General features: G+C 44.3%; 1 protein-coding gene across 6 annotated transcripts; it reads right to left on the bottom strand.

Moving 5' to 3' along the window:
* Nucleotides 1–57,249: 57,249 nt before the first annotated feature.
* PDLIM7 (PDZ and LIM domain 7) lies at nt 57,250–135,208 on the bottom strand. Of its 6 annotated transcripts, none has more exons than XM_069971315.1 (12): nt 135,104–135,208; nt 134,750–134,854; nt 109,246–109,397; nt 107,072–107,102; nt 102,504–102,706; nt 89,820–89,909; nt 68,844–68,884; nt 67,021–67,264; nt 65,292–65,472; nt 63,317–63,437; nt 63,070–63,185; nt 57,250–60,416 (listed from the first exon to the last, which is right to left on the bottom strand). In XM_069971315.1, the coding sequence occupies exons 2-12, from the start codon at nt 134,843–134,845 to the stop codon at nt 60,330–60,332; spliced, it is 1,362 nt and encodes a 453-aa protein (XP_069827416.1). In that variant the 5' UTR covers nt 134,846–134,854; nt 135,104–135,208; the 3' UTR covers nt 57,250–60,329. The 6 variants fall into 6 exon arrangements, with proteins under 6 accessions (XP_069827416.1, XP_069827455.1, XP_069827448.1 ...); XM_069971354.1 differs by having other exon boundaries at nt 135,053–135,135; XM_069971347.1 differs by lacking the exon at nt 102,504–102,706 and adding an exon at nt 90,073–90,089 and having other exon boundaries at nt 135,053–135,111.
* Nucleotides 135,209–144,179: the final 8,971 nt, after the last annotated feature.

Raw genomic sequence — 144,179 nt, 5'->3', positions numbered from 1 at the left:
ATTATCGTTCTGTGTAATATGGTGAAAGATTTCAGGTTAACGATAAACAATCTCGTTTGCGATCGTTAATCGTCAGTTGTTAATCATTAAAAATCACTCAGTGTAATAGGACCCTTACTGTATAATAAAATTATTTTTCTATGTTCTGCAATTACAAACAGATGTATGAAAAGTGCCAGGTGTCTACCTGATCTAAGAGATAACAGTTTGGAATGTGAATTTGAACTGACAGATTCTCTTTAACCCCTAGACGACTTAGGACGTACCGGTACGTCCTGGAAGTCTGTGCCTAGATGACCAAGGACCAGGGCTGATTCTGGGGTCTCTGCTGCCTGAGGCAAACCTCAGGCGGCTGCCCCCTCAGTGACGGCCAGCATTAAGTGAAACTTAACAAAATGACAGCGGGGAGGACATAATGCCACCCCCTGCCGGACCGCAGAATCTGCCGCCTGAGGCGGAATGCTCATTCCGCCTCATGGCAGAAACGGCCCTGCCAAGGACATACCGGTACGTCCTGAGCTCCGGAGCGCGCTTCATAGCAGGTGGGGGCTGGCACCACACCATTAATGACATGCTGCAGCGATCGCGCTGCAGGGTGACATTAACTCCTTAAACGCCGCGGCATTTAAGTGTAAGTGACAGAACGCCGAAGGTCTCTCACCAGCCTCCACGCGGTGCGATCGGCGCTCTGGTCACTGAGCCTGCACAATGCCCATGGCATAGCAATGATCAGTGTAAAAATCAAAGTAATTTATGTACAAGTCCCCCAAAGGGACTTAGAATGTGTAGAAAAAAAAAAGTTAAAATCACTAACACACTACCCCAAAGCCCCTCCCCCAATAAAAGTTAAAATCACTCCCCTTTACCATTTTATAAATAAAACATATAAAAATAAATAAACATATAATATACCGTAGCGTGCGTAATTGTCCAATCTATTAAAATATAACAAGCGTCATTGCGAACGGCGTACACGAAAAGAGGGAAAAATGTGCGCGGATTACCGATTTTATGTTACATTATATATAAAAAAAAATCTATAAAAAGTGATCAAAACGTCCGATCTTCACAAATATGGTATTAATAAAAACAAGAGATCATGGCGGGAAAAATGACACCCCATACAAAAATAAAACCGTTATAAGCGCCACAATAGGCCCATTTTATTAATAATTAATTGCCAAAAAAAAGGATTTCATTAAAAAAAAATATATATAACATTAGAGAATCTGTGTAACCTGCATATGGTTGTGTTTGGGCTGACCTATAGAATAATGGTATCATGTCGCTTTTACCATATAGTGCATTACGTAGACACAGGAACCCCCCAAAAGTTACCATATTGCATTCATTTTTACGATTTCACCAATTTATATCTTCATAAATAATATATTTGGGATTCCGTCATACATGTTATGGTAAAATGAAAGACGCCATTACAAAGTACAACTATTCCTGTAAAAAACAAGCCATTACATGGCCTTGTAGATAGTGAAAACTGAAAGTGCTAGAGCTCTTAGAAGGGGAGGAGGAAAAAAACAAAATTTGCGCGGTCCACTGGGTCATTTAGGGCTTAAAGGGGTAGTTCAGCAAAAAAAAATCTTTTAAATCAACTGGTGACAGAAAGTGACAGAGATTTGTAATTTACTTCTCTTAAAAAATGTCAAGTCTTCCAGTACTTATCAGCTGCTGTATGTCCTGCAGAAAATAATTATTTTTCCAGTTTGGAGAGCAGGGAAGGTTTTCTATAAGGATTTGTTATATCTCTGGACGGTTCCTGTCATGGACAGAGGTGGCAGCAGAGAGCACTGTGTCAGACTGGAAAGAATACACCACTTCCTTCAGGACATACAGCAGCTGATAAGTACTCGAAGATTTGAACTTTTTAATAGAAGTACATAACAAATCTCTAGGACTAGTTTATTTAAAATATTTTTTTTCTTAACTACCCCTGTAAGGATTTGAATCTGTAGTCTGGAGGAAAGAAGGGTAGGGGGGACATGATCAAAACCTTTACATGGGTTAAAGACTAAATAAAGTTCAAGTGTTTTTAATTAAACTCAAGAGGACACAGTGAGAGGTTAGTTGGGGAAAAGATCAGAAGCAACGTGAGAAAATATTACTTTACTGAAAGAGTAGTAGATGCTTGAAACAAACTTTCAGCAGATGTGGTAGGCAAATCCACAATAACTGAATTTAAACCTGCCTGTGATAAACATATATCTATCCTAACATAATGAAAAAATAAAATACTAAAAGGGCAGACTAGAAGGACCAAGTGGTCTTTTTCTGGTGATAATCTTCTATGCTGTTGTGTTCCACAGTGCTAAGCAGTGGCGTAGCTACCGTGGTCGCAGCAGTCCCTGCTGCGACCGGGCCGCTACCAAGGGGGGGCCCGCGACGCCCCCCCTTGCCACTGCACTGCCCCCTCCTATTTCCTCTTGTGACCGCAAGCAGGGTTTTGCTTGCGGTCACAAGAGGGAGACTGGGATGGCCCCCGGCTGCCGCGAGGCTCCCTGTCTGTCCCGTCCCCGGCCGCACACGAACCATAGAGCTCTGTGTATGCTGGGGATGGTACTTCCGGCGCAGTGACCTCTGTGCCGGAAGTAACATCCCCGGTGCGCACAGAGCTCTATGGTTCGTGTGCGGCCGGGGACGGGACAGACAGGGAGATGGGAGCCGCGCGGCACACGACAGCCAGACCGAGGAGGACAGAGACACGGCGGGGGAGCGAGTTGTCAGGTGAGTTGGGTGTTTTTGTTTTGCACAGACTTGCTGCCATTATAAGGGGATTATAAAGGGGGTTACAATGGGGGGCATCTATAAGGGGATTATAAAGGGGGTTACAATGAGGGGCATCTATAAAGGGATTATAAAGGGCATTACAATGGGGGCATCTATAAAGGGGATTATAAAGGGGGTTACAATGGGGGCCATCTATAAGGGGATTATAAAGGGGGTTACAATGGGGGGCATCTATAAGGGGATTATAAAGGGGGTTACAATGAGGGGCGTCTATAAAGGGATTATAAAGGGCATTACAATGGGGGCCATCTATAAAGGGGATTATAAAGGGGGTTACAATGGGGGCCATCTATAAAGGGGATTATAAAGGGGGTTATAATGGGGGCCATCTATAAAGGGGGTTACAATGGGGGCCATCTATAAAGGGGATTACAATAGGGGACGTCTATAATTGGGATTATAAGGGGCGCCATCTATAAGGGGGATTACATGGGGGTCATCTATAAGGGAGACTACATGGGCAGTGTATGCAATAGGGCATGTACTATAGTGGGGGGCATATACTATAATTGGGTCACATAGAGTCAGCCTACCCACTAAATGAGGGTGTAAAGGGGCCAATACAGATGAGTGAGGAGCCTAACATGTCTGTCTGGCAGATTCTGTGGATTCGTGGCTCAGAGAAGTTCTCATAATGGCCCAGGGCAGATGGAGAAGAACATGAAAAGGGAAGAACTCCGATCAGAGAAGACGTTCCATGTGAGTCACTTGATATAACTGCACTGTAATGTATATGGTGTACAGGACCTGTGTGGAGCTGTGTCCACCTCTATATGACTGGATGAGTTGATAGTGATCTGTATACAGTGGATGTTATTCAGTAGCAGCCGCGGCGGTTAGTCATTATGTGTTGGTGTTAGTCAGTAGCAGCGGTGGTATTAGTCAGTAGCAGCGGTGGTGTTAGTCAGTATGTGGCAGTGTTAGTATATGGCGGTGGTATTTTTTACTTGTTATCTGGTACTGTGTTTTATTGGATTTAGTATACAGTATCTGGTCAGTAACAATATGGTGGTTGTGGTGTGGCGGTAATATTTCCTTCCTCTATACTGGTAATATTGGTCTCAGTATACAGGATTTGGTTAGTAACAGTATGGCGGTAATATGTATGGTAATAATATTTCCCATATACTGGTATTATTGGTAATATCAGTCTTGAGATTTATAATATATATACACTATCGTTCAAAAATTTGGGGTCACCCAAACAATTTAGTGTTTTCCATGAAAAGTCACACTTATCCACCACTAGGGATGGTCCGAACCCTCCGAGGTTCAGGTTCGTATGAACCCGAACGCTCGGCATCAGATTCCTGCTGTCTGCCCGCTCCGTGGAGCAGGTGGATATAGCGGAAGGACCGCCTGGAAAACTGGGATACAGCCTATGGCTATGGCTGTATCCCAGTTTTCCAGGCGGTCCTCCCGCTGGATCCGCCCGCTGCACGGAGCAGGCAGACAGCGGGAATCATTACCGAGAGTTCGGGTTCGTACGAACCCCAACCGAACTCGGTTTGGACCACCCCTATTCACCACCATACGTTGTAAAATGAATAGAAAATAGTCAAGACATTGACAAGGTTAGAAATAATGATTTTTATTTGAAATAACATTGTTTTTACATCAAACTTTGCTTTCGTCAAAGAATCCTCCTTTTGCAGCAATTACAGCATTGCACACCTTTGGCATTCTAGCTATTAATCTGTTGAGGTAAGCTGGAGAAATTGCACCCCATGCTTCTAGAAGCTGCTCCCACAAGTTGGATTGGTTGGATGGGCACTTCTGGCGTACCATACGGTCAAGCTGCTCCCACAACAGCTCAATGGGGTTCAGATCTGGTGACTGCGCTGGCCACTCCATTACCGATAGAATACCAGCTGCCTGCTTCTTTTTTTTTTTTTTTTTAAATACTTTATTTTTTTCCAGATATAACAAATTAATACACAAATTAACACTCACAAAAATAACCTCCAAGATAAAAAAAGAACAACTCCCGGTTCACCCCACCTTCCCTTTCCCCCCCACCGGCCCCACCCCTTATCCCTCCCGCTGAGTCGAGCAGCAAAAAAGAAAACAAAACAAAAAAAAAACATTACTCCTTATCCCCTACTGGCCTCGTAATATTTTTCATATAATGTACAACACCTTTCCCACTGAATTCTGCCGGGGGCTGTTGGGTAAATCCAATTCCGAACCACTAATAATTTGACATAAAAAAACCCTAAGTATCTTATTTTTCTTTTTGTTAGAGATCTTCAGAGAAGACGTGTCCCCCAGAATGGCCAATCCAGGTGTCTCTGACAACTCCACCCCCATTTCATCCTTCAGTTTATCATACACATAAGACCATAATGGTGCGATCTCTCTGCACTCCCAAAGTAAATGCAAAGAACCTGCACCCAATAATCCACATCGGGGACAACTATCATCCCTTCTTCTCTTAATTTTTTCCAAAAATACTGGGGAATAGTAAAGCTGATGCACTATGTTAAACTGTAATAATTGATGACTGCCAGACCCCGACACTTTTTTAACATTTTTATAAATAAGCGGGCATACTATCCCTTCACCTCCTATCTCCTTCTCCCATTTTCCTTGACTCTTGAAATCCCATTTGCTTACTTTACAGAGCCCGCGGTATAAGATAGAGATACACTTTTTCTTAATAGTTTGAGATCTAATTCCCTCAACCAATGGAGACAGCTCCACCACTCGACCTCTGTCTACCTTGGACCAGGAGCACAAGGCACCGCTTAAGCTGGCATACTCCATCCAAGCATTCTCCGGTAGTCCGAATTCCTCCCTTTCAGACAGCCATTTCTTTTATTTCTCCATTATTTCATACATCATCTAGTTTTACAAGCCCAGCCCTTTGCATTTTCTTTAGACCCCGAAGGGCATCTATAGACGGCAGGTTATAATTTCCCCACAGCGAAGCAAAACCAAACAGACCCTTCAATCCCAGCCATTTTTTAAGTGTTTCCCACACTCTGGTCAGGACCTTAACCATTCCCCATCCTTTCCAAATATTCTGCTTCAAGCTACCTGCTTCAAGCTTCTGGAATATGTCCCAACTCTGACCTCCCCTCTCTTCGCCTATAGCAACAAAAAACTTACTATTACTGTTCCATGCAAGCCAGTACAGTTGGGACACCAGAAAATATAACTTCAGATTTGGTAGCCCCAATCCTCCCCTCTCCTTTGGGGCATACAAAAGATCCAATTTCATTCGGACCCTGCTTCTCCCCCAAATCAGGAAATTAAACATAGTCTTAATCCTTTTAAAATAAATTTAGTCCACATAGATAGGAGCCGCACCAAATAGAAACAGGAATTTGGGAAGAATGATAGACTTAATTAATATCACGCTATCCACCCTTGACAGTGGGAGTTTAATCAGCTGCCTGCTTCTGCTGTAAATAGTTCTTGCACAATTTGGAGGTGTATTTAGGGTCATTGTCCTGTTGTAGGATGAAATTGGCTCCAATCAAGCGCTGTCCACTGGGTATGGCATGGCGTTGCAAAATTGAGTGATAGCCTTCCTTATTCAGAATCCCTTTTACCCTGTACAAATCTCCCACCTTACCAGCACCAAAGCAACCCCAGACCATCACATTACCTCCACCATGCTTAACAGATGGCGTCAGGCATTCTTCCAGCATCTTTTCATTTGTTCTGCGTCTCACAAACGTTCTTCTTTGTGATCCAAACACCTCAAACTTGGATTCATCCGTCCACAACACTTTTTTCCAGTCTTTCTCTGTCCAATGTCTGTGTTCTTTTGCCCATCTTAATCTTTTTCTTTTATTGGCCAGTCTCAGATATGGCTTTTTCTTTGCCACTCTGCCCTGAAGCCCAAAATCCCGCAGCCGCCTCTTCACTGTAGATGTTGACACTGGTGTTTTGCGGGTACTATTTAATGAAGATGCCAGTTGGGGACCTGTGAGGCGTCTGTTTCTCGAACTAGAGACTCTAATGTGCTTATCTTCTTGCTTAGTTGTGCAACGCGGCCTCCCACTTCTTTTTCTACTCTGGTTAGAGCCTGTTTGTGCTGTCCTCTGAAGGGAGTAGTACACACCGTTGTAGGAAATCTTCAATTTCTTAGCAATTTCTCGCATGGAATAGCCTTCATTTCTAAGAACAAGAATAGACTGTCGAGTTTCAGATGAAAGTTCTCTTCTTCTGGCCATTTTGAGTGTTTAATTGACCCCACAAATGTGATGCTCCAGAAACACAATCTGCTCAAAGGAAGGTCAGTTTTGTAGCTTCTGTAACGAGCTAGATGTGTGAACATGATTGCACAAGGGTTTTCTAATCATCAATTAGCCTTCTGAGCCAATGAGCAAACACATTGTACCATTAGAACACTGGAGTGATAGTTGCTGGAAATGGGCCTCTATACACCTATGTAGATATTGCACCAAAAACAAGACATTTGCAGCTAGACTAGTCATTTACCACATTAGCAATGTATAGAGTGTATTTGTTTAAAGTTAGGACTAGTTTAAAGTTATCTTCATTGAAAAGTAAAGTGCTTTTCCTTCAAAAATAAGGACATTTCAATGTGACCCCAAACTTTTGAACGGTAGTGTGTGTGTATATATATATATATATATATATATATATATATATATATATATATATATATATATATATACCAATAGCATCGCTTGGTTGAGGAAGGGGGGGGGGGGGCAAGTTGACCTCTTGCACCAGGGCCCAAGAGACATTAGCTACGCCCCTGGTGCTAAGCATGTTGTGTAAATCAAATTATATAAAAACATACAGTCTGTTTACATTTCCAGTTGTAATACAACAAACCAGGGAAAACACCAAAGGGTGAGGGAGAAGACTTTTGCAAGGCATTCTATATAGACACTCAACTGGGCAGGGCCGCTTCTGCCATGAGGCGGAATGAGTATTCCGCCTCAGGCGGCACATTCTGGGGTCCCTTTAGGGGCGGCAACTTCTGCCCTGTCATCTTACTCCCGCCGCCCGCTCAGGTGTCCCCCTTTCCACATCCCTAGAAGCTGCAGCTCTGCAGCTTCTAGGGATGCACTGCCGTCACACTCGTGGCCCTCGGTGACAGGAGAGGACGCCCACACTCACACTATAATCCTCTCCCCTGTACGGCATCCGCTGGGTGACAGGCCCCTCCCCCAGGCCAGGTCACAATGCTGTACAACAGAGAGCGTGTATGGCGCTGTGACCTGGCCTGGGGGAGGGGCCTGTGTGGCGTCTTCTCCTGTCACCGAGGGAAAGGAGAAGCGGTGGATCCCGGTCCGGATGGTGAGGAGGGGAGCAGGTGGGGGCCCTCAGGTTTTGCCGGGACTGTCCTGATTCTGACGAGACAGCCCCGGCAAAACCATGTCCCGGGAAGCTCCGCCCCCTGCCGCGGGAAGCCCCGCCCCCTGCCGAGCGCGAGTGATGTCACCCATGCAGAGCGGGAGAGGAGTCCCTGGAAGACTAGAGGGTCCATACTGGTGAGGTGAGTATGGCTTTTTTTGTTTTAAATACAGATGAAGGGGCTAGTGGTATGATGATGAAGGCACAGGAGGAGGATGAAGGGAGAAGTAGTATGATGATGAAAGGGCAGAAGGATGAGAGGGGTAGTAGTATGATGATGAAAGGGCGGAAGGATGAGAGGGGTAGTAGTATGATGATGGAAGGGCAGGAGGATGAGAGGGGTTATACTATGATGATGAAAGGGCAGAAGGATGAGAGGGGTAGTAGTATGATGATGGAGGGACAGGAGGATGAGAGGGGTAGTAGTATGATGATGGATGGGCAGGAGGATGAGAGGGGTTATACTATGAGGATGGAGGAGGAAGGAGGATGAGAGGGGTTATACTATGATGATGGAAGGGCAGGAGGATGAGGGGGGTTATACTATGATGATGGAGGGACAGGAGGATGAGAGGGGTAGTACTATGATGATGGAAGGGCAGGAGGATGATAAAGTGGGTCGTAGTATGATGATGGAGGGTCTGGAGGATAAAGGTGGGGGTAGTAGTATGATGATAGGGCAGGAGGATGAAGGGGGGAGGAGGATGAAGGGGGGAGTAGTATGATGGTGGAGGGGGAAGGAGGATGAAGGGGGGAGTAGTATGATGATATGGGTAAGGTGGTCTCTGAGGCTAACAGTATTATTGAGTGTCTGAAGCTGGCAGTATTAGGCTGTCTGAGGCCTATACTATTTGGGGGTCTCTAACACTTGGCTCCCCATATGTCACCACCATTAAGACTGGCACTTATACATGCTCCTCTGCAGCCGCCGCTCTCCGCTCAAAGAAGTATCATGTTACTTCTTCGAGCGGAGAGCGGTGGCTGCGGAGGAGCGCACGCTCTCCCATAGATGGGCTATGGGACAGTGAGACAGGCGGAATCCTGCGGCGGAGAGTTCCACCGCGGAATTCCACCTGTTTTACTCAGTGTGAACATACCCTTAGTGTATGCACTTCTGTTATATAGTTCTGTATGCACTGTTGGTATGTAGTTATATATGCAATGTTCACTGCTGGTATATAGTTGTGTTTGCGGGGGAAGGGGCGCAGTTTCAATTTTCGCCTCAGGCAGCATAGAACCTAGAATCGGCCCTGCAACTGGGGTCTGTACACAATAGCACTCACTGTCGAGCCCTATGTATTTGGAGGTTATGTATATGGAAGCCTTGTGACTGTCATTACTGTAGGCATACTGTGTCACTGCAGCTTCATATTTTACTGGGGTAAGATACAGTACTGTAAGAGAAGATAAGGACATAAAAGCTGCTGATTGGCTGCTCACATTTCCAATGCTCATAATTGATGATGAAATAAGGGTGCTTTTTTAAGTACCCTTTAAAGAAGTCTGCATGACTGTCTGGGCAAGAGAGAGAAGAAAAGGAGACAAGCTATTTATTGGGGAGAACTTAAAGGAGATTCTAATAGCATATTGGGCAGCCTCTAGTCTAGTCTAGTCCCCCCCCTTCCTGACTGACCACTAAGCTAGCAAGTGTAGTCATAACTGCATAACTGCAAGTGCATGAGTTTTTGCAGTTAAAGGGACACTTGCAGATCCCGGGAGGCCTACTCAGCCACCTGGTGCTGCAAATGATGACCGCTCAGGGGGCCCAGTTTATTGCAGGACCAGGCAACTGGGCCCCCTGATGCGGTGGGCCCCATAGCAGCCGCTATGGCTGCTACAGTGGTGGTTACGCACCTGCCTGGCTCTTTTCTTATGAATCTCTAGATCAGTAACCCGGCTCCTTTCTTATGAATGGAGCTGCAGGTTGGTGCGTGACTTGTAGCTCTATTCATTCTCTATGGAGTTGCCGGAAAGAGTCAAGTGCTGTGCTTGACTCTGTCTGGCGGCTCCATAAAGAATGAATAGAGCTACAAGTCAGGAGCCGACCCGCAGGTCCAATCATAACAAGGGAGCTGGGGCACTGATCTAGAGATCCCCGGAGGGCACGCCCACCCTGATCTCATACTTGCCCCCTATCCTGTGGGTAGAGTACAAGTAAGTTTTACTCAGAAAACCCCTTTAGGGTGCGTTCACACCTAGCAAGTTAGCAGCACATTTCACGCTGCAAGTACGCCAGTCCCACTATAGTTTATGGCCCTCCAATTTCACAGCGGATTCTGCTGCGAGAATGTAGTAAAAGCAATGTTAAGCTATTTCGCTGCTGTGCTGGTAAAAGTATTAAACAGCCAATGCTTACCCACCCACATTTCCCCAGGCGCGCTCCTGCTCGAGTCTCTGGGCCCCTGCTCACTGACAGCCCTCTCAACCAATCAGAGGCTGCATCAGGACAGCAAACTGATTGGCTGAGCCTCAAGCAGGAGTGTGCTGGGGGAACACAGGCGGGTAAGCATTGGCTGTTTATTATTGTTATAGACATGGCAGCTAAATAGTTAACTATGGCTGTTACTACATTCTCACAGTGGAATGAACAACTACAGTGAGAATGAAGGGCCAAATTTACTACATGTAAACGCCCCCTTAATAATTTTTACAAGATTTTTTTAATGTGTTTTTACACAATTTTTAATAGGGTGTTTCTGTCAAAATAGACTGATAAGGTATCCACAGGATAGGTAATAAATCCCTGATCAGCTCCTTTTTAGTTAAATGGGAGCTATTAGAGATGAGCGCGACTTCAAAAGCGATCACTTGACATTTTAATACCGGTGGCTGAAGAATTAGGATGCAGCCCTAGTGAGTCCTGTAAAACATGGATACAGTTTATGGCTGTATGATATGATATGCTTTCACATTGTGTAATAGATTTATTGGGTCCATGGTGTTTTTTCAAAATGCAGCATGCTGTTGGTGTGGTATATTGTGTTTATTTATGGGGGGAAAATGCATGCTAAGTATGTTAGTGGCACATGCATGCGGCATTAAAAAAAGCATTAAAGTGACTCTGTACCCACAATCTGTCCCCCCCAAACCACTTGTACCTTCAGATAGTTGCTTTTAATCCAAGATCTGTCCTGGTGTCCGTTCGGCAGGGCATGCAGTTATTGTCATAAAAACAACTTTTAATCCTGCAGCGCTGTGTCTAACAGCCGGAGCTGACATTTGTATATGCATTAGGCTGCATTCTCACGTTCCGTGATCCTGATGGATCACGGACGTGGAATGCATGTACCGGAGTCCCCCGCGCCCGGACAGCATCTGTAATTAGATGCTGGGAGCGGGGGAGACTGTATTCATAAGCGCTGCACTGTAATGAATCAGCCGCGCAGTGCTGCTACTACAGCGCGGCGCTTATGAATACAGTCCCCCCCCCCGCTCCCAGCATCTAATTACAGATGCTGTCCTGGCGCGGGGGGACTCCGGTACATGCATTCCACGTCCGTGATCCGTCAGGCTGGCACCACCTCTCCGTCCTTCCTCCCCACCCTCCTCATCATTAGGAATGATCCAGGAACATTTACTGCTGTTAGAGCTTTGCGCAGGTGTATTAACGATCCAGCCCATGCTCATTATACACATAGGTGGGGAATAGGAAGCAATCTGCCTGGAGCATTCCTAATGATGAGGAGGGTGGGGAGAAAGGACAGAGAGGGTTCGCCAGCCTAATGCATATACAAATGTAAGCCCCGGCCGTTAGACACAGCGCTGCCGGATTAAAAGTTGTTTTAATGACAATAACTGCATCCCCTGCCGAACGGATCTTGGATTAAAAGCAGCTATCCGAAGGTGCAAGTGGTTTGGGGGTCAGATTGTGGGTACAGAGTCGCTTTAACCTCTTAACGACGCATGACGGGTATACCCGTCATGCGGCCGTTAAGGGTAAACAGAGAGGGCTCCCGGCGTGAGCCCTCTCTGCAGCGCGCGGTCCCCGGTTGCTATGTGCAGCCAGGGACCGCGTGTATTAGCCGGCGCGGCCGATCGCTGCGGCCGGCTAATTAACCATTCAAATGCAGCTGTCAAAGCTGACAGCTGCATTTGAACAGTGAATGTGGCCCCTCTCCCTGGTGTCTAGTGGGGGATCTCCACCCCGCGATGCGATCGCGGTGGGGAGATCCGTTGTACTGAGCCGGCTGGGGCTCAGCGTCGCTCCGACGCTGTTCCCGACTCGGCAATCTGTTTAGATGGTCTGCAGCAGACCATTATAATAGAGCCATGATCTGATGGATCATTGCTCTATTATATACACAGGATTGATCTCAATGGGAGATCAGTTCTGTGTATATAGAAGTCCCCCAGGGGGCTTCATATTTCTGTAAGTGAAAGTAAAAAAAAGTGTTTTTATTAATAAAAAATCCCCTCCCCTATTAAAAGTCTGAATCACCCCCCTTTTCCCATTTTACAAATAAAAATAAATAAATAAATAAACAAACATGTTTGGTATCGCCGCGTGCGTAATCGCACGAACTATTAATTAATCACATTACTGATCTCGCACGGTAAATGGCGTAAGCACAAAAAAATCCCAAAGTGCAAAATTGCGCATTTTCGGTCGCATCAAATCCATAAAAATTGTAATAAAAAGCGATCAAAAAGTCGCATATGCGCAATCAAGGTACCGATAGAAAGTAAACATCATGGCGCAAGAAATGACACCTCACTCAGCCCCATAGGCCAAAGGATAAAAGCGCTATAAGCCTGGGAATGGAGCGATTTTAAGGAACATATATTTGTTAACAATGGTTTTAATTTTTTACAGGCCATCAGATACAATATAAGTTATACATGTTATATATCGTTTTAATCGTAACGACTTTAGGAACATATATAACAAGTTATAATAAGTTTTTCCATAGGACACACGGCGTAAAAATGAAGCTCCCCCAAAGAAAAATAATTGCAGGTTTTTTTTCAATTTCACTGCGTATATAATTTTTTTCTGGTTTCGCAGCATATTTTATGGAAAAATTCAGCCTTTCATTGCGAAGTACAATTAGTGACGCAAAAAAAGGGCTCATGTGGGTCTGTAGGTGTAAAAATGCAAGTGCTATGGCCTTTTAAGCATAAGGAGGAAAAAACGAAAACGCAAAAACGAAAGTTAGCCCGGTCCTTAAGGGGTTAAAGGGGTTTTCCTGGAAAGAACTTACTTCATCAGTCTCTGATCGGTAGGGTGCTCACACATCAGCTGTTCAGCCCCGTCCACACTACACAGTAAATGGGTCTGGAAACACTTTCTCCCTTTGTAGAGGCAGAGGCTACAGATAAGTGTGAATCCAGCATGCAGCATCTGAATACAGGTGGCTGACAAAGTTGGATTCAGCCCTAGGGAGTCCTGGAAAACATTGATACAATGTATGGCCTACCCTACCGATCAGAGACTGATGGAATTTTCCTGTGGACGGCTCATCAGTCAATAGGTCTATACATAGTAAATAAACACCTGCAATATACTATACCTACAGCGTGCTGCATTGTGAGTAAACACCAAGGACCCAGCAAATCTATTACAAAATGTGATAGCATATCACTGTGTTGTGCACTGCTGTGAGGCTCGACCGGTCACTTGACAGATGGTACTGTGTGACAGCCAGATGTTATACTGTCGTGACACCAGTGCCAGGTGGCCACACAGGTATGGAGGCACACCTGCTTTTATTTTAGAGTGGCGAGCTATACCCTTTCCTCTGTGATCGGTGACTGTGAGGGGGTCCCTTGGGTACTTATCACGGTGGTCCAGAGTGGAGTTATGACCCACACGGACCTGTTAGCATAAATAAATCTTCTTTACTATAGAGACACTTTGTACAATAACTTCTAACAGACTGTAGACTTAATAGGACAGGAGCTGCACTGAGGACCTTTACGCTACAGTCACACGTCAGTATTTTTCATCCGCTTTCACGGACCTAGAAATACTGAATCAGTTACAACACATTTTTTTCTATGGTGCTATTCATACATCCAGTAAATTTGCGGATCCGCAATCCATGATGAAAAAAAATAGCATATGTTGTAATACGGTTCGTGATTAAGTTTTGGACACCCCTATAGAAGCCAATGGAGAGTGCAAAATTTGTGGAAAGTACATTTCAATCCGCAAAACCGTGTACAAAACCATCCATATCACCAAACTCCTCCTGCCAGAAATATACTGCCTGATAAAAATGACTGTAAAATGGCCCCCAGACGACCATGTGACCTTTTTTCGCCATCCCCTCTTTTTTTCTTCAGCTACATCCGCAAAAGAACAGATAAATATACGGAACACAATACGGATGCAAAACAGATGATTTTTTGCGGATTGCAGATAATAAATAGAGGATCCAAATTTTCATCCTTGAAAAGATACTGGCGTGTGAATGTAGCCTTATGGTGCGTTTACACAGACAGATTTATCTGACAGATCTTTGAAGCCAAAACCAGGAACAGACTATAAACAGGGATCGGGTCATAAAGGAAAGACTGGGATCTATCCTCTTTTCAAATCCATTCCTGGCTTTGGCTTCCAAAATCTGTCAGATAAATCTTTCTGTGTAAACGTACCCTTAGTGTAAAAGAGCTGTGAGTAGTTGAGAGGAGTTTGTGCTGAGAGTCCAGAACAGTGGAGAGAAGTTTAGAGTGTAGGTTCAGAGGAGAGGAGTGAGAGTCCCAACCCAAGTAGTTATGTTCTCTGCCGGAACTTTAGAAGTAGAAGTAGTAGAATACTTAAGACTTGAAAATAGACGTTTACTTGTGCCCGTGTTTGACCTTTTATACCACCTGTTGCCCACCAGTGTCGTGTGACCCATCCTAGAGGGTGACACAAGCCCCAGACCTTGTTTTCTGGGTTGAGCAAAGTGGCCAAGAGTTTCTGGTTACACCTGCGCTGCAAGATAGAGTACGAAGGCTTGTAGAAACTTTGCTCTATCAGGATCAGTTCCTCTTGTTATCAGGATACTGTCCTGCACGTTAAGAATTGTTCTCGGCATGGGTTGGGGTTCCTCTGACTTGTTCTCTACCTTGAGTAGCTTAACACTGCATATTGTGTGAAAGTGCTGCTTTAAAGAAGAAGGTGTCTAAGTCTCTCATGTGCGTCTGCTCAACAACCAGACTAAGACTACTAGTTCTGTAGTGGGGACCTGGCAAAGCCAGGGCCCAGCTGGACCACGGCAGGGGCCAACTTGTTTTGCGACCTCTCTGTTCAACGACCAAACTAAGACTATTCACTAAAGTGGGTGTATGCTTCCTCTTCCCATGTGACAACTTTCTACAGATGGTGTAATATCCCCTGTGAGTGGTGGAGAAGAAAAGCATAGAAGAAAGGAGCTCAGAGATAGGTAGAGAAGAAGAGAAGGTCCTCATTGGTGTACAAATCACAATTAACAAAAACCCTTTGGTTACCTGCAGCTGTGCAAAACATAAGTACAGTTAAATATGTCAGTGACATCTTGTGGCAAAACTTAGGTACTGCTTCATTACCACACTTTACTTGAAGTACAGACTTTTGCAAAGGGTGCAACAATCACCCGTGGTGGGACACCACAACTGGGAACTATATATGCCCTTACACAGGGCCAAGATACAGGGCCCTCCCTAACCTGATGTTACTAGGCTGCTGCTGATTGTTTAATACCTGGCTGGTTATAGAAAAGAGGGGGGGAGCGCTCATGGTGACATAGCTCTCACACACAATAAGCCGCAACCCTTATGTATGGGATGTGTAATAATTTATTGTGTGCTGCCTCTTAGCTGGAGCTGATGCACAGTACATTGTATGTATGTTAAAAACAACATGTTGTTAATAAAGCTACTTCAGTTTAAAAAAAAAAAGTCATTGTCCAATCACTGAATGTTATAATCTGACCTGGCTGGTGAGGCTGGCGGCCAACTGCCACCATCATTGGAGCTGTAAACAAGTCAAGAAAAAGAACTGTCATCTCCAAGACACAGCAGCCAGTAAATTATAGCATTTTATGGCTGCCATCCAGATCATACATAGCTCTCTAATGCGCGCCGGGAGGGTCCTAATATGGGGGCTGGGGCAGGTCTGGGCTGGAAAGAGCTTGGGTAGGACCCACTTTAGCGAACTGGGGTAGACCAGGGCTGGGAAGGGCGCTGGGAGGGTCTGTATTAGGGGGCTGGAGTGGGCCTGGGCTGGGAAGGGAACTGGAAGGGTGTGCGTTAGGGGGCTGGGCAGACCAGGGCTGGGAAGGGCGTAGGGAGGGTCCACATAAGGGGGCTGGGGTGGGCCTGGGCTTGAAAGAGTGCCACAGGGGGTCCACAATATAGCAAAGGACAGGTAAATTATGGGTTTGGATGGATAATCGGGTTAGGGTGGAGGGGCTCCCTCATGGTGCCTTCACCTTGACGTGGTGAGGGAGCTTGCGTGCCTTGGTGATCCAATGAGCTAAGCTGGTAGGAGTAATACTCCTGGTGGGGTCACCCGTGCCAGACAGGTCAATGGGGAGAGGCCAGACTAAGCAAGGCATCTGGAAGAAAGGGCTGGTATCCTAAAATTAAAAAATAAATAAATAAAACATAAAGGACATAAATAGAGATGAGCGAACCTCGAGCATGCTCGAGTCGATCCGAACCCGGACTTTCGGCATTTGATTAGCGGGGGCTGCTGAAGTTGGATAAAGCCCTAAGGCTATGTGGAAAACATGGATATAGTCATTGGCTGTATCCATGTTTTCCAGACAACCTTAGAGCTTTATCCAAGTTCAGCAGCCCCCGCTAACCAAATACCGAACGTTCGGGTTCGGATCGACTCGAACCCGAACCCGGTTCACTCATCTCTAGACATAAACTTTTGACAATACATCTAACACTCTCACTACACATATGAGTCAGCAGGACACAGCACACACAGTGCTATTTTCATCTGCTTTTGTTGACTGATGAACCTTGTAAAAGGGAAGCAGGAGATAGCAGAACCCCTACACCTAAGGTTCCTGCCCACCACTAAGCTCTGTCTGCATTCCTGCTAAGCCTTACCCCTTTTAAGCCCCCACCCACCTTTGGATAGCCCTTGATAAGAAGTCTCCTTTTCCTCCAAGACCTATAGCAAGTTTGGGCCTGCTTGGAACTAGTAGAAGAAGGATATGGGTCTGGTTGGATAAAGAACTCCAATCCAGCTGACTCCTCTACTGCACAGTGCTGTCTGAACTATACAGCGTTCTATAGCCAATGACTTACTTTGTTGTGCAGGGAGGTTGCTGTGCTGGGAAAAAACTGCCGTCAAGCTTGTTCATGGACTGGCCCACTTAGCACACTGGCTCATCTGGCATTTGCCTGACTTACCAGATGGGCAATCCAGTCTTGATATTGGGTATACCCATTTGAGTCTAAAGAAATAACCACTCCATGCTGAGGTAGAAATAAGCCCCTAGCAAATGGATGGCACATAAATAAAGACAGTTTGTCTCAAGAACACACAGGGAAACCTAGATGTAAATAAGAGGTCTTAGAAGAGCAGAAGGAACCCTAGCCATACCCGAATGTGATGGCTTCTTCTGGGGTTGAGTGTTGCACATTGGTGTTATGCAATCCCTTGCCATGTGAGGGTGAGCATTATCCTGCTGTAAGAGGCCAGTTGGAAGCCCTGCTATAGGGAAAACACAGGGGTGTAGCAAAAAGTTTGTGGGCCCTGGTCCAAAATTCGATTCAATGCAGAGATTCCGCCAGGAACCTCCGTCCACAGACTCTGCGCGAGCCTTCCCAATTCAAAGACATGGCAGGAGGGGTTCGTCCGAATCTGTAGTGTGAACAGGCCCTAAAGAGTTAGGGCCCTATTCCACGGGGCGATTATCGTTTGCATAACGTTAACGATCCAAACGACTGCTATTACGAAAGACCTGCAATCGATCACCCATTTACATGGAGAGATAATCGTTACTTATGATTGTTCCTGCGGTTGTCTTGTCGTCGCTATTGCATTTGTCACTACTGCGAACAACCGAACGACTTCTTATTCAATGCGAACGATTTGCAAACGAGCAACGATAAAATTAGGTCCAGGTCTTATTAAACGATCAACGAGTTCTCGCTTGGTCGTTAGTCATTAACTGCTATTCAACCGAACAATTATCGCTTAGATTCGAAAAATTTAAAGATAATTGCACGATAATCGTCCAGTGGAATAGGGCCCTTATATACAGTGACACACAGGTGTCCCCTCTGATTTGGGTCATTCATTTTCCCTTTCCTCTCCCTCTGGGCCAGGATGGCGTGAAGACTTCTTCCAGTCACATTTCATCTATGCATAGTTTGCTGTGCAGATGTCTTTGGATCCTTGACCCCTTAGAGGACCGGGTCAATTAAAATTTTTGCGCTTTCGTTTTCTCCTCCTTGTGCTTAAAAGGCCATAGCACTTGCATTTTTTTTTACCTACAGACCCACATGAGCCCTTATTTTTTGCGTCACTAATTGTACTTTGCAATGACAGGCTTAATTTTTGCATAAAGTACACTGCGAAACCAGAAAAAAATGATATCTGTGGTGAAATTGAAAATAAAACGCATTTAGTTTTTTTTGTGTGTTTATGCTGTTCGCCCTGGGGTAAAACTGACATGTTCCTCAAGTTGGTATGATTACAATGATATGTAACTTTCATTTTATTTGATGGCTTTTAATAAATAAAATATAAATTAAAAAAAAAATGTTCCTTAATATTGTGCTATTCCTAGGCTTATAGCGCTTTTATCCTTTGGTCTATGGGGCTGTGTGAGATGTCATGTTTTGCACCATGATGTGTACTTTCTATCGGTACCTTGCTTGCATATATGCAACTTTTTAATCACTTTTTATTACAATTTTTCTGAATTTGATTGTAATTTTGCCCTTTGGAATTTTTTTGCACTTTGCCGTTTACCGTAAGAGTTCAGGAATGTGATCATTTAATAGATTGGGCAGCGATACCAAATATGTTTGTTTATTTATTTATTTTTATAAAATTGGAAAAGGGGGTGATTCAGACTTTTATTAGGGGAGGGGATTTTTGATTAATAAAAAAGCTTTTTAAAAAAAACTAGACGTCCTCCCATCTCATTCAGATCTATACAGTACATATATATATACTGCATAGATCAATGAGATAGGCTATCTATTGCTCTGGCCTACTGCAGACAAGAACAATAGATTGCCGAGCCGGGATCAGCGCCATTATGGCACAGACCCCCGGCTGGATAGGTAGCAGGGACCACTCTTGTGCAATCATGTTGTGGGGGGGCCCCACTAGACCACCAGGTACAAAAGGTTAAAAGCAGCCATTTAAATGCAGCTGTCAGCTTTGACAGCTGCATTTAAATGGCAAATTAGCAGGCAAGGTGATAGGACCGTGCCCGCTAACTGCAGCAGTTCAGAGCGGGGTTGCCGCATGGCCCCCCCTCTGAACTCCCCTAGCGACGCCAGGGTGTACATTTACAACCTGCGTTGTTAAGGGGTAATGGGAATCTGATGGCTGCATTTCGTGTCCCAAATCGCTGACACTATTAGACAGCTGTTAGATCGAGGAGACACACAGTACCAGGCTCGGACTGGTCCACAGGGGAACAGGGGAATTCCCCTGTGGGCCCTACCCCTTGGTGGGCCCCGGAGCAGGAGGTGGGCCTCCCTGTCTAGCAGCTCCAGGATGACATATCCAGCACATACTGTACACCCAGGGGCGCTTTAACCAGAGGGCACATGGTGCACGTGCACCGGGCCCACTGGTTAATGGGTCCCCCTGAGCAGGCCGGCCGTTGCTATGTGCAACCAATGCGGTCGCACAGGGCTCCGGCCACCAGCCTGCCAGGGGGGAGCGCCATGGATGGGTAATCTACTTACCCCTCCATCGCGCCCCCTGCAGGGCCCCCCCCCCCGTCCGCCGCTGCCCCCGCCCCCCGTCCGCTACTGCTGCTGCGGCGCTTCAGCAGCAGCGATATTGACAGAGAGAGAGCCATTGGCTCCCTCCCTGTCAGTCACTCTCGTGTCCGCACTTCCTGCGGTCACAAGAGGCCGCACTCTCCCTCTAGCGCCCGACGTCACTGGAGCGTCGGCGCGAGGGTAAGGGGAGTGCAGCCTCTTGTGACCGCAGGAAGTGCGGCCACAAGAGGGAAGAGAAGAGGAACGCAAGGACCTAGGTGAGTAAAAGTGTTTGTTTTTTTCAATGTTATATGGGAGGGGGAGTGCATATACTATTGGGGAGCACAGGGGGCTATATACTATGGGGGAGCACAGGGGGCTATATACTTTGGGGGAACACAGGGGGCTATATACTACTGGGGAGCACAGGGGAGCTATATACTACAGGGGAGCACAGGGGGCTATATACTATGGGGGAGCACAGGGGGCTATATACTATGGGGGAGCACAGGGGGCTATATACTATGGGGGAGCACAGGGGAGCTATATACTACTGGGGAGCACAGGGGAGCTATATACTACTGGGGAGCACAGGGGGCTATATACTACTGGGGAGCACAGGGGGCTATATACTATGGGGGAGCACAGGGGGCTATATACTATGGGGGAGCACAGAGGGTTATATACTATTTGGGAGCACAGGTGAGCTATATACTATTGGGGAGCACAGGGGGCTATATACTATTGGGGAGCACAGGGGAGCTATATACTATTGGGGAGCACAGGGGTCTATATACTATGGGGGAGAGCACAGGGGGCTATATATTATGGAGAGCACAGGGGGGCTATTTACTATTGGGGAGAGCACAGGGGGGCTATATACTATTGAGGGGGAGCACAGGGGGGCTATATACTATTGGGGGAGAGCACAGGGGGGCTATATACTATTGTGGGAGAGCACAGGGGGGCTATATACTATTGGGGGAGAGCACAGGGGTTCTATATACTATTGTGGGAGAGCACAGGGGGCTATATACTATTGTGGGACAGCATAGGGGGGCTATATACTATTGGAGAGCACAGGGGGGCTATATACTATTGGAGAGCACAGGGGGGCTATATACTACTGGGGAGAGTGCACAGGGGGGCTATATACTAATGGGGGAGCGCACAGGAGGGCTGTATATAACTGGAGGAGCATATGAGGGTCTATATACTACAGGGACACCTTAAAACTATGGAGGCACAGAGGGGTGTAACTATGTAGGAGTACAGAGGGGTGTAACTACTGTATAGGGGTACAAGGGACCTAACTACTGTATGTGTTGGAGCCTAAAATATTTGTCTGGCAGATTCTGGAGAGAAGATTCACAGCCAGGAGAAGACTTCAAGGTGGCCCAGGCTGGATGGAGAGAAAAAGAAAAGGTGACAGACTCTGATCGGAGAAGACGCCCCCGGTGAGTCACTGGATGTAACTGCACTCTGTTATAGGGTTGTAGTGTTAGGGGTCATGATGTGGCGGTATTATGTAATGGTATCATTGGTGATATCTTTCTGTTTTGTTTAGTGCAGTTTTTATGTAATATGTAATCACTGTATGGTGAAAATAGTGTTATAAGGTAACAGTACAGTATGTATTGGGGCTCTTGATACAGTGTGGGGGCAAATTCAATACATTATACAATGTGCCGAAAGGTAAGGGGGGCCCACTCTTGAGGGCTGTGCACTGGGCCCACCAATGTATTAAAACGGCCCTGTGTACACCCAATCACTCATTGCCTCTATGGAGTAACCTGGGGTTTCATAATATTATATAATGGCAGGGAGTGACTAGGGAGACAGGCAGCAGCATGTAGCATGCAGATTTAGTGAAGCCCCTCTCCTCTCCCTTGGGACCCTCCACCACCTCCTCCTCTCAGGCTACCCCCATCTGCTCTATATGCTGCTGCTGGCAGTTGGGACACCAGAGGAGGGTAGCTGCAGCCTGCACGGTGGAGCTGCAAATCTGACAGCATGTGAGCTGTATCCGTGCTTTCCTGTAACAGAGGTAAATCTGTGTGTGTGGACATAAAGTATCTATATTATATCGGTCTGTGTGTATGGTGCATGTGTGTATTATATATGCATAAATGTAATGTGCATTTGTTTAGATGTGCGTATAGTGCGCGTACTATGTATGCATATAGGTAATGTGCATTTTTTTTTTATCTGTGTATGAGATGTGTATGTATTGTGCATATTTGTATGTAATATGGATGTACACGTTTTGTGCACACCCCTAAAACTCCCCCTCCCAAACCTAAACCAGCAGGTGTCAGTTAAGCAGGGAGGGAGGAGAGGGGAGACTTTCTAGCTTTTAGCTATTAGGTTGGAGAAGCCTCTTTGCCTCTTTGTACCAGAGAATCATAACATTTTCTATGCTATAGAAGCACAGACAAATATTTTTAAGGTACAATGTGTCTTCTTGACCTAACAGCATCTAACAGTGTCAGCAGATTCCTTTAAAGGAAAAGTCTCCTGAAACTAAGAAATGACAGGCAGGCAGGGGGTGCGGGAAGATGATAAAGAAACTATACTCACCAGTCCCTGTGCCCCTGCACCACTCTCTCGCACAGCCGCTGGAAGTCAATTTCAATCATTTCTGACTGGGTTCCGTGTATGTCATGGCCCTAGCTCCTTTACCTGCAATGTCACATACTCAGCTGATGGATTGCCTGCTTAGCCAGTCAATGACTGCAGTGGTGTCCATCCCCAGTCAGTGATTGGCTGATTGGGCGATCCATCAGCCGAGTATGTGATGTTGCAGCTGGAGGAGCTGCAGGAGGTCAGTGGCTACCTGAGATTTGTTAGTGTCATTGGGCTTCTCCTCTCAAGAAACTTAAAGAGGTACTCCGGGCTATGTGTATTTTCCCTGTATGGCCGGGGAGGGGGTGGATATAGAGGCCGCCGGTCACTTACCTCCCCGGTTCCAGCGCCAGGTCCTGGATCGTGGTGCTCCGTTCTCCCGTCCGGCTGCCACTTTCTGGTCCGAGCTGCGGCTTGAGACGTAACGTCTTAAGGCAGCTCAGCCATTCAGTGGTCATAGCGGAGTCGCTCCTTGGCCGCTGAATCACTGAGGGGCCTTGAGATGTCATGTCTCAAGCCGCAGCTCAGACCAGGAAGCAGCCGCAGGACGGAAGAACAGGGCGGCGCAAACTGGGACCCAGCACTGAAACCGGGGAGGTAAGTGAACGGCAGCCTCTATATCCCCCCCCCCCAGCATACAGGGAAAATACACATAGCCCCGAGTACCTCCTTAAGTGCCACTTTATGCTTTTTGCATAGGAGTGACTAACAAGTTACTAGCAGTGAGCTAGCATCGCTGGTCACAAACACAGCCCTGTGTAAAGTTACTATAGTATTGTAAAAGGTTTGGTGCTTGTTAGATCTGTAAGTAGAGTGGGCCCCAAGAATTACATTCCCAGGTGGGTCAAAGGTACCCCAGTCTGACACTGGCTGGGCCGGTGCTCCCCCTAAAAAATTTATTTCAAATCAACTGTTGCCAGAAAATTATATAGATTTGTAATTTATTTCTATTTAAAACCCGTCCCGTACTTATCAGCTGCTGTATGTCCTGCAGGCAGTGGTATATTCTTTCCAGTCTGATTCAGTGCTTTATGCTGCCACCTCTGTCCATGTCAGGAACTTACTTTGGAAAGTTCCTGACATGGACAGAGGTGGCAGCAGAGATTACTCTGTCAGACTGGAAAGAATACACCACTGCCTGCAGGACATACAGTAGCTGATAAGTACTATTTTTTTTTATAGAAATAAATTACAAATAAATAAAAAAAATATTTGCTGGAGTACCACTTTAATACTGTGAACTATTTTACTTTTTAACAACCCCTTTTGTACAGTCAGTGCAGTTTCTCCAGTGATCCACTAATCGGGTGATCACCGATTTCCTATGAAAGCCTGGGAAATGTAGTTTTACGTGCCAGCAACACTGCTTGTCTTTACTCTCCAGGTAGGGATCCCCACCTTCCCTATTCATATCAACAGCTTTATTAATTATACTCTTTGAAAGCCCTTTAAACATACAATTACATCAGATTGTCAGCAGTCTCCTTCTTGTTAACAAATCCGCCGTATATAACCGTATACCAGTGGATGCTAAACTGAGTGACAGGAAATGCTGGGAATTGTAGTGTATAGAAATGTCTGTGAACCACAAGTGTCCCTCCAAAAAGTTGGGAGATATGGAGGAAGGGCTGACTGCAAAGCATTATGGGGAAGCCTGATGTCATGTGTTTTCAGCCATCATCATCATCATAAACTTTTTAGCAATGGAGCAGCTTTATCAACCTGCCAGAGATTCGCCTATAGCCATACCTCCCAAGTGTCCCTCTTTTGGAGGAACAGTCCCTACTTTTGACCCATGCCCCTCTGTCCCTCTTTGCCCCTTACATGTCCCTCTTTTTGACCTAGGAATTAGATTTGCATTAATAAACCTTCAATGTTGCTCTAGAAAATGTCTGGTTTCTTACTGTATAATAGACCCAAACTTGCATATTACTCTATTATGTGGTGCAAGTTGGATCCTAAAAATTGTTATATTCCCATGAATCATGTGACATTATGGCTGCTGTCACACATGCAGACTCATTGAGTTCTATGGCCCCATACACACATATCTGTAGGTGTTTCTGATCCATTTGGGGACATGATCCACACTGCAAAACGATGAAGCCATTGTGCGTCTGTGTCACCTATATGACAGGGGTCCCTGCAAATGTGGACAGTAACTGAAACACATATGTAATCCTGTCTGCAGTTGTGGGTCCGTAATTACAGACAGTGATACTGATGTGTGACTGGGACCTAAAGATGCATCACACATACAGGATCTGCTGCAGATTTGCAGATATCGATGTAACTAAATGCGTCAATCTGCAGCAGATCCTGTTCGTGTAAATGCATCCTTAAATTAAAAAGAAATGCCTGTAATATTTAGCATGAACCACAGCTGCCCCTCTTTGGCCGTCCAAAATGTTAGGAGGTATGCCTATAGCAACCAATCACAGCTCAGCTTTCATATCTTAACAAGCTCTTATTAAATTAAAGCAGAGCTCTGATTGGTTGCCATGGGCAGGTTAGACTGCACTGTTAGACTGCGCATGGAAACCAATCACAGTTCAGCTTTTATTTTACCGAAGTAATTTGAGAAACGAAAGCTGAGCTGTGATTGGTTGCTATGGGCCATATGAAACCATATTATTTAGTGTTCTTAGTGTGGCCTAACCATAGGCTGTTTGCTTGGTTACAAGTGTGTTAGTGACCTCTGCAGTAAAGCTCATTGTCAGTCATTAACGGGTTAATGCTTCAAATGTGTTTACCTGCAGTTACCATGGTAACCGTGCACCGTGATGACAAGCGCTTATGTCATAAAGAAGGTTCCATAAAGCAATGCACCGCGCCCTGATCAGTGCCATCTTGGATGCGCCAGAGGACCTTGAGCTTGTATACTTTACTGCCCCCTACCCTTGATGGAATTTGGAGGTTCTTGCAGGGGAAAAGGGGTGGTCTGCTTTAGACTACCCCTTCATCGAGTCGCCCCCTCCTTCTTGAGAAGTGGACCTGGATCTGTGAGGGAGAAGAGCTACATCCGCCTAGCCATCAATAAGGTGACATTGCAGCCAGATTTTTCTCACATCCAGATTACATTTATAGTACGGTATTACCCTCTAAGCCCATGGGAGGGGCAACTCTCCAGCCATGGCTCCCTCGAGGTTTCCCCCACAGGGGGTTTTTCCTCACCTGAGTGCTGGAGGGTGACTCTTTGTGAGTCGGGGGTCTGCCATTTTCGGTGTCATGTAATTTTAAATAAAATTGGGACCCATTGACACCTGATTTCATTGTGTTGTGTCTTTATTTTGCGTTCTTTGGTGTAATTTATTATGCTTGGGAGTATGGGATCCATCACATATTGCAGGGTCATAAAGCTGGACATCTGCCTGCTACACAGATCTATCACCTGCACAATGAGGGCAAGTAGGATGAAGCAGTGGATAGTAGAACTCTTGATTGCAAGGTTTGTCAAAAGTTTTTTTTTCAAGTGACAGGGTCACACCAATCGTAGCATATGATAGCAACATGGACACCACCATAAATATACATCATATATACACAACTCGGTGGCTCTTGTGTGTGTGTGGGCAGCATCAGGGGCAAGGCAAAGTATTGCACCCCCACACACACATACATCCAGGTGTGGCCTAGGTACCTGCCCCCCCTCCCTAAAATCCACAGGATAGGGGATATCAAGCTGATTGGTAGGGGTACCAGTGGTCACGAAATTGTGGGGAACATGTTCCCCTCAAATAAACAGTGGGGATGGTGCTTCAATAATTCTCTCTAGGTCTTGTTATCCCTTATCCTGTCAATACCGTTGGGAGAGGGGTATGTTCTCATGTACTATATAGGGTAAATCAGCGTTGCACACCTCTCGTTGGTTGGTGCTCAGTGGGTTGTGGTTCTTCAACCATGTATATCCATGAGAAGTAAAATCCACGGCACACAGGATAATGCAGAAGTGATGATTTATTATACAGTGATAAACAGAAGTTGTATACTCCGACCAATGTGAAACATTTAAGCAGTAGAGATCATGACTATCAAGCAAGCTTTCGGCCCTTCCCGGACCTTCTTCAGGCTAGTAGATCTCTGTAATGAATGAACATGGTATAAATCCAAGGTATACATGATACTGGGAGTATATAAGACAAATCAAATTGAAATCATAGATAGGGGGTCTAACAAATTATAGGACAAAAACATATTTACATATATATACACAGTAAGATGCGGAGGAGCAAGTTGATGGCAGTTAACCCATTGCATCCAGATGGGGGATCATACTAACTGATCGGCATATAGGTTAAAACAAACATGAGATAAGTATAGAGAGGCATGGGTAAGTTGATGATAACTAGCACATGTAGAGGAGATGGTACATAAACCCCAGAGAAGTAACCAAATGGGGCAGGTAAGATATAGATCATAACATGAATCTAGAGGTTAAGACAGCACGATGTGCATAGCTGGAAATCAGAGTAGGATATAGGTATGGGGAAAATGGGGTCACATGGCCGCGCGTCATGTCACGTGTGAGCGTGCGCGTGACGTCATCGCGTACAGCGCGGTGGACGCTGAAAGAAGGCGGAACTGTAGTGTATGACGCTGTATGTGGCCAAACTGAGGGCAAGAGGTGTGGGCAAAGGAATACTGAGAGAACAGACAAGGAGGAGAGTGTAGTGAGTAGGGAGGAAATGTCAAAATTCAGGTGGGGGCCCGGATAGAAATAAATAATGAAGATAGATGGGAGCAAGATGTGTGTATACAATGATGGGGTGAGAGTGTCGGAGGTAGGGAAGGGCCAAGAGAGTAAGAGAAACCAGGGATAAATAGAGAAAAGGAACATAAAATGAGACAAGGAACATAAAAATGAGGGGACAGATCAAACAGGGGAAGAAAGAGAAAACGGGGGGGGGGGGGGGGGAAGGGGGGAGTAAGAAGTCGGGGATAAGAGAATAATACACATAGAGAGAAGACAATAGGAGGAGACAATAGGACATAACAGGCAGAGACTGGACATAGACGGTTACCATAGTTACCGTATCAGTATAAAGGATGCTATCAAGGGAATGTATTCTAACCCTAGAAAAATATAATAGAGATAGTGTCAGTACATGGTAAACAAAGGTAAGGTATATCCAATAGTCGAACCTGTAAAAGATATATACAACACGTGAAGTCTACGTGTCTAGTTGTTTTAGATGTTGTAAACCCTATCATACGCTCGGTTTAGGCCATGTGGTTCGATGGTTTGGAGCATGTGTATCCAAAAGGCTTCTCTCCGTTTCAGGAGTTCCACCCTGTTGCCCCCTCTCCTGGGTTGCTCCACATGTTCAAGAACCTGAAACCGTAATTGTGCTATAGTGTGGCCCATTGTATAGAAGTGAGCGGGGATGGGGAGTAGTAGGTTTTTACATCGTATAGTAGATTTGTGTTTGGAAATGCGGTCCCGGATGCGCTGTGTGGTCTCCCCAACGTATCCAAGACCGCAAGGGCATTTAATCAGGTAGACCACAAAACTGGAGTCACAGGTGTGGTAGCCTTGGATGGAGAATTGTTTACCTGTGAGAGGATGCGAGAAGTGCTCCCCCCTGGTAACGGCTGAGCACTGAGCGCATTGGAGGCAGGGAAATGTGCCTTTCCTGGGAGAGCCCAGGAAGTGTTGTCTTTTCGTGGTAAAACTACCGATGTCGGCACGTACTAAGTGATCTCGCAGGTTTCTCTCCCGCTTGTGGCAAACCATAGGGAGGGACTGGAATTCACCCACCTTGGGGAAGGCATTTCGCAATATGGGCCAGTGTTTGCGGATGATACCCACAATTCTAGGGCTACTGGGATGGTATTTATGTACAAAGGGCAGGCGTGGTGTGCTGCGGGTCTCTGGTCTAGGTGTAGGTGTGGTATTAGAGAGGATCCTGGTTGGGTAGCCGCGTTCTCGGAATTTTTGGGCCATTTCTTCTAACCTGTTTTGTCGAATGAGAGGGTCGCTAACGATGCAGTTCACTCGGCTGTATTGCGAGATAGGTAGAGATTTCTTTACATTGGGTGGATGATTGCTGGAAAAATGTAATAGATTGTTCCTATCGGTGGGTTTACGGTAGAGGTCTATATGTAAATCGCCTAATGAGTCTTTTCTTATTGTTGTGTCCAGGAAATCTATGGAGGTGGGGTCATGATGTATTGTAAATTGGAGTTCTGGGAAGATGGAATTAATGTGTGTGTGAAAAGCCAGAAGGGAATCGTTGTTGCCCCGCCATATGCAAAAAATATCATCTATGTAACGGTACCATGTGTGCACATGTTCCTGGAAGGATGGTTGATTATAAATATGATCGTTTTCAAAGCGGTCCATGTAGATGTTTGCATATGGCGGGGCAACATTCGACCCCATGGCCGTGCCTTGTATCTGTAGATACATCTGATCGCCAAACATGAAAAAATTGTTATGTAGTATCATGTGTAACAATTCTAAACAGAATTCCTGTTGACTGAGAGAGAACTGATTATCCAGTAAAAGACGCTGAACGGCAGCTAGGCCTTTCACATGTTTGATGGATGTATATAGACTGGAAACGTCCCAGGTAACCAATAGGCTTTCTGGAGGAATGGGTGAGATGCGTCTGATTGTAGAAAGGAATTGAGATGTGTCGAGGAGGAAGGAGCGAGTTTGCTTGACTAAGGGGGTCAGAATTTTCTCGAGTGTGATGGATAATGGAGCTAGTAGTGAATCAGTTGAGGCCACTATAGGTCTACCTGGAGGGTGGTCAAGACATTTGTGGATTTTGGGTAAAATGTAGAATACCGGTGTTATGGGGTATTGGTTAATGAGAAATTCCTGTGTTTTCGAGTCGATGAGACCTAGTGTGAGATATTTGTCAGTGAGTTGTTGTATCTGGGATATAAGGGAAGGGGTGGGATCATGACTAAGAGGCACGTATGTATTAGTGTCAGAAAGTTGGTTGCGTATTTCTTGTATGTAATCTGACTTGTTCATGATCACCAGAGCCCCGCCCTTGTCCGCGGGCTTGATGATCAAATCTTTGGTCTTTTCCAGAGTATGGAGAGCCTGGTATTCATCCACCGTCAGATTGGACCTATATGGTAAGCCCATCTGATTCGTGGTTTTGAGAAAGTCATTGATGTCACGCTGGACAAGTTCGATATAAGTTTCTACAGCGTGCTGGGAATGGGGAGGATTATACTTGCTTTTCTGGCGTAGTCCAAGGTTAGAGATGGAAAAAATAGGGACCGGGTCTCTATTTTGGTTCCATTCTGGGGGGTTGGTGGTGAAGTGGGCTTTGAGGCGGATTTGGCGGAAGAACCTGTACAGGTCCTCCTCCAATGTGAAGGTGTCCAAAGTCTTAGTGGGGCAAAACGAAAGTCCCTTGCCCAGCAGAGACATCTCAGCTGGGGTGAGGTTGTGGGAGGAGATATTGACAACTAGGTTGGACTGACCTGTGTTTGGGTCTGTGTCCCCGGAATGTCTCTCTCGACGTTTGGTCCTTTGGCCCCGCCTCGTGCGCCTCCTCTTCCTCTGGATCGGTTTGGTTGGCTGGTTGGCTGTTTTCCTAAAAAACGACCTCTTCGGTCTCTAGGGCGCCCTTCACTGGAACTGGTAGAAGGATCACGGGAATGTACTATATGGCCGGACTCAGACAAGGCATTTTTCAGAAATATGCCATTGTTGCAGGTCAAAAACGCTGTGACCAGATGTTAGCTTATAGTCAGTGGAGAATAAAAAACAATTGCAAGCTCTATGGCCTTTTAAACATGAGGAGTAAAAAAACGAAAGCAGAAAAATTGTCTCAGTCCTTAAGGGGGTTAAGGAAGCGCTACGAAGGCACGAGGTCGAGTAAGTATACTTTCGTTATTATGTTCCCAAACACCCCTGCCTGCCTGAGATCTGTTCCTTTCATGGGACTTCTCTCTTCCCAGAGTGACAGACAAGTTGCTAGTAGTGAACTAGCATTGATGGTCATATACACAATGCCGTGCAAACTCGCTATAGTAAAGTGAAGGTTTGGCGCTGGTTATATCTGGTATATGAAGGGTGGGCCACTGGAATTAAATTCCCTGGTGGGCCCAAGGTACCCCAGTCCGACACTGCACAGTACCTTTCATATATAAAGCTGTGCTTCCAGGATGTAGAAAAATGCTTTTATTCTCTGCTTCAAAGAGTCAAAGAGGCTTTCCCAAACTCCTGATTTGCTGCAAGCTGGAATGCCTCCCTCCTTGCTTGACACCAGGAAAGAGTCCCCAGCAGGGTCAGGTATGGGAGGGAGGGGAGGGGGGGCAAGCTCCTGACATGCAGTAAGGTGCAACACCTTCCTGTTTTACAGCTTGATGAACTTTAGGAGGTCGGGAAAGCCTCTTTGACTCTTTGTACTATGGAATAAAAGCATTTTTCAACATCCTGCAATCACAGGCAGATATATGAAAGGTAACATGTGTCTTCTTGACCTAACAGCTAGCTAACAGAGTCAGCCGTTTTAAACTTGAATCACAGCTGACAGATTCCCTTTAGGGCCCTATTACACAGAGAGATTATCTGCCAAATCAGGCTGTCTCTCTGTGTAATAAAGCCAACAATCAGCAAATTGCTGTCTTACAAGACAAAAAATTATCTGCCATCAGCCACACATATTTGCATGTAATAAAAGATGTTCAGTCAATGGCTGATTAAGGAAAGGGCTGCACCAACATCGCTATCTAGGAGTCTGACAATTCTTTTTTATGTCATTGATAGAGATTAGTGAACCTCGCATGCTCGAGTCGATCCGAACCCGAACTTTCGTCATTTGATTAGCGGTGGCTGCTGAAGTTGGATAAAGCCCTAAGGCTATGTGGAAAACATGGATATACTCATTGGCTGTATCTATGTTTTCCAGACAACCTTAGAGCTTTATCGAAGTTCAGCAGCCCCAGCTAATCAAATACCGAACATTCGGTTTTCGGATCGACTCGAACCCGAACCCAGTTCACTCATCTCTAGTCATTGACTGTATTATTCAGAGGCGCGATTCATTCTTTGTATTTGGTCATGAGAAAGTCATCATCTTTAGTGAAAATTCTGTTAAACACCAAAGACAGCATAATTAGGCTATGTTCACACAACGTACTATTTTTAAAAAAGCATCCATTATTAATCTTCCATGCTCACATGGATGCAGCAGTCGTTGTTATACTGTGTGTGAACATAACCATAATGTGAAGCTCTATTTACAAAGGATATTTATAGGAAAGGATGGCCGAAAAAAAATGCTTGACTGAGGCCGTACTCTTTTAAAAAGTTTATTGTTAGTGCTATTTGTGAATGCTACATTGTGGCACAATTGCACAATGTACTAAGGGTATTACATCTGCAAGAATGGTTAACATACAGCAAAAATAGTTAAATAAAAAAAAAAAAACATGGATATAGCCTATGGCTGTAGACTTAGGGCTGCATCCAATTATTGTATTCTGTATATTGTTTAAACCCAAATAATTGATAATGTCATATCCCACATACTGAGTATTACATGAGGTCCCTAGCTTATAAGCTCTGATGCTATAAAATCTCTATCCATGCCCTTTACTCTTATATACTAGTGGTACTGGTTTTCTCTTTGGATAAGTTTTTCACATGGATTTGACAAGAATTTTACATAATAAAACAAAACCGTAACCAGGGGCATAAGTAGAAATGTCTGGGGCCTATAGCAAACATTTGATTGGGCCCCCATCCCCCAACTGACCACAAACCCGTCAAGTGTAGTCATAACATTTAACTGCAAGTGCTCATCAGGAGCACTTACAGGGACATTTGCAGCACCCTAAAGGCCCTCTCGGCCACTGGGTGTGGCAAATAATAACAGCTCAGGGGGCCCAGTGTATTGCAGGATTGAGCCACTGGGCCCCCGATACAGCAGGCCCCATAGCAGCAGCTAAGGCTGCTGTGGTGGTAGTTATGCCTCTGACCGTAACACATTGGCTTCAATGGGCAATTTACAATATCAATTTGCAATTTAAAAATCAAGGACTGACATGTCAATTCTTCATCTGAAATTGTACTGTTCACAAACACTCCCCCACCTCCTATGGATCTATTGTGGGGATGCAGAGGGCAGAGTCACAATGACATATTGTGCTAACTGCAAAGTAATGCTATCACTCATACGTTACAGAGCTACAGTGTCTCACTATATGGATGAATAGGTCTAAAATGCAAAGCATAGCAAAGATACTGTGCAGGTTTTAGTCATCAGAGTGGATATTTTATTGGATCTTACAGCTATGCCTTTAGGTAATATCACAGAGGGTGACAGCTGTGAGCAGGACACCAGTAAGTGTAATGTGACTCTACCAAGTGCCAAGGTAGCTTTCTATTTCACAAGCACTCATGAAGATGCTATCTGCACTTAACAATGCCATATGTCTATGTACATGTACCCATCTGTGTCCATGTACAATCAATTCCAAATGATTGGCATCTCTTATAGAAATGAATGCATAAAAAACATACATTCAGTGACTGATATTATAAGCATAACAAACAAGCTGCTGTTTAAAAAATATTATTTTTTTTTTTCAAAAATATTTTAAATTTTTACACCCCATAAATAATATTGTCATATAGGTCATATTTAGCCAGAGAAACATCACCAAGCCAGTTTCTGTAAAGCTGGATATACAGTGGGGAAATAAGTATTTGATACACTGCCAATTTAGCAAGTTAATAAGTATTTTATATAGAATAACAGAACTTAATATATTTGGTCCAGAAACCTTTGCAAGTTTGAACACATGGCAGCAGGCATTTTGTCCCAGTCCTCCATACAGATCTTCTCCAGGTATTTCAGGTTTCAGGCTCTCGCTGGGCAACACTGAGTTTCAGCTCCCTCCAAAGATTATCTATTGGGTTGCAGAAATGCACCCACAAAGTATGATGTTCCCACCCCCATGCATCATGATTGGAACTGTGTTCTTGATGTTGTATTCATCCTTTTTCTTCCTCCAAACACAGTGAGTGAAGTTAATACCAAAAAGTTCTATTTTGGTCTCTTTTGACCACATGATCTTCTCCCATGCCCCCTCTGTATCATCCAGATGGTCATTGGTGAACTTCAAATTGGCCTAGACATGTGCTGGCACGAGCAGAGGGACTTTGCATGTCCTGCAGGATTTTAATGTAGTGTATTACTAATGGTACTATTTGAGACTGTGGTCCCAGCTCTCTTAAAGTCATTTAACAGGTTCTCCTGTGTAGTTCTGGGCTGATTTCTGACCGTTTTTATAATGATTCTTAAGCTACAAGGCAAGATCTTGTAATAATTGCACCAACAGTTGCCTTTTCACCAAACTTGCCCATTGTCCTATAGCCCATCCTAGCCTTGTGCAGGTCTACAATTTTGTCTCTGGTGTTCTGAGATAGCTCTTTGGTCTTGGCCATGTTGCAGAGGTTGGAGTGTGATTGATTGATTGTATAGACAGGTGTTTTTTTTATACAGATAACAAGTTCAAACAGGTGAAATTAGGACAGGTAGTGGGTGCAGAGTAGTAGGAGCATCTTAAAGAAAAACGAAGAGGTCTGTGAGAGCTGGAATACTTGCTTGTTGGTAGTTGATCAAACACCTTTTTCATGCAATAAAATGCAAATGCATTATTTAAAAATCATACAATGTGATTTTCTGGACTTTTTATTGACTTTGTCTCTGACAGTTAAATTGTACATATGATAAAAATTACAGACCTCTTCATTGTTTGTACATGGCAAAATCAGTAGTATATGAAATACTTATTTTCCCCACTGTAGAGCCACTCCTACAGGCAGAATAATTTCAGAGCCTTAATATTATTTGGTCCCTGTTCCCACACCCATTGCTTAGGATTTTGTGTAATTAATTTAGACACTGATTTTCACAAAAATCTCCTCCTGGCAAACTTTCTGCTGTACCAAGTTTTTAACCCCTTTGTCACCAGGGGTTCCTGAACAATTATAACACTTATGACTCCAAACCTGTACTATAACATAAAAAGAAACATCATATTATACCCAAATTATAATATAATTTTGACCATATATTTCCTGAAAGTAGAAACTGTTCACATCATCAACATTCTACCAAGCGCGTTATAATTTTGCATGAAAGCATTTTGTGAAAATTTAAAAAAAAAATTATAAAAGAAATATGTGTTTGTGGCTTAAAAGTAAAAAAAAAAGAATGTACAGAATACCTACCTAAGACTACATGCATATATCTCCAAGTGTCAGATACAAAAATCTCCCTATTTCAGGTGCCATTAACATCCAAATCAAAGTCAGTAATGGGTCAAACTTAATTTGTTAAGCTGCATTCACATGTCCCGTAAACTAAGGGCCCTACGGATAGGAAAGCCCTGTCATGGACTGTTTCCTCGCCTGGCATGATGTATCAATATCATGCCGACAGTGGGGAAACTCTTTGAATCTCTGTGGCACTGTAGTGACAGAGATATTGATACATCATGCCTTGCGCGGAAACAGTCCATAACAGGACTTCCCCGTCTATACCAGCCTAAGGGCCGCATTAAATGGCCTGATCCCTAATGTAAAGAGCACCAATGTGCTAGATCGGTGTTCACTTATTGAGCCTATTACACAGATCAATCTGCGCAGACAGCATTGGCTATGTCTGTGGAACCATCGCTTCAAAAGTGTAAAATAATGAAATTTCTACATGCCTATCTATGCTCCTAGTGTTCTTCTTGCTTCTGCCCGCTGGAACTTTACATCCGGTTTTACTGGAATTTCAGAGCCAGTCTCTGAAGTGACAGGCCGATCAGCCAATCACTAGCCAGGCAGTCCCATCTCGGCCAGGGATTGGCTGAGCAGCCTGTCACCTAAGAGACCAGCTCTAAAGTTCAGCAGCAGCAAAGAGAACAGAGTATAAACTTTATTATTTTTTTTACACAGCCTGCAGCCAATGACTTTTAGGCTGAAATAAACAAATGGATCAGCCGATGGTCACTTTCGCCAGCTGATCATCTTTATTCCATGGAGCAATAATCTGTGGAATCGGCCAGATTATTGCTCCATGTAATAGGGCCCTTAAGCTACACATGGCAGAAATGTAGTGGACTTTCCACAGAAAAAAATCTGCAGTGTTTTTCACAGTAGAAAGTCGGCACCATAAGACATGAGTTTTGGTAGTGATTTGCTGCTGCGTACAGGAGTAGAGACTCTTGTTCACACACAGTACTACAAAAGATTTTTTAGTCCTCAAGACCACAACAGCCCTATCTTTCAAACTGAGTAATTTAATAGGTTACAAAGTAGAATAATGGTGCATTTACACAGGCAGATTTATCTGACAGATTTTTGAAGCCAAAGGCAGGAACAGACCATAAACACCGAACGGGTCATAAAGGAAAGACTGAGATCTCTTCTTTTGAAATCCATTCCTGGCTTTGGCTTCCAAAATCTGTCAGATAAATCTGCCTGTGTAAACGCACCATAAAACAAATAAATAGAATGAATAAATAAAATGGCATGAGTATCATCAAGGGTTCCTATTATGTGTAAAAGAACCTGAGAATGTTTTCACCTCTCAGGTTCTTTTACACATTATAGGAACCCTTGATGATACTCATGTCATTTTATTTATTCATTCTATTTATTTGTTTTATTCTACTTTGTAACCTATTAAATTACTCAGTTTAAAAGATAAGGCTGTTGTGGTCTTGAGGACTACAAAATCTTTTGTAGTACTGTTCCTTTTATCTGCCCATTTCTAGGTAAAGGCATTTTTAGTTAAACCTCGACCGATTCAGGACTCCAATTGTGAGCTGCACCAACATACTATTTATATCTTGTTCACACTCGGTCTCCTCCTGTACAGTAGTGTGCTGCAATGCATAAAGTACTGTATGCATCACCGCCCACTTTACATTCACCCTCGCACCCAATCTGATGAATGTACAGTGAGCAGCAATGCATACAATTCTGCCTACATTCAACTGTTTTTATTTTTAGAAAACTTTTTTATGTAAGTAAAATTAAAGCCTTGTTCACTTTCATTGTAAAGTACTGTATTTATCTGTGGATTTTGGGAGGAGAGTCTGCACTGAAAATTGCCAACACATTTGCCACTAGGGAAAGTGCCCTTTCCTCCCAGCACACTGCTGCCTGGATAAAAAGTCCTCTGTCTTATTGACAGGCCTCTTTAAAGCATATAGCTATTGATTCACATCCAGATAAAATTGTTGATTCGATATTGATCCAGCCTTAAGTGGAATGGATTAGATAAGGATTACTGGTAACTTGTTAGTTTTCAAATATAGGTTTCTTACTCCCCGGAGCACTAAGTAAATGCATCCTATTTGGTCAACTGTGAGAACAGACACATTGGTTCTTCTAGTGTTATGAATCCCGGTAGGGTACCTATATTTACTGTCTGTGCATAGGTTTGGTAAACATGGTGATGTCACAATGATTCACAGTGTCAGACTGTGGTATCTGGGGCCCACCAGAGGAAATGATCCTGGGGGGCCCACTATTGAAGAACCAGTGAGAAACAACATGTCAGTTAGTGTTAGTGCAGGTTCTATAGCTGGGGGCCCACCTGAGGATCCTCCGGACCTTTGGTGGGCCAGTCCAACACTGGTGATTCAGCTCCAGCTTATACAGTATTTCCTCTCTTATTCATAGATACCTCTCCACAAGCATCATCTGCTCTTCCACCAACAACCTCTTCTCTACACTCCAATCACTTCCATACACTATGTTCACACAATATATATTTTGAATTAATCACGGCTTTTGTTGCAAAATACAAATTAAAGTTGATCAGAAATGAAGTTCATCTGGCCAGTTCTGCAGTAACGGTATGAACTTCACGGACATCGGCCTTTCGGACTCAGCAGGGTCACAGAACGACTGGTGTCATTCAGTGTGTGAACCCGACCTAAGACTGTAAATTGCCATTAAACAATTGCAGAACTTGTATAATTCCAGAAATCCTCAAGGCTTTGCATCCTCAATATAAAGATGTGTGTGTATATATTGTGTGCATAGATATATAATGTATCTGTAAATACAGTTTTTATCATCCTTCTAATGACTGGTTTCTAATGCTCTCATGTATTCTTGGTGTATGCCCAGTTTGTATATACCCATTGCATTTGCTTTAGCTCCTTCATGTTGGTTTTTTAACAGGAACACTATGTCACATGCAATCTGGGAGGGCTTCTTCCCTGGGGAGCGCAGGACTGGCGTGGAAGCCTGATTTCTCTGCTATAATTAACTTGCCTTTCTAATGTGGGAGCTGTGAAGACATCTCAGTGGTAGGGTGACAATACAACCCTCATACATATGCAGCAAGGCTTCACACTGCTCACATTTTCCTGTTCCTAGCATTTACCAAGCAGGGGAAGGTGGATATTACATATGTTATTATAAGGGAACAATGACAAGACCTTTTACTTAAGGATTCTTAGAATAGCTCAATAGGAAATGGTATATGTGTATGTGTATATATGTGGGATGCAGCTCTTTTTTCAGATACAATGACATTCCTTTTGTTAACGCTAATGAAGGTCATAACAACAGGAAGACCATTGTTAGAATACATTACATCCCGGAGTGTTTTCTTCTTAGGTAATAAGTATCCCCTTTCCCCCATATTACACCGAGGGGCTCTAGTGATACAGCCCATACGTCATAGTTCTGCCTAGTAAGCGTGAATGTGGCTAAGTAGTTACTAACCAGAAGAGTGCATACAAACTTACTGTATGTTCAGAGACCCACAAGACAGCATTGTCTTTATTGACTTTTAAGTCTTAGGTGAGTCCTCTCTCTCTCTCTTGCTCTTTCTCTCTCTGAGGATGGCACACATGGCCAAATGCCCGGTACAGATACTCATATTACTGTCACAGACGGAATTTGCCAACTTGCCACAATTGTCCAAGTTAAAATAGAGACTAGTTTTCCACTGTGTGTAAAAAACTAAATGAGTTTGCCATTACGTTTTTTTTATGCTTAAATGATTGAGTGGGATTTTTTGATAAATCGTCTGGTAAAAGGTCACAAATCCCCTCACAGCACCCGTCCCAGATGTGCAGGACACAAATGGGAGAGTTGCAAGGCACAATCCACTGCTGACCAAACACAAAGGATCATCTTGCATGTGCTGTGTACTGATGGGTCAAAGGTGGAATATTTGGAAGACATGGGTCCTGGTACATCGTGGGTAAGGCTAAAGCATTCCACAATAAAAACAATATACTAACAGTCACACATGGAGGAGGTAATGTTATAGTCTGAGGCTGCTCTGCCTCTGGGAGACCGGGATGACTTGTGATCACTGCTGGAACAATCAATTATGCTCTCTCTGCCTCTCTTAATTCTGCCTGTCAGACCTAAAGCTCATGTGCACCTGGGTTGTACAGCAGGACAACAATCTGGTGTGCACAAGTAAGGGTACTATTACACCAAGCAATTTTTCGACGACTAACGATTAACGATAAATGATCTTAAACGACTGCTAAGGTAAATGACCCGAAATCGTTCGCTCAATTACATGGAACGATGATCGTTATTTATGATCGTTCTTGCGGTCGTTTAGTCGTCGGTATTGCGTACATTTCAGCTGCGAATTCTTATTCCACCGAACAATGTGCGAACGATGTGCGAACGATCAAACGATAAAAATAGGTCCGGATCCTATTAAACGATCAACGATTTCTCGTTGGTCGTTTAATCGTTGCCTGCTATTACATGAAACAATTATCGTTCAAATCCGAACGATTTAACGATTTTTCGAACGATAATTGCTCCGTGTAATACCAGCCTAAGTCTACTTCTGAATGTCTCAAGGAAATGAAGGGCCCTTTTACATGGGCCGATTATTGGTAAAGAGTGTTGCTAGGAACGCCCATTTACCTGATCGTCCCATGTAATAGGACCAACAATCAGCCAACAGGCGGTCCAATGGCTGTTCATAAGTTGACTGAATCTCTTGTGCAGCCATATAAATTTTCATAAATACAGGAGATGCGCAGCCGATAACAATGCATTTAAATGATCACACATAAAATCCTGCCAGTGTTAGTGCAGCTTGGGCTGTGTTGAAAGGGCTATGGTTTTGGTCAAAGTCTTGGCTTGAATCACATTGCTTTGGTTACATAATTACATTGTTAAAAAGGTTGAACAAAGACAAGAATCAATCAAGTTCAACCTACAGTATAACCCTACTGTGTTGATCCAGAGCAAGGCAAAAACCCTTATAGGGCAGAAGACAATTGCTCCACCACAGGGAGGAAAAATCTTTCCTGACACCAAAATGGCAATCAGAATAATCCCTCGATCAACATCCTATCACATGAAATCTAGTGCCCATAACTTGTAATGTTATATTATTCGAGAAAAGCATCCAGACCTCTCTTGAACTTATTTACTGAGTCAGCCATGACATCATAGGGTTGAGAGTTCCTCAGTCTCACTGCCCTTACAGTAAAGAATCCGCATCTATGCTGGTGGTGTAACCTTCTTTCCTGTAGACGTAGAGAAGGGGTGTCAAACTCAAATACACAGTGGGCCAAAATAAAATAATTGAGCAAAGTCCTGGGCCAACCTTGATAATTATTGAAGCGCCAATGCCCTGGCACTTTCAGAGCAGCTTGCACTGTCAGTGGTGTGCATCTCCCAGCTCCATGCACTATGATAAATGACATGACATGATAAATTGCTAGGACATGATTAAACCCCAACCCATATAATAGCCAATCCCCCAAAAATTGCCCCACATTTTAGCAAGCCTTTCCAATAGTGCCCAAATAGTAGCCAGTCCCCCAAGTTTCCCATATAGTAGCCAGCCCACCCCAATAGTCTAATATAGTAGCCAGCCCTCCCAATTGTCTCTTATATAGTAGCCAGCCCTCCCCATAGTCTATTATATAGCAGCCTGCCCTCCTCCATAGTCTCTTATATAGTAGCCAGCCCTCCCCTGTAGTCTCATATAGTAGCCAGCCCTCCCCAATAGTCTCATATACTGTATAAGACAGCCCTCCCCCATAGTCTCCTACATAGTAGCCATGGCAGGCCAGATGTAATTAAAACTCTGAATTGCCTGGCGGGCCAAAAATAATGGAACCACGGGCCAGATTTAGCCCGCAAACCACAGTTTGACATGACTGATGTAGAGGATGCCCCCTTGTCATGGGGTCAGGCCTAGGTGTAAAAAGACCACTACAAAGATCTCTGTACTGTCCATTCATATATTTCTACATTGTGATGAAACATCTTTTTTTTTCTAAACTAAATAGCCCCAAACTTGATAATCTGTCTTGGTACTGTAACCCACCCATTCCCTTAATGACCCACTCCAGTTCATCCATGTTCTTCTTATATACAGGTGCCCCAAACTATTGGCGCATAATCCATGCTCTAAAACTTTCCAATGTAGCCGAATTAAAACAAAAACGCAAAAAAGAGAGGAACAATATTCCTCGACGATGATAAAGACTCATTACAAGTTATATTATATGTCTGACTGCAATTCCTACTGCCAATACCATCACAGCCACTTATTATATGGGACAAGCCAGGAAACAAAATGGGGTCAGGCAAACACATATTCTAGTTGTATTAATAGAAAACATACAAGAATATTGTTATACAAGGCAGGCAAGTTCTATCTGTGTATTAACTTGACTTAACCTCCATAAATTCAGTTTAGCAGGGACATAGTTCCTGTTAACTGGAGTGGGCTGTATTTCATGGCGAATAAGAGGGGACCTGATATGTGCAGACTGTCAGTAAAGATGAAGCTTTTAGATGTCAAATATAAAGCCAGTCTTTACTTTACAGCTGGGTAATTGAACCGTTTGACCCCTCTGCTCAATTGTTTTCGCACACGGCCAGATCTGTGTGTATGGTTTATGAATGCCTCTATATATGCAGATATTTATGGATTTTCCTATTCTCATTGAATGTTGTATAGGGGATTTATGTTATGCAGCAAGGATTGACATTTACATTTATAGCTTCCTTTATTATTCTTTCACAATCTTAGATAACCATTTTTATTTAGCATCGGTGTACATTAACATGATATACATGACTTCATACATTTGGCATCTGTGTTATCTTATGCTAATTGCTTCTCAATTCTTGCCTTTTAATTGGTAACCTTATATAGGTAGCTGGAGGTAGGAGGTAGCTGTCTTTACTATTAAACCTTGTGCTCATTTAGTTATTTCTTATAAAATATATACTCTTAAAATTCTTAGTCATTGAACAATTTTTTTGCCACAAATATTGAATTAGACTGGCTTTCACTTCTTTTCTGTGTTTTAGACTCTCAAAAAAAAAACAAAAAAAACAAGTGACTAACATAGTAAGAATTAGTGTAGAGCGAACTTGCCGAACCCGAACACTCAGCATTGACTCTCAGTGGCTGGAGAAGTTGGATGCAGCCCTATGGCTGCCAGGAAAACATGGATACAGGCTATGGCTATGTTCACACACTGTATTTTCACATTAAACAACACCGGTTGTTGCAGGCTGCAACAACAGCCGTTGTTTAATGAGAGCGATCGATCATGTTCCAGCTACAGCTACACTACAGCTGGTGTTCTCTGCGTCCGCACAAAATAATTAACAGATCTATTTTGTGCAGCCGCTATTCAGTAAACAGTGGCCACACAAAATATCCTGTGCTCACAGTGTAAACAAAGTATGACTCCCAGCCGTACTTTACTCTGTGGTCTATGGCTAATTGGAGCATGGGAAAACCCGTATGTGCCTGCATTACAATTATAATAAAATGATGTTTATCTGGCCAATACTGCAATATCAGCTGGGTGGACATCTCAGACACTGGCAATTATTTGACCCAGCCAGGTCAAACAACAGCCAAATTCATACAATGTGTGAACATGGCGTATGGGTATATCCATGTTTTCTATGATGCCCTAGGGCTGCATCTAACTTTTCCAGTGTCTCCAACATTCGGAAAGTTCACTCATCACTACTAAGAACCAAACACTGATCACACTACTACGTGTGAGCCCAGCATTACGCTTTTAGTTCAACTTCAGTTGAACAGCTGCACCAGATGATCAACAGGTTGGCTTCTGTTTAGAAATAGGTTATTTCTATAGGGCAATAACTTAGATAATAGTTTCTAATCGAAGAGCACTAAATGTGATTTTGTTTTGGCCCCAAATCTGCTAATGTGTTCCTGTTGCAGCAGAGCTGCTCATTCTGCGCTTGTCTTCCTATGTTTCTCTCTGGTGCTGTTTAGAAATTTGCTAAGAAAGAAATATGCTAATTGGTTAGTTTGGTGCACTGTGGGTGTTCCTAGGTGCCGCAGTGCACCATCCTGCTCGCCCATCAGCTGGTATGTCCACACCTATTTATGCATATTAATACAGTGGTGCCTCGGTTCTCAAACTTAATTGGTTCCGGAAGGCAGTTTGAGAACCAAGCAGTTTGAAAACCGAGCAGTGTCTTCCCATAGGAAATAATGTAAATGTGATTAATTGGTTCCAGCAGCCACCAATAATTACCTACAATACTCATTTATTACACTGATAAGTGCTCAGTATAATCACTACAGTACAGAACAGTAACAGTTATAGTACAGTAGTCACCAACTCCTCACCCATCCTTTACTGTATAGCGTCCCCCCCATCCAAGCACTGTAATGTTGGTGGTGCACTGCCTGTACTACTACTGCACTGTATATGCACTCCAGCAGTCTTATACAGCACTGTACTGTATGTGAAGCCTCACCACTGCTTAACTCGCCAGGTACAACCCACCATCCACGCTCGCAAAAACGTTCGAAAACCGAGCAAAGTTCAAATTCCAAACACTACTTCTGGGTAAATTTTGGTTCGAATACCAAGCAGTTCGAGTTCCAAATCGTTCGAAAACCGAGGTATTACTGTATATGTATAAGTAGGCATGTTTCTTTCCCCTGTACGGATTAAATGTACTGTCCACCCAACCTGGGCAGCCCCCCACCCCCCGCCGCCGTCCATCCACAACCGACACCGACTAGAAACGAAATACAATATTTTCTTTATAGTAAACTATTAACTTTTTTATTCTCATCCAAGCAATAAAATAAATGTAAAACATTTTAAAATATAAACATATAAAGTGGTATATACTGTTACTGTATTACTTCATACAGTAAAATAAGTCACCATTAAAGGGTAACATGTAAAAGGGGCATCCTCATATTTCATATAGCCCCCCCCGTGTGCTCCCCCAGAAGTATATACACATCCTGTGTGCTGCCCCAGTCGTATATAGACCCCCTGTGTGCTGCCCCCAGTTGTATATACGCCCTGTGTGCTCCCCCACTAGTATATAGGCCCCCTGTGTGCTCCCTCAGGGGTATTTAGCCCCCCTGTGTGCTTCCCCACTTGGATATAGACCTCCTGTGTGCTCCCCCACTTGGATATAGACCCCTGTGTGCTCCTCCAGTAGTATATAAACCCCCTGTGTGGTTCCCCCAGTAGTATATAGACCCCCTGTGTGTCCCACCAGTATTATATAGACCCCTTGTGTGCTGCCCCAGTAGTATACAGACCCCTGTGTGCTCCCCCAGTTATATATAGACCACCTGTGTGCCTCACAGGTAGTATATAGACCCCCTGTATGTTCCCCCAGTAGTATATAGACCCCCTGTGTGCCCCACCAGTAGTATATAGACCCCTGTGTGCTCCCCCAGTAGTATATAGCCCCCCTGTGTGCTCCCCCACTTGGATATAGACCTCCTGTGTGCTCTCCAAGTTGTATATAGAACCCATTCTGCTGCCCCCAGTAGTATATAGACCCCTCTGTGAAGCCCCAGTAGTCTATTGCCCCCCTGTGTGCTCCCCCTGTTATATAGCCCCCCTGTGTGCTCCCCCCATTTATACAGACCCCCGATGTGCGCTCCCCCAGTTAAACAGACCCCTGTGTGCTCCCCCTCCCATATAGTATATAACACAATAAAACAAACACTTATACTCACCTGGCTCCGGGCGTCTCCTCTTCTCTTCACTCTTGTGGCCGCAGGAAGGGTTTTCCCTGTGATCACAAGAGGCCGCGCTCCCCTTGTCCTGGCGCCGATGCTCCAGTGATGTAACTGGAGCGCCGGCACCACAAGGACAAAGCTGCCACTTGTGACCGCAGGGAAAACCCTTCCTGCAGCCACAAGAGTGACTGACAGGAAGGGAGCCAATGTTTCCCGCCCTGTCAGTGCTGCTGCATGTAAGTATGAGCGCTCATTACGAGTGCTCATAGTTACAGTTCAGATGGCAGCAGCAAGCGGGGCAGTGGCCCTGTCCAGCGGTCTTGAGCACAAGAGCGGGGCATGGGGGCCCCCCTGGATGTTGGGGGCCCCAAGCGATCGCTTGGGGTGCTTGGTGCCAAAGACCGACACTGCCAACACTTCTGGGGGTGGGGGGACAAAGTTGTATAATTTTGTAATGTGTGTTATTTTGTGAATAAATGCTTAGCGCCGCACTACCCCATTAAGGTTACCCTGATGCCAGTGCAATAATTATTATTTAAATCGCCCCTATGGTTCTTATCCTGTTACAATCATCATCCTTAAAGGTCCAGCAATAAATCTCTGCAGTGCCAGCTGTTATCATATGTATCCTATGTTCATATGTACTACAACTCCCAGCATATCCTGAGGGCTGCAGGCTGCCAGCGAATGCTGGGAGTTGTAGTGTTTGCAGCTGTTGTAGTTGGAGGATCCTTTTGTACATGGGATGCTTTGCGGGAGATCAGTATACATAGTTCTGTAGGGGCTCTGTGTGTGGAAGTGACCCCGGAACAGCACTAATAGGGGTTAGAACAAAAAAAAAAAAAAATTAATATAATATATATATATATATATATATATATATATATATATATATATATATATGTGTGTGTGTAATGTTACCATAATATCACCATACTGTACATATCACCATACCATCACACAGCTACTGGCCAAATCCAATACACCAAGAAAAATATTACCAATAATGCCTGTGTATAAGAAATAAATATTATCACCTCACCATGACCACAACCATTGCCACCATAGTAACTAATACCACCATACCATTACTGAAATTCAATTTACCAAGACCAATAACCCAGTATATTTGAAACAAATATTATTCTTGCCCCTTCACCACCACCATTACCATCCCCATACCATTACTAAATAACATCCACTGTACAAATACCAGTATTATCCCCATGTAATGACCCCTTTAGAGGTAGATACCAGCTGTACACAGGCTCTGCACACCATCTAAGTGATTATAGTGCAGTTACTGATGACTCACAGGTGACGTCTTCTCTGATCGTAGGTGCTCACTTTTTACTTTCTTCTTCATATAGCACAGTCATCTTTTCCCAGAAACAACTCATCACCACAGAATCTGTGAGACAAACATTTTAGGGTTCTCGCTCATACAGTATAGACCTCCTCTGTGTCCACATATATTATCTAGCCCCTTATATAGTAGTTGGGTCCCCTCTGTGCTCCAATAGAGTTGCTAGTTCTCCTCAGTCCCCCAATAAACTAAAAAGCCCCTCTATGTGTATCCATATAGATGTCAAGACCCTTTGAGTAGAGTATAGAATTGCTGCGTCTACTATGTGACCCAGTAGACAAGTTAGGCCCCCATCTGTGCCTCCTCTGTTACCCCATATAGCAGTTAGTTATAGAGTCCATAGATTCTAGAAGGGCAATCTGTGTAACCACATGGTAATTAGGCCCCCTCCATGCATCTATACAGTAGGTAAGACCCCAGTAGGTAGTAAACCCCCCTGCAGCTAGCCTCCCCCCCCCAGGAGACAGACATAAGTATCAAACCCTTCCCCCCAGGAGATAGAAGCAGGTAGTTAGCCCCCTACAGCAAGGGCCCCCGTCCCAGGAGACAGACATAGGTAACAACCCCCCACCGCCCAGGAGACGGAAATAGGTAGTAACACCCCTACAGCTAGCCCCCCCCCCCCCAGGAGACAGACATAGGTAGTAACCCCCCCCCCCCCCCCCAATAAGACAGAAATAGGCAGTAAGCCCCCAGGAGACAGAGATAGGTAGTAACCCCCCCCTTGCAACTAGCCCCCCTCCACTGCCCCCCCCCCCCAAGAGACAGACATAGGTAGTATACCCCCTTATATTATAAATGTTAGCTCTCATGGAACTGGTGGAGAGCCCCCACCATTAATAGCAGCAGCCGCACCCACTTCTCCTCCCCCTCAATTACATGATTCTACTCTGTAGCTGAAATAATAAAAATTTTTAAAAAAAGAGACTTCCTATACTCACCTAGTTATCTGGCTGGCTTGCGCACAGCTCCTCTTCTCCCTGCTGCAAATGAGTGACGTCACTAGCGCGGGAGGCCGGGAACAGCGCGGCAGGGATTGACAAGGCAGACAGCCAGCGGCTGCTTACCCAGTGTCGGACAGGAGGAGGAGGAGGAGGAAGGGGAGGATGATCTCTGCTGATGCCGCCTCCCCCAGCCTCCTGCTGCCCGAAGCTGGGAATCCCCCAACACTGACAGCGGCTGCAGGTTAGTGGCCTCACACTGCGCAGCGGGCGCTTACCCAGTGTCGGGCAGGAGGAGGGGAAAGATGATCTCTGCTGCTGCTGCCGCCACCCCCCAGCCTCCTCCTGCCCGACACTGGGTAAGCAGCCGCTGCGCAGTCTAACCTTTAACCTGTGGCCACAACGCGGCCCTGTGATGTAGCTGGGAAGACCGCCCCCCCGGCCCAGCCCGCCCCTGCAACACATCACTCAAGGGCCCCTGGGGCCCAAAAGTGACGTGCTGCCGTTTAAAAACCATGCACACTAATAATGTTGGTGGCAGCAGCGGCATGGGCCCCCCCGAAGCCTCGGGCGGCCGCCCAAACCGCCCACATTATAATCCGCCACTGCTACCTACATAGATGAACTAAGAGGAACAAGTGAGGTGCTAGATACACATCCAACTATAACTTAGATCTCACCAGAGACTTATAAATAAGCATGGGAAACTTAAAGCCGGATAACTAAAATCTGACATACATACATTGCTCTGGCAAAGCTGCTGCCAGCAACACTACAATCAAAACAGTAAAGATAATGACATTGTCAATCTGCAAGGTGTAACACATACAGTGGCGTAGCTACCATAGAGGCAGGCCAGGCAGCTGCTATGGGGCCTCTGCAGGAGGGGGGCTTTGGGATGCACAGAGAAGATAAGAACCATCCTGTGTCCTTCTGCTTAACCCCTTATGCACTACTGTGTGTAAGTGAGCCAAGGCTCTCTTACATGCTGCAACACAAAAAAAGGATTACAAAGCTCTCTGCTTTACTGCTCTGATAAACCCTAACCTCTGTTCTCAGAGTTTCGAGAGGTCAGGGGTTATCAGTGCTCGAGCAGTGAAGCAGACATCTCATTGTCTTATGCTTTTTAACCCTTTTGTGTTGCAGCATGTAAGAGAGCTTTGGCTCACTTACACACAGCAGTATATATGGGTTAAGCAGAGGGTAATCTGCTCCTGCATCTATGTATTTAACTATAAGGGCTCCTAATGGGCCCTTACAGTTAAATACAGTGGACTTACACGCAAGTAGCCATTGGCTCTCTGCTCTGCCAGTCACTCTTGTGGCTACAGGAAGGATTTTGCCTTTGGCCACAAGAGATTTTATTTTTTGGCTACATCCCTGAGTATATATTGCATTGTATTGTGCGTAGAGGAGAGGGGGCTCCATACAGTTTTTTGGCCAAGGGGCTCTATGAATCTTAGCTACGCCTCTGAACACATATAAACTTAACCTGCACTGAAAATTGTATATGAATAGAGCCAAAGAAAGTCATTGCTTCCAATCGATATGTATGTCTATGGCTATCTTAATATTACTTTATTAAAATTTTAACTAAGAGCAAATGCCTCATTCATCTGATAGTGAATCCTCGCCACACCGATCCCATTAGGCTATGATGAGCCTTTGTTCTTCATCTCTTGAGAATTGTCATTCCCTTCGCTTACAGGGCATATTATCAACAAAAAGCCGCCATGGGAATAGACTGGACTGTGGGAGATGTTTTGTCTCTTTATAAGAAACAAATCAGTTTTCCCTTGTGGTATACGTCCTGCAAGTAATGAAGCTTCTGACACATAATGCCTCTTTATGGTATTTATGTGGAGCTGTTGCAGAACCAATCTTAATCTGCTGTGAATATAATGTAGAGAATCACTTTTTGGGAGTAATTGTTTTCCCCTGAACTAGCTGAATTGAGATACAAACTGAATCAGTCATTCATATAACTAAAACTAAGCTAAAAGTTTTCTCTAGACATGGCAGGAATCGATAACCTTGACCATAAAGGGGTTAAATATCACTTTAGCTTGATTCATGTTTTAGGTTTGTAAGTGTGATGTCCTATGTATTTGTATTATGTTATATTATGTTTTTCAGATTACCCCAAGGCAACCTAGGACGTACCAGCACGCCATAGGTGACTGTCCCCAGACGACCATGGGCGTACTGGTATGTCCTGTGCTATGAAGCGCGCTTCATAGGAGGTGGGGACCGGCTGCAGTGAGCAGCCTGGCCCTTATCGTTAATGGCGGTGCAGCGATCGTGATACATTACCTGTCCAGGCTTCTCGCGCTGTCTTCATCCCCGGGTCCTGCACGCTCTATCTTCTGAATGGCCAGTCAGCTGACAGGCCACACTCAGCCAATCACAGGCCGCGGCGGTCCCGGCCTGTGATTGGCTGAGCGCTCCGTCAGCTGACCGGCAATTCAGAAGATAGAGCGCGCGGGACCCTGGGATGAAGACAGCGCAGAGAAGCCTGGACAGGTAATGTATTACTGATGCTGCTGCTGTCAAATCGTCGGTCGCCCGCCGCGCACCGCTATTCAACCATAGCGATGCGCGGTGGGGGAACGATGATTTTAGGTCTGGCCCTAAATGAACGATCAGCCGATGACCCGATCATCGGCTGATCGTTCTCTTTATTTCACCGAACGATTATCGGCCGAATCGGGCCGATCCGGCCCATTATCATTACTGTGGAATAGGGCCCTTAGGCTAGGTTCACACTGCGTTTTCAGCATCCGTTTAACGGATCCGTTTTTTTTTAACGTCCAGAAAAATAGGATCAGCAACGTTTTTTGGTCCGTTTTGGTCCGCCAAAAAAAACGGATCCGGTTTTTTTTATAATGGAAGTCAATGGAAAAACGGATGCACACAAATGAATCCGTTTTTTGCAATCCGTTTTTTGCAAAAAACGGATGCGTTAAACGGATGCTGAAAACGCAGTGTGAACCTAGCCTTAGTCTCACCATGGGCAGCAAAATATGAAAAATTATGTTTGAGCGAAATACACCTTTATAACAATACCTACCTGGAGAGATCTACTACATTTAGTGAACAGCTTCAGACTTCATATCAGCATATAGTAGGGTATGAAATTTGATCCTCCATTCATACTTGAGACAAACTTTCCATTTATTCCAGGAATTCCTGAAATTCAATGTTCTCAGGCTTCCTATTGAATGTCCTGTCCACTCCTTGTAACCTTGTCGAGAACCTTGGTAGTAAAACTAAAAGAAGGGAACATAAACTTGGAAGAAAAGACTGCACCAGCCCACATCTAGTGCCTGAACACAGAAGACTGATGACCTTAGAAGATGAAGTTCTGTAACTTGTGTAAGCAGATGTTATGACTAATAGAATCTCTTCTAGGCTTGGTCCTTGACGGGAATTAAATGTTTAGTCTTATATGGAGGCAGACACAAAGATGAATTAGTCATTCTGCTTCCAGACAAGCCAAAGGAATGCCTACAAATCTTATTATGATTCCTAATGATCAACACATTTACTGAAACAACTGCATATACCGTAGGAATATTTTGAACAAAAAACTGATCTTTCACTAAACACATCAGACAAGTCTCTCCCAAGTCGATTGCTGCCGGCAACAAACATAGGATAGTCGTCCCCTAAAATTCCTCATATAAAAAGGAAGATGGAGATAAGATGCTGACGTGTCTCTGAAAACACCTTATGATGTGAATAATCTGGCATAGTGGGTTTCAGCATCCACTATCCTTGTTTCCTAACAGCAGCATACATCAGAGAGGCGGTCATAGTGAACCAGTGATTTGTAGCCTAAATGAGTTGTCTATGATGAGAGTTGATTGGGCAGACTTGTCTTATAGCATATACATAAAGATGTCAGAGAAATTTGCAGACATTCAGATACCTTCAAAGGGGAAGAAATGGCAGCCATGTGTCATATGTGGAAGCTTGAGTTCACTAGAGCAGTGCTTCACTCTTGCTCCTACATGCCATCTACAGTATATTCCCTAATAAGCCCTTCAAATGGGCTTAATAGCTCTTATCCATAGAAGCTCCATAGAAGTTAGAGACCATTCCCATCAGAATGGAGTAGCAGCCACAAATGTGCACTTTGACCCCTTGTAATTAGCCATTTATTTTGTTAGTTTGTGGAACAGGAATATGTTGCTTTGGGGAGACATCCCCTTTAAAGGGAAACTGATAGCACGGACATGCATATACAGTATCCATGCTGCCAGTTCCCAGTTACCTGTTCCGAGTGGTCAGACAGCAGGGCAGGCACAGACAATGGCGCAGACAATGTCACAGACCCGCCTCTTTGACACTGTCAGCGCAAAATAAAGACAATGTTTTGCAAAATACAGGATCACAGAGCAAAGAGGAAGGTACCTATGGGATGCCCCCTAAGTAGGTAACTGAAAACAGTCAGCACGAGTATAAGCATATCCGCGCTGTCAGTTTCCCTTTAAGTGTAGTTTTTGAACATTAGTTAGTATACTGTGCTATGCAGGGCCGGACTGGCCATAGGCACTTCTGGAAAATGCCAGAAGAGCCAGTGGCCACCGGGGGCTGGTCCCATGCTCCTTCTGACCCCACGACTCCTTTCCCTTACCGTAGGGAGAGGAGTCACTGGGCCAGGAGGAATACGGGATCGGCCGGCCCACAACGCTCCAGTAATCCCCGTCTGATGTGCGGCTGCCGGGGGTGTCCCATCCTATCCCAGGCAGCGCGCGCATCACAGACCTCCCTGTGGCCATGACTTCCGGAATAGAGAGTGCACGTGTGCCGAAAGTCCCTGCCCTGGCGCACAGGGAGCTCTATGATGTGCGCGCTGCAGGGGATAGGATGGGACACCCCCGGCAGCCGCGCACGGAGGCTGGAGGAGAAGAGGAGAGGATCGGCGGGGAGCGGGTTGTTAGGTGAGGTTATTTTTTTTATCTGCTTTGCACGGGGGGAGAAAAATGAGGGGGGCCATCTATAAGCGAGAGGGGAGAATAGAGAGGGGGCCATTTATAAGGGAGGGGGAGAATAGAGAGGGGGCAATCTATAATTGAGGGGGGGAGAATAGAGAGAGGGCCATCTATAATATAAGGGCGGGTGGGAGAAGAGAGAAGGGGCCATCTATAAGGGAGGGTAGGAGAGAGAAGAGGCCATCCATAAGGGAGGGTGGGAGAGAGAGGAAGCCATCTATAAGGGAGGGGGGAGAGAAGGGGCCATCTATAAGGAGGGGAGGGGCCATTTATAAGGGATGGGGGAGAGAAGAAGGGGCCATCTATAAGGGGGGGGAGAGAAGGGGCCATTTATAAGGGGGGAGAGAAGGGGCCATCTTTAAGGGGGGAGAGAAGAGGCCATCTATAAGGGGGAGAGAAGGGGCCATCTTTAAGGGGGGGAGAAAAGAGGCCATCTATAGGGGGGGGAAGGGGCCATCTTTAAGGGGGGAGGGCCATCTATAAGGAGGGGAGAGAAGGGGCCATCTGCCATCTATAAGGGGGGGACAACATAGGGGGAAAGTGGGCCATCTATAAGGAGGGGGACAATATAGGGGGAGAGGGAGCCATCTATAGGGGGGGACAACATAGGGGGAGAGGGGGCCATCTATAAGGGGGCTACATAGAGGGGGGTATATACTATAAGGGGGTCACATAGAGTCAGCCTACATACTAAACGAGGGTGTAAAGGGGCCAATACAGATGTGCAGCTTGTAGAGAGATGAGGATGCTGCCAGAGTGAGGAGCCTAATATATCTGTCTGGCAGATTCTGTGGATTTGTGGCTCGGAGAAATTCTAATGGCCCAGGGCAGATGGAGAAGAAGAAAATGAAAAGGGAAGAACTCTGATCAGAGAAGATGTCCCCTGTGAGTCACCTGATGTAAATGCACTGTAATGTATATGGAGCACAGAACCTGTGTGGAGCTGCGTCCGCCTCTATATGACTGCATGAGGTGATAGTGATCTGTGTACCGTGGGTGTTATTCAGTAGCAGGGGTGGGGTTAGTCAGTATGTGGTGGTATTAGTCAGTATGTGGCGGTATTGGTATGTGGTGACATTAGTCAGTATGCGGTGGTATTAGTCAGTATGTGGCGGTATTAGTCAGTATGTGGTGACATTAGTCAGTATGTGGTGGTATTAGTCAGTATGCGGTGTCAGTAGTCAGTATGTGGTGATATTAGTCAGTATGCATTGGAATTAGTCAGTATGCATTGGTATTAGTCAGTATGAGGTGACATTGGTGAGTAAGCGGTGGTATTAGTCAGTATGCAGTGAAATTAGTTAGTATGCGTTGGTATTAGTCAGTATGCGGTGATATTAGTCAGTGTGCGGTGATATTAGTAGCAGTGGTGACATTAGTAAGTATGCAGTGGTATTAGTCAGTATGCAGTGGTATTAGTATGCGGTGGTATTAGCCAGTACGCGGTGGTATTAGTCAGTAGCAGTGGTGACATTAGTCAGTATGTGATGACATTAGTCTGTATGCGGTGGTATTAGTTAGTATGTGGTGACATTAGTATGCGGTGGTATTAGTATGTGGTGATATTAGTCAGTATGTGGTGACATTAGTATGCAGTGTTATTAGTCAGTATGTGGTGGTGGTGTTAAACTCAGCATGGTGACCGGGGCCGGAAGCAGTCTGTCTCTGTACACTGTGTAGTGGTAACTACCTGTAACTGCAGCACCACTACACAGTACAGAGAAAGAAGCTTCTGACCCCATTTACTGTGTTATTATCTGTAATTCCAGTCATGGCCATGATGATACAACATGTAGCCATGCTGCACTCACAACATCGTCTCATAACTTTTCACCACGCGGCGAGTGGGCCTGTCTGCTCTGAAATGCCAGGGCTGATTTTCAGTCTCCGGCCCTGGTGCTATGTACAGCATAGCACCAGTCTTAGAGATTGATCTGAGAGAAGCAGGTTGGAAAGTACTGAAGCTCCAGGTAGAAGACATGTACAATTTTGTGTAATATAATAGGAGACAACTGCTACTGTAGTATAAAACTATCTCGATTAATTCAGGATGGCTGGGTGACATTTTTGTAATGCTTTTCTAAGTACTACACCAAGTGCATAGGCGAATATTGGTAAACTGGTTTACAGCAATTTAGTCATCATTACTTGATTTACCTATAACAAGCCTGTCAATATATAATGCCTAAAATCCTCAACAGCCAGTGTAAATGTGACAGGGCCAGTACTCCAAACACATATCATAGATGTGTATGCCCAGGACAACTAAACTGGCCATACACATAGTTTGTTGAGATCGACTGGCTATCTAATGTGCACTGGCAACTCCCAACCCCCCCCCCCCCCCCCCACAATGGCAGAGCCTGCATGCGTACAGGGGGATAGAAAGCTGTTCTCAGAATGAACATAAAATGGGTTCAATAATTAACAACCTGCTATGGGTGTAAAATAATAAAATACATTTTACAAGGTCTTTGTGCTCCAATGAAGCATCTAGCAGTCTGCTGTGCAGTTGTTTTTGTGGACTGTGGGGAAAAGAAAGTGAGTGAACAAATAGAAAATACATATTCGGAAACAGTATTTTCTGCAATCCATGCATTACAGTAATTCAGGCATGGCTTTATGGTGACAGATCCCCTATAAGGTGACTTTTTTGAGTATTTGTCAGCTAGAGGCTGTGACATGTTTGTAACTTTCAGCTGCATCACTGGGTCACTGGAATCTGTCACTAGTCCTAACAATGATGTCCAATTGCTCTGTCATCCAACGTAGTCATGAACTGCAAACCTACAGCTCCCTGTCAAGAACTGGTTAACAGCAGCTCTCAAGCAAATGCTCATGTCATTGGTATGACCATCATAAAACAGGTGACAGATCCCATTTAAAAGACCCAGAGCCATGTGTATAGCATACAGTGCAGAGCTGAGTGTACAGGATTGTGTCAGTGTGCACGTCAGCTTCTGTGTACAGGTTAGTTACAAAGTACAGGTGTTTATACAAAAAAATAAAAATAAAGGGAACACTTACAACACAATATAACTCCTTTTAATCAAACTTTTGTGAAATCAAACTGTCCACTTAGGAAGCAACACTGGTTGACAATCAATTTCACATGCCGTTGTACAAATAGAATAAACAGGTGGAAATTATTGGCAATTAGCAAGACACACTCAAAAAAGAAGTGGTTCTGCAGGTGGGGACCACAGACCACTTCTCAGTATCTATGCTTTCTGGCTGATGTTTTGGTCACTTTTGAATGTTGATGGTTCATTCACACTTGTGGTAGCATGAGACGGACTCTACAACCCACACAAGTGGCTCGGGTAGTGCAGCTCATCCAGGATGGCACATCCATGCGAGCTGTGGCAAGAAAGTTTGCTGTGTCTGCCAGTGTAGTGTCAGGAGGCTGGAGGCGCTGCCAGGTGACAGGCCATTACACCAAGGGACACGGAGGAGGCTGTAGGAGAGCAACAACCCAGCAGAAGAATCGCTACCTCGTCCTTTGTGCAAGGAGGAACAGGAGGAGCACTGCCAGAGCCCTGCAAAATGACCTCCAGCAGGCCACAAATGCGCATGAGTCTGCAAAAATGGTTAGAAGCCGACTCCATGAAGATGGTGTGAGGGCCCAACGTCCAAAGATGGGGGTTGTGCTCACAGCCCAACACCATGCAGGTGCTCTTCACAGATAAAAAGCAGGTTCACACTGAGCACGTGACAAATGTGACAGAGCCTGGAGACATCGTGGAGAGCGATCTGCCTTTAACATCCTTCAGCATGACCAGTTTAGCAGTGGGTCAGTAATGGTGTGGGGTGGCATTTCTTTGGAGGGCCGAGCTGCCCTCCATGTGCTCGCCAGAGGTAGCCTGTTTGCCAGTAGGTACCAGCATGAGATCCTCAGACGCCTTGTGAGACCATATGCTGGTGAGGTTGGCCCTGAGTTCCTTCTAATGTAGGACAATGCTAGATCTCATGTAGTTGGAGTGTGTCAGCAGTTCCTGCAAGATGAAGGCACTGAAGCTATGGACTGGCCTGCCCGTCCCCCAGACCTGAATCCCATTGAGCAAATCTGGGACATCATGTCTCGCTCCATCCACGTTGCACCACAGACTGTTCAGGAGTTGGCGAATGCTTTAGTCCAGGTCTGGGAGGAGATCCCTCAGGAGACAATCCGTCACCTCACCAGGAGCATGCCCAGGCGTTGTAGGAAGGTTTTCCAGGCACGTAAAGGCCACACACAGAATACTAAGCCTCATTTTGACTTGTTTTAAGGACATTACATCAAAGTTGGATCAGCATGTAGTGTGTTTTTTTACTTTAATTTTATGTGACTCCAAATCCAGGCCTCCATTGGTTAATAAATTTGATTTCCATGATGATTTTTGTGTGATTTTGTTGTCAGCACATTCAACTTTGTACAGAACAAACTATTCAATGAGAATATTTCATTCATTCACATCTAGGATCTGTTATTTAAGTTGACAGCACATACTCTCTTCTACCTGCTCCCACTGCCGCCCAGCAGTAGATATGACAGGAGAGCATGATGTGCGCTCCTGTCATCGTATCTACCACTCACCTACTCCCCTGGACCCGACGGCTTCATGTTCACCAGAAGTGGCCAGGACTTTGCTGCCTTCTTCTCCCGCCAACATAGTCCAGACCACTTCCGGTGAGCGTGCATAGCCAGTCAGTACAGGGGAATAGGTGAGTAGTAAATGAAATGACAGGAGCGCACATCATGCGCTCCTGTCATCTCTGTTGCCAGGGGGTGGGTAGGGGGGAACCGTGCCAGCCGACTAGGGGATCCGTGCTACAATCCTCCTCCTTCAGATCGCAGTATGGATTGTGTATATAAGGACTTAGTATGAGAAGGGTCGATAGGCCAGGTTGCAATTGCAACCTCTACAATCCCTTTTTACCACTGCACCTGGGAATAAATGAATAAACTGACAGCTTGGTTGCTATCGTTCTCCCTTGTTAATAGAATGAATCCCTATGCACTCTGGTGAGTCAGTGATGACAGCAGCAAACTTTATCCTCAAGTTCTTTTCCTCAAGTATCATTTGATATATCTGTGTATTTAGTCATAAAATAGTGTTTATGATCTTGGTTCAGAGAGTGTGATGAAGTCCTTTGACAAAAAATAACTTCCCAGGGCTTGTGCACTGTTGATGAATGTGGTATATGCTTGACTAGGGAATAGACTGGCACATTAATAAACTCCCTCCCTATGTCCTCTGCCATTACACGAATATCATCTGCTACAGAACCACTCACACCTAATAAAATAGAAGAGCAAACAGTACACTAATAGCTTATCAACAGAGAAGCATTTATTTGTGTGTTACATTAAAGCAAAGTGACAAATAGTGAGACCTTGAAGATAAAACAACATTCTTGACAGCACATCAGTCTGATGAACGCCTCCATCAATATTATAGCACAGGCAGGTAAATGACTGGAGTGTATACCGCTAGGCAGCCATCACTGAGCAATAATTCACTGCCTTGCTCTTATCTCAGGAAATGATATATAGTTTCCTTTTTTCTTCCAACCTGATAAAGTATGTAGAAAAATCTAAAAATCTAAGACATTTATGCAAATATTGCCTATTTAAATAAGGGTCAAAGTTATGTTATATTATGAGGTTTTGGCACGGACTAAAACCATATGAAATGACAGAAACCCCTGCCAATCAGCCATATGCTGCCAAGTCTACTGTGTAGAACGCTTACAGCAACCTACTGACATTTCACCATTCACACAAGGATTCACATTAGGAGACCATTTCGGCCTGGTCTGTTATCCAATACAGCATACAGATTAGTTAAAGGGGTTGTCAAGGATTAAAAAAAAAAAATACAAAGCTGCTTCCTTCCCGAAATAGCAACACTCCTCAGTTTGTAGGTAGTATTGGAGCTCTGTTCCATTAAAGTGAATGGAGGCAAGTTGTAATACCACACACAACCTTAGGACATGTGTGACGCTGTTTTTGGGAGCAGGCATGTTTATCTACTCTCAGCTAACCCCTCAAAGAAAACCAGGGTTGTTAAACAGGTCTGTGTTATAAAGGACCTACTAGTAGTAGTAATTAGAGATGAGCAAATCTTGAGCACGCTCGGGTTCGTCCAAACCCAAGTGTGCAGCATGTGATTGCCAGTGGCTGCAGCCCTAAGGCTGCCTGGAAAACATGGATACAGCCACAGGGAATCAAATCTTGCACGCTCATCTCTAGTAGTGATATTATACCCATACTGCTAGTTATGCAATTCAGTTTTAGAACATGGCTGTATCCTATGCACAGTGCATCTGAAATGCTATTTCTTTTAGGATAGATAAAGCCTCTACATATGTTTGTAGGAAATGAGAGAACATTTACTCTTTACCAACTATATCTGTTATAGCTGCTCTGCCTGATGTCCTAAAACTGTAACAAGAATCCTCTATAGATAATGTATTCCCCCCATGTTTTTTTTTCTATTGTGTTGCATTACAAGTGGGAAATCAAATGGACTTTAGTTTAGATTTTAGGTACTGACCTGACACAATAGTCCAAGTTCTTCCAGCGGAAAACACTTTGGGGGAGATTTATGAAAGGGTGTAAATATACACCTGGTGTAAACTGCCCACAGCAACCAATCACAGCTCCTCTTATATTTTACCAGAGCTGAAAGCTGAGCTGTGGTTGGTTGCTGTGGGCAGTTTACACCAGGTGTATATTTACACCCTTTCATAAATCTCCCCCTTTGTTTACAAAAATAAATAAATAAAAAGTTGGAGTATATCTGTATTCACCTCCCCTGCCATGAAACTCCCAAAATATGGATAACCGTAATATAAGCCAATTTTTGATGAAAATCTATTTTACATGGGCCGATTGTGGCTAATGAGTGTACCTGATTTGATCTTTTGTGCAGCAGTAAAATTTATAGTGAAATGTTACGGTGACCGCTTGTGCTCAATCAATCATGCTGTGTAAAGTCAATGGAAATGAACACCAATCTTACAGATCAGTGCTCAGTTGTGGCCACAAACGTCTGCGCATTGGGCCATCCAAAAGGCCCCTTTGCCTGCCAAAGATTAGAGACTGGGACAGGGGTTTCCCTTCCAGTAGGGCTATGACCCTAAACATACTGCTAAAGCTACACTGGAGTGGTTTGAAGGGGAAATGTTTATACCTTGGAATTACATTGTCAACACCAAGACCCCAGTTCAGTTTTGAAGCATGACTTGAAGATTGCTGTACAAAAACACGACCCATTTCACTTGAAGGAGCTGTAGCAGTATTTTTTGAAACGATGGGTGAATATCCCAATACCTAAAAAAGACATACCCCAGCAGACCTGCATCTGTAATTGCACCAAAAGGGTGGCTCCACAAAGTTCTCAGCTTTTTTTGTCTTAATTTTTATTTTTGCAGCAATGAAAATATTTGACTCCTTCAAAGCTGCAGGTGTGTTGTATAAATCAAATTGTACACCCCCCCTAAAATCCATTTCAATTCCAAATTGTAATGCAACACTATGGGGGTGGAGGGGGTGAATACTTTCCCTATGCACTACACATTATATAACTACACACAATAAGGTAAAGGTTTGTAAACTGTGTCTCATGTAAACGTCCCCTCGGCAATGTCCCCTTCCACATCATTTTACTTAAACCATTATATGTAAACTAACTGGCTATCTCTTGTAAACTTTTCCTCTCTCGGCCATGTGCCTCTCCTACTCATGCCTCTATTACCTGCAGCTGATGCTTCTATCATGAGCCATTAATCTCTTTCTCAAAAATACTGAATGATGAATAGAACCCAGCATAAGCCATAGAGGATACATATCCTCTGCAAGTGACAGCACTGTTCAATTTAGCAGTGCACCCCAAAGGAAATCATTCTTAGGGACCCATGTACAGCTACAGTATAAAGATATATGTCTATTGCCAAACCCACAGAGACTGTGATGAGGTTCATGAGCATGCTGTACTGTAAACCTAGGGGGATCCTCTAGTTTGCTGGTGTGTCAGATGAAAAATGGTAAAAGCACTTTTCCTTGCTTTATGAACACCTTTAATAACTAATAGACTTTTTTTTAACTCTTTGTTCTGTGTTTAACCTCTGCCAATTCCATCAGACATAAGATTGTATGGCTAATGCCTCAGCACTTTACATTATAAAACTCTAAGACTTTAGTAGAAGCTGAAATGTAATTACAAAAGGATTATATATTTTTTTCAGCATTTTCTTCACTTGTTGTAGCGCTGAAGACTTAGCTGATGTATATATATAGTGGGTCACTAAAGGCTCTTCTTTATTCTTATTCATGCAGGCAGATGTAGTGTGTATGAGGTGTGCATGTCTGTGAAGTTGTGCATGTGCCACCGCGCAGGTGGGCTGCTGATCACACATTGGAGAAGGCGTGGGTCTTGCACAGTGGCTTGTCTTTCTTGGAATAGAATGTCTTGCCTTCCAGATTAGTCTGACATATCTAATTGAAAAAGAAAAAAAAAGTTCACTTTTAGAGCTACATCTCAGTGCTGTAATTCATAAGTCAAGCAGATAATTATATAGGATCATCATGTTTTCATGTTAGTAAATGTGATCAATAACATGACAGAAATAATAGGCTATGAAATCCAAAGGCTGCTGTATCTAAGTGGCTTCACATGGAGAAAGGCGCCATTCTTTCTCCCTTTTCATCACATATTTTCTACCAAAACAATTGTAACAGCCAAATAAATAAATAAATATATATATATATATATTATATATATATATATATATATATATATATACACATACACACACACAAAGACACATATACACACATATATGCGTATATTTTAGATCACAGCAGTTGATAGGTAATTCACCACTCGGTGTCCTTAAAGTGTCACTGCCGTTACAGACCTGTACCGATCGGGATAACAAGCCAAGAGAAGACTGCTGCAGCTCCTACTTTAAGTTTAAAAGAAAAAAAAAAAATCAAGCTCATAATGTAAGTCTATGGAGCCCGACTCTTTTTCTTACACAGATAAGCGAGCGGACACGATGAAGCGTGGTCCTCTCCCCGTTCAATCTTCCAAATTTTTTTTAAAACAGTGACACTTTAAGGGATTAAAAACCACTTCATGTTTTACTATTCATGAAAAGCCCTCCTTTTTTAAAGACTCTAAATTTGTCAACATACATCTCATCAATTCTGCTACTACATCAAATCTGCAGCACTGATGATACGTCAGTAAATTGCATGTAAATGAAGCAGCTATGAGTCCTGCTGTATCATGTCACCAAGCTCAGGAGTCCCAGAAAAGCAATGGCTCGAGATAAACATTACAGGGTCAGCGCCTTTTAACCTATCCAAATATTACAGGAGGTTAGTTGGGAGGTTTTTGTGGCCACGGATTCTTTATAAAAATTTCTAGCAGCCACAAGGAGGCCATCTAATAAAACATAACATAATTGTCGCCTTCACAGGAAGTTATTTTTCACTTGAGAACTTCCTTACCGACACTGGGGAAAACTGTGCAAATTAGCATGAAATTAGAAACAGCACAACATGGCATACAATGTTCTGTACACATGAAGAACCTGTAACTATATCCTTGGCAAGCACCTCTGGAGCACTGTGCCAAGCTTGTACTACCATGAGAACAAGCTGCAGTGATGTCCAATTCTGTAGTAATGGAATCTTCTGAGTGCAGGCTCCATGGCTACATTACAATACAGAGGAACAGGGCAGAACACAGTCTGTAGCTATAATGCTATTAAATCTGGGGCTGTTACAGTAAATAATGAAACTAAATCTGGGGTTGTTACAGGGATTTCATACTATGAATGAATCGTCGTACATACAATCTGGTGTGCAGACACAGTAAGCAAGAAAACTTTTTTTAAACCAGTAGGATGAGAACCTCCAGAGTAACAGATATATATATAATATATATATATACAGCAAGCAGGGTAGAAAGCTGGGGGCACTCACCAGTCAGTTGCAATACTTTCTTCCAAAATGTAGTTAAAATACAGTGATGCATGTCACTCTTAAGTAGATGCCAAACCACTTCACAGTATCAATGTAGATATGACGGCCATTTCGCGTGCATGCATGCTTCATTAGTAATGTAACGCGTGCATGCGCACGAAATGGCCGTCATGTCTATGTTGATACTGTGAAGTGTTTTGGCGTCTACTAAAGAGTGACCTGTATCACTGAATTTTAACTATATTTTGGAATAAAGTATATCACAACTGACTGGTGAGTGCCCTCAGCTTTTCTACCTTGTTAGCTGTTTAAACAATAAGATTTTGTTGTGAGGTGCACCTCCGTTGCAATTTTTCATGGTCCACATTGTGTATATGTCCAGGAAATCTAGCAGAAGCCCACCATTGGAGTAGTGTCAGTGACCTTCTATAGAATATTATATATATATATATATATATATATATATATATGAATACATTACCCATTGGGCCCCATGCAGCAAAAAATGGCTGGTTTAGAGAGTCTGGGTTAGCTTGAAAGAGGTTTTCCAACAAAAGAAAGCTATTATTCCTCCTGCTTTTAATGCAAACTGTCTGCTCTGTTGTCTTAATTAGCCCCACATTCTGTTCCTACTGTACACTCTATTTGAGAAATTCAGCCAATTCTCCCTCTCACTACACCTTCTTCACTATAACCCCGCCCTCAAGGAACCTCAGGATCCTCCAATATAGTGGGAAGAAGATTTGGCTAAACACCAAGATACAGTATATAGAAATAACAGGAAGTCTGTTACTGGATGTACAGTACACTAGAAAGAGAGTTGGGCAATAAAGGCAACGGACAGTAATAAGAAGCTGAAAAAAAGCATGAAAAGTAATAAAATAATATTATTTACCAAAATGTGTTAATTTATTAGACATCTGAAAATAGGTTTTATCATTGGAAAACACCTTAAGGGTAATCTTAACAATTTAAGTATAAGCGTATTTCAGGTACTGTCTATGTCCCAGGCATGTCAACAGACTAGAGACTAATAGGCTCCATGGCATATTCTTTACAGGTCCTGGCGACAGTATCAGAGTCAAGTGTTGTTTTCTCACCTTCTTCATTTAAAACAGCAGAGTAAAGTTTGTGTACAGTGAACATGAAGGCTTACCGCACAGACAAAGCAGGTGTCATGCCAGCTGAACCCTAGAGCTTCCAAGAAACGGTCACCGGCATCAATCTTAAAATCGCAGCCGCGACACTTAGTGCCAAACATCTTCTCATAATCTAAGTAGCAAAAACACCTGTTATTGTTTCTGAAAGGTTTCAGCAGGAACACAGAAAAATAAGGCTCGAGCACTGTCTGATTATCCCATCACATAAGTACACAAAGTTTATGTCAGATGGCCGCATCCTACCTCTTTCACAATATGGCTGGCCTTCCTCCATGTAAAAGGCACGATTGCGAATAGGGGTTTTACAAAACGCGCAGGTGAAACACTGAACATGCCAAGTCATCTTCAGCGCGTGCATTATCTCCTGAGAATGAAAGCGAAAAGAAGCTGGTACGTGGTACAACAAAGTAATCAGATAATGGAGTACACATCAGGCTAGTAAATGTCACAGCCATTTATCAGTATCATCGAAGAAGCCGCCACTTAACCAGGAACCTCCGTGCCAGACATATTAGAAGCAGAACAAAACAGTACATTGGGAAGACGACTGGAATCATAAAGAACAACTCCAACAGCTAGCCCTCTTTTGTTTAGCAGCCCTAACTAGCATGTGTTGTGGCATAATACCCAAGGCAGTTGTACTGGAGGGTTCTCAGGGTTAATATGCCAGCCTGTGGATTCCTGTACACCAGGTGTGCTACCTGGTTATACCTCGAGTTGCCACGATTTTTGACACACTACCGCCAGGTTCATCAGCTCCCTGAGAAATGCAATAGTCACTTTAGGGCAGGGATGGGGAACATTCGGCTCTCCAGTTGTTGCAAAACTGTCAGCTCAGCCAGAGGTGTTAGTTGTTGTGACGCCAGTGCTAGTCCAGCACACAGGTGTGATGTTGATACCTGCTTGTTTTGTAAGGCTGGCTGTATTCCCCAAATGGTCGGTAACCTGCTGGGTTGTTGCGGGTCCCTTGGGCTCTTGTCACTGCAATCCTGAGTGGCATCTGACCCATCCAGACTGTCGGTACTGCCCCCCACAGAAGGGGGAAAAATAACCCAAGGTGTACGGTGGTGTGTATAGGTGCAGACAGAAGATGACAGAGTCCTGTGCGTTTATATAAAAATATAACAGCTTTACTGTAGAACTTTCCCTTTCAGGATACTGCCCTGCCCATTTGAGACGTGTTCCTGACGTGGGTCAGGGTGTTCCTTGGTGACTGCTCTCCCTTGTGTGTGCTTAGCACTGCACAGTATAAGAGGCTGTTTGCATAGAAGAACTGTTGGTCTTTAGTTGCATCTGATCCCACTGGTGGCTAGACTCAAATGACTTGTTTACCTGACAGGGTTCCTGGCATCAGAGAGGCCCTGGCTTAACTTCCGCAGGAACGGTTGTCTTTTGTGTCCTCTCTCACTGAGAACCTAAGTAGGACTGAACTGCACTTCCTCCACCAGTGAACTCCTCCTACAGGGGCCTTTTGTGTGCCTGCCTGTGAGTGGTGGGGATGAGTGTGTGCAGGAGAAAGAAGGGAAAGAATAGATAAAGAAGAAAAGAGCACCTCCTAGTGGTCAGCACCAAACACATGGTACACACATAAACATTAACCCATGACCTTCTTCAGCTGTGCATAGAAATAAGTATATAAGCATATAAAAATACTGACACCTAGTGGGGAAACTTACTACTTCATCCACCAAAGCTTTTTGACAGGTGCAAAGAACATTAACAGTGGGACACCACACCTAGACAGCCAAAGCTTTAGCTTTAGAATTGTAGTTTTGCAACAGCTGTAGGGTTGAAGAATATCCCTGCTTTAGGATAACCTCTTACATAGTCAATCATCAATAGTCTGGTCAATTATAATTGTGCTTCACAAAAGTTGGCCAGTGACTATGTACAGGACCAACATGAACTTGAATGGATCAGGTAATGTTAAAAATGCATTTTTAGGGGGGGCTGAAACACACATGGAAATACCACAATTCAGATAAAACTGTGATTTTCTTAGGCATATGGTGTAATTTCACTTATTTATGAGGAATATGAGGAAGAAGAATGACATGACTTGTAATTACTGTAGAATCTCCAACATGCTTGGAGATTATTTGGGGTTGTGTCATCACACAGCATGACAAAGTGCTGAACACTATTGCCCACATTATGGTTCTCTGTTCTTGAAACAAAGTTTTATAATAGTATTGAATCGATTGTCTAATGTCCTTACCCCTGTAATCTTCTTTTTACACTTGGCACAGTTTGGAGCAAACCTGACGTCATAGCAGCGTGGGCAGAATATAGATCCCTTTTCCTCAAAAAATCCTCCTTCCTCAAGGACTTTGTGACACTGGGAACAAGTAAATTCCTCAGGGTGGTAGTAACGTCCCAGTGCCAATAGATATCTCCCTCTGTAAAGACAGTTCAAAACAACATATTGACCACTCCTTTAAAGTTATTGTCTTGTAAAAACATTTCTGTTTCGTACATTTGTAAGTGTAAGGGCCCTTGAAGACAGCTGACCTGCTGCAGAATTTGAAAATGAGAATTTGCTTGGTTTTTTGCTGATTGTTGGCCCTTTTACACAGGTCAATTATTGGGAACAAGAGTTCTTAGGAATGCTCATTCGGCCCCTATAAAAAAGACTGTGGAAGAGATAGTGGGCCATACTTCTGTTTGTTCTTTTGTTTTTTACTTATATTCTAATAGAATAGGGGCATTTCCTGCATCTCTGTATGGGACAATACAGAAAAGCCAATGGCCATCCAAACTGCGCACATCAAATGATGAAAAAAACAACTGACCTCCATATTCTCCCGTTGTTGCAGTTTTCCTAGCAATGTTCTCGTCTGTCTACCAGCACAAGCAGCATGCATTACAGATACTGCCTGCGCCAGAAGTCCTGTCCCCTTGTCAGCGCTTTGTCGATCATTAAGTGTTGACAGGCGGGCGGGACTTCCAGCGCAGGCAGCATCTGTAACACATGATGCTTATGCCAGAGGACAGCGCCTGTAGAGCTGCAGCAATGGGGGAGCGTATGGGGGATCAGTTGTTTTTTGTTACCCCCACCAATCATTTATTTACAGCATGGGAGATCATTTAATTAAGGGGAGCTTCACAGAGGCCATCTACTAAAGGGGGATGACCTCCACAGGGAGCAATCTACCTACACAGGGGATCATCTACTATATGGGACTTACATAGAGGTTCATCTACTATAGAGGGGCTACACAGTGGGCCATCAACTATAGGGCACCTATACAAGGGGTCCATGTACTATAGGGGTACCTATACAGGGGGCCATCTACTATAGACGGACCTACACATGTGACCAAACACTATGGGGAACCACACATGGGTCATCTACTAAAGGGGGACTACACAGGGGGTCATTTACTAAAGGGGGACCAACACAGGGGGCCATCCATTATAAGCGAACTATACAGGGGCCATCTGCTATAAGGGGACCTTCACAGGGGGCCATTTACTTTAGGGGGACTACACAGAAGGGGTATTTACTATGTAGGGGGAGGTTATTGGAAGAAAAACAAGGTTTTATTCCAGTGGTAGCAGGGTCAAAGTGAGGCGGTGCAGGCGTACTGACACAAGTGAGCTTGTCGCTCTAAGGTTCTGTGCCAGTGGGCTTGCGCATGGGGGTGGACAGCCCAGTGTACATTTAATCCGCCACTGAATCGGACAAGTCAGTTGCAGCAAATATAAATGTGTGTATGTCCTAGTGCCCACCTTGTCCTAGCACCTCATTGCTTACCAGGCACTGTGCCATACATTTGGTAGTAGTACCTAGTATTGCAACTTGTCCCACTCATTTCATTAGGGCAAGCTGTAACAGCAAGTCCCAGGAAACCCCTTGAAGGTGAACTGATGACATTTGGACAAACAGCTACAAGACAACAAAATAGTATGTCTTTAGGCCACTAGAATGTAGAGAGAGCACTTACCGGATAACCTTATTGCACTGGGAACACATAGGAGTCTTGTCACCAGTGGAGGTGGGTTGAGCTGCCTGCAGAATGGAATTGCGGTTTTGGGTAGGGGTGGGGGTTGCTGGTTGACTATGTTTAGTCATTACAGTGGTAGTTTTATCAGGTGCATAACGCTCAGCAAAAGAAGCATCCGTGGTCCAAGGAGGGCGAACCGCAGGTCCTGAGGGAGGTGGTGGAGGGGCTGGGAAATCAGTGAAATCTGGAAAAAGAATAATCATTTCTCAGAGCTGTACACTGTCTCCATAGAAAGCTGCACCTGTTCCATTCATTCTGTCTATTTTCTGTAGTCATTCATTACAATGAAGATAAATTTAGGCATCATCATTGAGCTTTATTCTGACACCCTTTAGGCTGGGTTCACACTACGTATATTTCAGTCAGTATTGCAACCAAAACCAGGAGTGGATTAAAAACACAGAAAGGCTCTGTTCACACAATGTTGAAATTGAGTGGATGGCCGCCATATAACAGTAAATAACTGCTATTATTTCAATTTAACAGCCGTTGTTCTAAAATAACAGCAAATATTTGCCATTAAATGGCGGCCATCCACTCAATTTCAACATTGTGTGAACAGATCCTTTCTGTGTTTTTAATCCACTCCTGGTTTTGGTTGCAATACTGACTGAAATATACATATACTGACTGAAATATATGTAGTGTGAACCCAGCCTCAAACTGTATGACAAAGCAATAGAGCATTGTCTTATCTTAAAGCACTTCACCTGGAAGTAGACATCGAGAGGTGTGCTATTGTAAGACAAGATCTAGTTGTGTGGTTTGGGGGAAGGATAAAAGGGGTAAGGGCAGCTATTCATACACAGCCATGGATGTTTTATGGGCATACAATACATATGTTAGGGGGTATTCCCACAAATGCCCCTAAATAATAGCCAAAGCTTTCATCAGCACTGTAGTCATGGCACAGTGAAGGGAAATGTCGATAACGTCTACATATCACATGTGGGTGTTTGTGCCGCAGACAGAATGAAATGAATACATTTCGAGGATGTAGACATAATAATTGATGGGTATTTCAGAGAAATAGCAGTAATCACTCATTACAATTGTCCTGATTAAAGGGCAGAGACTCTGAAAACATAAATGTAGAACAAAGCCATCTCAGCTGTAGGTAACATAGTGGATGCTAGATGAGATCTCAGAATCAGTGTGTTCTCTACAAGAACATAACATTTTGTACGTATTGGGTGGTAGTTTGGGTCACCAGCTGTGTGATATTCTTAGCTGGTCAAGGTTTTATTTCTCTGTCATGTGAACAGACTTGTCTACCTAATCTACCACCCCTATTAGAGCTGTTGTGTCTATGGGCAGAAATACATATCAACAATTCCATGCATATAAAGTAAGAAGCTCTCCTTTGTCTTCATCTTTATATGTATGTGATTAATTAATAGTAGCCTGTCATCACCTTCATGCTGCCAGAACCCCGAGTCATCAGAGAGGGCTGTGGTGGTTTCTCTCCTTCCCACCAGCCTTGATTGAAAATCTTATCCCTGTGCGAGTATAGAGAAAGATCTACCAATCACGGCTGGTGGGAAGGGTAGAAACCACCACGTCCCACTCCGATGACTAGTGGTTCTGGCAGCGGGAGAGTGATGGCAGGTTCCATTTAAAGCCAGGAATCTAGTCTGACTACTGGGATATGAGGATTGAACAGCTGCTTGGAGTGTGGAGGGCTAAAGAATGGTTTCTTACAGGTTGAAAAAGTAGTAAAGGGGTTTTCTCAAAAGTTTCTGCTAATTTACCCCATCATTTACCTTGGCCAGATAATACAGATACATTCTTCCCCTCTTGCCTACTGGAGAAGAAAAAAACAAGGTTACGATGTTTAATAATGTTCAATGAACATAGATTATATCATGCTATATATAATGCATTAAAATATAATGATGCAATTTGGACATGTAAGTTACTACAGTACATATAGTCTAAATACAGTACAGTAGTCTAAATAACACATAGATTTCATTTCACAAACCCTAAACATATTCTTTATCTCCTATTTCACTTACGTTTGATTCAACTAACCAGGGTGTAATGTCTAGAGTAGGCAGACAGTGACCCCAAACATTCAATGTATTTAAAGTGGTACATTTGCTTTAAGTGTAGCATATGAATAGAACGGCCGGAGCGGGGAAGCCAGTGCCGAGGTCCTTTTTTTAACCACACAGTGCCATTTTTTTTTAGAGGGGCGGGGGTTTCCTCCCACGGGGGGCGGGCCAGCCTGCCTCAAGTGCTTCAGCTCGGTAGTTGAGCGGCGTTGTGCGCGGGAACTGGGTCAAGGCTCAAAGAAAAAAGGACCACGGCACCGGCTTTTTCTGTGTCGGTGCCGTTCTATCGATATGCTACACTTAAAGCGAATGTACCTGATGGAACAGAATTATTACTGTTCCAACGGCAAAGATTCTCTTCTGTTCATTCACTTTGTATTTTGTTAATTGATAAAAAAATAACCTATTAACGCTTCTATTTTACAGCATTCTTGCTTTGCAATATTATTTTGTAGCCTGACCACAGTACCAGAGAGGAACAAAATGACAACCTAGTATTCAGTGCTAATAGTGCTAGCTGTCATTAAGTAGATTTTCAGGTAGGGGCATCAGGACTGTAAGAGAGGTCTGACCCTTTATGTTGCTGCTTTTCCTGTATGTTCCCTGCTGTGGCCATATTCACATCACTGGTGATCTAATGGTAACAACCCATTAGAGAACAGACACCAGTAATCTGTATGGAATGGAAAGGAGTGAAGATGCCTCCAAGCCTTACTGTCAGTTCTAAAAACTTTTGACAAGTCATTTTTTTCAAAACTCAGGGTCTTATTGATGAGATCCTAAGAATTCTAGATGGGAGAAGGGAGCGGCTATGTGCTCAAGTCTCTAGCTTGGTGTTCCACCCTTCTCATCTCATTAAAACTGCTGGAACAAGGACCAGCTCTGCAACCTTTTAGTTTACATGGAGTGGTCAGCATGGGGTTAATGTTGTCCACATTGATGTATCCTGAATTTAAAATATAGTCACTTTATAAATTTAGCACAATTTTAATAGGAAATTAGGGGTAGCCATAAGATTTATTGAGCGCTTATGTGTTTTCTGCAAGCAATGTCCAGCCGGAGAGAAAGGAGTCAACTTCAGAAAATGAAATATAAATGAAGAAATTATTTAATGCTTGGCAAGGTTCACTGTTCTGACCTTGGATATGGATTCTGTGGAAAAGTTTAAAAACAAACGTAACCCGCCTGATCATTCACTGCCCTATATCTGCCATTGTCTTCTTGGCTTCCTATGAGCTTCAGCATGGCTTTAATCTGCATTACAGCATATATAAATCAGTGTTGTCGTCATCCAATTACAGATGCTTATGGGCAAGGAGCCATCAGCACATACACAATCCTTCCAGTATCACAGCAACAATGTGCACACATTAGTGGAGGCAGAGGCTTGCACAAGCTCTAACAGTATCTCTAGAATAAAGAATTTAGCTTCATCAATGATCAATAAAAATGACTCATACTTTTTCTTTTCTTTATTTTTCTACTTTTAACCCATTTTCTAAAAGGCAAACCGAGGAAAAAAAAACATCAACTTTTGCCCAGACATGAAGTTAAGTGGCTAAAGCTGCAGATTTCCAGCCACTCAGAAACCATGCTCCCCCTCCTCCCTGCTTGAGCAGACATCTGTCACCAGCCTCACTTTGTGCAGGAATTGCATTAGGACATGTCATGTCCTGGAGCTCAGTCATTACACATGTTACATAAAAGGCATTGCTCTATTCATGTACAACACAATGGATTTGACTGACGTGCATTCTTGTCTTCGAATACATGTACATAAGAAGAATGTGACTGTATTATACATACTAGTGACAGTAGCCTGCCCTCTCTGCACTAGCTCATGATTGCCGCACTACTTTAGTTTCATTGAATTGATATGGGCTAGAGCGTGTCGCAGTGCTGAGATCAGCATGTTCCTGCAGAATACTAAGATACATCTACACAGAAAGAATGGGGCTCCAGCACTGCCATTTACTGATGAGCAGCTTACTAGACACCAGATATTATTCTAGGGTGTCTGGGGTGTAGTGTCTTCACCAGGCAGCACACACTATTAATAACCTTCTCACCTCCACCTTTTTAGCTCCTAAAATATACCTGTTATAGGACACCAGCATACACGCTTTTTTATTCTTTAACTTTGTTCATTTGCTTGTAGTAAGTATTTAAAGGGTTTTGTAAGAGATGCTATACTGGAGTATCTTAATGAAAATAATCTTATAACGCAGCACCAGCATGGATTTATGAGGGATCGGTCCTGTCAGACTAATCTGATCGGCTTCTATGAGGAGGTCAGTTATAGAATGGACCTAGGGGAGTCTGTGGGAGATATATATATTTAGACAAAGGCACTGTGGGTCTATAAAACGAGGATGCTGGGACTAGGGGAAAATATATGTAAATGGGTAAGTAACTGGCTGAGTGATAGGAAACATAGGGTGGTAATTGATGGAACATACTAAGATTGGGTCGCAGTTACAAGTGGGGTACCACAGGGCTCAGTATTGGGTCCACTTCTTTTTTTATATGTTTATTAATAACCTAGATTACACTAAACTGGGTAAAATAATCACCACATAGGATAATATAATATTACAAAGGGATTTGGAGAAGCTGGAGGCCTGGGCAGATTAATGGCAAATTAAATTTAATGGGAATAAATGTAAGGTTATGCACTTGGGCCGTAGAAAAATAAGTACAGTTATGTGTTAGATAATAAAACACTGGGTAAAACTGCTTCCAAAAAGGACCTGTGGGTATTGGTGAACAATAAACTCACCTTTAGTGATCAGTGCCAGGCAGCAGCTGCCAAGGCTAATAAAATAATGGGATGCATTAAAAGAGGTATAGTTGCTAAAGATGAGAACATAGTTTTGCCTCTTTATAAATCACATGGAATACTGTATACAGTTTTGGGCACCTGTATATAAAAAGGACACAGATTAACTGGAGCTGGTGCAGAGAAGGGCGACCAAGGTCATTAGGGGAATGGGTGGGTTACAGTACCAAGACAGGTAAGCTTTACTCTATTTACTCTAGAAAAAAGACGTCTTAGCAGGGATCTGGTCACAATGTACAAATATATAAATGGACAGTCCAGAGATCTTTCTAGTGATCTGTTTACACCTAGGCCTGTAAATATGACAAGGATAAATCCTCTACACCTAGAGGAAAGAAGGTTTCACCACCAGCACAGACGCGGATTCTTTACTGTAAGAGCAGTGAGACTATGTAACTATCTGCCACATGATGTTGTGATGGCATGACTGATTAAATAAGTTCAAAAGAGGCCTGGATGCTTTTCTTCAAAAATATAGTAATACAAGTTATGGGCATTAGATTTCATGTGATAGGATGTTGATCAAGGGATTATTCTGATTGCCATTTGGAGTCAGGAAGGAATTTTCTCCCTGTGATGAAGCAATAGGCATCTGCTTCATAAGGGTTTTGCCTTCCTCTGAATCAACACAGTAGGGATTCTGTAGGTTAAACTTGATGGATTTTTGTCTTTTTTTAACCTTATTAACTATGTTAATAGTTGAAAAGAAGACCTGTGAAGTTGTCCTGTGATATCTGGCATCAAAAATTTTGCAGCAGACTATGTAAAGAACTATTAGGAATATATAGTACCCTACTTTGTATAGCCCTGTGCAGCAGCCCTTGATCAGAGCAGGGTCTGGAAACTGCAGGGCTGTAGGTAGCAGCAGAGACCCATGTTGCCCCTTACTGCTGCCATTCAATAAAAGTTGAGTGGTAGATAAAAAGTATACAGTGGTACCTTGGTTTAAGAGTAACTTGGATTAACAGCATTTTGGTTTAAGAGCTCACAGTTTTTCAAAATCGTGACTTGGTTTAAGAGCATTGCTTTGGTTTAAGAGCAACCTGTACTGTGTGGAAGGCGGAGCAAGGGAGGGGCATGGTCTGCATAGGGTGGTCTACAGCACTGTACTATGACCCAGGAAGTCTGTCTCACCTTCCAAATCAGGCTGGGGCTTGCATCAGAGGATAGGACTGTGGGGGTAATCTCTTCATAGCTGTAACCACTTTCTCCCCAGACAGAGTGTGCTGCTATACTGTGCCCACATCTGTCCTGCTCATTCCTTCATACTCCCTGCAGTCTCTGTCAGCCCTTGTTTCCCATCCTCTCCATTCCTGCTATAATGTGCCTGCACTCACATTCAGCTATACACACTGCTGCTATAATGTGCCTGCACTCACATTCAGCTATACACACTGCTGCTGTAATGTGCCTACACTTACACTCAGCTATACACACTGCTATAATCTGCCTGCACTCACACTCAGCCATTATGGGGATCTGCAGCTCCATCCTGTGTTTACAAACTGCTGTTGTTTTTTCAGGTTTATGCCCTTACTATACATTATACACCACATACGGATTGCTATACTGTACAGTAACTTATAATATCACATATCCAGCGTTTTCTAAATCTTTGTTTCATTTGTTTTACATGTTATTCAGAATAAAAAATCATTATTTTTGGGGTGTGAAACCAATTTTCTGCATTTCAGTGATTTCTTTATGGGAAAATTTGCTTTGGTTTAAGAGTGGATTTGGATTACAAGCACGTTCCCAGAACGAATTAGGCTCGTAATCCAAGGCACCACCGTATATTTATTTTAATTAAGTTATTTTACTTTGTAATATAATTTTATTAAAACAATATATTTGCAAAAACAAAAAAACTTAACTCTTCAGATTACACCTTTAATAATAAAAGTCTAGTTTCCTAAAGTTTATGGAAACATTAAAAGTTAGTGTATCTACTTTATAAGATGCCTATTCATTATCATCAGATGTCTCACTATAAAACAGAAGACGCGCTGAAGGATGTTTAAAACAAAAACTGTGATTTCCTTGGTATCACACCGAGATGTACAATGACATGTCACTCATGCTGACACTTATCTCACAACGTGGAAGTTCGAAAATGTATAGCTAACACTTTACTACAGCATGATATGCAGTTCTTCTATAATAGGCAAAACAATCGTCCTTGTATCACAGGCAAAAGTAAACTAAATGGCTTAGATTCAGGATAGGAAAAGATCTGATTTATTAATTGTCCAGATCCCAGTGACCCATTATAAATCTAGTTCACAAAATCATATCAATTATTGTTCTTCTCTTATATGGAAGACATCTATACAACAAGAAGGATAATCTGTCCATGTGTTTCGTATAATGGTGACAGAACTACACTACATTATTAAATTGTTTATATTGGTTATTATAGCAGCAAACACAGACCACTGGGCCTTCAAATAAAGAATTGTTAGAAGGATGTGTTATGTCATAACAAACAGTTTTGATTTTAACATGAAATAACATATTAAATACATTTAATCTCATACTAATAGTCAGCATAGCATCATTATAATGAGGGCAATCTTGGCTACCGCCCAGGGCCCTGAGTTCCAGGAGGGCCCTGGGAGATTGCCTACATTATAACCCTGCCTGTCCTGCTGCCTAACAGCACCATGGTCACCCACCACTGCGCTGTGCGCTGGTCCCGTAACTGTGAGCATTCTCAATGAACGTTCACAATTAAACGTTGCTGCCAGGGGGGCTTCTACCATAGAGTGTGCCGCGCAGTGGGATGCCTGTGGACGTCTTCTTAAGTGCTGTCCTCTCTCCCTCTCATGCTGGTCCATGCCGCCAGTCTACAACTGTTTAGGAGAGGGCAGAACTACCACCGCATCAGTGGGCCCGGTACTATCAAGGCTCGACACTCTGAACTGATGTAACTGCAGCACCCCGCGTCCAAGCACCGGGATGCCTGTTTGGGGGGTATTCTACCTAACAGCAGGATGTCTTTAAGGTGGGAGGGGGGATAACTTACAGAGGACTGCCCGCATGGGAATGAGGGGGCTTACCGGGTATCGCCTACATTGGGTGGAGGGGGTTGAATTTATAGGGAGATACCTACATGGGAATGGGTGGTTTACTAGAGCAGTGATTTTCAACCTTTTTTGAGCCGCAGCACACTTTTTATACTTAAAAAATCCCGGGGCACAGCACCAACCAAAATGGCACAAAATGACACTAAAACAGTACATATTATACATATAGTTAATAATATAGATTCTAAATGTATTTATACTCACTCAGTGTGAAACCTGGGCCTGTTTTCTTCTCCCCCCCCTGTGCTTCTCTCCTGTGCTTCTCTCCACCATACTTCTCCCCCCTACTTCTCTCCTGTGCTTCTCTCCCCCATGCTTCTCTCCTGTGCTTCTCTTCACCATGCTTCTCTCCCCCCTACTTCTCTCCACCATACTTCTCCCCCCTGGTTCTCTCCTGTGCTTCTCTCCCCCATGCTTTTCTCCCGTGCTTCTCTCCCCCATACTTCTTTCCTCCTGCTTCTCTCCACCATACTTCTCCCCTCTACTTCTCTCCTGTGTTTCTCTCCACCATACTTCTCCCACCCTGCTTCTCTCCTGTGCTTCTCTCCCCCATGCTTCTCTCCTGTCCTTATCTCCCCCATGCTTCTCTCCCCCCTGCTTCTCTCCACCAAACTTCTCCCCCCCTGCTTCTCTCCCCCATCCCCATGTTTCTCTCTCCCCTGTTTCTCCCCCATCCTTATGTTTCTCTCCCCCATCCCCAGGTTTCTCCCCCTGTCTCTCCCCCATGCTTCTCTCCCCCATCCCCATGTTTCTCTCCCCCATCCCCAGGTTTCTCTCCCCCCCTTCCTCCTCACCTCCTCCGAGATGGTCGCCGCTGCTGTCCGCCTCACCTACTGGCCGCCCGTAGGGCCCGGACGTGCTCCACGCACCACGCTCCCGCTGATTGGATAGGAGGAGCACACTACAGGCGGCCAGTAGGTGAAGCGGACAGCAGCAGTGGGGCGATCTGCAGGAGCACCATAGTTTGGGGAACTTTCCCCGCGGCACACCCGACCATGTGTCGCGGCACACTAGTGTGCCGCAGCACACTGGTTGAAAATAACTGTACTAGAGGGTGTCTGCATGCATGTTGGAGGAGGTTAATTTACATTGGGTGTCCACACTTATATGGAGGGAGGCTAAATACCACAGGAGATGACTACATTGAGGGGGGGAGGGTGCTACCAGGGGTGTGACTACATGGGTTATAGTACTTACTGGTGGGCTCACTACCTCTGTGTTACTAACAGGGACTTACAGGGATGCCCACCTTCGAGGGACACTAAATAAATATAAGGATACATTGATAAATGCATAATAGAGAGGATAATTATTAATAATTTACTGCAAAGGCCAATTTTCCTTAATTGGGTAGAAGGGGCATGCAGGGCCGTCTTACCCATTGGGCATGGTAGGCGGCTGCCCGGGGGTCCTTGCGTCCTAGGGGGCCCCTGCCCGCTGTCACACGCACGCATCAGGAACCTCAGTGCGTGTCGCTGGGGCTTCCTGTACCAGAAGTCCCGGCCTGGGCGCACACTGAGCTTCCGGATGTGTGCGCTCCCGGAGAATCCCCCGGGGAGCGACGCATCAGCCGGGGGCAGAAGAGGAGAGGAAGCAGCGACGGGGGAGCGCTGGTAGGTGAGTTGGGTGTTTGTTTTTTTTATCTGCTGTGCAGGGGGGAGCCATCTATAAGGGGGAATACGGGGGAGCCATCTATAGGGGGGGATACAGGGGGGAGCCATCTATAGGGGGGGATACAGGGGGGAGCCATCTATAGGGGGGATACAGGGGGGAGCCATCTATGGGGGGGATACAGGGGGGAGCCATCTATAGGGGGGGATACAGGGGGGAGCCATCTGTAGGGGGGGATACAGGGGGGAGCCATCTGTAGGGGGGATACAGGGGGGAGCCATCTGTAGGGGGGGATACAGGGGGGAGCCATCTATAGGGGGGGATACAGGGGGGAGCCATCTATACGAGGGGGGGGGATACAGGGGGGAGCCATCTATAAGGGGGGATACAGGTGGGAGCCATCTATATGAGGGGGGGGATACAGGGGGGAGCCATCTATAGGGGGGGATACAGGGGGGAGCCATCTATACGAGGGGGGGGATACAGGGGGAGCCATCTATAGGGGGAATACGAGGGAGCCATCTATATGGGGGGGATACAGGGGGGAGCCATCTATACGCGGGGGATACAGAGGGGAGCCATCTATAAGGGGGTAATACAGGGGGGAGCCATCTATAAGGGGGTAATACAGGGGGGAGCTATCTATAAGGGGGTAATACAGGAGGAGCCATCTATAAGGGGGTTATACAGGGGGGAGCCATCTATAAGGGGGTAATACAGGGGGAGCCATCTATAAGGGGGGGATACAGGGGGGAGCCATCTATAAGGGGGGGATACAGGGGGAGCCATCTATAAGGGGGGGGATACAGGGGGGAGCCATCTATAAGGGGGTAATACAGGGGGAGCAATCTATAAGGGGCCAATACAGATGTGCAGTGTGTAGAGAGATGAGGATGGTGACAGAGTGTGGAGCCTAATATGTCTGTCTGGCAGATTCTGTGGATTCGTGGCTCGGAGAAGTTCTCATAACGGCACAGGGCAAATGGAAAAGAAGATGAAAAGGGAAGAACTCTGATCAGAGAAGACGTCCCATGTGAGTCACTTGATGTATCTGCACTGTAATGTATATGGTGTATAGAGCCTGTGTAGAGCTGGGTACCTCTATATGACTGGATGAGGTGATAGTGATCTGTGTACAGTGGATTAGTCAGTAGCAGCGGTGGTGTTAGTCAGTATGAGGTGGTAATATTTGTTGCTTGTTATCTGGCATATATGTATAGAGAAGGGCAAAACAACATGTCTCATATAGACAGAGGGGCAACAACATGACTATTATATTATATATGAACCATGTTGTTTCCCTGTATTCTGTATACAGGGAAACAACATGGTTCATATATAATATAATAGTCATGTTGTTGCCCCTCTATATATATGAGACATGTTGTTTTGCCCTTCTCTATATATAAGCCATGTTGTTTCCCTGTATATTGTATTATACAGTATACATACAGGGAGACAACATGGTTCTCATACAATAGTTATGTTGTTGCCCCTCTGTATATATGAGACATGTTGCACTGGTGTGACAATAAACCCTGCAGATTGCTGTTGGAAGTGCTGTCTCCATTGCGTTTTTGGATACTTTGAAGCCAACCTGGTCTGGTTTGGTGAGGCATGCACGCACGGTTATTTTTTGTTTTTGCGCTGCTGAAAGATTGTGTTGTGAATTAAAGTTTATGTTAACAATAATTTGTATTTTTTATTGTACGTAATTGTACTGGCTAGGGGCGGGGTTGCAAAGATGGGGGGGTTTTGATGGCGGCGGCCACGGGGGGTGGGGCCCAATTCGCACCTTTGCCCAGGGGCCCATAATGCTGTTAAGACGGCCCTGGGGGCATGGTTAGCAGGGAGCTCACAATTTCTGAACAGCCCGGGGCCCATGGTACCCTTAATTCACCCCTGCATAGCATGGAGCTGCATTTGGCTGATAGCTGTTGGATATTGTCAGCAAGACACATGCATAACATCTTCTCTGAGGTCCTATAATCCAGCTAGACTATTAAGGGCCTCTTACATAGGCCGATTATATGCTGAACATTATTGCCTTGACTGAACAGCCAACAAATGAGCAGTCGCTCGTTCCATGGCTGATCACTGGGATATGTCCCTAAAATATATCCTTGGTTGTCCACACATCTTTCTGTATAAATAGAGGGTCTGCAGCTAACAATGATCAACTGTAAGTGATGAACAAGCTGGCTGAACAATCAAAGTACTGTGCAATATGCCCATTTAACAACTACGAGATATTCAGCCGTGTACAGCCACAAATGAGTGGCGATCAGTGAGATTGTTGCTCGCTTGGTGTGTGTACAAGGCATGATTAATTAAGCGGCTGGGATGCACTAACATTCGCTGTATTGTTCGTGCAGTCATTGAAATACATTGCTACCAGCAGAACATCTTTTGTTTACACAGAGAAATGTGCGGCCGATTTTACCAGTTGCATATCAGCCGATGAGTGGGCATTTGCTCGCTCATCAATACATCGCTGGCCCATTTACATGACCAATTATTGAGTGAAAGAGCATTCCTAGGCGATGATCAGTCTGTGTAAAAGGACCCTTAGTTTTACCTAAATCAGATAACTGTACATCCCCTTGGGAAAACACTATAATTCCTGGGATGCAAATCAACAGGACTACTGAAGAACAGCATTGTCCCAGCAAACCATCTGACTTTTGATTGCAGCTCTGTACTATAACATAGGTATTAAGAGGGGTACTCCAGGAGGGAGAGTTTTTTAATATTTGCACAGGGCCTTTGAAAATTATCAAGTGCACTTACCTCCCTGGCTCTCGTGGCTCCACTGGCATCTTACCAATCCGTCCTGCTGTTCGTCGCTTCTAGGTCCTGGGACCATGACGCCAATCAGCCACTGAGACAGGACACTGTTGCAGCAGCTGACTGGATGGGCACACTTGCAACGTCACAACACTATGTACCGGAAGCGGCCAAACAGCAGGGTGGATTGGCAAAATACCAGTGGCACCGCAGAAGCCAGTGAGGTAAGTGCACTTTATTATTTTCAATAACCACCTATCCCTGGGCATATATTAAAAAACGCTCCCACCCACAGTACTCCTTTAAATCCCCATTCCCACTATAGAGATTTATCAAGCAGTCATACAATAAGGATGTCCTTTGTTGCCCATAGCAACCACTCTCAACTCAGCTTAGTCTGCATGATGTACATGTAGAAGTGGGCAGGGAAGGTCGAGCAACCCAAGTTTATTGCAGCCCCTTGTAAAAAGCACATTCTGACAATGAGACAAAAGGTTGTTCCGCCCAGTGTAATCTCTGGGAGTCAGTGGGGTATAAGAAGTTGTATGACAAACCAATCCTCTATCAGTATGTAGAGAAGCCTGTGACATAAATAAATAATGTAAAGCCATTTCACGCATGACTGAAGTTGAGGATGGATACAGCGTAAGCCTTATAAATAAAGAGCATGTAGGTGACAGACATCCTTTAAATTAATTTCATAAGACATATGAAATTGTCGTCATTCATTCTTGGCCATGTGTAAATGATGGACCCTTCATTTCTTTTACCTATGAGATGTCCCATGGAATCGCAGGGGTTAATTGCACACCAGCCTGCATCCTCATCAACCAACATCTGTTCAACATCTGTTGGACTTTTGGTCGGGAGGAGTGCGGGGGCAGACACAGGATTACTTCCTAGCAGGAGGATCTGAACACAAAGCCTTCTGCTCTGAGCCTGCCCTCTGTACCAGCTGCCCTGGGCTGAACATAGAAAGGAGAATTCTTTGTCACTGCTGGAACCTTCAAAGAGCCAAAGCTTAACCCCTCTGTTTGGTAAATGTAATTTGAAGATGGTCACATTTATAGAGATAAAGTTACTGAAATGTACAGACCAATTTAAGTTTAAAGTCCTACACATAGCCGATAGAGTTAATAGCTTTCCGACTGTGATGATTCTATAACATTCCCAATTAAACATGTGAAAGTCTCCCTGGAAATGTACAATGCCTGGTTTAACTGAAAACATAGTACAGTTTGTCCATGGTTTGTACTGTTATACTGACACACTAAAAGAAATGGAATCATTATTTTACAGCTTATAGAAATTCCAGCCTCCAAATGTTCAGATCTGTCCATATTATTAGTGGCCATGTCTTACTTTGCAGCTTACATCACTGGTGAGTAACTGCATGTTATCCATTCCAGTTACAGTATAAAGGCTGGACTCCTAAATATCGGGACCATGATGGGACAGGTACAGTCAGGACCCAATCTCTCCCCAGGAACCATGGCAGCAGAAGAAAAAAAAAAGCCAACTGGATGTGCTTCTCTCCTACAAGAAGGATTTAAGTAGAGATGAGCGAACTGGGTTCGGGTTTGAGTCGATCCGAACCCGAATGTTTGGTATTTTATTAGCTGGGGCTGCTGAACTTGGATAAAGCTCTAAGGTTGTCTGGAAAACATGGATACAGCCAATGACTATATCCATGTTTTCCACATAGCCTTAGGGCTTTATCCAACTTCAGCAGCCACCGCTAATCAAATGCCGAATGTTTGGGTTCGGATCGACTCGAGCATGCTCGAGGTTCGCTCATCTCTAGATTTAAGTAAGCCAAGCCATAATCTCTCCCAGAAGGGAAGGATACAGTATATGATGGTTTCCTATCTGTAGCTAGTGTTTTGGGGGCTTTTACCCTTCTGCCACTCCCCTCAAGGAGAATCCGTACCTTATCCATACATCAGCTTTTCTCCAGGATCAGTGATGTCCTGAAGAAATCATCAGTGTGGCATCAGTTTTGCAGATCCACAAGAACGGATAGAAGGGTAATAAAAGGCCACAGGGTGAAGCCTGCGTAGGGCTTGCTAGGCAATGCTTCAGTGAAAGACGGGTGGTGCATCCATGTTTTCTGTTGAAAACAGACCTATTGATTTCTATTGGAGCTTCCATTCTGCAAAAACAGTGCAGCTCCTACTTTTTGGCAGATCAGTGGTCAAAAACTGATGTGTGGATGACCACATTAAAATAAAATGGGTCCTTGAAGGAGGCCTAACCTGCTCTATACCAATAAAGGGTAAGAACCCTGAAAAAATTGTCTACAGATGGTAACTCTCCCTTCTGGGAGAAATACTGGCTTGGCTTAAAGAGGATATCGGGAGAGCAGGAAAGATCCTATATTTTCTGCTCTCCGGACGCTCCACTTCCTCCCTCTGCCAGTCCGTGCTGATACTTCTGCAGACAAGAGAGGGACAGGAGCATGTTTTGGACGCTGTGGGCATTGCATGTGAGAGAAACCACACCTGCATGCAATGTCCAATAGCTGCCAGTGTTGGTAACATTGGGCAGCTATTGCCCGCAACATGTTCCTGTCCCCTCTCATCTGCAAAAGTATAAGTGCAAATAATCACAGGGGGGGGAAGTGGACTGACTGGACAGCAGAAAAGCACATTCCAATATATGGCATCAGATGCATACTCATTCTTTCTTTAAGGTAGGATCTTATTACACGAGCCAATGGGGCCTGATCAATAATGTAAACGATCTACTAGATCAGCGTGCGTTTACTGAGTCTATTACATGGCTCGATGATCGTTTAGCAAGGGCTGCATGGGCATTGTTAGCGATGTCCAAGCAGCCCATGGCCTAAACTGTGTGAAAGCAAAGGGCAAGGAGAAGATCGGGAGCATGCAGGGTTAAGGAGAACAGTTTATTCAATCATTAGCCGTCACCTGCCCATGGTCGACGGACAATGATTTTAGGTCCGGACCTAAAGACACAATCAGCCAATGAATGTTTCATCAGCTGATCATTGCCTCTACTACACGGAGCGATAATCAGCTAAATTGGCTTGATATGGCCTTACTTTGCATATGTTTTCAGATAAAGAGTCTAATTGAAAGGTTTAGTCTGTATCTTGAGCAATCCATGTTTACTGACATGTCAACTCTTCATGGGCCGATCTTTTACCAATGAATATGTGACCTGCTGCCCTGTTATAACAGGCACCCTCGAATACATGTGACTTCTGTGTGTGGCATGAAGAGATATTAATACTATTCAGATGCAAGTTTATTTCTGAACATTTCCTGCCCATGGTGCCTACATCATACATGACTGACTGATTATAGGAAACAAAAGGCTTGTTCTTGCTGTGCATCCGATTGCCAGGTAACAGAGACAGTCTATATGCGCTAACAATGCTGGTGTGATGTACAGAGACGTAAAGCAGGGTTTGCTTGCGTGTCCAATCTACTGACTCAGAGAGTAGAGCAAAGGCAGACAGAAGAGCTTAGTCACAGCAGTTCTATAAATTGGGCTAACGTCATATTCCTCTTTTATTATAAAACAATTTGTTGCCTGAAAGGAGCGGATAGACGGTGGAAATGTATACCCTGCTAGCATTCTGATTCATTCAGATATAGAACCTCAGGCAAAAAGTGCAACTGATTGGCTTTTTTCAGCCTTACAGGATTGTGTTACCTTTTAAGACTGAAACAGAATATCTTCCAAAAGCGTAACCCTACATACAGTACATCACACATAGCATAAAGTAGATCAATCGTGCTGCAAGCCTTAAGGTAAAATACACAATCCAATGTTCTGTAAGCCTATAGCCATTTAGGGGAACTGTAATAAAGCTTTGGGTGGGTGGCTTATTCTTACATTTTTAGGTGGCAGCCATAGCTTTGCTATAGAAGGTGCAGTCACCGGGAGCGGAGTGGCATGGACTTCAAGGACAGCTGGCTGATCCAACTGCTCAGCTAATGAAGTAATGTTAATTCGCTCATCTCTAAGATATATATATATATATATATATATTAATTATTATTATTATTTTTTTCTAGTGTAGTATTGGATTTTGTGGCAATAAAAGACACATTTGAAGGACTGTAAGTGTCAACTGAGACATCCATTCTTCTTGGCTAGGGCCAGATATTGATGTGAATGGTGTGGCATTTTATTACTGTATACACTGCAGAACTGATGCTGTGGATTTTAAAATCAATACAAATAAATGGCTGAACACAGCATCAAATCCACCATGTAAACAGTATTTGTGAGCCTACCCTTAAAGGGGTACTCCAGCGAAAATCTTTTGCTTTCAGATAAACTGGTTTTAGAAAGTTATATAGATTTGTGATTTACTTCTATTTAAAAATCTTCAGTCTTCCAGTACTTATCAGCTGTTGCATGTCCTGCAGGAAGTGGTGCATTCTTTTCAGTCTAAGTGTCCATTTACACAGAAAGATTATTTGACAGATTATCTGCCAAAGATTTGAAGTCAACGCCAGGAATGGATTTGAAAAGAGGAGAAATCTCAGGCTTTCCTTTATGACCTGATCTCTGTTTATATTCTGTTTCTGGCTTTGGCTTCAAATCTTTGGCAGATAATCTTTCTGTGTAAATGGACCCTAACACAGTGCTCCCTGCTGACATCTATGTCCTAGATAGGAACTGTCCAGAGCAGTAGCAAATTTGGTACTTTGTCAGACTGGAAAGAATACACCACCTCCTGCAGGCCATACAGCAGTTAATAAGTACTAGAAGACTGCAGATTGTTAAGTAGCATGAAATTACAAATCTATTTAATTTTCTGAAACCAGTTGATTTGAAAGAAAAAGATTTTCGCCGGAGTACCCCTTTAAAATGTCACGCATGAAAGGGATGGCACCAGCAGAAGTGCAGGTATTAGACATAGCTTTACTGTCCATATATTAGGTAACCAAATTTATTAATAGTGCTGGTACTAAATACATGAAGGAAAAGGAAGGAGAAGCACTATACACTGCATAATGACATGTTATGATGTTTTTTAAGCCTCCACTATGAAAAAATGAGCAAACTTAAAATAAATCACTGTAACAACACAAAATACATCAAATATATTTATTGTATCTGTGCTCCCCCACATATTGCCCAAAAAATAGTTATCTCCCAGTCCCCTCCACAAAATCACTCATGTTATTGGAGCTGATTGCTACGTTTTATCTGCGAATACATGATGGCTTCAGCATATCACCACACTAAGCAAGACAAAAGCTGCCGGACATTGTTATCCCAGTAGGACAAGTCCTTGGGCATTCCATGTATTAGGCAGGAGAAAAAAAAATAACAATGAAGGTAATAAAAGGTGGAAATCCCACAAAGAAAACCCGGCAGTGTGTGCTTATGATAAGAAGAGGGTATTTACAACATTATCCCTTGAAGCATTGTAGTAGCATGTATATTTATTGCTCTTTATACAGTACACTGAAATGGATTGAGATCTACTAGAAGGACAAGCTGTTCTAAGATGTCACACGGCATAAATAATAAGCACACGGTGGAGAAAGGGTTAATGACAGGCAGGTAGGCAGAGATGTGTGATGTATTTACAGATGATGAAGCAGAAAGTTTGCGGACATCATGCAACTAATAGTCTGAGAATGCGCGGCACTGGGAGTGGCTAACATGACAAGAGATATGACATCATTGAGGTGCATCAGCTTCCGTCTCGTCTTTCAAATATTCTTCCCCACCTGGTCCCGTCCTCTCTTCTCTGCTCATGGCTTCACATTAAGGGATGTGGCCGATCTTTCATGGTGCCAGTCACGCAAACGGGTGTAACGGGGGCTCTGGAGTTCTGTGATGAACTTTTCTCTGTGTCATGGGAAGTGGGGAAGGATTGGGGGGGGGGGGGAATTCAAGATGTAGGGGAAAGAAATGAAAATGAGAGGAGAAAGAAAAGGAAGATATGAGATAGAAAAACAGGAAGGCATAGACAAGAACAGCAGACAAAAGCCAGTCCAGAGCTATTGAGCACGCTTTCACATTGTCATCAATGGGCTGGTTTTAATGAGGCCTGGTAGGGGCATGAGAAAAGTGCACTCCACAGTTGGCAGGCTAAAGCCTCCCTCTATTACTACCCAGAAGTCATGGGGATGAAAAATGTAGAATGCAGAGTGATATCTACAGAATCCACAGACACTAGTCATCATCCTACCTGTCAAAGGCGCAAGAGATTGAAATGTTTACATCCACTACTGTTGTTCAAAGATAATCTTCTAAATCCCCACTTTTCATTAGTCAGAACTCAGTAACATATAGCTTCCCTCTTCTGGCTGCCACCTAGAGCCCAAATGAGTCTGGACAGCTGCCTAGCAGCATTGCCTGCCATCAGAGGTGTGGCCTTCTCATAGAGATCACTATGTTCATTTCCTATGTCACTGGTTGCACCTTTCACTATGCACTGCTAGATATAAAAAGCAGCACAGTATTAAGGAAAAAAGTTTATATATACCTTAGGGTGGTAAAAAAAAAGTAAAAAGAAGCCATACTCCCCTCTTTTCTGATCTGTTCCCAGTCCATGCCATTCACTGCTGCTTACTGGTTCCGATAACATCTCATCCCTGCGGAGCTGCTACGGGTCCCTGCCTTAGTCAGTGACTGGTTAAGCAGATAGTTGCTGCAGGGATGATATGTTACAGGAACCTGGAAGAGGAGTAGCAGCAGCAAAGGATTGGGGTTGATGAGCACTGCTTTTTTGTAATTTTACACCACCCCCAGGCATATTATCAATGTAAATTTAACAGCAATGTAGTCAATACAAGTAGCTGGCAAGGGCTATTAAGCAGCCATCTGACATCAGTGCTAAATACTTCCACCAAGGAACATTTTATGTCTTGAAGAGCACCTCAGCTTCAAGTGTCTTTGTTCATGAATGATACATGAATTGTGGAGATTCAACACCATGATGCACTGAACAGGGCACATCATTTGTACTAAGTCTCCCTTCACCACTGCGCAATAACCTCCTTAACTTCATGGACCAGGTCGTACATAATGGAATTCCTATTAGATGTATTTACACTATAATTACCAGACTATGCTCTATACTGAGTTGCTAGTATAATAAATAGTCTGCAGAACTGTCCGTTCCCTTTTGGTTTGCCACCTGAACCCACAAAGCTGGGGCACTCATGTAAGTGAGGAGCAGGGCTAACTGCAGCTACTGCTTTTCCTCTCTGTGCTCCGCAGGTGTTATTTATAGGAGCCAGAGGCTGGTGTTCCACTTAAAAAGGAAATGTTCCTGGAATGTAATTAATACAGTCCAGCTAAACCATAAATTAAAGATCTGATATAGACATAAAATGGTAACTAGTAATCACTCCACATACTAAGGAAACCTCTCTCTTTTCTGCATAGTGTGTGCCGCAATATAGGTAAGAAGGTTACCACATGTTTACAGGCCCACGTATAGAGCTATTTTAGTTTTTCTGCCATGTGTCAAACTGCAATAGGAATATTATGACCAAAAAAAAAAAAAATATCTAATGCAATAAGAATAATGGCATAACTGTGACTACATAGATGTATGCTTCCACTTAGTCTTCACCCTCCTAACTAAATGGCTATCTCAAAGTAAATGTCCTTTGCAGCATCATTAAAAGTGTGACTGGCAGCGCCATTTTTAGCAGTAGCTTCACTTTTGGAAAGCCCATCTGTCACTGATGTACATGTATAGTAGAAGCGGTCATAAATATTCTATCCTAGAACTCAGCCTACAGACAACATTATGTTTCATAAAATCTACTGGACAAGCTTTACTTGTAAATAGCATTTTTCACCAGTTTAACCCTCTACAGGCTCTGTTTAAATGTCAGCCAAGCTCCAGAGTGGAGATTCTGCTTTCCTACACCTCTGTAGTAAACCCTCAAAAGTAGCAGCAGGATGGAAGACATTATAGAGTTAATCAAAGAAGAATGTGTGTTTATTCCAGTTCTATTTCTAGCTTTCTATCTCTACCTACACTGTCTAAAGACTTCTATGAGCAGTGCAACTGATCTCTCAGTGAAGCAGAAAGTCTGTATACTTGCTGCTCTACATAGTGACGGATTAGAAGGAGGTGGGGAAAACAGCCTCATAAGAAGTAATCCCTTGCCTCTAAGAAGATATGTTACAAAGTTTCTTTTATTTGCTTATATTATTTACAATGCACAGTTGATTGTAATGAGTGTTGTTATAGTAATTAAATGGTATGAGAGGCACTCCGGTACAGATACAGCCTATTCACTTAGTGGCTGCAGCATGTGATGGATGCTTACCTCGTCCTTTTCATGTGCTCATCATCGGGGTCTTGCACTGCAATCAGTGACAGAACAGGAAGGAATAGGAAGAAAAATAGAGAAAATATGAGAGGAACTGAGAAAAAGAAAGGAAAACGCTATGCAAGGAGAATAAGCAGACACTGGTAGACTGTTTTCTTGTTGTGTCCGATGTGTAAGCACAAATTGTATGGCCCTACCTATGCTTCAACATTGAAACATACTCCAAGTGTACTCTGCACAGTCATGTGACAATACATATATATCAGAATATTCCATCACTGGGGATTTTTCTGTTCTAGATTTAAACTCCTTTTTCATATAGCATGATATAGCAGTTGTTTTATACTATACATTCTTACCATGGCAGATAGTTTATACCTTCAAAATACTATTTCTTTTTTTTTGCAATTTGATTTCCATAAAAAAAACTGTAAAAATGGTCCTTTCCTTAGTTTTAATGAACTTTTAGCAACAATTTTAAAAAGGAATCTGTCTTGCATGACCAAGAAAAATGTTTGATGTTCCGGCCGTGACATGGGAAGTATCCACAAGGCTTTTCTTGTTTTGTGCATGGAGCTCCCTATATTGCATTTCCTAAAACCCCTTTCTTTTAGCTACGATTGAAATCTCTAGCATCCAATCAGAAGACTGGTTGATCTGCCAATCTTAGCTAAGGGCAGGGGCCTGGACACTTCAACTGTAGAGCAATATGGATATGTGAGCTGGTAAACCTAACACCCAGTTCTTGATTTTAAATTTTTATCATAAAATGAAAGAAAAAAAATATATATTCCCAATAAGCCGAATTTCTATTCTTCACTTCCAGTACTCTTATTGCAGCCAGCAGTGTAAAACCAATATTTTCAGTCTGGCTTCATAGGGAGATGTATAAGGCTATATATATATATGTAGCAAAATTGTTGCTAAAAGTTCATTAAAACTAAGGAAAGGACCATTTTATATATATATATATATATATATATATATATATATATATATATATATATATATATATATATTTTTTTTTTTATTATTATTTATATTAAATTATTTATACTAAAATTTTATTTTCCACTAATCATCATATATGGAAGAGCCATATCTGTATATTGGTGTACCCAGTACAGGCTAGAGGAGAAATATGTATACATCCACAGTTCCCTGACAGGGCCATAACAGTTGGAATGCCAAGATGGCTTATGTACACGATGATGTAGAATATAATAAGATTTCATCAGTATATCTGTATAGGTATGTGTCAGTATGTATATACATACTCTCGGAAACATATGGACAGAAGTACGAAAAACTGGTATTTTACACGCCAGTCTTAGTTATTCTGTGAAGTATATTGGTACACTCCCCTGAATAAATTTGTGAGATCTGTGGCTAAACGTTAATCAAAGACTTAGATTTCAGCTACGATTGATGCCATTTCTGAGGCATACATTATAGTAAATCTGCTGTAATATGACAGCCAATGGCCTTATTTACTAAGCTCAGGCCACTTTTTTAACAAAACTGGCATGTGCAACTCAGTAACCAAATGAAATAAAATAAAAAGTACTATTACTACTTTATTCCAATGTATATTAACCCACATTAAGTAGTGTTTAAATCTAGGAGCAGTTCTAAAAGTAGGTTCTGGAGTATGATGAAGTGGTTCAAAAAGATTGACAATTCTGATCATATATTGAGATCTGCACTGAAAGAACTAGAAACTGGCTTGGTTAAGGGGAACATCTATGCAGCTCAACTTACTGAAATCTGTGCCAGTGAGCTGTGCCAAGATACGGAAGGAACGGGACTGAGTGGTCCCTGTACGAGGTTTCCAGTCCTCAGTGTCCTCCATCAGCCTCTTTTTACTGGAGTCATTGGGGAGGAAAGCAGGCTGAGTATCCATCCTAAGAGAGTGTCTGGTACAGGAAAGAACAGTGGAATGGACAGGCAGAAGGACAAAGACACAGGTAGGGATGAAAGGAGGACAGAGTTACTTAAAAGAAACAGACACCTTCATACAATAAGGTGGAGACTGCAGCACCTGCATGATTAGAAACTGTGATGCACTTACGGATCGTCTAAGAAAAAAGCGTTGAGAGAGGATTGGGTCAATCCGTTTAAGGCCTGGGACACGTTCTCCTCTTTGGGTTTTTTGGCAACCCTGTGAGAGTGAAGAAGGTACGTGCTCAGATTGTATAACACTGCAGGAGACTGCACTCATAGCACACCAAGCCTTATTCACCATGCAAGGGTGGGACGTAACTAAAATATAAACTACACCAAAAGTACACAAAACACACACAGCAAGAAGAATGCTTACTGACTTTTCTATAGTTTCCACCTGCAATGCAAAGAGAAGGACAACAAGGGAAAGGAAAAGAGAATTGTACAGTTTTAATTCCAGAACAGACTTTTTGTTTGTAATTATTTCATGTATCATTACATTTGCACACATTAAACAAAGTTCCTTAGGGCTCGGCCACACTAGCGTTTTTCTTTGTTTCTAACGGATCCGTCTATATTAATTAAACGGATGAGCATAAACTGATGAGCAGACTGATGCAAACTGATTGCAAAATGTTCATCTTTTTTAATGGTCCGTTTGTATTTTGGCTTAAAAAAACTGACTTTTGTACATCAGTTTGCATCCGTTTGCATCAGTCAGCATCCGTTTTTCTATCCGTTTATTTTTCTTCTTTGGTTTCTTGCTGCTTCTGCGCATGCTCAGTGCAAAAACGGATAGAAAAAAACGGATGTGAACGGAAATACCTTCCGTTTTAGATCCGTCCTCATTGACTACAATGTAAAAAAAACCGGAAGTGCACTTTCCGTTCGTGATCCGTTTTTTTAAGCGGAAAGAAAAATACTGCAAACACTATTTTTTCTTCCATTCAAAAAAACGGATCTTGAACGGATTGTATGCAAACGGAGCACAATTAGGGCAAACGAAGCACACTAAAATAGCATGGGAATCTGTGGGGATTTTAACGGATCCGACAGTTTCCGTTTTGCTTACTCCAAAACGGAAAAGGTAGACGGAATGGTGCCGGATGGTCAAACGCTGATGTGAACGTAGCCTTACATAGTTATAGCTGTAGGGCTCATCACCTTACAAACAGGACAATGCAAATTATGACTGGTTTATACTGGATAAGGCCACGTCCTCAGAAACAGGTGCATATAAACTATATGTAATCTAACCATTCTACAGCCCCTCTATTTGCATTCTATAGCGTTTCTAATGCACAGCACACTGAGAAGCCCCCATCACACATACACATCTACAATTCCCAAGAGTATCTGCAGCAAGATCTGCTTGTGGTCATCTACAACAAGACATCCTATTTATGTCCTCCTCCCCCTCTATCCTCTACACTTATAGACTGGAGCTGAGCCTTCTGTCCTTCCCAGCTCTGCAGAACAATTATTTTCCTAAATAAACATCAATTTCCACACTTGGTCTAAAATGGACAGCGCCCCCCTGTGCCTTTAAGTAGCAATGTGCTGAGAGCATCTGCCCAGCATCCTTGCACAACAGTGACGGCTGTGATCTACATAAAGTCTACACCATATAGTGAGTGATCTGCTCAGAAGGAGGAAATACCAGTCAGCTTTTCTAGATTACTACAGTCCAGTATCTATATAAATAATATAAAATACCTGCCTGGATGGAAGGATGTGACCAGCTCCAATACGCAGAAAGCTTCTGTCACTGATCCTTCAGTCTACCAGGCCCAATATAGCCCCGGGTCAAATTACTCCAGCCCTAGTAAGGCTCTGGCAAGAGGTCCCAGTACAGCCCCCCACCCCTAATACACTGATCAGAACACAGAGAGGAGGGGTGCAGGAGCCTTGCCTCCAATTACACTGCAACTCATACAGTAAACAAGACAGCTTCCAGCAGGAGGATAGTTATGGGACACAGCCTGGAAGCTGCCTAGCAAAATAGACAATTCCCTAGCCTTTTAGCAGACCAGGGAGCAAACAGGTCAATTATGAAACAAGTTGCTCTTTTCTTATTGTTATTGCAATGTTAAACGGTAACCAAATGCAAAACACAAAACCATTAGTGCCCCCTAGTGGCAGACATGTAACATACCTTGTTTAATATGAGCAAGAATCACTTTTCTAAAGTTTGATGGACATTTACTTTAGCTAGATTTTACTGACAATCCAAACAGAAACACTCAAAGGGCCGGGACACCATATGCTCAAAGAATTGCTCCCTGTTCCATGTGTGTTCATCTCTCATTGACAATTGTCATTTATGTATCCTCTTCTCCCATTGACACAAGTCTCACTGTCACTGATGGTGGAGGATTCAATCTTAGCCTTAGCCAGTTTTGGTCTGTTTTTCAGCCTCATCACTAGGACAGAACTATTTCAATAAAGGTGGCCATACACATTAGATAAAAATAAGTTGATGGCTGAACAACTGTTGAATCAACAATCATTTTTAGGGACTCAACCATACACATTTAAAGGCCATATTCCACGGAACGAATGGCCGTATTCGGCAGTTACGGACGATAATCGTCCTGTGGAATAGAAGGCAACGATCAGCATCAGGCAACATGTTGAAAGAAAAACGACTCATACAGCAACTATCTGTTGCCGTCACTCCGTGGAATAGGAACGGCGGCAGCAGACTGCTGCTGTATGCTATGGGCTGCCCAGACTATCTAGCGATCACCCGGGAGCCCCCATGCACCTCCCCGCTGCCCCTCCCGCACTCACCAGCTCGCTGCTTCCGCTATTCCACGCGGCAGCAGCAAGCTGGTGAGTGCGGGAGGGGCAGCTGCCCGGGTGAACAGCAGGAAACAGCTCTCGTTTGCTCCTCTCCGTTGGCCCGTGGAATGATCATCCGCCAATATCGTCCGTAACGGCCAATAGTAGTCCTGTGGAATAGAAGGCAATGATCAGCCGACATAATTCATGTTGGCTGATCGTTGAAAAACCAACGACTCATATGGCAGTGATCTGCTGCTGCTGAACCGTGGAATAGGAGCGCTGCTATATGCTATGGGCTGCCCAGACGATCAGCGATCACCCGGGTGGCCCCCCTGCACCTCCCCGCGGCGGCAGTGAGCAGGGAAAGAGGAGCAAACAAGCACTGACAGTGCTCGTTTGCTCCTCCAGTGGGCCCGTGAAATAGGGTCTTTAGATGCAGCCCTAGGAAGTCCTGTACAGCCCATGACTGTATCCATGTTTTCCAGGCACCCGTAGGGCTGCATCCAATTTTTTTTTTTGCCACTGATAATAAAATGCTGAGCGTTCATGGTTTGGACGAACCCAAGCTTGTTTGAGGGTAGCTCATCTCTATTGGCCATACATGATCAATGATACCGGATGAACGATATTTCTGAGAACCTTCTGAGAACATTCTTTCCTGAAAGATCGGTTGGAGACGGAAGACATTTTTTGAATGAAAGAACTTTTGACTGGCTAAAGAAGTTTTTACATAGCAATACCTAAAATAAGGAAGAAATCCACTAGTAAATATAATAGTCAGCAGCTACTGTGAAAGATCTAAGGAAATAAAAAAGTAAAGCTAGCTATATAATACACTTGATAAATACTGCCTGCAATGGTCAGTCGATATATATATATATGGCCAACCACCTTTTTAGCCGACAGCAGTCAACCATTGACATAAACTTTCCATACAATCATTGGATACTATTACAGCTAATTGTTTTGTAATGTGTACAGCCACCTTTACTTATGTCGTAGTCAGCAGTGTGTTGTGTTGACATCTTTGCCTACTCTTGGCAGAACATAACATGTTTTACACTGTCCCGGCTATGATTGCAGAGACATGGGGCATACCTAGTGGAAAGTATAAATATATTTAGCATGTAATAAACACGGATCATGTTGCCTTGCTATGCATGATGTCTGCACTGTACCCTGCTTTACGTCACATATACAAGAAAGACAATGACAGCAGAATGTTTGCAGCCAACAGATTGAATAATAAGCTGAACTGAAAAGAAATGTGAAGCTCCCACACACAGGTAGCTGCAATGAGAGAACAGTGCCATCTGCTGGATATAAGCAGCATCACAGCAGTACTGTGATCCCAGCATTTTCCCACACTCAAAATACTCATTTTAAAGATCATCCTTCATGTGCAAGAAGTAAATGTCAAAAACTTTTTTCAAATAAAAAATATGTACATAGTTTCAAATAGCAGTGTTAGGCTGGTGGTCTTTGTGTTAGGCTTGTGGTCCTCATATTGCAACCAAAACCAGGAGTGGATTAAAAACACAGAAAGGATCTGTTCACACAATGTTGAAATTGAGTGGATGGCCGCCATATAACAGTAAATAACGGCCATTATTTCAATATAACAGCCGTTGTTCTAAAATAACAGCAAATATTTGCCATTAAATGGCGGCCATCCACTCAATTTCAACATTGTGTGAACAGATCCTTTCTGTGTTTTCAATCCACTCCTGGTTTTGGTTGCAATATGAGGACCACAATACTGACTGAAATATACGTAGTGTGAACCCAGCCTTACACTGAAAGTGTCAGAGGATCTTTACCTCTAATCACTTATTTGTACATGTGATATTGATGGCATACTTCTTATTATGCATCCTTTGCTTGTCACACATTTTCCTTTCCTAAATAAGCAGAACTGTTTATCTGGGTTTTTTTCAATAGGGGGTACCAAGTACTATTCCTTAGTGTTCATGCACACACAGTTTTATTGTCCTCATCTTGGCTAAATCCTCAGTAACACAATGTTTGGCAGAGTTGTGCTAGCAGTATGTCACTCCTTTAGATGGACATGTGCTGAGGAAATGTGAGACATGAAAATAGTAGAGGCGTACTGCAAAGCCCAGAAATGTGGTGCCAAAGGGGACATGTGGGATGTATTACAGTACGAGTGGGTAAGATTTTAACATGTCATCAACTTGCAGAATCTGTGTGGAAACAGATTTTAAGTGTGCACCATGTTTATGTTGTGAATACACTGCAGATGTGTTTTGGATTTTTCCCATTGACTTCAAATTTTGAAATAAAACCACCATACAATGTATTGTTTGCAGACTTAATATTTATCTAGATTTGCAGCAACTGGGACACCTTGTACCCAACACTGCAGACATTTACAAAAACAAAAACTGTGGAGCACTTTCAGCAATAGTATGTGGGGTTATGATGTCTTAACATTTTTCATGCCATTTGGGCTAACATGGGCTTGTCCCTGCAATACCTTGCCTTACATAGGGACGCAGACCCACTTAAAAAGAATCTGTCCCCCCCGTACCAGGTATAGAGCTTCAGACACTGGCAGACAGGTGATAAGGAGATAAAACAAGTGATGCCTTTGTCTTTGCTGATGGTCATTTGCACAGTTATAAAATCACATTTTTCTTTTCCTTGAAAGCTGAAGTGCCACAAAAGAGATTCCGAGCCAATACTATGCACACCTCCTCCCCAATCTCTCAGTCAAGACAGGAAGAGTGTGGGAGGGAAGAGGCGTGCATGCTGTGGCTCAGCATCACTTCTGTGGCACTTAATCTTTATATCTCTGCAAATGGCCATCAGCAAAGACAAAAGGTATCATTGGTTTTCTCTCCCTATCACCTATCTGCCCGTGTCTGCAGCTCAGTACCTGCAACAGACCTGACAGATTCCATTTAAATTATTTCAACCTCCCATGTCTTGCAGCTAGGGTGTCTGCAACTGGCCCTGTTATTCCTATTACTTGAACACATTTGCAATGTACAGCAATGTGCAGGGTACTGCCTCCTTGTACATATACACACACACACACACACACACACACACATTTATATATTATATATATCTTTTTTCTCCTTTACAAGCAGCTGGACTTTAGCTTATGCATACGTACAAGACCTATAAATGTCCAACACTCTGGAACCTAATCCCTTTCTAACCCAAGAGGGTGATGGCTATTGAAAATGAATATACTCCAATGGAATTGTCGGGGATAATAGTTATCAGATTTACAAACAGAAATCAGATGGTTTTAATTCCTTCCCAATTGGCAGCTTAAAGGAGATTAAACAGCTGTATTGCAAATGGGAAAACCGCATATTACAGCAAATTTCTCTAAGTGTACTTACTAATGTTACATTGTTGACATGTATTCCATTTCCTACACACTTCTTCACATATGATATTGTGTAGACAACCAGATGTGTACAAGTGTTCCGTTCCTGGCGTACAGGGAGGCATGCTATACTGCTAGGAGAATTCTTAGAATGTGATCTCACTGCAGCAGTCGGTTATGTAAGCCTCGCTGGAAGATTTTCTCTCAGAATCCTATTTGTAGCACATTTTCTTGCTGAATGGCGACAGCAGGGAAGTCGCAGGATGTTTACAGAGGGTTAAGTACTGTGTTTTTTGTGACACACCGCCATGTCCTTACTGACAGCTTCTTGCATTACCAAAAAAGATTACTGTTGGGATGGCGCCATACCGTGGCATTAGCAGAAATATGAGCATCATATTACAGTAGCATGTAAGACTCAATGTGCATCAAGATTCATTAGCAAAACCCTTGCAAAGTGGTGCATCTAGTCATTCAGTTACATGGATTAACACAACATGAAATCCATTGTTTCATGTGGCTTTTTCCTATTTATTCTATGTACTCTTATTTTTATCCTTTTTAGTCTTTAAAAACATGTACATATAATGAATACAGTATGACAGACAAAAAAGCCAGGGCAAACAAAGTGTTAACCAACAAAACACAGTAATCACTGAACTCAAGGAGAACAGCGAAAAAAATTCCAATGAAGTACTCAATCAAGAGTCTCCACTGATGCCCCCAAAAATTTAAATATGCAAAACAAGAGTCCGTGGAGCCTCAGTTACGAGTCTCAAAACACGGGATAGCCAGATATCTCTAGCCTGTTGCCAACGGGGTGCCTCCAAGATGGGGAGAGCACCACACCACCCTGATAAATAACCCCTTAAGTCCCACTCGGTTGCGAGTATTGGAACATAGACAGGGAAACAACAGGGTGGCCCCGTGTTTTGAGACTCAAACAAAGTGTTAAAAAGAACAAAACACAATAGTAGATTAATACTAAACAATCATATTTCTCATTAAAGGGTTTAAATTGCTCCTTACCACCCCAACAATAATAAAAAGCATTTGTGACTCAAAATACAGTAAATTTAGACCTTAGAGCTAGTGTAAATTAACAATAATTGCTAACACTTTTTGGTATACATAAAGGGGGACATTTATCATTGCACCTTTTTTTGTGAATATTTTTATCACTGTGCGCTGGTTTATATGTTTGCAGCCTAGTAAGGTATTTATGAACATTCACATGTTGGTTCATAAATCGCCTGCCATAGCTTCCCTGGCGCTGTGCATTTTACAGCAGGTATTCATGAATTGACCTTGGTTAGAAAAGTTCCGCTACCCAGGGACTGGAGTACAGATGCGAACGAAAATGGGAAAATTTGCACGATAACGATCGAATTCGAACGATAATCGTACGTGTAAACACTGCGAACGATTAAGCGACGAGCGATAAATCGTTCATTTTGATCTTTCAACATGTTCTAAAATTGTCGTCAGTCGTTCGCAAAAAATTCGCAGATCGTTCCGTCTAAACAGTCGCTCACTGATTTACCCTATGTGTGAGATAGGCTTAAGCAATCGCAAAAGATTTTTCCGTACGATGTATCGTTTCGTCTAAACGCTGATCGTTATAAAAAACACATTGTTCATTCAAAATCGTTAATGGTGCTAATTATCGCTCCGTCTAAAAGGACCATGAGAATATTCTTACGGATAACCACGCCCACAAATGTCAAGAAGGCAAAAAACTAGAGTAAGCTGTCATATTCACACATACACCGAGCAACAATGTTTACTAAATCTGTCGAAGTTCTGTCGACATCACGCATACGCCAAAAAATGCTAAGGAGCACAAGGTATACTGCTTGATACATGTCCCCCAAACTCTATTAGATACCATAAAACCTAAATAATATTTTTAAAACATACATCCATTGTAATACATAATATGGACAAAACTACTGGGTTCACCTCTTAGGGTTAATGCACATGTCCGCAGAAACAACTGCGAACCCCAACCTTAATTAAAATCAGCACAAAATCTGTGCCCCAATGGCAGCTTCATGGTTAAACAGCTGCATGTAAGCCTTACGTCACCAAGCACAATGCCATGCATCATATGGAGTGACCAGTGGACTTAGGAGCAGTGGAAACATGTTCTGTGGATTCACAATTCTTGCAGAACACTGAGGGATCCGGTAAGCACTGTCTTTATATTATTTTCTATATAACTGCGGCTATATATGAAAAGTTTTCTCATGCCAGATATCCCCTTTAAATCTTCCCAGATATAAGAAGGCTGTTATGACTGCAAACGGGGTACAACTCCATATTCCTGTCTATAGATTTAGAATGGGATATGCTAAAAGATCCTGTGGGTGTCCGCACTGCTTTGTGGCTGCCTGGACCCTTCACACTACTCCTGTAAAATGACTACTGCACAGCAGAAATAATCACTGGTAGACACAAGGATAAGTGACATTGGCATAGTAAATCCACGATCCAGAAATAATGAAAGGGTCAGACAATTTACCACTTGGATATTGGTTGATATTGTTTTTCTATATCATCATGTGTTATGTTTGTTTTTTGGTCTTTTAAAATTGTAACTTGTTAAAAACCTGTTATGATAGATACAATAAAGACTCTATGACACTATGTCAGACACCATGGTAACAAAGAGGATCATGATTTTTTATTTATTTTTTTTACTTATAGAACAAACAAAAAAGTGAACCCAGTCTTGCAAACACATCTTTGTCATGTAGCCATGCAGTCAACTCTATTTAGTTTTGTATAATTCAAATTATTAACAATTCTTTAAACTCATGCACCATACCAGTCTTAGGGCCCTATTCCACCAAACGATTATCGTTTGCATATCATTAACGATTAACGATCTCAAACGACCACTATTGCGAAAGACCTGAAAACGTTCACTCATTTCCATTGAACGATAATCGTTACTTATGATCGTAATTGCGATCGTTTTTTCTTCGCTATTTATTCGCTATTGCATTCGTATCTATTGCGAACGACCGAACGATGTCTTATTCAACGCGAACGATTTGCGAACGAGCAACGATAAAAATAGGTCCAGGTCTTTTAAAGCGATCAACGATTTCTCGTTCGGTCGTTAATCGTTAACTGCATTTCAACCGAACGATTATCGTTTAGATTCGAACGATTTAATGATAATCTGAACGATAATCGTCCAGTGGAATAGGGCCCTTAGTGCTGTAGTACTGTAAGATCTTGCAAGGTTAAAAAAAAGTGAGACTTGCGGAATAGTTTGTCTCCTTCACGAGACTACCAACCTGGTATATGGAGTCTTACCAGCTGTGCAATGCTCCATGGGAAAAGAGTGTGCAAAGTAGTTAATTTCCACAAGTAACAAGAACTTGCATTACAGTGCCACCTACTGGAGGTAACTTTCCTTTTAATCAATGTCAGGCAGCACCCAGCTCTGTGGTGACAAGAGGCAAGAACCCCAAAACAGCTAACTCCCATTTTGGAAGGCTCTTTTTGGAAGGTTTTAAGGCTCTTAAAGGGTCCAACATTGATTTGAAGGTAAGCTACCTCCAGCAGGTGGCACTGTACAGCAAGTTCTGGATAGATCAGAAGTCACTTTGCTAATTTAAGTCTATGCGCATCTAATAGACTTACATGGGGAAATTTACTTTTAATTCATACAGGGGGCACTGTGTGAATCTGCAATGCAGGGGGGGGGGGGGGGCAGAGCCGTCAGCACAATGGAGAAGCAGAACACCTGGTAAGCAGGGGGAACAGGGCAATAATTTATCCTAATCAGCCTTATGCTTGCAGGGTAAAATTACATGGTAACTGGAGTGCTCCTTTAAGTAAATTAAGATAAACAGCAAAAACATCCTGATGTATCACTAATTTATAGCTGAGAAGAGGCTAATGGTGCGTTTACACAACAGATTTATCTGACAGATCTTTGAAGCCAAAACCAGGAACAGACTATAAACAAAACAGGTCATAAAGGAAAGACTGGGATCTATCCTCTTTTTAAATCCATTCCTGGCTTTGGTTTCCAAAATCTGTCAGATAAATCTTCCTGTGTAAACGCACCCTAAGTCCCCCATGGCAACAAAAGTACAGGTGTAATTTTCAGTCTAGTGCAGTGAAGAACATGACATTTCAGTGCTAACTGGTTGCTTTTAAGAAGGTTCGCTGGGTGAGGAACATTATTTTCTTGTTTTTCATCAATGCAACCAAACATATTCACCATGTAAACTTTAGGTTACATTTTGTTGCTTTAAAGTGTCACTGTCGTATTTTTATTATTTTTTTTTTTTCCAGAAATTAATAGTCCAGGTGATTTTAGGAAACTTTGTAATTGGGTTTATTAGGCAAATATGCCATTATCTGCATTGAAAAAGACTTTTCCCAGGGCCCCCCCCTCCCTCCTCTCTTCCATTCACTGCTGATTATCAGGAAATCATGTCTTGTAGCATCAGACGTGCCCCTGTCTGTTCTATGGAGAGGGGAGGTGGTAGGAGGAAGGAGGGAGATTAGTCGGCAGCAGAGGGCAGAGAACAAAGAGGTCAGAGAGGTCAGTGCTGACTTAAGGGGAGATAGCTGTAAATTAACTCTTTGTTGTCCTGTTTTGGTGCCTCATCTCCCTCCACCCCTCCCCTCTCCATAAAGAACAATGAAGACAGGGGGGAAATCGGGTAATAAACCCAATTACAAAGTTTCTTAAAATCACCTGTTCTATTGATTTCTGCAAAAAAATTAAAACGACAGGTACACTTCAACTCCCTGTTTGTCTTGTGACCAGGCAGCTTTATTTCTAACAGTGTTTCTGTAACCTGAAGTACCCCAACAAATAAATGTAGATGAATACAACATGTACTTTATGAGCAAGCATAGTGTACATTTTATGGAGATTATAACTGTGGAACATCGATAGAAACTGAAACCGAGTCTGAATGCCACATGGTAACTTTTACAATCTCCTGTATTTTTACATTTTAAGAAGAACCTTCCATCAGTACAGGCAGTTTTCATTTATCACTGGTGTAGCAGCTTATTATAAGGACAGGTCAACTCGATTACATTAATTTTGGCAATTTAAGAATTACGGTCAAATTAAGTTGAATTGGTGAAACAATTGCACATCTCTAGTCAAGCCAAAAGGAAGTGTATCATACAGCGACACGTAGCTCAGTGGATCTGTCATGAGAGTATGAAGTGCTGCATTGGGGTAGCTTTTTATGGGGACATGTCTACTTTACTATTAGCTAAAACGGTACAACTAAATCATTTGGCTAAAAAGAGACATCAGAGAATAGAGGGGCCACCTAGTTTTAAAGTCTGGTGTGTTCCTGACGAGAGCACACCACCTGCCTCCCCTTCGTCCCTCTCAGTGGTGATTGACAGCTGGCTGCTGTATATCTGCATACACAGCAACCTATCAATCACCGAGGGGAGGGCTGGGGGAGGTGGGGGAGCGCTCTCCTCATAAACACCCAAAAACTATATGACCATGTATTCTCTAAAAATTGTCTTGTTCCATTTTCATTAACATTAAAGCAAAACGCTCTACGTACTAAGCTACCATTATAAAGGCAACAGATACCTTTTTTTTTTTATTCTTGTTTTGTACTTATTATGGTGCAAAAAACATTTTCTTTATTAAAATATAGCTTAGTTTCTGTACAGCTTCTTATTTCACATATAGTGCCATCTTCTGACAGATTTACCATGGACAAGATACTGCATGTATGTCAAAAGAAGGCTGTAAAAAAGAACATTTTTAATAAAAGACGAATGGCGCATAGCCACATGACACTTCCTTTTGGCCTAAGTTATCAATACGCAAATGTTTTTGCCTGAGTTGTCACTATTCTCGCTAAATGCTAATCTTAACATTCACCCATTGTTTAGATAAGTAAGGAGCACAAAAACTATAAGTAAATTAGTGGAACTCTGATCAGGCAACGTGAAATGCTCTTTTCTAGCTCTGAAGGAAATCCATGGCTGACAAAGTGATTGCTGGCATAGATCCATACGAGGATGAGCCTCAGCCTCTTTCAATGGGGCAAATCGGTGTCTTTTGATAACAATAATAATAATAATCATCATCACAATCTTTGTTTATAACTATTTACTGTGCAGAACTCTGGTTATTTTTCTCATATCATCAATTAAATTCCATCAAATCCTGAATATGTGCCCGAAAGTTCACTTTTCACAGGTAATCCTACAGCTGCTTTAACTAAAATGGGCCTTGGTCTGGATACAGGTTCTCTTTAAATGTCAATAAATATTAAGGCAAAACACACATATCTCTCTATATGGGCATCACACATAAAAACTGTGCATGCAAAAAGATGTCGGATCAGCCAAATACAATCAATCAGGATGAAAACGAAATAAGTGATTTGATTGGTTGCAGAAATTGGCAGCGCCATTTTTTTGTTTGCAAATGTTTTTTTATGTATTAGTGTATTACGAAAACAAAACCAACTGCAAGCCCCAGCCTGAGTGAGGATCTGATGTACCAAACTGATAGCTGTCAGATCGGGTCACTAGGCCCATGAACGGGCTGGGATTTGCAGCTACAATATGGATGCAGAAATGTACCATTAAAATGCAGGGTGCAACTGTTCTTTTATATGCAAAAAGATATTCACATACCCGTTCTGATGCTGGGCTTGGGGTGTCGGACTGGTGGTATAAGATGGTGGAGGGGGGTTGTATGTCACTGGCTTGGTAACCTGAGCTACCCGAGAGTTGTCTGGGGGTGGTGTCCCACCACCAAACGGCCGGGCTGTTTTGTTGAGAGATGCACTCGGTGTAAAGTTATACTTCATGCCTTGATTATCTGGAGTAATCACACCCTTTGGGAGAAGACAAGGGGACAAACCAGGCATCATGCAGCCATACTGAGCAATCTGTGCCCCATCCACCCCACCCCCCAATATTTGCTGCCTTATAATTTAGTGACAATCTTATTAGAAGAGAGCATGGCTAGCTATAAGATTAGTGCATGCAAAATTACAAGTCAGACACATACAGGCATATTTATTAAGCTAGTGCCAGGAGAAAGATGTGATCAGTTGCTAGGGGCAATCCTTCCACTTTTTTTCTATAAATCTCATTCACATTACAGATATAAATGTAATAAATCTTGTCAATCAAAAATATAACAATGTGAAAAATAAAGAGGCTACAGTATGTCATAAAGGAAAGTAGTAATATAGCTAATGGTTTATTTAAAAAAAAGTCTGTATCTGAATATTAAGTCAATAGCTTCAAATTAGAATCACATCTTAGTTTTTACCCGATCAAGACACAGAGCAGAATAGATCCTACTGGATGGTAAATGATGCGTTCCATTATGTTCAATGTCTACTTTAACCTCAGTAGCAAAAATAATGCTACAAAAGTCTAACAAAGGCTTATTGTTGGCATCTGCCAATAGAAATGTTAAAAACAAAGGGACAGAATATCATAGAGAGAAATGCTAATTGCAGACATAGCTGGAGGGCTCAGACACACAGCCATATTACAGTATTGTTTTGTACAGAGCTAATAGCACTACCACAGAGCTCTATGGGGCCTCTGATGAATGTCCATATGCCTCTTACTTTATACTGAGAAATAAAGGAATATATAGGAATTAGCAGAAAACAAAACATGACATGTACCATCAGGCTTGATCTGGGGAAAAATATCTCCATACACACAAAGTATGTACTTTTTTAAATTAAAAAATGTCATTTTACAGGGGCCGATTAGTGTGCTGCTGTGTGATCAGACATCCTGCTCTTCAGCAGCTTCTGCGGCTGCTTCCTCCAGAATGATTGACAGCCGGAGGAGACGGTGTGCGAGTGAGCGGGATCACACAGCAGCGTAGAAAGTATGTAAGCACTGCTTGTGTGATATATCCGTGTTGTCAGTTTCCATGGCTGCACGAAGGATACAAGGATTGTTTGCGCAGCCCAGCCACTAGAATAATTGTGCCATGCAAACAAGCATCAATCTCGCTGATTGGTGCTTGTTTGCATCCCTGCACAGCCAAGTGTCGGGCTGTGTAAAATGACCCTATGGGAGGCCAAGAATCAGGCTCAGGGTGGTGTGAATAACAGGGGCCATGTATTAGGCTCCAGGGATGTAGATGCAAGGCTGAGTGGATGTGAATCAGGCTCAGAGGGTGTGAACATGGGGCTTGGAGCCTTGGAGGTGTAAATTTGGCTGGGAGGTATGACTACAAGACTCTCCCACTTTTCCCATATATCTGATTTTCAAGGAAAAGAACAGATAGTCAACCAAAAAGTTAATTCCTATAGCGAATAGAGAGGGGGCATTGGCAGAAAAGGAGAATATCACTGGAAAAATGGGGAAATTGTATAAAAATCTGACATTTTTATACTGAATACAGGTCCTCTTTTTTTCATAGTCATCCAATGTTAATGTTCTTTTATGGCTTTTTCTCTACAATGTGGTCTGAAAGGTCCCTGGAATTCTCCTACTGCATACTCTAATGTACTTTTTCTATCTAAATCAGGTCTACTTTTTCTTCTCTTCTGAAGATTGCACTGGACCTGTGCCATATCTTTAGTTTCCTAGCAATCTTGTGCTGGGGCAATAGGCCAAAGTGTTTCTTGACAAGGCAGAGAAGCTTTAGAAATGCCATGGGATTCGAAGTCACATGTGAATAATAATCCGGATATCAGACATTTTAAGTTTTAATATAACTTTTATTGGATTAACTATTTTTAATCAGCCTACTACAGCCTTGGCTAAAAAAACAGGATTACATCTTTCCAAAGTAAAAATCCTCAAGAATCCAAACCTTTCCATGTTATTGTACAAAAAATATTTTGCTATCTGTGCATCATTCTGCCTAGATACTAGTTTAAATTCTATAGCAAAACATAAATCAGGCTCTACACACACACTATATATGTAATACACACACACACACACACACACAGCGACTTGGATTGTGGTGTTTTAGTGGCATTTCTAATATTCATAGGCTTTTATTAAAAAGTGGCACGCTGAAGGCTTAGGCCTCATTCACACATTCAGTGATTTTTCTGGGCCACAAAACCTCACGATATTATTTCTCTGTGATCCATGGAAAATAATCTGTAATTGCATCCGTTTCGGTTAAATGCGAATAGTATTAGTTTGCATGGATTTGATCCGTGTTTTTTTACTGACAACACAGATGTGACGTTCATGACGTCCGTAAAAAATACAAATCCCATAGACTTCTTTTGTTAATCCGTACTGCAATCACAATCCTCATTAGAGCATGTCCTTTTTTATGGAACAGATTATAGATCAAAATTAAAATGTTATGTGTGAATAGCCGAATATCAATAAATGTGCTCTAAGTTGAACCGTGATTACGGATCTGCAATTACGGACAACTTCATGAGACGTGTGAATAAGGACTTAGTGTTTTTGTCAGGCATTTTGTAGAGAACTACACAAGTTTAAAAAATGGAAACACTGAATGTGTGATTCCAGTTTAATTTAATTATACTTCATACATACTGTTCTACTGCTAAAAAAATTCTAACTGTTGGCAGCCAAGTAAGCAAAAAAAAAAAAAAACTAGAGGCTTTCGTTAACACTGTGTTCTATTAGCAGATTCACTAAGACTGTACTTTAACACATAGCTGGCGATTGTTCAGTAATACAGCAACCATGGCTGCAGTTTACTGTTAACAGTGCATAGACTATAGGGGGCACATAGCCACATAGGATTAGGCCATTTTCACGCCATTCTGTAATGTACACTTTTTCCCTATTATGGGAAACACACATTTAAAAAATGGTTATGCTATTGTTGTTGTAAACAGTATAAAGACCTATTCAATTCCCTACATCTGCTTTAGCTTTAGCTGCCCAGTCATGATGGGACTGCAGGTTTGCCAACCTAACAGAAAAATGTAGTCTACCAATAAAGTGCACTTTGCAATACATTTTATCTGAGTGCAATACTTTATACATTTGTACAAAATAAAAAATGTTTCCCAAAGGCACAGGGAACAAGAAGCATAAAACCACCTACAAGAAGTTTACGTTATAAAAGTATAAGACTATTCAATGTGACATTTAGGTGCGCTGTTTTTCCGTTAACATTCGCGATTGCTATCATTATACGCGGATGTTAATTGCGCCCACACAGAAATGATTTCTGCCTGGATATGCTTTTATGAACCAGTAAACCAATGAGTCAGACATTAGCTTGAATCCTGCACAGGCAAGTTACAGAATGGATCATTCTTGCTGCTTGCTGGGGTTTAGTGAAAATATTGCAGATTTTTCTTATGCTTTTACAGCTATAAATTTTTGGAATGGTTATATAATAGATTTGTGTACTATTTGCTTTATTATGCCTATAAAACGTAGCCGAACATTAGCTTTTCAGTAGAATATTTATTTAGAGGTAACCTGTTACACTGACAGTTCCCACTAGATGCACACTTATACACAGATAGCTAGACTGTGACTACATAGCCTAAAATGTGTGGGCCTTTTCTTACAAAACAATATATCAATGTGCTCAGCGCCTCCTGCTCTATAACATTATGCATGCAGACTGAAATGCATTTTCAATTTTAAAGGTTCCCTTTAAGGTTGTGAAAGCCTCTTAACTCCTTTTTTCTGTACTTCCATTTGTAATACCATTCAGAAACTAGGTTAGCACTAACTGACGGCACAGTTAATATGTTAGGGAGAATCCATCTTTCTCAAGTAACATGTTCCCATGAGATCACCAGATACATTCCCGAAGCTTAGAATAAAACAGCCTGTGTTTATCCTGCAGGGTATATATATATATATATATATATATATATATATATATATATACAGCTCCAGGAATGCAGTGGAAGAGCGAAAGCAGGCACTGTAGGTCAAGCAAGGGATACCTAGGAGACTGGAGCCAGGCTAGCCAAAGTCAGAGATAAAGGGGCATGGTAGAAAGGAGAAAGTTTCTGTGCGCGTTGGTGAATAATGTTATTGCATAGATCAGGAAAGAAGAATAAAGCAAACAGGATGAATTCCCACTCAAATGAAGAAAGCGAGGATAGATAAAAATACATCAGATACAAGTGGATAAAAATAACTACATCCAAGACAACCATAGACTCTTCCCCCTCCCTCATCTTCCCCTGCTTGCAGTCATACAGACAACACCCACACACCATTCATATACTTGTACACCGATGGAGGAAATTTACCTTTGGCTGGTTACTCAGTCCCACTGAGAATCTAAAAAGAGGAAACAAAGGTCATTTTATTTTATCCGAACAGCTGAATGGTCCGTAGATATAATCAGCTAACATAGTTACAAGGACAACATGCTACACTCCCTGTTTTGTGTAATATTAGTAGACATAGGAAGATATGTACATCAAGTAGCCTATGAGCTTTTAGACCTAAAAGGTAAAAGGGAAACAGTGTTAAAAGGGTACTCCAGCGTGGGGGCTATTTTTAGATCTGGCCGGGGAGGAGGTGGCTGAAAGAAAACACGTCCACTCACCTCCCCGGTTCCAGCGGCGGGTCCCGCATCGCGGCACTCCGGTGCCCGGTTCCCGACCGCTTCCGGATCTCGGCCCGAGACATGACGTCTCAGGTCCGCTCAGCCACTCAGTGAAGGAGGCGGGATCTGTTTCAAGTCCGCTCAGATCCCGCCTCCTTCACTGAGTGGCTTAGCGGACCTGAGACGGCACGTCTCGGGCCTGTGTCAGACACCCGAAAGAGGCCGGGAACCGGGCACCGGAGCGCCGCAATGCGGGACCCGCCGCTGAAACCGGGGAGGTGAGTGGACGTCTTTTCTTTCAGCCACCTCCTCCCCGGCCAGATCTAAAAATAGCCCCCACGCTGGACAACCCCTTTAAAGGGGCGTGGCCAGGGAAGTTCATGACACAGGTACTCTAGCCACACCTCTATGACACTTAAGGCCTTGTCCACACTACGTGAAACACTGGCCGTTCAGTGTCAGTAAAGATCATCCCAGCCGGTACTGGAGTGATAATATTCATTTGTGCTGAATTGGGATAAGGGCGCATTCGTGTGCACCCACATACCAATTCACCATAGCTGACAATGGAGAGTGTGGCGGACTCTCTATTGTGTGACCTGTCAGGCTTGCGCGGCCGCTATTCTATTAATAAAGGGTGCACAAAACTGACATGTCAGTTTTTTGTGCGGCCGCTAGGGATCCCGGACGGAGTGTATGCTATAAGTATACACTCTGGCCAGGATTCCCTCAGACTGCGGTGCAACACAACGTTTGTATTAATCACGGCCATTGTTGCAAATCAGCAACAACGGCCATGATTAATACAAAAGTTATGTTGTGTGAACATAGCCTAAAGGGAATCAATCAGCATGATTGTGCTGATATGGTTCCCAGCAGCACAAAATAGATCTACTGTGCAGTTCCTGGAGCACACCAGCCATGTCTGCAGCGTTAGATTTACATGGGGGGTAAAGGTGTTTTATTCTGGAGCATGTAACCAGGAGAGGGGTAGCAACTAGTCATCTGCGTGGGGAGCCACCCATGAGTAGTCACAGCTCTCTGCCTGTCAGAGTGCTCTGTGACAGGCAGAAAGGCCACTAACTGGTGTCTCTGCCTGTCAATGATCCCTGCAGAGGCTGACAAGTAGAGATCTGTGACTAGACACTGCGGCTCCCTGCCCAGATGACTAGTTGCCTCGCGCACGGGATTAAAACTCTTTTTCCTCACCACAAAGCTACCGCTGCAGACACGGCTTGTAGCCTCTAGGAGCTGCACAGTACATGTATACTGTGCAGTTGGACACCATATCAGCACAATTGGTTCCCTTTATGCTATGTTTACACGGAACGATAATTCGCCCGATCGTACGATTAACGATTTGTAAGTAACGATTTTTTCTTTATAACGATCAGCGTTTAGACGGAACGATAGATCGTACGGAAAATTCGTTTTGCGATCGCTTAAAATCGGCGAACGACTGTTTACACGGAACGATCTGCGAATCTTTTGCGAATGACGAACGACGATTTGAAAACATGTTTAAAGATCAAAATGAACGATTTCTCACTCGTCGTTTGATCGTTCGCTGCGTCTACACGTACGATTATTGTTCGATTTCGATCGTTATCGTGCAAATTCGCGCGATAATCGTTCCGTGTAAATGCAGCATATAGATCAGCAATAAAAAGCATTTATTTGGGGGATTAGGACAACAACAATAAAGGTATGAATGGTCTCACTGCTTACATAGCTATGTAGCCATGTAAGCAGTTTGGAACGTCTTTCTGACAGCTTCCTTTTAAATAATCCCAACATATACCACCACTAGACATGGATCAGCAGTCCCAAATAAGCACCCAAGAGTTCCAGGTGTTGTACCCCGTGTCTTACCTGCTCAGAGCTAGACTTAGTTTGTTGCTACAGGCTCGAATCTTGTTCTGGGCTTCAATGTGAGTCATATTTGTGGTGCTTTCGCCATCAATCTGTAGCAACCAGTCCCCAACATTCACTCCGGCCACCTCGGCCTTACCCGCTGGTGTCAGCTGTAATGGAAAGCAGACAGGTTACTTTCACACACATGCATTATTTACTAGTGTACATAGGTCTAGCAATACTTTACTGGGTGTAGTCAAACCTAGCCCCTATTTCCTGATCAGCAGGACAATAGAGGTCACGGCTGCTAGATCTATTCTATTCATAGCATATACAGAGCACTATGTATCTGCAAACAGGCCACGCAGAAAGAATGAGAAATGCTTCTGCCTTCTCTGACAGCCATGTATCCAACTTTAACACAATTCTTGGTGTAGTACTCCTAAGTATAACCTCTGAGATGTGTCTCTTTGTCTCCTCAAAATCAGTCTTGTCACTGCAATTATCCACACTGATGGTTCATAGTAAATACCCTAGGCCACCAGGGCTTCTATTTTTCCTAGCAAACTAGGATGTTCTTAAAAGGGGAGGTCCCAAGATTAAAAGTAACCCCTTATCCACAGAACCCCTTATCCACAGAACCCTCCCATACTCAGACCGAAGGTCAAATGTTGTAGAGTGGCCCATGTTCGGTCATCACTTCATCGACTGTCTATGGGACTTCCAAACATTTCCTAGTTCAGCGCTTGACACTATTTAGCAGTCCCATAGAAAATGAATGGAGAATGTCACTTAGGGAATAAATGACCTCCATTGTAGTGATCCCTATCCTCTGGATGGGGCATAGCTGTAATGCTTTGATATCCTCTTTAAATGCAATTGTTCTATCTGTTTCCCCAATTCCAAAAATTTACTAGAAACCCCGGATATGACACTGAACTGAAGCAATTGCGCTAATATATCTATGGCCAACTGAAGAACATAAGGTAACTAATCTGGGCTGGGCCTCCCCTCCATGGCCCCACAGCAGCTGATCTGACTGCCTCCATGGTATGAGCTCTGTCACTTGGAAGCTGAAATTTATTGATGAGTCCTTAATGATCTCCTAAATGTTACAACCATGCATGGGTTATGATTATGACAATTTAGGCTATGGCAAGCATACAAAATATAGACAGTGTCTTTGCAAGTCAACAGTAAGAGAAAAACACATGGTTGTGTCCTGTACGAGAGCCTGGAAGGCGGGTTAGTATTTATAACTAAAAATTGCACAACCTCAGCACTTCTTACCAGCTACATGACAGCTCTGTCCCACCTGTCTCTTTTATTCACAGTCATCCCCTTGCCCTGTCAGGCCCCATTCTCAACAATCTGGCCCCACAGTTAGTATTTTAAAAAATCCCTTATTTTATCATACAAATTCTTCATAATAACATGCAACTTGAGTCTCATACAGAACGAGTGTATAAAAAATAAATAAATAAAATGTGCAGCCTCACCCTAAGGAAGGCCTGTAGGCATACAACCCTAAACATTCCTAATAGGTTCCCTAGCAGTCATGTTCAATGAGAAAACCTAAATATAGCAGTAAATGTCAATGGGCAGAATAGAACAGATGCAATTAGGAACAATGGTGTTCTTGTTGGGATTACATCATCATTATAAAGAAATCCTGAGCGTGCCAGACTCGACCTATGACATCATTGTTGTGGCTCATAAAACGATACATGTGTGGGCGAGTTTATAATTCTTCATTACTAGATATTAAAAATACTCTAGACATATTTAACCATGGACTGGTAATGTCACAGCCATGCACATATAATGCCTACTCTTCAGATCCTGACCATCATATGTAAGACTGGGCCACACTGAACTCTTCTTCCCTTTGACAGCTTCCCTATATTCATAGGCCACAGCTTAACACTTACCCTGAATGTAACTTTTATGAAACTTGTATGTAAGTTCACTGCACAATCCTAAAGTTATATGTACCTTTCAATCACACTCACAGAATAATACCTTTTCCCAGAAATCCCTTGAATTATTACCATATAACCACACTTCAGGGCATTTTATTAACTGCATGAGATTCTAGGTAAGTTTTTATATTTATTTTATATTTAATTAGAAAAGCAGCATCCAAGATTATTGGTAAAGTGTATACTTAGTCTCTAACACTAAGAGGCACTAGAGATCCCAGATCTTATTGGATACAGGGGCTCTGTCTCATGCTAGAAATCCTACTGATATACTTAGAAGAAATAGTTTTCCCTAGAGGCACGCTAATGGCAGCACTAAGAAAGATCTCCTCGCCCTTCGCATTGAAGTGCAATGTGTTTTCTTTCAATGATCTAAATCAAAAGAACAGACATCAGACATTGGAGTGATCATTGATCAAACAAGAATCAATACATTAACTCTTTATACAGAAATTTCTTTCTTTAAAAGGGTTGGTCTTTTATAGGGTAGTTCATAAAGCTATGCTGTATCACCTGGATAGGGGGCTAACTGATCATCATGGGGGGGAGGGGCTTCCTTTCTTCCCTTCTCTAAGCCTGAGATATTCCCTTTAACTTATCGGTAAACCTGACCTATTAGAAGTACAAAAGAAGAGCCTGTGGAGCCTCATTTAAGAGTCTTGAAACACAGGACTAGCCTGATATCCCTCCGGGAAGGACCCAGCCAAGGGGCAGCTCCTGTAAGGAAACCACCAAAACCACCATATAAAGTGGCCCTATACATCAATGTAATGACAAGGGAAAAACCAAGGCACAGTGCTATCTTTGACTGGTCTCCCTGAGATCAGTGATCTGTTTCTCTAATGGCTCTACTAGGCATTGCTCCCACCTAGCCAAAATGCTGCTCCGCACTGATGAGGGGCAACATCCCGAAACAGCTGTATGTGGATAGATACCTGGCTTTGGTTTTTCTCTTGTCTACACTGACTTATAGGGCCACTTAATATGGTGGTTTTGGTGGTTTCCCTACAGGAGCCACCCACTTGGCTGGGTCCTTCCCGGAGGGATATCTGGCTAGTCCTGTGTTTCAAGACTCTTAAATGAGGCTCCACAGGCTCTTTTGTACTTCAGGTTTACCGATAAGTTAAAGGGAATTTCCCAGGCAGCAATGCCCCTAGGATTTCACTACATGCTCAATCCTAGGTGCTTTAACTAGCAGCCGGCAGTGTCATCTTTGACTGGTCCCATGAGATCAGTGATCTTTGTTAGAAGTACAGCGCAAGATGTTAAACATGAAAAAAATAATGAATACAAATGACGATTGCCATGACATAGGCTTCCATGTTTCTTTCTGGATAGCTGTGACAGATGTCTCTGATGGATGCCATTTGTTGGATAAAGATTAAATTAAATTCCTTAATGCAATTGGAAAGGGTGGAAACATCTGTATGTTTATGAGGCTCATCCTAACAAATCATAGGGTATCCATAAATTAAATGCAAAACAAATGGCCCGGATACTGAATAACAAAAGATTTTTTCCATACAATGTTTACTTAAACTTCACTGTCATATAAATTCCTGTACAATTCAGCAGAATCTGTGTAGGATGGTAGTTGTAAGTGAAAGATCATCGCTCCCAGAAGGCATGTAAGGGGTGTGTTGTGCATAATGTTCCCTGGTAGGATGGGCACTGTGCACTGCCCTAACTGGACAGCAAGCAAGCCAAATGTTTCCTCCGTAAGTGGCATCTGATGACTGAAGAGATCACAGCATGTGAGCCTGTCCGCCATCTCCAGCAACCCTGTGATAATTAAAGACCCAAGGAGACAGATGTACTGGGACTTTAATGTGTGATCCTAAACCTGCCATGAGTGGGCGGTGAATAAAGGAACAAGCTGTACACAGTGCGGCACCCAGAGGAACATATATTAATACTAGTTATATAGAGACGCTTGAGCTGTTCTTCATCACATACCTACATGGAAAAACTGTGTGTCCCCTCCGCACCATAGAAGCAGCAGAACACTTTCCTAAAGGAAACTCGTCACCTTGAAAATGCAGTTCAAATTGCAGGTAATATATTTTAGAGCAGGAAGAGCTGAGCAGATTGATACATATACTGTATTTTTGGAGGAAAGATAAAAATGTAATTTGGGAGTCTAGAGGGCAGTCCTAAATGATGATTGACAGTTATGTTTGAATGTACACGCTATGAACACAGATTAGGACCACCCATTGGACTCCTAATCTAATAAACAGAGATTTAGATGAATAAATTACTAGCCATACCGAATCTTTTCCCAAAAACCTATACATCAAACTGGTGTACAACTGAATTGCTTTTTCAACACGACAGGTCCCAGTTAATACATTTTCACATCTACTAAAAAGTGTATCTGCACTGTGTAAATCTGGTAACATTGCATATCTTGTAGTCTAGGGGAATGTATTCTTAATTTTGGTCCAAACAACTTTAGGCTAGCAATGTACTACATCTATACCAATTCCATGTATAATGCAAATGTTGATGGTAAGGGCATAGATAGAGTTAATGTATTGAATCATGTATTGAAGCATTTCTGTCACGTAATTATCAAGTTATAAGTTTCATCATGTAAATGCTAACACATCCACTTCACAGCCTGGACCGCCAAGCGTCACCACATGGCTCCAATGGGACGATCAGGAAAGGAAGTGTGGTAAATAGCAGGCGCAATAGAAGTGAATTACTATGAGCATCTCATAGATGACACATTTACTTTTAGCATCAATGAAGCAGCCAAGAAATACAAAAGAGTCTGGCACATTCTTAAGCATGCTGTTGGTCTATAGTTTTCCAAAAGTAAACACAGCGAATGGATGTCACCATTTTCTTCTTTACTTTCTGAATAACAAATGTTACTAACAAAATAACCAGAAAACTATGAATGCAAAACCAGGCAGACATATCCATATCATATCTTTTATCCATACCCTATATAGAGAAGGCAATAAGTTTGTCTCAAGTCAAATGAGATTGTTATTAGATCACATCAAAATCAGTAGGATTGCCATCAAATATCCCAAATCTAGTTGCACAGTCCACAATTACATGGCCATGTCATTAGGACCAGTCTACTTAAATATAGCACACTGATTTCCACTTGTTTTCTTACGTATGTGTAATTGGCCAGATGTGGCATCCCTATACATAAGGGGTGTGAGGCTATTCTAGGAATACACTACATATCACTGTAACTTCCATTGCAAAGCTTCTTTGTAGCCACTTTATATACTTAGTCACCCTTTGGATGTGTCACTGATCCCATGATATGCTCTATTATAATCAACGACGCAGCTGAAGCGCCTACCATCTAATTTGTGATATTGGTGACGCAAGTCACATAAGCAGACGCCAATCTACAATAAGGACCACCTACTTCACAGGCCATCGCTGTAAAATGGGAGCGGGGGTGGCGGGATCGAGCCCTTTTCACAGGTCTCCTGGCAACAGTTACCTATGTCACTTATGCTGTGCCCTTGTCTCCCAGGCTCTAACATGGCTTGTCTTGAAATAGCTCTGCTCAAAACAGCAACCTGTTGTGTTCTGTGCAGCCAACTCTATTTTAAAGAGAAGCCTGCGGGGAAGCAAAACTATTGACGGAGGGGGCTGTAATTACCCGAAAGCACTTAGCCCAGACTAACCCACACTAACACAACGCCAGCCTACGGGAAGCTTCTATAGACAAAAACAAAAAAGGTTTCCTTAACACTTTCATTGTCTCGAAAAAAAGGTGGTTAACCTTTTAGTGGCAGAGCGAGCGCTGCTTCTAGAGATGGACAAAAAAAGCATGGAAATACAAAGTATAGCAAACTACAGGAGGCTACTTATGTTTAGTGAAACAGCAATAAATATCTTCCAAAGCACTGGCTCTCCTACCTTTGGGATCTCTCCAGCCAAGCTATTCTTACTGCTCATATCACGCCCTGGCCATATAGAAAGATATTCTCACATACTCAAGCATAGAGAACTACGGTGGAAATTAAATTCCTAAATGTTTAATAATGTCAAACCAAATTACTTACTTATTACAATGCAATCAATTCAGGTTGAAAATAAATCATTATATTTTGTACTGAATTGCACTACAGGTGGTTGGTGCTGGTTCGCCTTGTTTGCTATTACAAATTACTTATATGCACAATAAAAACTAAATTAAAAAAATGTTGCATATTCATAGCATGTAATACAAATTATAAATCAACAAAAAAGTTGAGAGAGACACCCGAGAGCATCAGGTGAAAAAAAATACCATACTATGTGTAAGGGGTAACTGCCCAAAAGGGCCTAGCATACACAATAGTGAAGTGCCAAGTGCAATAAAGTATACATATAAAAAAGGACCACTTTAGCAGAGAGAGTAAATGACAGAAAACGCCCAGCTGTGGTGCCCTATGACCGTTTCAGCAACAATATCTTATTCTGGGGGGGGGGGGGGGGGCAGGGCCGTTTTAATACATTGGTGGGCCCAGTGCACAGCCCTCAAGAGTGGGCCCCCCCTTACCTTTCTGCACATTGTATAATGTACTGAATTTGCCCCCACACTGTATCAAGAGCCCCAATACATACAGTAGTTACCTTATAACACTATTTCCACCATTCAGTGATTACATATTACATAAAAACTGCACTAAACAAAACAGAAAGATATCACCATTGATACCATTACATAATACCGCCACACCATGACCCCTATCAGTACAAGCCTATAACAGAGTGAAGTTACATCCAGTGACTCACCGGAGGCGTCTTCTCCGATCAGAGTCTGTCACCTTTTCTTTTTCTCTCCATCCAGCGTGGGCCACCTTGAAGTCTTCTCCTGGCTGTGAATCTTCTCTCCAGAATCTGCCAGACAAATATTTTAGGCTCCAACACATACAGTAGTTAGGTCCCTTGTACCCCTATACAGTAGTTACACCCCTCTGTACTCCTACATAGTTACACCCCTCTGTGCCTCCATAGTTTTAAGGTGTCCCTGTAGTATATAGACCCTCATGTGCTCCTCCAGTTATATACAGCCCTCCTGTGCGCTCCCCCATTAGTATATAGCCCCCCTGTGCACTCTCCCCAGTAGTATATAGCCCCCTGTGCTCACCCACAATAGTATATAGCCCCCCTGTGCTCTCCCCCAATAGTATATAGCCCCCCTATGCTCTCCCACAATAGTATATAGCCCCCCTGTGCTCTCCCACAATAGTATATAGCCCCCCTGTGCTCTCCCACAATAGTATATAGCCCCCTGTGCTCTCCCCCAATAGTATATAGCCCCCCTGTGCTCTCCCACAATAGTATATAGCCCCCCTGTGCTCTCCCCCAATAGTATATAGCCCCCCTGTGCTCCCCCTCAATAGTATATAGCCCCCCTGTGCTCTCCATAATATATAGCCCCCTGTGCTCTCCCCCATAGTATATAGACCCCTGTGCTCCCCAATAGTATATAGCTCCCCTGTGCTCCCCAATAGTATATAGCCCCTGTGCTCCCCAATAGTATATAGCTAACCTGTGCTCCCCAATAGTATATAACCCCCTGTGCTCCCCCATAGTATATAGCCCCCTGTGCTCCCCCATAGTATATAGCCCCCTGTGCTCCCCAGTAGTATATAGCCCCCTGTGCTCCCCATAGTATATAGCCCCCTGTGCTTCCCAATAGTATATAGCTCCCCTGTGCTCCCCAATAGTATATAGCTCCCCTGTGCTCCCCCATAGTGTATAGCCCCCTGTGCTCCCCCATAGTATATAGCTCCCCTGTGCTCCCCCATAGTATATAGCCCCCTGTGCTCCCCCATAGTATATAGCCCCCTGTGCTCCACCATAGTATATAGCCCCCTGTGCTCCACAATAGTATATAGCCCCCGTTCTCCCCCATAGTATATAGCCCCCTGTGCTCCCCAATAGTATATAGCCCCCGTTCTCCCCCATAGTATATAGCCCCCCTGTGCTCCCCAATAGTATATAGCCCCCGTTCTCCCCCATAGTATATAGCCCCCCTGTGCTCCCCAATAGTATATAGCCCCCGTTCTCCCCCATAGTATATAGCCCCCTGTTCTCCCCCATAGTATATAGCCCCCTGTGCTCCCCATAGTATATAGCTCCCCTGTGCTCCCCCATAGTATATAGCTCCCCTGTGCTCCCCCATAGTATATAGCCCCCTGTGCTCCCCAATAGTATATAGCCCCCGTTCTCCCCCATAGTATATAGCCCCCCTGTGCTCCCCAATAGTATATAGCCCCCGTTCTCCCCCATAGTATATAGCCCCCGTTCTCCCCCATAGTATATAGCCCCCTGTTCTCCCCCATAGTATATAGCTCCCCTGTGCTCCCCAATAGTATATAGCCCCCTGTGCTCCCCCATAGTATATAGCTCCCCTGTGCTCCCCAATAGTATATAGCCCCCGTTCTCCCCCATAGTATATAGCCCCCTGTTCTCCCCCATAGTATATAGCCCCCTGTGCTCCCCAATAGTATATAGCCCCCTGTGCCCCCCCCCCCCCGTAGTATATAGCTCCCCCTCCCATATAACATTGAAAAAAACAAACACTGTTACTCACCTGGGTCCACGCGTTCCTCTTCTCTTCCCTCCTGTGGCCGCACTTCCTCCGGTCACAAGAGGCTGCACTCCCCTTACCCTCGCGCCGACGCTCCAGTGACGTCGGCCGCTAGAGGGAGAGTGCGGCCTCTTGTGACCGCAGGAAGTGCGGCCACAAGAGTGAGTGACTGACAGGGAGGGAGCCAATGGCTCTCTCTCTGTCAGTGTCGCTGCTGCTGCAGCGCTGAAGCGCCGCAGCAGCAGCGGACGGGGGCAGCGGCGGACGGGGGGGCCCTGCAGGGGGCGCCATGGAGGGGTAAGTAGATTACCCATCCATGGCGCTCCCCCCTGACAGGCTGGTGGCCGGAGCCCTGTGCGACCGCACTGGTCGCACATAGCAACGGCCGGCCTGCTCGGGGGGGCCCCTTTAACCAGGGGGCCCGGTGCACGTGCACCATGTGCCCTCTGGTTAAAGCGGCCCTGGGGGGGGGATCAGATTTATTATATGCTCCACAGTTAGACAGTATCCTAACCAAACTACATATAACCTATGTGGCACATGAATATAAATATGCTTAGAATATATACATTTTTTATTTATTAACAATGTTAGTCGTAGATACGTGTCAAAGTAACAACCTCATGAATTCGAGGACCCAGAAACAGTGTACTGCATTCACTTTGCCTCACATCCTTCCATAGTGCATCCTGGTGCCATCTTTTCCAAGCACCTGGTCATCCACATGAGATAAATGAAAAAAAAAAGATCAGGCCAACGTCTAACCCCCAATAACACTTCCAGCCATTTACACTTCAGTGGCTGTTCTGTGGAATCGGACCAGAGTGGGTAAGCCTTAGCTCCTCATACCCATCAATGAGTCCATGAGTAGACAATACCCTGTTGCTGGTTTACCAGCTGTCCTTCCTTGGAACAATTTTGGTAGGTACTAACCACTGCCTACTAGGAACTCCTGACAACTCCTGCCATTTTAGAGATTCTCTGACCCAGTCACCCAGCCATCACAATTTGGCCCTTGTCAAAGTCACTCAGATACTTACTCTTGCCTATTTTTCCTTCCTCCAACACATCAACTACAAGCATTGACAGTTCACTTGCTGCCTAATATCCACTAGGACAGCATAAATCTCATCAGTGAGTTACCATGTCACTTGCTGATATGGACATATGGGGGAGATTTATCAAACATGGTGTAAAGTGAAACTGGCTCAGTTGCCCCTAGCAACCAATCAGATTCCACCTTTCATTTTCCAAAGAGTCTGTGAGGAATGAAAGGTGGAATCTAATTGGTTGCTAGGGGCAACTGAGCCAGTTTCACTTTACACCATGTTTCATAAATCTCCCCCATGGACTTCATAGTGGTGTACTCTTCCACATGCGTCCTTATATTACCTTCAAATTATTGGCTGGTATGTAATATATTTCCACTGCAGCCATTGCCTAACAGTTAATCCTGGGGTATAGAACTTGGTAAAATAAAAAAAAGTTCCAAACCATGGTCCAGACACTGCTTCTAGTTCCTGTGTGCACTGCACAAAATAGATGGGGGGGGGGCACTGCAGGTCCCTTCTAGCACACAACATTTCAATAATACTGACTACTTGCCTGAATTGGCATTAATATCTACAGTGAAATGTATGGCTAAACTTTATCCAGGGTAAGCAGGGCTGTGGAGTCGGTAAGCTGCAGCTCCGACTCCGACTCCTGAATTTTATCAGGACCGACTCTGACTCCCGACTCAGACTCCTGCTCCTTCATAAATGGCCAGTCAGATACCAGGGGAGTTATTTATCATACTGGCTCAGCAGCTTCTCCCTAATGTCCTACATGATCCTGTGGCAACTTCTGAGTGAATAAAGGAATACTGTATATAAGCAGGTTCTCCTGTGTGTGCAGAGGATTCAGCCAGTCTCCAGCCTCCATGTCCTGAACAACTCAGAACTAGACTAGATGGAGCAGGTGGTTTTCCTGCTGACATTCTTCAAGGTTTCTAACTAAATATTCACCATACATAAAGAAACACTGCTAACACTGCAAAATCCCTGTGATACAGAGGGGTCAGCCATACTGATAGAGAGGGGTCACACATAGTGATGTTGAGGGTCGCTGTGGGGGCAAGCAATAGCACACACACACACACACAGCCTGCTGCAGCCATAGCATACACACACAGCCTTCTGCAGCCATAGCACACATACATACATATACACACACACGCACAGCCTGCTGCAGCCATAGCACACACACACAGCTGCTGCCATAGAACACTGAAGAAAAACACACAATTTTCTCCCAGAGAGGAAACACCATACTGAGGACAGAGGCTACTGCTACCCTACTTATGTCTTCTCCTCCTCTATATTACACAGGATATCTTCATATTACACTGCAGCTCATATACAGTCATCCAGCGTCCAGGAAGAGACCAGCACAGATCTCCCCCTACACAATGGACTCTTCCAGCTCAGAAACAAACTGCCAAATAGTGGCTGACTACTTTTCCCCGACCATTCCTATTTAATAGGGCCAGTGTCCTATTAGAATGTTGCTCATAAAATATATTGATGAGCAAAACTTATAAAATTCATATCAAAACTCAATTTTAAATTTTTTAAAGATTTTTTTAAAGCTGGAGTCAGAGTCGGTATATTTTTTTCCGACTCCAACTAAGACTCCAGCCAAAACTAGCTCCGACTCCGACTCCACAGGGTAAGGATTCAGTTTGATGACCTATCCTTGTATCTACATGACTTGGATACTCTCTGGCACACTGCCATTGCATGTAATAGGTGCCATAAACCTATTTATATTACAACTAGACGGACTGAGCCAGTAAAGGCGGAGAATTCACACAGGATTGTCATTATAAAACCTCTTCATTCCGAGTGACCAACTCTTCTATGGCAAAATAAATCTGCTGCACAATGGTATAAACTAAATGAAAGGCTTACAGGTAGACAATAGGAACCTGGAAATTGGAATGTATACTGTACTAGCTACACAGAATTAGGATTATAACTTGTGTAAACTGGTTTCTTTTACTTGGATGTACTAGATACATAGGGCTTGCATGCTGTGCTTCTTTCTGATCTCTGTTAGCAGCATTTAGAGAAGCATGTTCTCCTTACAGGCATATATTATACAAGCAATACTGCCTGCAAGCAATAAGGTCACAAGATGTCGCTGTCTTCTTTCTGATCCATGTCTCAGAACAGCGCTTAAGAATACAAATAACTCCTTCAGCTCCAGGAAAATTCATTTATGTTACTAGATAATTCTAGGGATAATAGACAATACCAGCTGTCCCCAAAAAAGGCGCTACAATTCTCTACACACAGCCATCATAATACTACTTAGACTCTATTCAGAAAACAATACTGGATCTGTAGCATCACAAACACCAGCAGTATCCGGAGACTCCACTGACCTAGGTTCCGAGTAATATACTAAGTGAAACATAAGTGTTCATACTGACACAACTTTTATAACTTCTAAAAATTAGTGACTTACTCTTTACAGCAACTGCATATAGGAAAGTGTGAAGCCTAAACCCACTGAAAGATGTAAAATCTGGAGAACTGTATAAGGGCTCTCTACTGTATAGGGCACTATTGGGAGCTAACTACTGTGTGAGGGATATGTACTGTGCAGGGGCACTACTGAGGGGCTAATCATTGTGAGGGGTCCATTATTGACAGTTGGCTAAAGACTGTGTGGACAACAGCGCCTCTTTGGTCAATAGTCAGGGGGCTGGCAAATAAACCAATGAGATGCTTCAGCCCTTGGGCACCCTAAGTTTTGCCTCCTTTGCACTATCCTGGCTAGAATAAAAGTTATTTGTATTAAAATACACAAATGCTACATACGCTTTAAGCTGTTTCAAGAAATATGAGCATAATTAGCCCTGCTACAAACCCACTAAGACCACATTTATACTTTCTTATAGTCTGTGTCTGTTTCTTTAGTGTGTGTGTGTCTGTCCCTGACGTAAGAATAAACCTTATCTTAAGCCATATTGTGTTTCCTTCCTTCAGTTTCCTGAACAAGTTCTCAACTTATCTAACTAATAATAATGACACCTTCTAGACACATAAGCATGAGAAACTGTAAAAAGTACATAGATGTACTATGGAAGGCCAGACCATGTAATGCCACTCTGTCTCCATTGCACCTAATATAAGTCAAGCTGATCCACCACCATAAGCAGACATCTATAGTGGATTGCAGATCGCAGTAGGTTACATGCCACAATAAGATCATATTCATTTTCTTTAAACAACATAACACTACAATCCTTGGCTGGATGACTATGTAGCTATGTGACACATCTTTGGCTACTCTTGTCCCTGAAACTGAAATCCATTCCTACTACGAGTTGGCCCACAGTTGTTACTGTGCCAGTGTTTTCCTGCACAAATGAAATGTCATTGGAAGCAGTGAGCAGGCACCGGGCACCAGGAACCAGCAGCTATGGGGGTGAGTATGCCTTCTTTTTATGTTAAAACCCCATACACTCAATGCTAAAACATTTCTTATGCCCAAAGAAACCCCTTTAACCTCTTGCCTACAATAAATTTTAAAATTAATATGCTACAGATAATTTAACAACTTTTGTCTATTAATAGATTGATCTCTTTGGGGTACAATCTACAGAAAAGCCAATAGCCTTATTTGGGAGCATGGAATATTAAGTAGATTAAAAACACAGGAAGCTAAAAAGGTTCCATTGTAATGATGAGTAGAATGGACTTACATCTGTCTGGGCGTATTTCCACCTTCCTTCCATAATAATCTCTCACATGAGATCACTGCTTACAATCTAGTGCCAAACGTACTTGTTATTCCCGAGATTATAACCCTGAGAAACCACTAATGAACTTATAATATATATTATTGCACATAATTGTAATATTCTGGCAGTAACACACCGCAACACTATTTTAGGGACGCGTGCAGAATGCATGGGGTCAAATAGCGAATCTTACAAGAGTCTACAAACCAAAAGGGAAAAGGGGAAAAAAATGACAAAACTGGAAATACTGTGTATCAGACATAACATTAAAGCCACCTGTATAATATTGTGTACAATATCCTTGGACCAAGTCCACCAGACCAATGGATTCTACAAGACCTCTAAAGGTGCAGAAGTTGTGAGGTGTAGCCTCTATGGATTGGACTTGTTGTTCCTGCACAGCCCATAGCTGCCCAATGAATTTGCAGTCTACGCTTTACAGTGAACTCTTTATCATGTCCCTTATACCATTCTCGAACACTCTTTGCAGTTAGGCATGTTCTAAACAATCTGCAATGTTGTAGATTGGCGCTCATTTGGCGAGCCTATTACAAGGCTTGATGTGCAGGCAGGGCTACATGAATTAATGCATAATTTATCAGCCACACATCCCCTATTACACAATGGGATTGTGACAAGTCAAAACAACATGATCACAGATTTCTTGCCCCAATACCAAGGGCAATATCGTCTGAATCACCCAGTGTCATAGGGCTCTATTTTCAAAGATTTGCCCATTATTTTCCCAAATTTCTTGGAGCATTTGAATGTGGGCTTACTAATACCTCAGTAACATGTATTCGATGTAAAAACATAGTAAATTCTATGGCTATAGCCTCATGAAATCTGTGACTTGTGAAAGTACCCATAAGGGTGCGTTCACACGTACAGGATCTGCTCAATTTTTAACCCTTAAGGCTATGTTCACACTACGTAAAAGTACGGCCATTGTTGCCGATGGCAACAACGGCCGTACTTTTGGCGCGGTGGAACAATGCCTTACTTTCAATGGGATCCCGGTCGGAGCGTATACACTCCGGCCGGGATCCAATACGAGGCCGCAAATAACTGACACATTCAGTGAATTCCGACCGCAGAAAGCCTTGTCAGTTCACACAGTAAATCGAGCGGCTCCGGCCGCTTGCTTTACTGTGTGCTATGGGAAGATGATCTAGCCGGTCTCTTACGTAGTGTGAACATAGCCTAAAAATGGACCCTTAGGCTACACTTACACGTTAATTGTTCTGTCCACAATCGCAGACATTCATTCAGGATGTCATTCAAAGGCCCTGTTCACACATCCATACGTGTGTATGGAGCCGCGATCCATGCCGCAAAAATAAGGACCTGCTGTAACGTGGACCGCAATTTTTGGCACAGATCGCTATGCTTATAAAGTTGCAATGTAGTGCTCTGTGAAGCATGCAGCATTACAGAAGCACATTTGCAGTGTGCACTACAGGTCCGTGGTCGCGGGCTGCACTACGGAAATGTAGCCTTAAAGGAGAAGTCTGGCAAAAATTTTATTGTATTGTATTGCCCCTCAAAAGTTATACAAATCACCAATATACACTTATTATGGGAAATGCTTATTAATTGCTTTTTTCCCTGCACTTACTACTGAATCAAGGCTTTACTTCCTGGATAAAATGGTGATGTCACGACCCGACTCCCAGAGCTGTGCGGGCTGTGGCTGCTGGAGAGGATGATGGCAGAGGGATGCTCAGTGCCCCTCCAGTGCCCTGTGTCCCTCAGCGTCCCCCTGCCATCATCCTCTCCAGCAGCCACAGCCGGAACAGCTGTGGGAGTCGGGTCGTGACATTACCATGTTATCCAGGAAGTGAAGCCTTGATGCAGTAGTAAGTGCAGAGAAAAAAGCACTTTATAAGCATTTCCCATAATAAGTGTATATTGGTTATTTGTATAACTTTTGGGTTGGCAATACAATACTTTAATAAAAGAAATTTCCGGACTTCTCCTTTAAGGTCATGAATGATTATTGTGTATGGGTATTTCCCAGGGGGATGTAAAGGTCAGACATGTTGGATTTTAGCTGCCCAACCCTAGAAATAAGCCACTGCCCCCTCCTCTCTTCACTGACAGGATATGAACAGCCGAGTATATGAAGGTATCAGGAGTGACAGCTGTCAGCTGAACACACACATTTGGCCACCAGCTATTGAAGGTGTAAGGCTACCCCTAGGAATGAAACTATTGAAATCCAATGATAATCCAAATTCCACACATGTTAGTGCGGTTTCTACAACCTCATGGAAATTTCTGCAACCACCACAGGAATGAACCTGCCAGAGAAATAAGTGGCATGTTATTTATTTCATGCAAAAATACCATGGATTAGACTCTAACCTTCTGTGATTTAGCTGTACACCCACAGCAAATCCGTAGCACATCCATGGCAGAAACCGGATTTCTACCCTGGAAACGTACTGGATTTTGTGCACATAGCCTTAGGGTGCTAACATGGCCTTAGGGTGCCTTCACACGTAACGGATCCGCAGCAGATTTCACGCCGCGAATTCGCAGCAAGATCCGCTGCAGAGCCCTGCCCTGTACACTTTATGGGCTGACAAACTCGCAGCGAGATGGACATCCCGCTGTGAGTATGTCAGCAGCCCGCCCCGTTACTCCCCACTGCCGGAGCATATACATCACCTTCTCCACACTCTGGCTTGCTTCGGGGGTTCCCGACACGTCCCGCTCAGCCAGAGCGGGACGTGAAGACGCCGGGAGCTCCGAAGCAAGCCAGAGCGGGGATGTATACGCTCCGGCAGCGGGGAGTAACGGGGCGGGCTGCTGACATACTCACAGTGGGATGTCCATCTCGCTGCGAGTTTGTCTGCCTATGGAGTGTACAAGGCAGGGATCCACAGTGTGAAATCCGCTGCGGATCCGTTACATGTGAAGGCACCCTTATGCCTTATTATTTTACCTAAGAAAATCTCATATCACATGGATGTACTAACTTTCAATACAAAATCTGAGAGCCTGGGGGATACTACAAAGCCTTCTATTTATTTAGGATGGCTAAATGTAATCGCTCAGGAATCCACATCTGAGCTTTTCACACTGCTTCATTAATGTGGACAGAGCTCACTGTTAAATAGCTCAGATGCTGGGAATGCTGCTCGTGTTTTCCAAGACACCAAGCTTAACACTGCAGTAGACTGTTCATTAGAAAGTGATTGATTTAGATTGGTTACTATCCCAATAATGTAAGGAGAGAAACCTCTTCCAAACACAACCTTGTTAGCCTGCTACATCCCCATGGGATCTGGTCCCATTCTTGTTGTGTAATATATGGCTCCTGTACACCTACTGCTTACATGCTTAAGAAAATTAAGGCAAAAGTTCATTTTTAGTGCTATAAAGTTAAAGGGGTAGTGCGGCGGTAAAAAATTATTCACAGAATAACACACATTACAAAGTTATACAACTTTGTAATGTATGTTATGTCTGTGAATGGCCCCCTTCCCCGTGTCCCACCACCCCCACCCGTGTACCCGGAAGTGTAGTGCATTATACATACCTGATCCGTGCCGACACGGGGAAGGGGGCCATTCATAGACATAACATACATTACAAAGTTGTATAACTTTGTAATGTGTGTTATTCTGTGAATAATTTTTTACCGCCGCACTACCCCTTTAAGCCAAAATTTATGGAACAAAACGCATTAAAGCTGGCCATACACACAAGGCTTTCATAGATCACAATGCAGCCAATTAGCCATGGGGTCAAAAGTGAAGCCTCCAGCAGCAGACAAAACCAGCCATAAAAATCTAAAAATGTACAACAGCACACTGCAAACACTAAGATCTATGCATAATATGGTTATTTTTAAATTGCAATACTGCTATAGAAAAAAAAAATGTGATTCTTAGCATTCTTTTTAATCAAATCGTTTGTACCATCCCACCATTATAAGGTGACCAAACCAGCCAATAAGGCAAACAGATAAAAAAAATATAAAGAAAAAGGCTGTGTTCACACAATGTCAAAAAAAGAGAAAAGGTGTCCACTTTTTCTATTTAAAAAGACGTCCATGATTTCATGATTTCCATGATTTATTGTCAATGGGATGATTGACTACCAATGCACACAATGTATAAAATAATGGATTTCTGCGTGGACGTCAAAATAATGATCCATGTTAATTATTTTCGGACGTCTATTGCAAAGAGTGGACACTATTTTTTTGTTGTTCCCCAACAGTTTTTTTTTTTTTCACTGTCCTTTTACCGTTTTTACTATTAAATTCAATGGACCTTTTAATTAAAGCAATTAGTAAACCCAAACTAGAATAATGTACCAACAGGCTTCCAGACAACTGACATGCTTCATTTTAGACTCAAAATGACGGACGCCATTTTAAACTGCTGAAAAATACGTTGCGTAATTATATAGCCAAACCATGACTGGCCAGATCATGCCATATACTAAAATTCTCATCCAAACACAACTGATGAAAATGCACGTTAGTCAAAATCATCACACAAAAATAAGCCCTTGGAATGAGACAATGGGAAACAGAAGGCAAAAAATTGCTATGTCTTTAAAGTGTGACTTTCAGTAGATTTATGCAGTATGTAATCCTGACACGCTCTCTCATTATTAACCAATAAGTGTTAAAGCGACTCTGTACCCACAATCTGACCCCCCCAAACCACTTGTACCTTCAGATAGCTGCTTTTAATCCAAGATCTGTCCCCATGCCCAACGGGAGTATCTGTGCCCTAACTTTGCACCACCCCTCCGTCCCTCCTCCCCACCCTCTTCATCATTAGGAATGCCACTGGAACATTTTCTCCATGCTGTACACTGCAGGCAATTTGCCTGAAGCACTCCTAATGATGTAGAGGGTGGGGAGGAGGGACGGAGGGGTGGTGCAAAGTTAGGGCACAGATACTACCATTTGGCACGGGCTGCAAGTTTAAAAGTTGTTTTTTAGGACAATAACTGCATCACCTGCCGAACGGACCCCAGGACAGATCTTGGATTAAAAGCAGTTATCCCAAGGTACAAGTCGTTTGGGGGGGTCAGATTGTGGGTACAGAGTCGCTTTAAGTCCGGTTTCACAAAATTGTATTACAGATGCATTGTTGCTTCTGTATTATGACTGCAAGCCCCAGCCTGATGACCTGAAAGTGACACCTGTCAGTTTGGATCAGGCCAGGACTTGTGGCGGTAATATGCAGAAACATTTTTGCAGCTTGAAATTCTACCTGTCTAATTGATTTACTGGGATGACTTGTGCACCTCCGTTCTCCGCCCAAAGAATTGACATGTCAATCCGACATGAACTCCGACATGAACTCCGATTCCACCACTTTTACTTAGTGTGAACGGACCTTTATGGTGGCTTCACACACAGCTTTTGAGTGGCATTTTTCTGCCATTGATTTACAGCTTACATCTGGGCATTTTAGCTCAAATAAACGCAATGGCCTTTTTTTTCTGGGGATATTCGGGAGTGAATTAAAGAATATTCGGTGGTCACAGGTCAGAGAGAAAACCGAGCAGTGAATAGATACATGGGGAAAAAAAATTTGTACAGTGATGTAAGTTACTTTACTAAAAACAGCACTTGCTCTCCTGTGTGTATATATGTTACACATCTTATTTCACCTTCTTTGCCTTATGACATTACCTCTTTAAAGTCCTATAAAAATAATAAATATACCCCACTAACCCTTGTAATAACACATGATATGGTTAAAAGAAAGATGCCTTTTTGCTGGTTTTTGGTGCAGTGTCAAACACAAAAAAAAACATATGGGGTGGTGTAAAAAGCTTAGACTATGGGATTTTATGACGTGAGCCACGAACAGAAGCTATAAACAGAATACACATAAAAGAGGAAAGACAAACACAGCTGGACGCCAGTCAGGATGTAACAAGTGATGTATATCACACACTCTCTACCAGACAAATGTTTTCTCTACTGAAGTCAGAGAACTTACATTAGGCCTGATTCACACATCATGGAATAAATCAGCATTTTCCTTCTGTTTTATCAAGCCAAAATCAGGAGTGGATGAAGGGAGAGAAGAAGCCTAAATCCTTCTATTATATTCCCCTTGTGTGTAGGATCCAAATACTAAAACAAATACTCATGCAAAATAATAAGCAGATCTGCAATGTGTGAATAAGGTCTTAGATATTTTTCCTTCTAAGTAACATTGATATTTTCTGTCTTTCTCTCTATAGCGATCTAGCAATGCACAACACACAATAAATTGAATATTACACACACAGAAATCTCCTATTGCCGAACTCATAGTGGAGGACGTTTGTACAAGGCAAACCCAGGCACTGAGAAGATTCAAGGGAAAACCAGTCCCATTCCTTGACAAGGATGTGTGTAGAAAGAGTGAGAGCTAGTATGAGCAATGTTTCATATCCCTCCCACCACCACCAAGTATAAAGAAGGGAGAGTTCCTGCCAGGAAGACCAACCCTACCTGGAAACTGCCGGAATCCTAAACTTATTCCTCCTTTTAGAAGCTTAAATACTGATAGGTCTTCCATTATTTTAGAAGTAACCTAGTTTGTGTTTCAATTTCTTATCATTTTCAAGATATGTTTGCTGCCATTGAATAGAAACACAAGAAGCTGTGCAATACAGTATATATGTACAATATAGAAAAAGTCTTCATGTAGGTGGAAGGTGAATAAACAGTAAGTAGAAATAAACAATCAGTCGAAATCTCCTGACTAGATGCAAATATGGATAAGGGTTCACAATGGCCTCATAGTCTGTATGGTTCCCATCTGCCTGCAGTCTGTTGTGCTTCATGTGAAGAGCGCTGCAGCCTACAATATACTGTACCCCCCAAAATACTGATTCCCTACATCAGACCCCCAACAAAACTGATCTGTCATGAAATAGTTTTTTCTTTCCCTTGGTCAGATGACTAATCAGATTTTTTTTATCACATTATGTTTCCCAGACATCTTTTGCTGAAATATGCCATAAAAAAAAAATAGATTTTATGTCCAAATTGGTCCCTCCCCACATCTTCCCAAGAAGGTAAAAAATGCTGGAAGAGTGCACAGGCTTATGCATGACATCAGTGTGTGGAGGTATGTGAGTCTATAGGCCCAGCTGTCACTGCTACTCTGACTTTCTTGTGATACCTTGCGTTACAAGATACGCTACATACAGGTTTGCAACTTATAAATACTGAAATCAATACAAGCAACTTCTGTTGCGTCAACTAGCTACAAAAATAGTTGATACATTCTTACTTATTTCTGTTAACCATTATACCTGATATCATAGGATTGTAAGGACTGTCACAAGGTTTTCCAGACTCCAAAACAGAGCCTTTGCCTTGTGCGCAGTACAGGACTGGGGTCACACAGAGTCACTGTGAAATCATGGCCTAAGGCAATGCATCCACAAGGTCCCCCTGTAGGGACATCACTTAGGCCTTAATTGTACAATTTTACAGCAACTTATGTCGGCCAGAAAAAATTATGAAAAATTGCCTATCTATCCTACATTGTACTTCACCCATGTTTTTCCTATTATCAGGTATAATGGTTTATTATGCAACAAGTGGGCAACTTGCAGTATAGCTTGGCCAATTTTCCTTTAAGATGTCTACGCCCTTTTATAACAGTAATAGTCAGGGCCGGAGTAAAGGGAGGGCACCAGGGGCACGTGCCTCTGGGGCCTCCACCACTTAGGGGCCCCCACCAGCAGGAACTCTAGTAGATCGGTTGGCAACAGAGCACAGAAAGTGCAGTGTTCTCACATTGCGTTATTAACACAAACACAATGTGGGAATACACTCTGATACTGAGCCCTCCCCGCTCCTGTTTCTAGGATCTGGCATCTTCCTCTGCACTGCAGCCTCTAGTGACTATCACGTGCGCAACAGAGGAGGATGCAAAGCAATACAGCCTGGAGCGAGGAGGGCCTGTGCTAAGTCGCCTACAGTAAGCTGCCATCTGTATAGATCGTGGCATAGTCTATTTATTGGGGGGGGGGGGGTTGTCGCCCGGGCCTCCACCAACCTTAATCCGGCCCTGGTAATCGTAGTTATTGACCAGAAACATATGGAAACATACATATGAGGTTTTTATTTTTCTTTATTGTCCACTCCAGGCTTTGCCTAAGGCTACATACATCTGGAACCCCAGAGTGGAACACTGAATGGGATAAGCTGAATCTTTTGCATCTGCTTTCCCATCCGTTGCCCTATAGGCTGAAATGAATTGTTGTCCTCCAGAATGATATTACAGGATCAAAAAAATTCTACATGCAACTTTTCAATCTGGCACCTACACACTGAATGGCAACTATGCCAAATCACCCAAAAAAATGGCAACAAGCTCTAACGAAAAAAAAAAAGAGAAACCCTGGTTATAAGGTACCTGGTGTTTTTTGCGATCATATGGACAGTGCAAAAATAATAAGGCTTGTGCATCTTAGTAAATCTTTCACACCTTAAAGAGGTTATCCACAAAAACATGGCCACTTTCCCCCTACTGTTGTCTCCAGTTTGGGTGGGGTTTTGAAACTCAGTTCCATTGAAGTTAATGGAGCTTAAATGCAAACCACACCTGAACTGGAGACAACAGTAGGGGGAAAAGTGGCCATGTTTTTGAAGCGCTGGATAACCCCTTTAAGTCAGCGTATGATGTCCACAGAGTTTAATGCCCAAGCCCTATTCGAACTAGTAGTGCTTTGAGGCACTTTAAGGCTATGTTCTCACACAGTCAAAATGGTGGCTGTTTATATTGGACGGCCATCACTTAACAGAAAATAACCAAAGTTATTTTAAAACAATGGCCATTATTCGCATAGTAAGGCCGCTGTTATTAAAATAACTGCTGTTATTTGCTGTTAACTGATGGCCATCCAATAAAACAGGCCACCATTTTGAAGGTGCGTGAGCATATCCTAAGTCTAGCATCTGAGACACCACAACATGCACATATGTCTGAGCAGAAATGGCTGCAGCCTGTGGATGATATTTGTATAACCTCATCCACTTACCTAGTACAGTAACTGAAAATTAATGGGACAGGCTGCAACACCAGGTACAACTGATACCAAATGTGGGGAGCTGTGCCTGATAGGAAATAATGAGTTCAACCCCATCCCTTCCACCCTGATCCGATATTGATGAGCTATCCAAAGAACAAGCCAGCAATAAAAAAGAAAAAAAAACTCCTGAAAAAAAAAAATTGTGAACGGACCCTAAGGCTATATTAACACACCCGAAGTGCAGCCTGAGGCCGCGGCCCACACTATGAATGTGCATTTGTAGTGCTCCGTGCTTCACAGAGCACTACATTCCCACTTCATTACCATAGCGATCCGGGCTGTGTTATGCGTTCAGAATTACAGCATGTTCTTTTTTTTGAGACACGGATCGTGGCCCCGTACACACGTACTGATGTGTGAACAGGGCCATTGAATAACATTGGTTCTATGTTCTGTCCACAATTGCGTGCCCGCAATTGCGGACAGAACAACGGATGTGTGAATGTAGCCTAAAGGGGATATTCTGAGAGTTTATACACAAAACTTGAAAGGCTGCAGGGAGTTTACCAACAGAACAACAGTGTAACACTAATCTTACATATTAAACGTGTAGAATTACCTTGGGCCCATGTGGGTAGCAGACTACAATTCCCATCATGCATTGCCCACATCTAGCCCAGGCTGTAATCTCCTCCCTGATCGCTAAAGAGCAAGCCTCCACACTAAGGTGCTCCTCAAACTGTGCTCTCTGACCGCTGTGCCTCTTACATTAGTTCCTAGCTCCTATCTGCTGTTTCACAAGCAGCTCAACCCCTATAACATGTAGTGCTGACACTGAGCATGCTTGACCAGAAAAGCTGAACTACAGGTCGTAACCCTGGGCAACAAGCTATAAACATCACATTCTGGGTCAGTAAGTAGTGAGCGACTGTGTGGAAAATGTTGACCAGTTTGAATTGCTTTACTTTGTATCATATACTTTTCAATGGAGGCAATTACATCGGAATACCCCTTTAAGTAACCACTACAGACCTGCAAAATTAGAAGGTTACAGAGCTTTTTTTTTTCTGCTGAAATTTTTAAACTAAAACCAAAGTGGAGTAATCGTTTCTTTCCTGACCTACAGGTACATAAAGGAGCTTGCCACCCACCAAGAGTCCAACAAAAAGCTGTCATTTCATCCCAAACACCTGTTCTTGCATGGAAATAAAAACCACATTACAATGAACTTTTGTCACACACAGTGGCATTTGTTTTGGGCTTTACAAGGCCACCGCCACCTACAAATGTCACGCCTGGTAACATGAAGGGCTCAGGCAAAGGCTTTGAGGCGCACAAATGTTACATTTCTTTTTAACATCAAATATTGGTTATCTGTAATAACAACACTAAGGGGAGAATAAGGCAGCCTAATATAGAACACTGTTGGCTGTCAGGATATAGGGAGGCCTAAGAATAATTCCAGTTATTTGGGCATCGCATAGACAAAAAGCAAAATGATAGCTGTATATACGTATCTACATGGTAAGGACCGCACAGACAGATACTCTAAACAGCACAACACCAAGATTCTGACATTATTTTTCACACCTACCCCCAAAACAACCCCAAGCACCCTTCCCGCCCAGGCAGGACCTCCCCTCATACAAACATTATGCTTAGCGTGAAGGGAAATGATTGTCTGAACATGGCACAGAAGCAAGATCAACACAGTTAGGAACAAAAGCCGCCCCACCCAGGGAGGAGGGTGTGAAGTGAATGTCAGACGCTCCGCTTCTCAGCCCCCCATCAGGTTTCTCCAACCCCAACTAAAAAGAAGAAACTGGAGTGACCTGCGAACATTGCACAAGCCCTCCACCCATCATTCTATAGTTACCAGTGACACCCACCCAGCTGCCGACAGCCACATACATGTCAGTCACTCATGTGAGCAATCCACCCTTTCAGTGCCAACACCAGGTGACATTACTTCTGGTAACTTTCCAACTTTTAACACACACACACACACACACACACATTTTATATATATATATATATATATATATATATATATATATATATATATATATATATATATATAATGTTCTAGACTCAAATAGTAGAATGTTGGTATTTTTCAGCAAACTCATAAACGTCGTGGGTGTGGCTTATGTTCTAATATCATTTGCACTATATTTCCAAACTTTTTGCGCCACGTTTGGCAAAAAATGGCACTTGAAGATGCTGCAAATTATACCACTAGGAAGTGTGAACTGTAATCCATAATTGACATACAAGACCAGACAAACTAAAAAATTGCTTCAAACAAAGCAGGCATTGATTATGCTCCCTGGTATCTGTACAGCGCTGCAGCTTATGTCAGTTGTATATAACTAAAAATTTTCCCCAACTTTATCAAACATAAGAAATAAACCAAAGCAAGTACCCTGCTGAACGATACCAGTCCATACCAGGGCCCCCAGTAACCAGTTACCATTTATAGATCTGCTGTGCGCTTACGTGATAGAGGGGCCTGTGGGCCTCCTCCAGCATCATGGCCTTGGCAAGGCTGAAACCTCTGCCCCCTTCTGCTACGCCACTGCCATCCTGGGTGGCCTCTTGTGAGGTATCCTTCACAGACACATTTATTACACATCAGATATGCAAGTGACCTCCTTATCTCTGTGTATAGCAGTCTTCCCCAACCTGGGGCTCTTCAGCTGTTCCAAAACTACAACTCCCATGATGCCCTGACAGCCAAAGGCTGTCAGGGCATCATGGGAGTTGTAGTTTTGGAACAGCTGGAGAGCCACAGGTTGGAAGACACTGATGCACAGACGTTACCCTGTAACTTTTCTCTAGTTTTCTAAGTGGAAGCCATTCTGATGTGTCATGGAAATAGGAGCCATTACTTCAAGGAATTCCTGTCATGAAACCGGATACATACAGACTATTTGTTCTTGCAACACTCCTATTAGTAGAACTTTTAGAGCTTTTATCCTGGAGCTAGAGAGATGTGTGACACACATAGAAGCAATGCAGGGTGATGGCACAACTATGTCTGCCACTTCTAGGTTACCTGCCTGTACACACACAAGTGGATAGATAGTATTATCTATCTATTAGGTGAAGCTTGCAGAGCTCCACGGCAACCATGGAGAGAGGTAAAAGCAGGTAGTCACTCACCCTGGAGATGGAGAGGGGCATGTTAAAGTCCTTGCCTCCCTGCAGGCGGAAGCCCCAAGGGGCTGGTCCATCCAGAGTCACTTTGTAATCCTCCATGTCACCAATCTGCAGAAGAGACAACACACACAGGGTCAGGGGGAACTTTCCTGGAGCGAGCACTGGAGGGGTTAACCCTCAAAGGACTTGTCTATGTAGTGTAGGTATGCGGAGCAGCCCGTGCAGTCACACCTCCCCCCCCCCCACCCCGTCCATCAGTGCTGCCGCTCCCCGGTCTCCCCATACAGAGGGCACAAGGTCACCCACTAGCAGCCCACGGGAGCTCCATGCACCTCGGCGTCTCCCCCACAGTCTCACCCTGAAAAGCAGCAGCAGCGGTGGAAGGAGGACAGGCTGCGAGTCCTGCCAGCACTCCCGGCTCCCAGGCTATATAAGGAGTGTAAGATGACACCCGGGCCGGGGGATCCAGGGAAATGAATCATGCTCCTCGGCTCTGGGAGGGACCAGGCTGCAGCACAGCGCACATTCCCGGCTCCTACAGGGGGGGGGACATTCCTCAGACGGCCGGGGCCCAGGAGCCGGGACACCACCGAGGGGGGCACTGACTGCAGCATCCCTACCTGGGCCCAGGAGCCGGGACACCACCGAGGGGGGCACTGACTGCAGCATCCCTACCTGGGCCCAGGAGCCGGGACACCACCGAGGGGGGCACTGACTGCAGCATCCCTACCTGGGCCCAGGAGCCGGGACACCACCGAGGGGGGCACTGACTGCAGCATCCCTACCTGGGCCCAGGAGCCGGGACACCACCGAGGGGGGCACTGACTGCAGCATCCCTACCTGGGCCCAGGAGCCGGGACACCACCGAGGGGGGCACTGACTGCAGCATCCCTACCTGGGCCCAGGAGCCGGGACACCACCGAGGGGGGCACTGGCTGCAGCATCCCTGCCTGGGCCCGGGGACAGACACCGAGGGGGGCACTGGCTGCAGCATCCCTGCCTGGACCCGGGGACAGACACCGAGGGGGGCACTGACTGCAGCATCCCTGCCGGGGACCGGGACACCACCGAGGGGGGCACTTGCTGCAGCATCCCTGCCTGGGGACCGGGACACCACTGAGGGGGGCACTAGCGGCAGCATCCCTGCCTGGGCCCAGGGACCGGGACACCACCGAGGGGGGCACTTGCTGCAGCATCCCTACCGGGGCCCGGGACACCACCGAGGGGGGCACTGGCTGCAGCATCCCTGCCTGGGCCAGGGGACAGACAACGAGGGGGGCACTGACTGCAGCATCCCTGCCTGAGAACGGGACCACAGAGGGGGGCACTGGCTGCAGCATCCCTGCCTGGGCCCGGGGACAGACACCGAGGGGGGCACTGGCTGCAGCATCCCTGCCTGGGAGACGGGGGACAGACACCGGGGGGGCACTGACTGCAGCATCCCTGCCTGGGCCCAGGAGCCGGAACAGCACCGAGGGGGGCACTGACTGCAGCATCCCTGCCTGGGACCGGGACACCACCGAGGGGGGCACTGACTGCAGCATCCCTGCCTGGGCCCGGGGACAGACACCGAGGGGGGCACTGGATGCAGCATCCCTGCCTGGGCCTGGGGACAGACACCGAGGGGGGCACTGGCTGCAGCATCCCTGCCTGGGCCCGGGGACAGACACCGAGGGGGGCACTGACTGCAGCATCCCTGCCGGGGACCGGGACACCACCGAGGGGGGCACTTGCTGCAGCATCCCTGCCTGGGGACCGGGACACCACCGAGGGGGGCACTAGCTGCAGCATCCCTGCCTGGGCCCAGGGACCGGGACACCACCGAGGGGGGCACTTGCTGCAGCATCCCTACCGGGGCCCGGGACACCACCGAGGGGGGCACTGGCTGCAGCATCCCTGCCTGAGAACGGGACCACAGAGGGGGGCACTGGCTGCAGCATCCCTGCCTGGGCCCGGGGACAGACACCGAGGGGGGCACTGGCTGCAGCATCCCTGCCTGGGCCCAGGGACAGACACCGAGGGGGGGACTGGCTGCAGCATCCCTACCTGGGCCCGGGGATCGGGACACCACCGAGGGGGGCACTGGCTGCAGCATCCCTGCCTGGGCCTGGGGACAGACACCGAGAGGGACACTGGCTGCAGCATCCTTGCCTGAGTCCGGGACACCACCGAGGGGGGCACTGGCTGCAGCATCCCTGCCTGGGCCCGGGGACAGGCACTGAGGGAGGCACTGGATGCAGCATCCTTGACTGGGCCCGGGGACAGACACCGAGGGGGGCACTGGATGCAGCATCCCTGCCTGGGCCCGGGGACAGACACACCGAGGGGGGCACTGGCTGCAGCATCCCTGCCTGGGCCCGGGGACAGACACCGAGGGGGGCACTGGCTGCAGCATCCCTGCCTGGGCCCGGGGACAGACACCGAGGGGGGCACTGACTGCAGCATCCCTGCCGGGGACCGGGACACCACCGAGGGGGGCATTGCTGCAGCATCCCTGCCTGGGGACCGGGACACCACTGAGGGAGGCACTAGCTGCAGCATCCCTGCCTGGGCCCAGGGACTGGGACACCACCGAGGGGGGCACTTGCTGCAGCATCCCTGCCGGGGCCCGGGACACCACCGAGGGGGGCACTGGCTGCAGCATCCCTGCCTGGGCCCGGGGACAGGCACTGAGGGAGGCACTGGATGCAGCATCCTTGACTGGGCCCGGGGACAGACACCGAGGGGGGCACTGGATGCAGCATCCCTGCCTGGGCCCGGGGACAGACACCGAGGGGGGCACTGGCTGCAGCATCCCTACCTGGGCCCGGGGACAGACACCGAGGGGGGCACTGACTGCAGCATCCCTGCCGGGGACCGGGACACCACCGAGGGGGGCACTTGCTGCAGCATCCCTGCCTGGGGACCGGGACACCACTGAGGGGGGCACTAGCTGCAGCATCCCTGCCTGGGCCCAGGGACCGGGACACCACCGAGGGGGGCACTTGCTGCAGCATCCCTGCCGGGGCCCGGGACACCACCGAGGGGGGCACTGGCTGCAGCATCCCTGCCTGGGCCCTGGGGACAGACACCGAGGGGGGCACTGACTGCAGCATCCCTGCCTGAGAACGGGACCACAGAGGGGGGCACTGGCTGCAGCATCCCTGCCTGGGCCCGGGGACAGACACCGAGGGGGGCACTGGCTGCAGCATCCCTGCCTGGGCCCGGGGACAGACACCGAGGGAGGCACTGGATGCAGCATCCCTGACTGGGCCCGGGGACAGACACAGAGGGGGGCACTGACTGCAGCATCCCTACCTGGGCCCGGGGATCGGGACACCACCGAGGGGGGCACTGGCTGCAGCATCCTTGCCTGAGTCCGGGGACTGGGACACCACCGAGGGGGCACTGGCTGCAGCATCCCTGCCTGGGCCCGGGGACAGGCACTGAGGGAGGCACTGGATGCAGCATCCCTGACTGGGCCCGGGGACAGACACCGAGAGGGACACTGGCTGCAGCATCCTTGCCTGAGTCCGGGGACTGGGACACCACCGAGGGGGGCACTGGCTGCAGCATCCCTGCCTGGGCCCGGGGACAGGCACTGAGGGAGGCACTGGATGCAGCATCCCTGACTGGGCCCGGGGACAGACACAGAGGGGGGCACTGACTGCAGCATCCCTGCCTGGGCCTGGGGACCGGGACACCACCGAGGGGGGCACTGGCTGCAGCATCCCTGCCTGGGCCGGGGGACGGACACCGAGGGGGGCACTGGCTGCAGCATCCCTGCCTGGGCCCGGGGACAGACACTGAGGGGGGCACTGACTGCAGCATCCCTGCCTGGGCCTGGGGACCGGGACACCACCGAGGGGGGCACTGGCTGCAGCATCCCTGCCTGGGCTGGGGGACGGACACCGAGGGGGGCACTGGCTGCAGCATCCCTGCCTGGGCCCGGGGACAGACACTGAGGGGGGCACTGGCTGCAGCATCCCTGCCTGGGCCCGGGGACAGACACCGAGGGGGGCACTGGCTGCAGCATCCCTGCCTGGGTCCTGGGACCGAGACACCACCGAGGGGGGCACTGGCTGCAGCATCCCTGCCTGGGGACCAGGACACCACTGAGGGGGGCACTGGCTGCAGCATCCCTGCCTGGGCCCGGGGACAGACACCGAGGGCGGCACTGGATGCAGCATCCCTGCCTGGGGACCGGGACACCACCGAGGGGGGCACTGGCTGCAGCATCCCTGCCTGGGCCCGGGGACAGACACCGAGGGGGGCACTGGCTGCAGCCTCCCTGCCTGGGCCCGGGGACAGACACCGAGGGGGGCACTGACTGCAGCATCCCTGCCGGGGACCGGGACACCACCGAGGGGGGCACTGGCTGCAGCATCCCTGCCTGGGGACCGGGACACCACCGAGGGGGGAACTGGCTGCAGCATCCCTGCCTGGGCCCAGGGACCGGAACACCACCGAGGGGGGCACTGGCTGCAGCATCCCTGCCTGGGCCCGGGGACAGACACCGAGGGGGGCACTGACTGCAGCATCCCTGCCTGAGAACGGGACCACAGAGGGGGGCACTGGCTGCAGCATCCCTGCCTGGGCCCGGGGACAGACACCGAGGGGGGCACTGGCTGCAGCATCCCTGCCTGGGCCCAGGGACAGACATGAGGGGGGGACTGGCTGCAGCATCGCTGCCTGGGCCCGGGGACCGGGACACCACCGAGGGGGGCACTGGCTGCAGCATCCCTGCCTGGGCCTGGGGACAGACACCGAGAGGGAAACTGGCTGCAGCATCCTTGCCTGGGTCCAGGGACTGGGACAGCACCGAGGGGGGCACTGCCTGCAGCATCCCTGCCTGGGCCCGGGGACAGGCACCGAGGGAGGCACTGGATGCAGCATCCCTGTCTGGGCCCGGGGACAGACACCGAAGGGGGCACTGACTGCAGCATCCCTGCCTGGGCCTGGGGACCGGGACACCACCGAGGGGGGCACTGGCTGCAGCATTCCTGCCTGGGCCCGGGGACAGACACCGAGGGGGGCACTGGCTGCAGCATCCCTGCCTGGGCCCGGGGACCGGGACACCACCGAGAGGGGCACTGGCTGCAGCATCCCTGCCTGGGACTGGGGACAGACACCGAGGGGGGCACTGGCTGCAGCATCCCTGCCTGGGCCTGGGGACCGGGACACCACCGAGGGGGGCACTGGCTGCAGCATCCCTGCCTGGGCCAGGGGACCGGGACACCACCGAGGGGGGCACTGGCTGCAGCATTCCTGCCTGGGCCCGGGGACAGACACCGAGGGGGGCACTGACTGCAGCATCCCTGCCTGGGGACTGGGACACCACCGAGGGGGGCACTGGCTGCAGCATCCCTGCCTGGGCCAGGGGACCGGGACACCACCGAGGGGGGCACTGGCTGCAGCATTCCTGCCTGGGCCCGGGGACAGACACCGAGGGGGGCACTGACTGCAGCATCCCTGCCTGGGGACTGGGACACCACCGAGGGGGGCACTGGCTGCAGCATCCCTGCCTGGGCCCGGGGACAGACACCGAGGGGGGCACTGGCTGCAGCATCAGTGACTGGGCCCGGGGACCGGGACACCACCGAGGGGGGCACTTGCTGCAGCATCCCTACCGGGGCCCGGGACACCACCGAGGGTGCCACTGACTGCAGCATCCCTGCCTGGGGACCGGGACACCATCGAGGGGGGCACTGACTGCAGCATCCCTGCCTGGGGACCGGAACACCACCGAGGTGGGCACAGACTGCAGCATCTCTGCCTGGGGACCGGGACACCACCGAGGGGGGCACTGGCTGCAGCATCCCTGACTGGGCCCTGGGACAGACACAGAGGATGCCCACATGTACATAGGTGGCATAGGGTGGCTGCATGTGTGACATCTGGTGGACCCGTCACAACATACATCTCTGCCATTAGGTTCCCATACATACTTAAAGGGAACAGTGCTATCCATTTTATACAGCAGGAAGAACTGATTGAACAGATTGATGTATATTTTTGTGGGAAAAGATTCAATATAACTTGTTGATTCTGCTGAGATCTGTTCTAATAAAAATTCTCAAGTCTTCCAGTACTTATTAGCTGCTTTATGTCCTGCAGGAAGTGGTGTCTGACAAAGTGCTCTCTGCTGACATCTCTGGCCATGTCAGGAACTGTCCAGAGCAGTAGCAAATCCCCATAGAATATCTCTCCTACTATTCAGACTAGAAAGAATACAGCACTTCCTGCAGGACATACAGCTTTTTTTTTTTTAAATAGAAGTAAATTACAAATCTCTGGCACTTTCTGGCACAAGGTGATTTAAAAGAAAAAAAAAATTGGTGAACAACCCCTTTAAGGAGTCACTCAATGTTCTGGATATTTCAACCAATAAATTACAAGTTATATTGAATCTTTTCCCATAAAGATATACAGCGGTGCCTTGGATTATGCGCATAATTCGTTCCGGGGCGGCGCTTGTAATCCAAATCCACTTTTAATCCCCCAAAAAATTTCCCATAAGAAATCAATCAAATGCAGACAATTGGTTCCACACCCCAAAAATAAGGATTTATTATTCTGAAGAACATATAAAACTAATGAAACAAAGATTTACAAACGGCAGAATATGTGATATTATGAGTTACTGTACAGTATAGCACTCAGCATGTGGAGTATAATTTATAGTAACTACATAACCCTGATAACACAGCAGCAGTTTGTAGATACAGGATGGAACTGCAGAGACTGCAGGGAGCAGGAAGGAATGAGCAGGACAGATGTGGGCACATACATGCAGCACTCTCTGTCCAGGGAGAGAGGGGTTACAGCTATGAAGAGATTACCTCCACAGTCCTGTCCCCTGATGCAAACCCCAGCATGAAGTGGATCTGCAATGATTTGGAAGGTGAGGGAGACTTCCTGGGTTAGAGTACAGGGCTGTAGACCTCACTATGCAGACTATGCCCCTCCTCCACTCGCGCTCACACCCAGTACAGGGAGCTCTTAAACCAAAGCAATGCTCTTAAACCAAGTCACAGTTTTGAAAAACTGTCAGCTCTTAAACCAAAACGCTCTTAGGCTATGTTCACACTACGTAAAAGTACGTCCGTTGTTGCCATCTGCAACAACGGCCGTACTTTTAGCGGGGTGGAACAATGCCCTATTTTCAATGGGATCCCGGCCGGAGCATATACACATCGTACACGCTCTGGCCGGGATCCCGTGCGGTTCTGCATATAACTGACATGAATGAATTGCGGCCGTAGGAAACCCTGTCAGTTCACACAGTGAAGCGAGCTGCTCCGGCCGCCTGCTTCACTGTGTGCTATGGGAAGCTCTGATGCGCCTGCATGAGAGCTCTGCGGCCGGAAAGATCATCCAGCTGGTACTTAGGTACTGGCTGGGATGATCGGGGCAGAGACCGGCTGTTCCGTGACCCGGCCGGGGTCACGGAACGGCCTGTCTCTCACGTTGTGTCAACATAGCCTCCATCCAAGTTACTCTTAAACCAAGGTACCACTGTATATCAATCCACTCAGCTCCTTCTGCTCTATAACATGATGCCGATAACTTAGGTAGCATTTTCACAGTGACAGGTTCGTTTTAACTCTTTAAGGACAGAGCCCAAAATGCCCTTAAGCACGGCACCGATTTTCAGTTTTGCGTTTTCGTTTTTTTCCTCCTCGCCTTCTAAGAGCTATAACTTATTTTTCTCTCTACAGGGCCATGTAAGGGCTTGTTTTTTTTCAGGAACAGGTTTACTTTGTAATGGTGTCTTTCAATCTACCATACAATAAATTATGGAACCCCCAAAATATCATTTATGGGGTGTAATTGGGAAAAAAAGAAAATTCCACAAATTTTGGGGGGTATCCCTGTTTACGTAATGCACTTTACGGTAAAACTGACATAACATTATTCTATAGGTCAGTCTGAGTACAGCGATATGCAGTTTGTATAGCTTTCCTAATGTTTTACTGTTTTTTTAACATTAATACTTTTTTTTTTGCAAATAGGTGTAATTACAATGGCTCTATTGTGACTCTAAGGCTATGTTCACACTACGTATATTTGAGGCTGTATTTGGTCCTCAAGTCAGATCCTCATAGCAACCAAAACCAGGAGTGGATTGAAAACACAGAAAGGCTCTGTTCACACAATGTTGAAATTGAGTGGATGGACGCCATTTAATGGCAAATATTTGCTGTAATTTTAAAACAACGGCTGTTATATTGAAATAATGGCCTTTATTTACTGTTATATGGCAGCCATCCACTCAATTTCAACATTGTGTGAACATAGCCTTTCTGTGTTTTCAATCCACTCCTGGTTGGTTGCTATGAGGCCTGAAATATACAGCCTCAAATATACGTAGTGTGAACCCAGCCTTAGGGTGCATTCACACGTACGTGACAGGTTACGCAGCAGATCTGCAGCAGATTTGATGGTGCAGATTTGGTGCTGTGTTCAGTTATGTAGATCAAATCTGCTGCGGATGCGGTGTGTGTGAAGCTACCCTTATAACAATTTTTCTTTTCACATACGGGGTTGTATGGGGCATAATTTTTTGCGCCATCATTTCTAGTTTTTATTAGTACCAAATTTGTGTAGATCAGACTTATTGATCACTTTTATATAAAATGTAATAAAAAATCAATCCTGGCATTTTTAGTTTTTTTTTGTTTGTTTATGCATTTCATTGCTCAAAATTGTTTTATTTTGATAGATCAGACAATTATGGATGCTACGGTATAAAATACATTTATTTATTTCTATATGTTTTATTTATAAAATGGGAAAGGGGTGATTTAAACTTTTTAGATATACTCAGATATACTAGATTTATTGACAAGCCCATGCTTCTTAATAAATCCAAATCCATGAGAAGGAAATAATTTTCTTTTGACCAATGTATGGATACCAAGAGAAAACAATGATCCAGCAGTAGTGGTATCCGATTAGTGATTAATCCATGTTAAAATAAGATACATCCAAATGGAACAAAACTGTGAAAGCCATCATACTTCTGTTCAATTTTTATCATAGATTAATCACACTGCCTTTTAATTAAATATCAATCCTGCTGGGTCATCATTTTCTCTTGGACTTTGTATTGGTGCTATTGGTGCCCATTTAATTTGTATAACTGTGAATCTGGGAAGGCGTGGTGGTGGGTTGGTGTTTGCTGATTGTCAGTAAGGTTGTTGTTTTGGGGGAAGGTATAGAAATGGTCTTTATAGATTCCCCCTATAAAGTCTATATTGTGGTCAAGCAGTCACAACCAAGAGTATATGGACACAAAGTAATTCTATCAGAAAACTGTGCAGAATCTGCTGCTCATCCCCGCACGCTCCCGTTTCCGCAGGCTCCACAGGCTCCACTATATGTTTGGGCGGATTCCGTCGTCCAGAGTTGACATGACATGAGCATTTAATGGAGCAGGTGGAGAGGGAAG

The sequence above is a fragment of the Dendropsophus ebraccatus genome, chromosome 1 (assembly GCF_027789765.1).
Source record: "Dendropsophus ebraccatus isolate aDenEbr1 chromosome 1, aDenEbr1.pat, whole genome shotgun sequence".
In the NCBI taxonomy this organism is placed as follows: Eukaryota; Metazoa; Chordata; class Amphibia; order Anura; family Hylidae; genus Dendropsophus; species Dendropsophus ebraccatus.
This window is presented reverse-complemented; position numbering and strand designations above follow the sequence as displayed.

Coding starts and splice junctions, on each gene's coding strand:
- PDLIM7 (XM_069971315.1), bottom strand. CDS start 134,845: ATGGAGGATTACAAAGTGACTCTGGATGGACCAGCCCCTTGGGGCTTC. Junction 89,910..102,503: donor CAAGCCCAGCATCAGAACGG/GTATGTGAATAT, acceptor TCACTCTCACAG/GGTTGCCAAAAAACCCAAAG. Junction 67,265..68,843: donor ATCTGTATTATCTGGCCAAG/GTAAATGATGGG, acceptor TTCTTTTTCCAG/ATTTCACTGATTTCCCAGCC.